The sequence below is a fragment of the Cupressus sempervirens genome, chromosome 9 (assembly GCF_028749045.1).
Source record: "Cupressus sempervirens isolate cs-2001-9-10 chromosome 9, ASM2874904v1, whole genome shotgun sequence".
NCBI classification, from domain to species: Eukaryota; Viridiplantae; Streptophyta; class Pinopsida; order Cupressales; family Cupressaceae; genus Cupressus; species Cupressus sempervirens.
In genome coordinates this window covers 793,277,472-793,421,650 of record NC_143126.1, presented here as the reverse complement: position 1 = coordinate 793,421,650, position 144,179 = coordinate 793,277,472, and positions in this window count along the sequence as shown.

The following is a 144,179-nucleotide window of genomic DNA, read 5'->3' as shown; positions in this document are numbered from 1 at the left end:
CTAACACTTCTTAATGCATTATGTCAAAACAATTCAGGAACTTTGTCTATGGTTTCTTACATTGTGGATGAATTTACAACTAAAATATTTGCGACTAAAATATCTGGCTTATCTAAAGTTTTGGCATGAGTGTAGCAAAATTGAAAATGACGACAAAATTCATTAATTTCGAGCATATCAATTCCATTTGACTGGGACTTTCTAAGATTTTTCCAGATTTGTATTTCTTTTACATCAAACGCATTACAGCATTTCATGAGGTAACATATACTTGAGGCATTCTTTTAAATCTTTCAAGCGAATTGCATTTGCAATGATAATAAATTACAAAAGCTGGATATATTCACAAGTCAAAATGTATTATATTATATTGATTTCGATTGTTACATTTGAATAAAAATGCTTCAAACACTAAGGGCCCGTTTGGTTGCTGGAATAGAGTGGAATAGGAAGAGAAAATTAGAATATGTTCTATATTCACAATGTTCATAATTAACATTCTCAATGTTATGATTGGGTAGTTTGTGCTTTTAGATTGAAAACTTTCAAGATCCTCCCAAAAATCTTTTTTAACCAACTTTGTAACCATTTTATTTCATCCTTTGAGACTTAACACTTTTCAATGCATTATGTCAAAACAATTCAGGAACTTTGTCTATGGTTTCACATTGTGGATGAATTTACAACTAAAATATCTGGCTTATCTAAAGTTTTGGCATGAGTGTAGCAAAATTGAAAATGATGACAAAATTCATTAATTTCGAGCATATCAATTCCATTTGACTGGGACTTTCTAAGATTTTTCCAGATTTGTATTTCTTTTACATCAAACGCATTACAGCATTTCATGAGGTAACATTTATTTGAGGCATTCTTTTAAATCTTTCAAGCGAATTGCATTTGCAATGATAATAAATTACAAAAGCTGGATATATTCACAAGTCAAAATGTATTATATTATATTGATTTCGATTGTTACATTTGAATAAAAATGCTTCAAACACTAAGGGCCCGTTTGGTTGCTGGAATAGAGTGGAATAGGAAGAGAAAATTAGAATATGTTCTATATTCACAATGTTCATAATTAACATTCTCAATGTTACGATTGGGTAGTTTGTGCTTTTAGATTGAAAAATTTCAAGATCCTCTCAAAAATCTTTTTTAACCAACTTTGTAACCATTTTATTTCATTCTTTGAGACTAACACTTTTCAATGCATTATGTCAAAACAATTCAGGAACTTTGTCTATGGTTTCACATTGTGGATGAATTTACAACTAAAATATTTGCAACTAAAATATCTGGCTTATCTAAAGTTTTGGCATGAGTGTAGCAAAATTGAAAATGACGACAAAATTCATTCATATCAATTCCATTTGACTGGGACTTTCTAAGATTTTTCCAGATTTGTATCTCTTTTACATCAAACGCATTATAGCATTTCATGAGGTAACATTTACTCGAGGCATTCTTTTAAATCTTTCAAGCGAATTGCATTTGCAATAATAATAAGTTACAAAAGCTGGATATATTCACAAGTCAAAGTATATTATATTATATTGATTTCGATTGTTACATTTGAATAAAAATGCTTCAAACACTAAGGGCCCGCTTGGTTGCTGGAATAGAGTGGAATAGGAAGAGAAAATTAGAATATGTTCTATATTCGCTGTTTGGTACGCTCAATCAAAATTGGGAATAGGAAGACATATTCCAATTTTGCCCCCAAAATGAGCAAATGTCTATGCCAAAAAATAGATGGAATTAGAATAGCCATTCATATTCTCAATCTGTTTTTTTATTTAAAAAAGTAGAATTTAATTCCAGTCCTATTGCATTTTTCTCTTCTAATTTTCAATTCCTATGCCAGCAACCAAACAAGCCCCTAAGGGCCCATTTGGTTGCTGGAATATCAAAGGAATAGGTTTTGAAAATTAGAATATGTTTTTAATTCTTTGTTTGGTTGGCAGAATTGGAATGGAGAATAGGATTACATATTTCCATTATAGCCCAAAATGCACTTTTATCTAATTTCAAAAATACTTGTAATTGGAATGCCCCTTCCTATTCTCATTCTCACTTGATCAAATTTTATGATTCAGTCAGGTCCATGGTCTTTGTCTGCCATTTCTTTGCTACTCGGTAATGATTTCCCGTTGTTACTGGTCAATTGTTTTTGTTTTTTTGTTAATGATTTCCGGCTGTAAGATTTGCATAGTGGAACATTGTCTTTGATGAGATCCGCAACATTGAGTTTGGCTACAATGGCTTCAATGAAATCGACGCTAATCATTGCAAAGAGGATGTAAATGCCTTGCAGCCGGGAAAGCATTTCAGCGAGGCACTCTACTTGAGAGGAGATTTTGGGAGCCGCGGGGACTTGGATGTAGCAGACTAAGTTCCATCTACTTGTTATGTGGTGGTATTTTTATTGAATGTTGATCTATTCATGTGGGCCTGCACTTTGAACAGGTAAAGCATTGCCACTGGATCTCTCGGATCTCCATTCATTCCTCAAAAATAAAACAAATAACAAAGTCCAGAGGCTTTACGGTCGGTGTGAGTGTAGCATCTCGCAAATTATGACATGGACGAAATGGAATTAGTGCTGAAATTGGGTTTGGTCTGTTATCATCCTCAAGCAGAGAGGAGGCTCGACTTTAGAACGGTATTGCAAATACTTGAAGGCCAGTCAACATTTCAAGCTCATCAGGTTTTGTAAGATCAATGCTAAGTCTGAGGGCATGAGTTTTATCTGTTGGGGTTCAGATGGACTTGCTGGGTACAGTGCACTTTCATAAAACAAGAGGAGCTCTCCTTTCTCATGACACCATCCCAACAACGGCACAAAACAAGAATGGGATTGGTATTTTCCAGTCCCATTCTTCATTTCTATTCCTATTTTAAATTTTCATTCTAATTCTCTATTCTTACGCCTGCAACCAAATGAGCCCTAAGGGTCTGGATCGTGTATTTGACTTGGAATTAGAATTTGGAACTCTAAAACAATTTCAATCCACTGTTTGGGCGTGTAAAACAAGAATTAGAATTTTGCCTAATTGGGATTAGGTATCCTCATTTATATCCCATTTCAAGGATTTGATCTTCTGTCCAAATTGTTGGAATTGGAGATATACCCATTTGTCTGCTCTGTTTGCTCTACTACAGATATGTGTATGTGGTTTTTTGTTCTTTGCAGCTCACGAGGGTTCCTTCTTTCTTTTTATGCTTTGCAGCTCTGTTATCTTCAGGTTGCAGAGGTGAGGCCGCAAGCCGTTTTTCTCCTTCCATTTAACATTGCTTCCGTTTGGTGGGTGCCATTTTCCTTAGGACTTTCTACCATTCTGTCGTTTTTTGCTTCCATCTAATGTGTTATCTGTATCCTTGTATTCGTTGTCATCAATTTAAACTTTCTCTCTGTATGTTTCCACATGGCTGATAAACTTTTTCCAATCTAGATTTACAAGCTTATGTGTTTCCCAGTCACCATTATAAATACAACTACCTGAGGAAGCAGTTCCATATAAGAGAAAGGAGGAGGAAAATCTGCAATCCGCGATGGATAGGAAAGCAAAAAGCTTCGGGCTATTGGGCACGTTTGGAATTGTTGGAGAGGCCTTGAAAACCATTCCCTCTCAACTTAAATCATTGGGTTTCATCACTCTAGTTTCCATTCTGCCTTTAGCTCTGTTAGATCTCGTGTTACAAAAATTTATGGTGAAGCCTCTTCTCGCTTAGATTAATTCCTATGACACTACCGATGTGCAAAAGCTACCCTTCAAGCCATTGGCAGAGCTTTCACTGTTGACAATTGTGTACCCATTACCCTCTTATTCTCTCTTGATTCCTTCGATGGCGGCAGTACTCTTCACCGTGGCCAACCACAAACCCTCCTTTGCAGGAGTAATGAAATTTTTGCCCGCAGTGTGGAAGCGGATGATGATAACTTGCCTTCGGTATTTCACCATTAATTTCCTGATTGCAATGACTCTTGTTTTTGCTGCTTGTTTTCTCGCATTGGGCTTCGTACTATTCGGTAAGTCGTATTGGGTACTGTTTTCTTGCATTCTTTATTGTTTTCATGGTGTTTCTGGGTGTCTTGTTGTATGTAGATTTTAGAATGGTGTGGCAAGTGGCGAGTGTTATGAGATGGGGGAGCAACAATATTATGGGTTCGAGGGAATGACGAGGAGCCATCGTCTCATGATTATTATTATTAGTACTAATGTTTTCACCGGGACATAATTAATATTTTTCACAATCAAAAACCATGTGAGTTTCTAAAGTTAAAAAATAGTATATTTTTAAATTAATTTTGAAACAATAATTTGTATTTTCTGATTGGCTAGTGGAATTTTACCATGGGTAAATATGATTTTTTTTTGTTACAAAAGTTTTAAATTTTTTTTCTTTCTAGAAACTTCTTCGACTCCAACTTTGTCGGTGGACTCTTTGCTCCACTCTTTGTCCCCAAACAATAGAATGATATTCTTTGTATTTTTGGAGCGTTTTTTTATGGCAAATTTTGCCCTGACTGCATGTAGGCTATGTCTTAATCATAAACCACACTGCAATTTTGACATGGGAAGAAGGAAATACAGATGACCCAATTATGGGTACCTGCATGAAACTCTGGGCTTTGCAGCAAACCCTTAAACAGGGCATGCATAGGAAGCGGTACTTCCAGCATCTATTTGAGAAACCCATTGTGACGATCAGGCTTGCAGATCTGATGATTGCTACAAATGATTTCAGCCCGGAGAAGATCATAGGCACTGACAGGACTGGGACCGTTTACAAGGCTTCTCTGGTGGATGGATCTGTATTGGTGATAAAAAGGCTGAAACCCTCGCCCCAAACGGAGGAGCAATTCAAGTTGGGAATGAATACTTTGGCTCACTTGAGGCACCAGAATCTGGTTCCTCTTTTGGGCTACTGCATTGCCGGGCAAGAGAAGCTATTGGTGTACAAATGTGAAAAATCTAACTATTGCAGTCACTGATTATTAATCTCCTATTGTAAACGATTATTAAACTGCTGAAAACAAATTTTCAGCTAATATTGAAAAATAACACAATTGCAACTTCACTTATATAATACGGAAAGAAATGAACAACACAATGAACACAATATTTTCGGACAAATTGTCCCTGGAAAAACCCCTAAGGGAAAACCAGTTCTACAGATGAGGAATTATATTAAACTTCAGCAAATCAAGAGATACAAAATTCCTTGCCTCTTACTGGCAGAACTCCGACAACCTCCTAATTTCTCCCGCTGATATTCCCCACTGCTATCCCCACGCTAACACTGCGCCCTTGCTAACACTGCAAGACAATTTGCTATCACTGCAAATTGCTTCTCCAAAACTTGTTTCTCCAAAGGACCCAATGACCCCTTTTTATACTACTTCTGTTGGTAAACCAACGACCGAGATTAAATCAAACCAACGGCTGAGATTAAGACAACTCGATAGCCAATAATAGAATTGGTTGCAAGGTGTCCAAAAGGGAATCTCTAAAATTAGTAAATAATAACCATTTACTAATTCTTGGCAAGTGGACAAACAGCTGTCCAAACCACCCATAAATACTACTGCTATTCATAGATAAGGACGAACAGCTGTCCAAGCTACCCATAAATACTACTGCTATTTCCAGGTCAGAAATAACAGTTGTCCAACTAACAATAATTAACACTCCCTCTTAGCGAGGAAGCTGTTCTGCAAGACACCCATCTTATCTCTGAAGAAGATAAATTTGGCCTTTTCCAAAGCCTTCATCAGAATGTCTGCTACTTGCTCATCTGTAGGTATGTATTGTAGTTGAACAACTCCCCTTTGTACACAATCTCTGATGAAGTGATATCTGATATCTATATGTTTAGACCTATCATGAAAACCTGGATTCTCAGACAACTTGATGCAACTCTGATTGTCACAATGTATCACAGTAGTCTCAACCTTCTGACCAAAAAAGGCTACTAACAACTTTCGAAGCCATATAGCTTCACATGTTGCCATGCTAGTTGCTATGTATTCTGCTTATGTTGAACTTAGAGCCACAGACTTCTGCTTCCTGCTGAACCAAGATACAACTCCTGATCCCAAGTTGAAACAACACCCTGAAGTGCTCCTTTTGTCTGTTGTACTTCCTACCCAATCTGCGTCAGTATAGCCTATCAACCTGATACCTTCACCTCGAACAAATCTGATCCCATACTCAACTGTACCACGCAAGTAACGTAGCACATGCTTAGCCGCTATCCAATGCATTCTCTTTGGTTCAACCATGGATTGACTAAGAGAGTTTACTGCAAATGCTATATCTGGTCTAGAGTTGACCAAATACATAAGCGAACCAATCAACTGTCTATATAAAGTGGGATCTACATCTTTCTCCTTAGTTGTATTTACCTTCCTCCAATTCGTGATCATGGGTGTAGACATGGCTTTGCAATCCTCCATCCCGAATTTCTTCAAGATTTCAATGCAATATTTCCCTTGACCAAGGAAAATCTTCCCATCTGTCTGCCACACTTCCATGCCTAGAAAGTAGTGCATAAGTCCCCTTCATCTCGAACTCTTCTGCAAGGTTCCTCTTGCAATCCACTATGAGCCCTCGTGAACCTGTAAGAAATAGGTCGTCCACATAAAGAACAAGAATGGGAATCTCACCCCTAACCATCAAGTAGTAGAGGTTAGCATCTACTTCACTCTTCACAAAGCCCATTTTATGCAAGTATGTATCAATGCGCTCATACCACGCTCTAGGAGCCTGCTTGAGTCCGTATAATGCTTTCTTCAATCTGCACATGTGGGTCTCTTTGCTGTGTGCTACAAGGCCTTCTGGTTGTTTTATGTATACCTCCTCCTTCAACTCACCATTAAGGAATGCTGTCTTGACATCCATTTGATGGATTTTCCATCCCATCTATGCTGCAAGTGAGATTACAACTCGTATAGAAGTATACCTGGCAACAGGAGCAAATGTTTCCTCATAGTATATTCCCTCCTTCTGAGAGAACCCCTTTGCCATGAACCTAGCCTTGTATTTCTCGATGCTACCATCTGCACCGTGCTTTATCTTATAGATCCAGCGTGATCCAACTACAACCCTATCTGTTGGTCTAGGTACTACCTCCCACACATCATTTTGCATTATTGAAGAATATTCCTCAACCATAGCATCTCGCCATACCTGATGTTCTGCAGCTTCTTGATAGCTAGAAGACTCACTATCTACCAACTGACTAACTAATGCCACATAGTCATTGAACTTGGCTGGTTGTCTTCGCTGTCTAGTACTCTTCCTAGGAGCTCCCACAAAGTCCTTGTCATGTCCCCTTTTCAAATAATTAAAAAATAATAATCTTTGCTAAGGCAGGCAGACCCAAGAAAGTGAAGTTTCGGAAAAAGGGGGTTAATCTTTGGAAACCGTTGGACTAATAAATGAAAATTATTATTAAAATATGTTTCATTAACCTCTCTTGGACGTGAGTTACGGTTATGCCCTCTTTTAAGGGGTTTGGAGGCATTTTGGGCTGATTCCAGAACTTGATTTTGCGAATTCCTTTGTTATTCTTCAGAGGCTGCCAAACCTGTGGAGGAGGAGACCCAAGAACGGGAGTTTGTAGGTTTCCAGGGAGACCCAAGAACGGGAGTTTTCAGGTTTCCAAGAGGGCTAAGGACGGGAGTTTGAAGCCATTCCATGTGCATGCTCATACAGAGTTTGCCTTTGTGCTGAACAGTGTAGATTTGTGGGTTTTTGGGTGTGTTTTTTGCATGAGTTTGGTGTTTTCAGTTGAGCATTTCATATCAGTTTTGGTTGCTGCTGTATTTTAGACTTTAAGCTGTTAAAATAGAGCTGAATATATGTATTGGGACGTGATTAAACTTCTGAGATAGTTATTAGTGTTTTTGTGGTGTTTCCGGACATTTTTGTGTTAATTTCGGGAGCCCGATGAGCATAGTTTTTGTCCTACATTGGTGAGCTGTTGTGTAAAGGCTATATAGATCTGAAAATATCATTTTGTAGGCTGTTATGCTGCTGAGAATTTCTATAAAAATGTCCATTTTCAGATTTATTAATAATAGGTGAAGCTGTGAAGCTTTTGGCACCATTTTTGGCATACCCGATTTGGGGTTTCTTGAGAAATTTGGAGGATCTTTGTGATATTAGTTATTTGATCTTAAAGATCTGATTAAAGGTTGGAAATATCATATAAAATCAGAAAAGGGACATTTCAGTGGTATCAGAGCCATGATCTTGCTAGCCTGAGGGTTTGTAGAAGTTTGCAAGTCAGTTTTGACAACTACCCAGATCTTGCATTTCAGTTTTGAGAACTACCCAAATCTTGCATGTCATAATTTATGATTGCATGTTGCTTCTAATCAGCTGCATGTCAAAATTTATGGTTGCATGCTACTTCTAATCATTTTCATGTTAGTTCTTGGTGAATTTGGAAGTTGTAGAAGTTTGCATTTCAGTTTTGACAAGTACCCAGATCTTGCATGTCAGTTTTGACAACTACCCAGATCTTGCATGTCATAATTTGGTGGTTGCATGTTGCTTCTAATCAGTTGCATGTCCAAATCTATGGTTTCATGCTACTTCTAATCATTTTCATGTTAGTTCTTGGTGAATTTGGTGGTTGTAGAAGTTTGCATGTCAGTTTTGACAACTACCCAGATCTTGCATGTCAGTTTTGACAACTACCCAGATCTTGCATGTCATAATTTGGTGGTTGCATGTTGCTTCTAATCAGTTGCATGTCCAAATCTATGGTTGCATGCTACTTCTAATCATTTGCATGTTAGTTCTTGGTGTTTGAAGAAGTTATATCCTATTGGGGTTACACTCTACTTTATCCAGAATGGACAGGTATAGTACAGAGTCTCAGAGGGAACGATCTTGGACAATTGATAGCCAGAGTCAAAATAGTAGAAAGGATGGTTATTTAGACATTCGAGATAAACTTATGAAAATAAGCCATGACATGTCTAAACAGTTGGTTGAGCACCACCGTATAATGAATGACATGTTATCTGACCCAGCTAAGGTGGATAAGTTGACTGGATTTCTATTTGGCAGATTTTCTCACAGGACAGATGACACAATTCCCAAGAACTTGCATGAGGAGTTTGAGAAACTAGCTGATAGCCAGGTAGAGGTCTCAGATTCTACTCTGCCACAGGAGGTGGTGGGAAAGGATATTACACAGATTGATAGTAACGGTCAACTTGATACTCAAATTGAGACAATTGTTTACAGGTTGTCAAAGGGTGATGCCACAGGTATTCAGGATGGTATAGTTACAACAGGCAGTGACTACAGTGTAGTGGGTTCAAATGATGATTATGAGGATGTTGTTGTGCAGGATGGTGAGATACCTGGTAGAGATGAGAAAACATTGAGCATTCATGACTTTGCTGAGAAAGAGTACCAGGCACAATTAGATGCTTCATCACATGAGGTTGAGGTAGGTAGTACTTCACATGATTTATCCCGCCAGCTGAAGGTGAGTGAAGATATTATTTTGACTTCATTATCTCATCATGATAGGTATGTGGAGTTAGTTGGTATTGGTCATATTACTCAAGTGAGGATTTTGCTTGAGTTACCAGCTGATTCTAGTTTACAGATATGGACTCAAGATTGTTATATTGGCGTTTGGGATTCAGTTGATAGGAGATCTTTAACACTTTTTGGTAGCAGTGTTTGTTTGGGTGCTATCATGGATTTGATTAGCAGATTGCACGGTGTTGTCTTTTCTTGTGCTAGCAACTTATCCAATGTTGGTATTAGTTTTTATACACCGATGTTGGGCTTTGTTCATATATCCAGTCGACCATACTTGCTAGAATGTGTTGATGATATTTCATATTTGGCAGTGTGTATAGATGAGTCCCAGGGTCATATTGGCATTGATGACATCCAGGAGGATGCAGTGGGCAATTTTGAAGACTTAGTTTCCTTGGGTATAGAGGAGTTGGACAGCAATGCTAATGTTTTTGATACTCCGTATGTTGATATGAGTTTTAGATTTGATTCACAGGATATGGATGGTAATACTCTAGAGACTAGTAACTTTGAGGATACTCCTTTAGACAGTGCATCAGAGGAGGTTTGTAGGAGACAGTCAAGCCAGTGCCATCATGTGTCTAATCAGTTGAGAGTTAGTGACCAAGACATTGCTATCACTTGCCAGCATTTCGATGCTGCTCGTCAGTTGTTAGCAGTTTATGGATGGGGTTCTCCTACTAGTGATGAGCAGGGAGGCAGTTATCTTTCCTTGACAGAGTTCCACTCTTTATGGGAGGCTATCCAGATTCTGAGACAGGATTATATGCAGTTGGTAGCTGACAGAGATTATCTTATGAAGTGGGGCAGTGCAGCATATGATGCATTGTTGGCCAAGGAAGATGAGGTGAGTGAGCTTACTGAGCAACTTGTGGTGACTTCTGAGATTCTTGAGAGTACACAGTTGGCTTTCAAGGAGTCACAGTTTCATTTGGCTAAGGTGACCATGGAGTTAGAGCGACTATAGTCTTCACCTGATTCTATACAGTCACAAGTAGTGGTGTTTGGTGATTCGAGGATGTCCATGGCCGAGATTGTCAGAGACAGTGGAGATGGGGATGCATCCATTCTTGATACTAACATTGGAATATCAGGTTCATTCCCACTAGAGTTAGGTTCAGTTGAGTTGGGTGTTGTAGCAGATTTTTGTATGCCTGACATGGTGGTGGCCTCTAGTATTGATGGCACGGAGACTAGAGATTTATCAAAGATCATGTGTGATGTTGGTGAGTCGGCAGTTGGCATGGTTCCTACTAGTAACACGACTCCTTTGGTGATATCTTCGGAGGTAGTAGTTAGTTCCAACATGGTTAATGATCAATTGCAGTTAGTTTCATCTGGATTACAGTCTGAGCCACTGACTAAGATTGGTGCATTCTATCGGCATTACACTGTGAGGTATGCTCATCAATTTACCTTTGATGACCATGTTGATGAGATAATGATACAGAGATGTACTTTGGTTCCTAGTGCTTATCATCAGTTATGGGACAATTTGATGCCTCAAGATGAGAGTTGTGATGGGCATGACATGGCGATAGGTTCTACAGTTGACAGCTTGATAATACATGACTTAGAGCAGGAGTTTCAGAGTGATGCTTCAGCGGGTGTTGTTATTGATTCTACTCCTTTGGCTATGACATCTCCTGACTTAGCTGGTGATCAGTCACAGTGGGTTGTATCACTTGTTCATGGTGAGTTGTTGACTAAGGTTGGTTTTTTTTATCAACATTATATTGCAGGTCATGTACATCAGTTAGCAAATGATCCTTGTGTTGAGGAGTTGATGGCAGGAAAATTTGGTTTGGGTTCCATTTCTTGTTGTTTATCTTGTGATGGCTTTTCACCATCAGGGGTGCATGGGAGTTATGGTTATGAGACAGTGGTCGATGATCTACAAAGTTGTGTTGACTATAGGAGTTGTACAGTGTGTGGATTCTCCATACTTGGTATAGTTTCATTTGAGAGCATTCACCACTGTTGCAGAGTTGGATTGTACATTCCGTATAGGCCAGTGGGATGCGTTGATGGCATTTATCGTGTTGGCAGTTTGATTTGTCCACTTTACTTGGGTTCTAATGTTCTAAGAGTTTGTGTCTCATGGGTTTTTGACTGTGGTAGTGGTGATTTTGGAGTTTGGTTGAGCTATAATTGTCAGTTTGATTATGGATTCATCTTGGTCATATTGCAGAGGATATTGCAGGAGCCTGTGTTAATTGGTAGTTGTATAGTTCTTGACTACATTTGGGATCTAGGTGGATTGATTGGTTTATTGTTCAGCCATTGCTTGAGGACAAGAAATGTTTGGGAGGGGAGGACTTGTCATGTCCCCTTTTCAAATAATTAAAAAATAATAATCTTTGCTAAGGCAGGCAGGCCCAAGAAAGTGAAGTTTCAGAAAAAGGGGGTTAATCTTTGGAAACCGTTGGACTAATAAATGAAAATTATTATTAAAATATGTTTCATTAACCTCTCTTGGACGTGAGTTACGGTTATGCCCTCTTTTAAGGGGTTTGGAGGCATTTTGGGCTGATTCCAGAACTTGATTTTGTGGAATTCTTTGTTATTCTTCAGAGGCTGCCAAACCTGTGGAGGAGGAGACCCAAGAATGGGAGTTTGCAGGTTTCCAGGGAGACCCAAGAACGAGAGTTTTCAAGTTTCCAAGAAGGCTAAGGACGGGAGTTTGAAGCCATTCCATGTGAATGCTCATACTGAGTTTGCCTTTGTGCTGAACAGTGTAGATTTGTGGGTTTTTGGGTGTGTTTTTTGCATGAGTTTGGTGTTTTCAGTTGAGCATTTCATATCAGTTTTGGTTGCTGCTGTATTTCAGACTTTAAGCTGTTAAAATAGAGCTGATAATATGTATTGGGACGTGATTAAACTTCTGAGATAGTTATTAGTGTTTTTGTGGTGTTTTCGGGCATTTTTGTGTTAATTTCGGGAGCCCGATGAGCATAATTTTTGTCCTACATTGGTGAGCTATTGTGTAAAGGCTATATAGATCTGGAAATATCATTTTGTAGGCTGTTATGCTGCTGAGAATTTCTGTAAAAATGTCCATTTTCAGATTTATTAATAATAGGTGAAGCTGTGAAGCTTTTGGCACCATTTTTGGCATACCCGATTTGGGGTTTCTTGAGAAATTTGGAGGATCTTTGTGATATTAGTTGTTTGATCTTAAAGATCTGATTAAAGGTTGGAAATATCATATAAAATCAGAAAAGGGACATTTCAGTCCTGAGTATCCCTTTCTGTATCTGGAACCACATGGTTCTTGCTACCAACTATATAGGATGAAATGTCAACCTCTAAGTCTTCTAGATGCATTTCCTATTGCACCTGTTGCTCCATACTCTGTGAATCTTCACTAACTGAGTCTACACTCATACTGGTAACTGTACTTGAGCTTTGCTGCCCTAGACTTGGTCTTGGAGCTTCTGTTGGTTGCTTACTCATTTTAGAAGGCACTTTTAACATCCATTTGATGAATGGGCCAATTCATTTTAGATGCTAAAGCAAGAACTAATTTGATAGTAGGAATTTTAGCAATAGGAGCAAACGTTACATTACAGTCTAATCCTTCAATTTGTGAAAAACCTCTAGCAACTAATCTAGCCTTAAATTTACTAATTTCATTATTAGCATTCAATTTTGTTTTGTATAACCATTTACATGAAACTATATTCTTTCCATGAGGTAACTTGACTAAGTCTTAAGTTTGATTAGCAATTAAAGAGTCATATTCCTCTTGCATGGCCTTATGCCAATGAGGGTGAGAGTTAGCTTGATCAAAAGACTTAGGATCATTAGAATTCATAATAGTAGTTATCAAAGCATAATTACAATAATTAATCCTTCTATCTTTAATTCCACCAAATCTAGAAATGTACTAATCACTTTCATTGATTAAGTTTTGAGCCCATTTAGGTTTACGTTTAGTTGTAATGGAATCATCACTGGAGAAAGAATCATTATCAATAATAGCATCATTAGTAGCTACTTGAATATCATTACTAGTAGAAACATAAATAATAGGTGGTGCTTGAGTTGTAGGGTTAAGAGGAGGAGTAGGGTTAAGAGAAGGAGGTTGGTCCTCCACTAGCACAATTTTAGTGCCACTGAATTTTGCATCATGTGTAGTAAAACAATCATGTACACTATTTTCTGCAATGCAAACATCTCTAGCAACTTGAACTTTATTAGTAGTAGAATCATAAACACGATAACCCTTAGTGTTTTCATCATAACCAACAAAAATATAAGGAGAAGACTTAGCATCTAATTTATGTCATTTCTATTTAGGAGTATGAACATAAGCAAAAAATCCAAAAATTTGCAAATGATGTAAGTCAGGTTTCCTACCAGACCAAGCCTCTTTTGGAGTAATATCCTTGAGAGCTTTGGTAGGAGTCCTATTAAGAATATAAGTTGCACAAAACATGGCTTCAGCCCAAAATTTATAATGCAGATTCTTAGCATGCAACATGCATCTAGCCATTTCTACAATAGTCTGATGCTTTCTTTTCGCCACACCATTTTGTTATGGTGTATAAGGAATAGTAAGCTCATGTTTAATTCCATATGATTTCAAATAAGAATGAAAAAATTTATTCATATATTCCTTTCCATTATCAATTCTGAGAATTTTAAGTTTAAAACCAGATTGCCTTTCAACATATAACTGAAATTCAATGAATATATCAAGAACTTGATCTTTACTATGCAAAAAATAGATCCAAGTTCATCTAGAAAAATCATCAACAAAGGTAAGTGCATACCGAGAACCTTGGATGGAGTTATTCTCCATGCAGCCCAAAAGGTCACTATGGACAAGGAACAACTTATGAGTTGCCCGCCATGATTTACCACTTGGAAAGGGTTCCCTATGCATCTTACCACTCATACAACTAGTACAAGCAATCTTAGAAGGAATAATGTGAGGTAGGCCATGACCATATTGCTTTTTTGCATTAAAGTAATATAATAAGAATTTAAATGGCCAAGTCTTTCATGCCATATATTGAAATCAATGGAAGTATGTAGAGAATATCGTGAACTAGCAAATTCATGGAATTTAAATAAGTTGTCATTATCCATTTTAGCATGAGCAATCACTTGTTTAGTTTGAGGATCTATGACATAACATGTATCTTTATAGAATTCAACTTTATAGTCTTGACATAACTTTGAAATAGAAAGCAAATTAGTTTTTAGATCAGGTACATACAATACATCATGCAATTTACCATTAGGAATAGTGACATCACCTAAACCTTCAACTTTACAAGTTTGATTATTAGCTAACTGAATAGGAATGTTAGCAATATCAGGTTGTAGAGAATCAAAAATTTCCTTATGAGAAGTTACATGTTGTGATGCACCACTGTCAACAATCCACTCTAAAGGTCTACAAACATTAAAGCTACAAGTAAAAGCATAACGAGAATTATAACCATTCGAGTTACCTTTTTGATGATTTGATTTTTGATTATGGTTACGGTTGTTGATAGGTTTTTTATCATTTTGTTTTTTAAAACAGTTATTCACAACATGACCATCTTTGCCACAATAAGAACAATGAGGTTTAGAATTTGAATGATTCTGTTGATTATTATTATTACGATTATTATTATGATTGTTATGGTTATTGTTATTATTCTTATTTTTCATATTAGATTTATTATTGAAATTATTAGAAGTATTATTATAGTGTTTTTTATTATTATGATGATTATTATTATTTGAATGAAAATTATTACTATTAGAATTTCGAGACATAAATGCATGTTCAGTTGATTTAAGAGTACCAAACTGAATTAGCTTAGCTTCTTCCTGTCTTAATAAATTTTGAAAAATAATATAAGTTAACTGAGCAGTTAATGTAGGAATAGCAAGCTGTGCATGAATATTAGTTATAAAATGTTGAAACTGTCTAGGAAGACACTTTTTAATAATAATATGAATTGAGCGAATGTCATCTAACTGAACACCTAAAGCAACAAGTTGACTTTTAATAGAATCAAATTTAAACAAAAATTCATCCATGGTCTTAAAATCTGTATACTTGAGATCTTCAAGTTGATCTTGCAATTGTATTTTGCGAGATTCATCTGCACTATCATATTTGGTTTGCAAAATTGACCAGGCGTCATGAGCTTTAGAACAATGTGCAATTAAAACATATAAATCTGGAATAATGGAAATACCAATTAAACCTAAAGCTTCTTCATTTTTAAGTTTCCAAGTATCTTTTTCATCTTGGGTAGCCACTGAACTTGGTTCAACAGAAGGATCAATGGCTATCTCGAACATGTGTTTAAAATGAAAAATAAATGAAATATGTGTTTTCCAGGAGTGATAATTAGTATGATTAAGTTTTATTTCTGGAATTAGGGGTGACATTTTTATGGAAAAAAAAATGTCCCCCTTATAGAAATATGAATTAAAAAAAATTAACTATAATTAATTAGAAAACTTGCTGAGGAAATAATGATTAAGATTCTGAAAAAATGATACAACCCTGCAAAGAAATGTTAGAATAATGATTAATAATTATTAATCTGAAACAGAATGATAGAGCCTAGCAAGCAGATGTTAGAAATAATTATTAATCTATAACAAAAGAATAATGCAGAGGCATTTGAAGGATTAAATGATAATTATGTTAAAAAATGAATCGAAGTAGCTATGATTAGGATTCCTAATGATACAGAATGATTAATTTTTTTTTATATAAGAGGTCAAATGATGAAGTTATAAACTAATTTTATAACTCTATAATGAGACCACTTAATAAATTATAAATAAATTTCTTAATGAAGAAATTAAAAAGAGACCTTTAGAATTTATTGTAACTAAAGTTTAAACAACAAAAAAAATGGTGCTTATAAATAATCAACAATATATAAAAATGATTAATGAAAACTTTTTATTAATAAACCAAAAGAAACGATAAAATAATGTGAAAAGGCTATATAAAAGCTTGATGAATAAAAGGCTATTCAAAAGCGATTAAAAAAATGAGAAAAGCATGTCAAAAGTTATTAAAAAAGGAAATGATTATAAAACTAAACTATTTAAAAGCTATACAAAGCTATTAAAAGGCTATTAAAAGCTAATAAAAGAATGCGAGTCTCAAATGAGTAATAGTGATTTGAAAAAGGGAAAGATTATAAAATAATGAGAAAAGCTTAAAAAAAAAATGTACTCGCAGGTTCAGAGAGGAAGATCGTGAAGGGTGATTCACGCATCCACTGCGTTGATCTGCATGCATGCCATACGCTTCACAGTTTGGGATATTTCTTATAGCCGGCAAAAAACTCACAACCAACATAATCGTTGGAAAAAATTTCCGCAAATTTTTGAAGAAATCGGTAGGAATAGAACAATTTGCCACAAGCAAGCAAAGATTTGAAAGGGAAAGAAGAGGCCAAGGACAAAAATAAGGGCAAGGGTTTCACAGGAGGAACAATGCTCAAGGACAAAAATAAGGGCAAGGGTTACGGAAGATTGGACCAACGATCAATCGAAGTAATAGAGCTCTCAGCGCTCAAACCCTTTATGGAAGTTGCAGACCCTGTGTGCGGCCTGGATCGACCCAGAGCACAAGCGCCCTCGTACAAACTATGAATACGTGAAAAAATGAGCAGGTTTGGGGGCGAGATTTATAGTGGAGGTCAAATGGAAGGAAATACAAAAAAAGAAGGCGTAAAATGGAAAAAAAAATGAATGAGATTTAGAAATATGCAGGCGTAAAGTAAGATTCTAAAAAAAACTGAACAAAAGGTTTAGAAAGAATGAGATATTAAAAATTTAAAATCTCATAAGATTAAAATAAAATTTTTAAATTTCAAAATAGATATTTTAAAATAGAGATCAACAATTAAAAAAAAAAAAAAAAAAAATGAATAGGATATGATTAAATTTTTTTTTAAAAAAAGGATATAGATTAAATATAAATAAGTAAATTGAATGAAGGATAACAAATAATAATAAATCCTAAGTATTCCCTACTATAATAATATTAGGGAATTTTTTTTAAATTTATAAAAAAATCTACAAAAATTGTACAATTAAATGCTACTCTTCCACTTAAAAAAAAATGCTATGTTAGAAATGCTTCTTGTTTTGGCGGCATGCCTTCCAAAACAAGAGCAATTTTAAAATTTTTTTTTTTTGAAGGAAAACCCTTTGGCGGTGAGCCTTCCAAAGAGGGTTAGTAAAAAAAAAAATGATAAAAATAAATATAAAATAAAACCTGCACACACAAGATGTTAGGATGAGCTAAAAACCACAACACAAAACTTCTTCTCTCAATAACGTCTCCAAATAAGGTGTGCTCCAATGAACGGAAACTTTCAACACAAAAACTTAAAATGAGGATTTGTAACCAAGCTCTGATACCATGTAAGAAACGATAAGATAGAGCAAGGAATGAAAAAACAATCCAAGTATGTTAAGTGTGAAACAATGTTACCATGAGATAAGCAAAATCCAAGAGCATACACTAAGATAGTTCAACAATGGAGACAAGGATTTATAAGGGGAAAGCAAAGAAAACCCCTTGTGAGTATTATGAATGAAGGCAAATTCCTAGAGAAGAGAGAGAGAGAGGTGGAGCAAAATAGCTTAATACAATAACATCAAAGTGATGTGTAAAGAAGAAAGAGAGAGGAGCATCTCTTTTAAAAAGATGAGAAAGGAGTTGCATGTGTTCGCATGTGTAACTCCCATTTCTATGAATGCCACATTCATAATAGGTGTGTGCAAAGTGTCATGATCCTCTTAAGGAGGATAAACTAAATTCCTTAATAAATGAATTATAAAAATGAGTTGTCCTCACATGTGGAATAAAGGAAAAATAATGACATGTCCTCCACATGTGTACAATAGGACAAACTACATTTGAGGATCCTTGGAATATCCCAATTAAATACATCCAAGTGAAGATTAATGTTTCTAACAAAAACCACCAAACTCATTGTCCAACTGATCTCTATATTATTCTTTACAAAATAATATAAATGAATAATATTTAACTCCTGTATCCTCTTGACCAGACCAATCCTCTATCATAACTTAATACTAGATCTTCCAACTTGCATCCAATAATCCCTTGATCATTCAAACACATTTATCAACTTCGCATATCACTTGCACAATTCACACTCCACACTCATTCACTCACTTCACCATAAGGAAAATAACCTTCCTTTACACCACATTCTCAAAATAATTCCTTGAGCCAGCCTTGAGGCTTTCTCAATTAATTATAATAGGACCTCATTAAGACTTTACAATCATTTTACAAATACACAACACTGTCGACTCACAGTTTTTACAACTTCTCACATGTATGACCTCTACTTTTGTGCACTGACTAACATCATCATCTGGCTATCTACTATCACTGTCTAACCACACTTATCATAATTCGATCCTCGTTAAGAGATATAATCCAAAAATCAGATACCACTTATTAGGTACTCTGTTTGCACGCCATCCTCTGTAATTCTTGAATAACTCTTACATGTCTTTGACTCTGTACATGCACTTGTCCACTTCATTTGGACACAATGTAGAATATGTCCTCAACTGAACTTGACCTCGTCACCAATACACAGTCCATACAACCTTGTTCTCTATCTTCTACTATACCAGTCTTCATAGAAATAATACTATGTTGGCATCAATGACAAACACAATCATGAATGCAACATGTCAATCATGCTAACCATCTCTCCAATGCTTAGGATGATCCCCAAAAGGAATACCATCAATAGTCATGATAACATATTTATTAACACATACTTTTTATTAATATAATGACACACACACACACACACACACACACACACACACACACACACACACACACACACACACACACACAGATATTATGGATGAGACATGTCCCTTCATGGGACATGTCTATTCATTAGCACATACTATTTTATTAATATAATGACACAAATACACACATAATCTCTTTATGATGCAGTGCAAGGCTGGGTGTACCCCCAATGGAGGTGGCCCAACCCCCCAAAAATAACCACACAACGAAAATGATCAATAATAGAGATATTTAGATCTAAAGAAAAACTCTTTCACTAACTAGAATCAAAAGATTTACATCCAACATTCCAGGCTGTAAGTGTAATACGCCTCCCTTACTATCATTATAGACTTCATTGTTAAAGTTCTATCTGACTCTTTTGTAGACATATTAATGCTTAACTGATATTTGAAATACGATACTTTGATATATAGAGTAATTGATTATACAAGATAGTAATGGTTACTTACTTGCAATGATGATACTTTCATGGTCTATTTGATGATTATGATTATATTTGTAATGATGATAGTTTAATTACTCTTAGTTAGTAAATGCAATTGGGTTCATAATGATGTCATATGATATGCCTCCAAATGATGATGATGAGTTTTTTATATTGGAATATAATGCTACTTCATACTCGTGATTTTATTGATTATACTTACCCCATACTTGCATGTGTATGGTGTGTGTGTCTATTTTATATTTTAGTTTGATGTGCCTAATGTGGTTGAGGGAGGGAGTTGTAGTCATCTGCTAGTTGGGATCTACATGATGTACCACTCCCCATCATTATTTTTTTATCTTAGATATATATGCACATGTACATGCTCGTCTTTTATGCAGGTTGTAGGTACTGGGCATTGACTTCCCTGAATTGCCAGAATGAGCATGCCCTATTGCAATAACTCAATGGTAAGAATGGAGAGATTAAATTCAAGTCAAGTTCCAACCAAAGCCTAATTGCTTGTCCTCATAATGAAAACATGTATTTGGTTGTTTACCCTTTTTGAAATCCGTGAGTTTTTCTTTGTGTGTGTTGTTTGATTTTGATTTTTGGTTGGTCTTGCTTATGTTGCCTTTTATGTGGGTTTGACTACGTGATTTGCTTGATAAATAGATTAATTATGATGTTTGGGTTAATCTTATCATATTATAATTATGAAATATTACTTGATTAAAATAATTATTAAAATATGACAATGTTTAATTAATTAAAAACTAATTAAATATGTGCTTTAAGTTAAAAGATTTGATTTCAACGTGTAAACTAGAAAATTGAATAAAAAGAGAATTAAAATATTAACGAGTAAATATTAATTTATTATAATTATTTAATTAATAATAAATAAACTAGAATTGCATTTAAATAATGAGGTTTAATTATTATTGTTAGAGTAAAAATATATTCTCTAATTAACTCTACTTTACTTAAGCAAAAATTTAGACATATAATAATTTTTTTATTAATTATTATCATATCTCCTTTATAAGGATGGTCTTTCTTTATAATCCATATTTCATTTTGATTAATAGTAATTTATCTTTTTGCTCATCATGAATGTCTCATATGTAGATTTGTGAATTCCAACCTCCATAGCTTTTTGCCATGCAAAATAAATAAAATGAAGAAAAGAAAGAAAATAATATGTCAAATAAAAGTTCTTTGAATGTGTATGGAAAGACTTAATAAATTAAGTTATTTAATATTTCATAAAAATAAGTAGTTTTTTATTAAATCTAGGGTTAAGGCTCTTTATTAGAGGCTTTTTGGCCATTTAAAAGGGACACGGGTTTTGGGAGAGCAATTAAGGGGAGCAAAGTGAAGGAATTTTTAAAAAGATGAGTATTTTGGATCACTTTTTTTGGCCTTGTGTTATCTGGGAAATTTTGTTGATATATATGAGGTAGAGTTTAAGAACCTTGAAAAATCTTTCCTATTGAAAAGATTGTGTTCTTCAGAAATTTCGTTGACAAATTTGAGGTAGAGTTTAAGAACCTTGAAAAATCTTTCCCATTGAAAAGATTGTGTTCTTCATGTCTGTTAAGTTATGCTTGATTTGTTTGTTGAAAATTTATGAATCCTTTTGTTTGTGAGATTTAAAAATAAAAATTAGTTTTGAGATTTTTCTATTTTTGAGAGTATTGAGAAGAAGAGTTGTTGATTTTGGTTGTGTGAAGATTCTTGAAAAAATTTAGATCTTGAAACTTTAGAATTCATTTTAGAGAAAACTATGCTTGTATTAAAGCTACTAAAATCCTAGGTCTCTCTTCAAGGAAATTTTACATGAAAACAATTAAGAATTGAGTAAATTCAACCAATTAGCATTTGTATAAAAATCTAGATAAAAAGCTTTTAGATTAAGTCAATTGAAGATCATGCAATCAGAAATTAGATTCAATAAAAGAATATTACCCATTAAAATATGCATATATTTATATATACGCACATTAAATAAAAGATTTATGTAAACATATATAATCGTGAAAATAAAACAAAATTATTTATTTAAAAGAAAAAAACATTTTTTAATTTTATTTTATCTATTTGAAGGAAAAATATATAAATGGATAAATAACATTTATTTATTTATTTAAGATATATATATATATATATATATATATATATATACACACATGAATAAATCACACAATATGTAAATAGATGTGTTTGTAAAATTATAAAATCAAATTTTAAATAAAGTAATCGAATTTGGAAGGAATCTGCTCTACTCACTGTCAAATTAATTTTATAAGTTAGATGGGTGGCGATAATGCTCTCCCCATTATTGTATTTTTTGTAGGAAATATGCTATTGTAATCACTTGTGCATAACTAGTGATTAATCTATTCACTTTCAACCAATTAGATATTAGTTATCTTTTTCAATATTAACAATCGATTGATCAAAAAAGAGTTACAAAGAAAGGAATGGGGAGGCAGAGCCTCAACCCACCAAAGTAGCACATCTAATCAAAACATTACAACACAGTAAAGATCATCAAAGCATATAAGAGTTTTCGTGAGTATGGGCACAAAAAAAGATCCAGATATTCTTATAGCAGAATGTCATTGTAAACTTCAACTTAGGGGTCCACCATGGAGCACCCTCCATCCAAACCACTTTCTTTCTTTCTAGAATATGGGTGAACATCTCAAGCTTGTCAAAATAAGGACCTCTGGTATCCTTGATCTCCTTAATTATCTTTTTGAGCACATCATCAAAGGCCAATTGATTCTCCACAATACTTGCCCATTTAAAGCCATCTTTCATTTCACAGATGAATATAGTGGCATGACCATCTTGGAGGAATCTTGGTAGCTTATCCTTTTCTAGCCTCATCACACAAGAAACCTGTGAAATAATTGTAAAACGTATGAGTTTTATAAGAAAACTAGTAAGAACTCTACCACTACCTTGAAATTTATCCTCATTTCTAAACTTCCATATAAACCAAATTATGTAAGACAAAAGGATTTACTAGAACAAGGTAGCATATTTTTTGAGACCATGTATAAATCTAGTAATATCATCAAGAGTACAAGCATTCTCAATAATAGATATTCCAAACATCAGCCACACTTCCTTGGAAAAAGTACAATTAAAAAAGATGCATCTCATAGTCTTAGGTATCCTATAGACAAGGTATGTGTTAGAGTCAACATGATCACTTCTAAAGGCAATCTGTCAAGCATAAGCTGCCATTTGAAACATTTTATTTTAGGGGGGATGGGTGATTTCCATAATTTTTTTAAAGGTTTTCTACCAATCAAGGGGACTAGTACCAGCATACCAGATGGAGTTGATGTGATCAAAGATCAAAGAGTCATGGTTCAGAAGTTTGTAAATTTCCTTAGCTTTGACTTTAGGGAGGAGGGATCCATCATTCTAGTGGAAAGAAAGGTATCTATGGGAGTCCACATCAATATTTTGGGGAAGATTAAGGGGAGCACAAGAATTCTTAATCATTTTGTAGGTTCTTTTGTGAGAATTAGGAAGGTCAAAGTCATTACTAAGAGTTTCCAAACTGATAAGGTTGTTGTTCTCTAGAATGTCCATAATACGTTTAATCCCTTTATTATGTCAATGTCTAGTAGAACATCCTTGGATTAAGGCAAGAGGCTTTCCATTGTGGAAGAGATTCCACCCTATCAAATTTTCCCCATGTAAGGTATTATTATAATCAAATCATGCTCCCAATCTTTCCATATAGACTTAAAGAACCAAGTGCCTTGGATAGAGATAGAGAAGGAACCAACTGCAAGAGAAAAAATAGGGAGCACCTTCCAAGATTTGGCATTATTTAGAACACCATTTGAATATTGTTCCATATCAATACCTTCCAGAGCTCTTGCCCTTCAAGGGCTTGGAAGATCCATTTGGTAGCAAGGGATATCCCTTGCAGCTTGAGATCATTTAGACCCAACCCTCCAATCTTTTTGTCAATATGGAACTAACTCCATTTGATCGTGTGTGTATTTCTTTTACCCTTCCCATCAGACCACATGAAGCATTTGATAGATTTATAGACTTCAAATACTTGGTAATTACCAAACATTTATGCAGAGGAATGATATATGCTATAGGAAGAGAGGTTCTTATGGAAGACTTGGACCCTTCCGGTAAGGAAAATCACCCTATTGTGCCATTTATTTAGTTTCTTCCAATTCTTAACCCATATCCACATATCCTTAAGGGAGGGAGAGGCAAAGAAGGGTATGCCAATATACCTAACAATTTTATTAGGCCCTCCCCAAGAGAAACCAAAGTGGTGAAGCCAGTTCGGGGGTTCCTCTTTCCACCCAAGAAGAATGGATTTGGAGTTGGATATATGGGCACCTGAGCCTTTTCCAAAGATATCCAACTCTTGAGTAAGATAAAGAACATTGTATCTAGAAAGCTCAAGGAAGAGTGAGGTATCATTAGCAAATTGAATATTAAGTAATTCAGAGTCATTAGGAAACTTAATGCCATAAAATTTAGGAGACAAGGTATCATATCTGAGGAGGTAAACCAAAGCATCCGAGGCAATCACAAATAGACCAGGGGCAAGAGAGCACCCTTGTCTAATAGATATAGAAAGAGGTATATGATGAGAGAGATTCCCATTGACTTCAATCAGGGAAGAAACATCTTTAAGGAGAACTTGGACATATCTAAAAAATTCATCGGGGAAGCCAAACATGTTAAGCATCATGAGAATGAAATCCCATTCCATTCTATCGTAGGCTTTCTCAAAATCAACAAGAAACATGAAATCTTCTTGACTAGAGGACTTGTCCCATTCCATAGTCTCCTAGCTGGTAATAAGGTTCTCTAAGATATACCTACCCTTGATGAAGCTAGTTTGAGTGGAACAAATAAAATTGGGAAGAATTCTTTCACGACAAGAAGCAAGGACTTTGGCAAGGATTTATAGGAAACATTGACAAGTGTAATAGGATGCCATTTTTTAATGAGCTTTATCTCCATCTTTTGGGATAAGTTTAACAATTCCCATATTAATGAAATTCCTAAGGGTACTAGAGTGAAAGGCTTCCGTATATAAGTCATAAAGGTCCTTAGCAATCCAGTCAACATTAGCCTTATAAAATTCATCAGGAAGACCATTTGGGCTAGGGGCTTTATTGTCTTGAAGCACACTAATGACATCAATAATTTCCTAGAGGGAAACCTTGGTCTTGAGTAGGAAGGCATCAGATTCAAAAATCCTTTTGGGATGAATTTTTGGCATTTATTCCTCATATCCTTAGAAGCGTCATTATCCTCTGAGGTAAACAGAGTTCTATAGAACATTTCAAAAGAATAAGTAATATCATTGATATTCAAAAGCTCCTTATCTTCAAAAACAATCCTATTAATTCTTTCTTTGTTCTATTTATGCTCCAAAAGGTTGAAGAAGAGTTTGGAGCCTTTATCCCCATACTGGAGCCAGTGGTTGCGGGTTTTAATGAAGGCTCCATTGATTTTAACTTTTTGATGTTTTCTAAGGGAATTCCTAACTTGAGAGACTTGTTCAATTAGATCAGGGGAAGTAGGATTTGATTGAATTTCCTATTCAACAAGGTGGAGATGCTCATTGAGAAGGTTTTCCTGATATCTATAATCCTTGGCTTTCTTTTTCCCAAGGGTTTGAAATACAATTTTCCAAGAGGCCACATTCATAATCCATCGGGCAGTGTGGGAGGGAAATTGATTATGCAAGTTAAATGATTTGACCATTTTAATGGCAGTTAGAACATCTTGGTCTTTTAGTAGGGGAGAGTTAAGGATAAAATTATTCTTGCAGGGGTTAATAACAGTGATGAAATTTCTAATGCTAATATCAATTATTATGGGGAAATGGTTAGAGAGGATAAAAGGGGTGGAAAAAATTGAGTTCTCTAAATGATTAGGAGAAAAGGAGAAGTGATTCGTATTAGCATAAAACCTATCAGTTATGGAGTATATCTAGTTAGGCCCTTGCTGGAAGTTGCACCAGGTATACCATAGGGCAGAAGTTTTAAATTTAAGGCCTTCAAGGGGGTCAAAGAGGTTTAAATACTATTTAAAGTCATCCTAATGTGATTTTTCAGGAGCTTCCATTCGAAGGGGATACCCTCGATCTTGTCATCTTGACTCTCAATCGTGTTAAAGTTTCTAGAAATAATCAAGGGGATATTAGGGAGAGCATGTAACCAATCCCAAAGGGATATCCTTTCCTTAGTTTCATTAGGAGCATATAAAGAACATACACCAAAGGAAGATCCTCTATTATCAAGGATAGCCCAGGCTGCATGGTTACATGGGGAGGTTCCAACATCTTTAATATATCTTGCCCACCAAGGGTTAATGAGAAAAGAAACTCCACCATTTCCTTTAGGATGGTTAGTATAAATTTTAATAACATCTTTCCATATACAATCAAGAGTATAATTAAGAGAAAATTCAACAACCTTGAGTTCTTGAATCATGAGAAAATCAATATTTCTATGACACATCAAAAATCTCTTAATAATAAACTTCCTATCATGAGACTCAAGGCCTCTAATATTCCATGAAATGCTGATCCAGGAGGATCTTCAGGACCTGAAATTGAAGTGTTCCAGTTTCTCTTGGAAGCAATGCAATCGCGTAGAGCATAGAATTTTGAATCTGGCACAACTTGAACGAGTGGAAAATGAGTCTGTTTGTGCAAGATATCATTGGTCAAAGCTCAGTCTAACGCTGGTCAACTCAGAGATTAGGGACGAGGAAAAAGGTGAAAAAATTCATCATCAAGAAATTGGTCAAAATTGGCATCAATGGAAAGGTCTCGTCGTCACGATTCCAACGGGGTTCGTTTCATTGAAAATGGAGCCTGTACGTGAGAGTTATAGCCAGTCAAAGTTGTAGTTGACCAAAGTACCAATGATGATGTCAGCATGATGTCATCTTGCTGACTTGGCAGATAGCTCTTTGTATGGATGATGATGTGGACCAATAGTGTCTTGACATGTGGCACTCCATGACATGGAAATGACATCAACAAATCCTGAGTTGACACGTGTCATCCATGTCGGCATCAATGGGACTAGTCAGCAGCAGACATGTGGCATAATTAGATTCAAAAGGGCCACTAGTGTTTTTCCACGTGGCACCCTTCTTGGTGGGACATGTGGCATCTCTTCAACGTCGGTTTAAAAAGTAAATGCTTTTGGTGGGATTCAAACCCCGCACCTTCTCCATCTAAGTCGGAGCGCTAACCGTTAGGCCATCAATGCTATTCAAAGATAGAATGCGCATTTTTCTATTTGATGCTTATCTGCTCAAATTTCAGCGCTTAAAATCCACCGGCGAGGTTTGAACCCCCGACCTGATCGAGTCCAAAATAGCCTTCACTGTTGCGCCATGTGAGCGCTTTAAAATAAGGTTGGCGCGAATCATACTTAACCATTATCAACTGCCCGATCACCTATTAAAAATAGGTTTATTTGTTAATTTATCAACAAAACACCACCCAATTTTGAGATAATGTTTATCCCCTAAAATGGCAGAAGGGGGATTTCGGATATGGGATAATAAATAAGCGCTTTATCCATTTTAGCCTAATTTTGGCATTTTTTCTTGTATATAAAGGGGGGAATGTAGGCTGAGGGGGGATCCATCAGTTGATTGTCCAATTCTTCTCAAATCTTCTCGTAGAAATTCTTCTTGTAAGCCAAGCATTCCTTGGAGGAATTTTGTAACTTGGCGAAGAATCTACGTTTTGTAAAAGTTGTTGCAAAGCTTCTTCTTGTTCTTTTGTAAGGACATCTTGTCAACGTGGGAGCTGTTGTCATAGGTGGAGCTGCTTTCTTGAGGCCTCTTGTAAGGTGAAAGCTAACTTCTTTTTGTAAGTTGTGGCATTTCCAAGTCTTGAAGGCAATAGATTGATTCATTTTTTTGGCAAATCCGGAGACATAGCCAATTTTCGGTGAACTCTGTTATCATCTCGATTCTACTCTTTTGTGATTAATCTTGCAATTTTCTCTTGAGCTTAGTAGATTAGAGGTTTAAATTTACATATTGGATTCGAATCAATAATTAAAAGATCTTGGTGTTAGATTTACTAATGTAATCGTTGTAAGTCTAACTCGTGAACTATTTCGAGTAAGTGCTTGATTAGTTTTATTGATCAAGTGGTATCAGAGATAGAACCACTGGTCCTTAATCAGATCAAATGCACTTCATGTAGGAAAGAGGGTGTATTGCATAAAAATGTAACAAAAGGAATAAACATTAAGAAACTAATGCATCTATTCCTACATGATCATGCAAACCTCAAAATATGAAAGAAAACAATATAAAATAAAGATAACATGAACATCAAAATAGCACTATGCAAACCTCACAAATCACCAAGTGGTTGATGATTTCCTTGCTCGTGGGATGTGGTTGCTCACAAATCTAGCAGCATAACAATGAGGTAGATTGTGCTTCATGGAAATGAGGAGAGGGCTCTCCTTTTATAGGAAAATGGATGCAATGGATGGCTAAGATCAAATGCAAGATGAATGGCTAATATCTCTTAGGATCGATGAGGTGTCCATGAGGTGGAGGCCAAGTAGACTCCATGTGGATTAGGGTTTTGACCATTCAAAGGGGGGGAAGATGCTCACACATGTGTGACCAACCTTTGATGGTGACATGTCTATGCCAGGTGTAAGAGGTGTGTAAGATCATGTTTCCTCACACATGTGTGAGACACTTTTGAAAGTGATGGGTCAATGACATGTGTAAGAGGGTTGGAGGCTCAAGGTTTCTCATGGTTCACATGTGAAGGAGGACAAGGTTGTAAGTGTGTAAGAGTCACATGTCACATGTGACTAGGGTTTGCTAATCCTTTGATTAGGATTGTGCAAATGGTTAAGGATGTGATGAGATGAGAAACTAGGATTAATTAGTGGGTAAGTAGATTGACCTAGGTTAGAAGGATGGCTTAGGTTAGGAAAGTGAGGTTAGGTGAGGGTTAAAGTTAGAAGCCATATGCTCAAATATAATTAAATGTAATATTTAATTCCAAGAGGGATCAGGCAAGGATTAATCAAGTAAATGAAGTACTTAATTAAAGTAGGTGGGTTAGGATTTAAATAAACCTTAGTTTATTTAAAAAAAAGGAAAGGTGAACATAATTAAATAAATGTAAAATTTATTTATTTAAAGGTAGGGGAATTAAATAAATAATAAATATCTATTTAATTGGCTAGGAAACGAGATTTGGACAATTTTAGGTGTCTACATTTTGCCCCTCTTTGATATAGCATTAGTAATGTTATATCAAAGAAGAATAAAATATAGTGGTTGGGAGGATAAGACTAGTAGCATGATGCCCCAGTCATGGAAGGATGAGGAAGGATGACGAGGATGGAAGGGTATGCCCACTCGAGAGGACATGCAGGTTAGGAGAACATGGATGTTCTCTCGAAATGGATGCGAGGATGGAAGGGAGTTATTCTGCAATGGTGTGAACAACCTAAGTTTGATATTGTATTCAACACTATGCACCAAGGTATGAGGAACCAAGATGACAATGTGTCAAGTACGTGAAAAAAAGGGGTCTACTACAACTGTATGCCTTATGAAACCATGATATGGAAGACCATGATTCCTGGGACAATAGGATGCAACGACCATGATAAATGAAAAAAATACTAATGCAGACAAGTAAAAAGCAATCATGCATGAAAAACCAAAAGCAAAGCAAAAATTTGCCCCTAGTCAAGCTGAAAACCCATGAATGGGCTGATTGATGATGATTGATTAAGGATGGCAAGGCTAACGATAAGCATAATGCACATCCAAGGATTGGGAAGGATTCATCCCATGATAATGATGAATATGGTTAATGGATTATTAGCTGATTGGGTCAAATTGATGAATTGGTGAGGGATTGATGTACAAGATTGCAAGATTGGATTGATTGGATTAGTATTGATTGCATAGTGATTGAGATTTTTTGTTTTTTTTTTTGTGATTTTATGGTGGATATAAGAATGAACGTGTATGAGAATAGATATTGATAAGATGAAAAATGATTAGAGTAGAATAGAAATGATGTGAAAGAATTAGAAGAATTGAAAATTGATTGAATTAGATGATGAATGAATTGGATTGAAGTGAGTTGGAAGAATTAGATTGAATGTGATATGAACGAATGCATAGAATGGATAGAAATAAATTGATTGAACAAATGTGGGATAGAATGGATTGGGAGCAATGACAAGGGAAATCCAAGGCATGATAAATTGAGGAAAAACAATAGGAGTTGGTGGACAAAAGGGATGGTGAAAGGATATGAGGGGCCAAATGATATGGTGCCGGAAAGTGCGAAGCCAAGGACCATGTTTCAAAGGAATCCATATGCCCCATACCAAGGATAGGAATATGGTGGGAAATGATGTGCAAAAATGGAAAGATGGAATGAAGGTGAGCGTATGGAGGAAGAGAAGGCATGTGTTCTTCCAAAGCATGTATGAACATCGTGTTATTGTGCCTCTAGTATGAATCACGAGCATGGTTATGAAAGAGGAATGGATGAAAAAGGGATAATGATATGAAGGGTATGGATGCAATGTGAGATATGAAGTGGATGAAAGGTAGGGATAACCAAGATCAAGGACATATGAAAAAGGGGTGGATGTACGTATGTAGGTGTATGAATGGAAAATGGATGAACATGACAAGGACTGTGAAATGCAAGTTATGGATAGCATGTTAAGATCAAATGCATGAAATGATGATGGAAGCATGTAGGAAAATGAGAATGAAAGGATGAAAGGAATATGATAGTCAAGATCAAAGATGGACAAGGAGGATGAACGGTAGATGGAAGGATGGAAGAGATGTATGGAAGTTTGGTATGGATGGAGCTTGCCCCCGGTGTAGAGTGCAAGTGGAAGAGGAAAAGGGAATGGATGGATAAGTGGAAGAGGGAGTCAATGAATGCATGATAGGAAAATGAAGGGAGGATGCAAGAATCTATTTTCATGGATGGTATCCCTAGATTTTTATGTCTCTTTTCTTTGTTATTTTCAAGGAATTTTTACTAGTTGCTCCTAGATGTTGATAGGGTAGTGAACAGAGAAAAATGGCTTATGAAAAAGGTTGGATTAAAGGGGTGGAGTGGGTGGGAGGAAGATATGGTTGATGGATGCTAGGTTGGAAGACTTGTGAGTGAGTGGATGAAGGAGGCGAAAATATCATCATTGGCACACACCTTGAAGGGTGATTGAAAGGAGAAAATTGTGGAGGATATGTAGGGGAAAGTGTGGATTTTGGGATATAGGGACCCAAAATAGATGAAGGAGACGATGGATTTAGGATGGTGAATTTGGGTATATAAGGACCCAAAATGGATGTGGAAGCCTTAGGATTAGCCAAATTGGATGTCATTTTGAATTTTTCTTTGAGATTCATTACTACATTAAGTAGCTTTGGTATCCACAAAATTTTTGCATTTTTTATTTTCAGCCTTTGTGGCCTTTTGATTTTTCTTTGGATCCAATTTTTATTTTCTTGAACATGTCGTTTAGAGGTGACATGTTGATCTTTGGACTTTTGTGGATTTTTGACTTTATTTGATTTTTCTTTTGCATCCAATTTGCTGCCATTGGCCATGGTATGGGTGCATAAAGATAAATGAGATGGAGAGCTTAGGGATGGTGAACATTGGAAGGAATTCAAGGATGTGTGCCTTTGTTGATATTTAGGAGAAGCATGAGGGAATGAAGTGGGAGACATGGATATGGTGGATGAATGTATGTAAGGGCCCAAAATGGAAGGAAGGGATGAAGGGTTTGGATGTGGAATATAAGGACCTAGAATGGATGGATGTGAGGAAGGAAACGAGATATGGATATAAGGTCCTAAAATGGATGGCAGTGAGGAAGGAATAAGCTTGGATTTGGAAGGAGTGGAAGGCATACCAACATCTTGAGACATTGTTTCTTCAATGGGATACTTATTATTTTCAACACAAGATGCGAGTCCATGTAGATGGGGTTCATGAGTGGATTGGATAGGTGGGATAGGATCATGTGGAGGATGAGGATCATGAGGGGGATCATGAGGGATAAAAGGATCTTGTGATGGAGTGGGATCATGAAAGACGGATGAAGGGTTGCTTTGATCTTGACTTAAAAGAGGATCATGAGATGGAATGAGTGGATCATGAGATGGAATAGGATCATAAGATGGAGTGATTTGATCTTGACATGGAGGAGAGCTAGTGGATGGAGTGGAAGGAACTTCTGCATGAAGTGGAGGATTGATGGATGCTAAGTCTGGAGATGGAATGGAATCAGTAAGGTGCGTGGTATATGAAATGCCTTGATCTTGATTAGGAAGGGAATTATGAGCTGGACTAAGAGGGATAAATAGATCTTGAGGGATAAGGCAATGATGGGATGGAGAAATGCTCGGATCTAGAGGAGAAGAGGAATCTATAATGTCATGCTTTGGATGAAGGTCATGAGATGGAACTAGGGGTATCACTTTGGGTGATTGGATTGCTTTATCTTGTTCTTTACACTTAGCCAAGAGTGATGTGAAAAACCCCTTATGAGGTGGGGATGAGGTTTTTAGAGGATTAGGATTATGTGAAGGTTGAACAATGGGTAAGGGATTTCATGGAGGGTTGGGGTTGTATGGGACATGAGGACTAGGATCCGAAACATGGGGGAAGAGGACATATGGCCTGGAAAGCAAACTCCTTCTGTTGACTTGCTAAGAGATAATTCTTTAATTTTTCCATTTCCATGGCAAGGGCACATGTGTTTGAGGAAGTGTGTGGGCTATGAATGGAATTGTATGTAGTGGAAGGATAATGAGTTGATTTCCCTTGTCAAAGGTAGAAGAATAATGAACATGAGATGAATTAGAGTTAGATATGAAATTTTGAGGATGAATTTGATATGCAGGTTGAACAAGAGGTATAGCTCCATATTGTCTTTGAATATTGTCAACCATTTGGTTAAGCCAACTCGGATCCATAGATGTTAGATGAAGAGTGATGGAATATGAACTTAGGACTAGGAGCAATTTTGGACTTTTGTGTTAATTTGATTTGAACTAGATTTGACTTCATATTGATTTGATTGAATTTGATGTGGATAAGGGTTTGATTTGATTTGATAAAAACCCTATGATATTGCAAACAAGTGAATGTGAAATTTGAATGAAAGTCCAATGTTGATGATAGCACTCCTATGTCCAAAGTAGAAGATGTGATGTAAAGTTGAATTAGAAGAAGACGTGAATGGATGAAATTAGAAGGATTGATTATGGATGAAGATGTAAATGGATCAAATTAAGAATTGATTAGAAATGACTGGATTTGACAAGGGATTAGATTAATAATCATGAGGATGAATCATTGAATGAGGGAATTGGATCTTGATGTGGATTATGAACCATGATTAGGATGAAGATTAAGAAGATGAGGAAATGACTCAGATGGTTAGAGGTGAATAAGATTTTGAGCAATGATTTGAATGATTAAGAAGGTGATTAAGATAAGAGATGCATGAGGGTGATGATTGTGATGGAAAGAGGAAGTGATGTGGAATTTATATGGACAACTTGACTGAGGGAACCTAAACCGAGACTTGTTTTTGTTATTTTTTTATTTTTGTTTTTTGTTGATTTTTTTGAATTTTTGAACTTTTATGATTTTTTAGATTTTTATGTTCTATGATTTGTTTGGGTTTTATGTTTTATGATTTTTTTGGATTTTTCAAATTTGAGATGCAAAATATATGCATTGAAATATGTACAAGGCAAGTGTGTTTCAAACACTCAAGAAAGTCAAACACACCAACAATCCTATAAGGTTTTGACTAGGATGTACAAGGATCAACTAGAGGGCGTCCTCGATATAAGCAAGGTATGTGAGGCCCAAACCTGTAGATGAAAGAAAATACTACCATAGAGCTAGGGGGAGACGGTAACCCAAATCTTCTCCTTCACTTCCCAAAGGTATAAAGTTCTTTGGGGCTTAGCCAAGACTGACAATATTATGCTTCCAAGAGAGGTGTCTTTCAATTCACCTCCCAATTTTTATACTCCGCTAAAACACTGGAGTTGAGGTCGTCCCAAGGGGTGATGAAATCCCCAAGCAGGCCTCCTAAAAAAAGAAAAACAAGACCACTTATTTCTTGTGCACCCAAGATCACTTGAAGGTGCGAGGGGAGAGAATACGTAAGTGGCCTCGAGGTTCAAAAAGACATGCATTCTTTCCCGATGAAACTTTAGGTTTTCTAATCTATGTTGAAGACACACGTGATTAAACCATACAATATTCTTTCCAATTTGAAAATGTCATAAAAATCGAGAGGTTGCCAACATAAGTAAAGCGAGCGTCATCTAGTTAAGCAAATTCGATAAGGAAAGGTTGTTCGTTTTATGCACCAAAATGAAATCTGTATTGCAATGTTCATTAATTCTTAAGCATGCAAGATAATGTGATCATTCATTCCAAAGCAAACGTGTTCGTTTAACCATGCATTCAAGATTAAGTGTGATTTTTTGAGCATTTAACCATGCATTCAAAGATGAGTGTTTAAGCATACAAGTTCATTTCCAAGACCAAAATTAAAGAAAAACCTGTAAGCAATATGGTTAGTGAGAAAATTTCCCTACAAAAACACAAGTTAGGGCAGTGAAAATGCAAGACAAACGTGAAACAACCCTGCAATGAAAGAGTTAGCATAAAGTTTTATTTTTGACAGCAAAATTAGAAATCTAAACAACATCAAAATCTCATGAAACTAGCACCATGACAATGGGCTCAGAATCAACTTTTCGACGATATTTCATTTTTTGAAAATGGAGTTTGTATGCTCAAGTTATGAGCAAAAAATAGAAGACTACTCCTTATGGCGTAGAAGGGCATGGAATGCTGATGCAGTGCTGACATCAGCGGCCTGCGAGCAAAAATTTGATGGTTAGGAGATTGTCAAGCAATTTTTTTTTTGTTTTTTGACCTTTTTTGGGAAAAAAAGTGTTGCATCTAAAAGATTTCATTAAAAAGATAATTTTTTTTTTCAAATTTTCAAATTTTCATTTTAAAATAAAATGTTGACAAAAAATAAATAAAATAAATTAAAAATGGATACTTCTAAGTTTAAATGAACAATCAAAATAATCAAATAAAATAAAAAGATTGAATTGTTGGGCCGCAGAGGTGTAGGACTTCAGGCAGAGGAGGAGCGGAGTTATGGGGTTTGGTGTGATTGAGGGGAGGGCAAGGGTTGCAGGTTTGCGCGGGAGGCCGAGTGGCGTAGAGGATGGAGGCAGCAGGAAGATGTGACAGCGGTGGGGGAGGAAAGGAGGGGCCGTGACTGAGGGTTTTGACCAAGCGTAGTGATGGCATTCGGTGGAAGAAGGGGAGCAGAGGTGGAGAGGCAGGTTTTTAGCTGGGAGAGGTGAGGTTCCGCCGGCAGCGCTCGACTGCAGGAGGAGCTATTCGGTCAAGCGGAGCAACTAGCGCAGGGTTGTGTGGGGAGTAGAGAAAGGTAGATAGGAGGCAGAGTGTGGTGGAGCGGTTGGAACAAAGGGGCAAGAAGAAGGTTTTAACAGTAACGAGGGAGCGCAGACGGCGAGGGTAGAGCGGCCACCACGGGTGGCGCCCGGTGATTCGAGCAGCGACCGAGAGGTGGTGAAGGGGTTTCGGGCAGTGACAGAGGCCACAGGTGGCACTCAGGAGGAGGAAATGAGGAGCCGCCAAGTGGTGGCAGGGTTACAGCGGAGTGAGCAAGGACCACGACAGCGGTGGACGAGAGGGTAGGGAGGTAGTGGCGCTGGTGTTGGGTTGAGCAGGGGATGCGGCGGTGGCGCGAGGGAAAGTTGTAGGCGAGCGGTCAGGGGTGCAGTGGTGGGGAGAAAGGTAGGAGCTGCTAGGGGTTAGTGGTGGTGCAGGGGCAGCACTCGCTGGCACCACCGCGGGTGCCAAGCCTGCACAATGAAAAGGATTTTTTTTTTTAATATATATATTAAATTTTTAGATATATTTTTTAATTTTTAATTTTTTGATTTTAATTTTTAATTTTTGAATTTTTAAAAATTTTCTTTTGGTTTTTAAAATTTTTTTTTTAGCCTAACTTATACATATACAAATGATTGAAAAACAACTTTTATACTTCTATTCCCCCCGCTCTTTTTTTTTTTTAATAAATACAAATGATTTTAAAATCTTCTTCCCTATAAATATAAATGATTTTTGAAAAATAAAAATGCATAAATACCATAAAATAAAATGACCCCCCACTTTTTTTTTTTCTTTTAACCTATTTATCTATCAACAAAAGAGTACTTTTTTTTTCTTTTCTATTTTCTATTAACAAAGAGTATATCCAACGTGTATCTACCTTAACTTGAAAATAGAGCAATAAGCAAAATATAGAGTGTTTTATGTCAAAAAACTTCCCTTATGCGCTTCAAACTTGATGGTGGGCTTTATGACTCGATTAGAGGCTTCGCATGAAACTTGATCTCCAAGTGCTTCTTCAACCTACAAACTTGAACACTCACAAAACACTCATAAACACATTAGATGATTAGTTTGAACCCGTGAAGTGGGTCCCACCGAGCGTGCCAAAATGTATTGCATAAAAATGTAACAAAAGGAATAAACATTAAGCAACTAATGCATCTATTCCTACATGATCATGCAAACCTCAAAATATGAAAGAAAACAATGTAAAATAAAGATAACATGAACATCAAAATAGCACTATGCAAACCTCACAAATCACCAAGTGGTTGATGATTTCCTTGCTCATGTGATGTGGTTGCTCACAAATCTAGCAGCATAACAATGAGGTAGATCGTGCTTCATGGAAATGAGGAGAGGGCTCTCCTTTTATGGGAAAATGGATGCAATGGATGGCTAAGATCAAATGCAAGATGAATGGCTAAGATCTCTTAGGATCGATGAGGTGTCCATGAGGTGGAGGCCAAGTAGAATCCATGTGGATTAGGGTTTTGACCATTCAATAGGGGGAAGATGCTCACACATGTGTGACCAACCTTTGATGGTGACATGTCTATGATAGGTGTAAGAGGTGTGTAAGATCATGTTTCCTCACACATGTGTGAGACACCTTTGAAAGTGATGGGTCAATGAAATGTGTAAGAGGGTTGGAGGCTCAAGGTTTCTCACACATGTGAGACACCTTTGGTTCACATGTGAAGGTGGACAAGGTTGTAAGTGTGTAAGAGTCACATGTCACATGTGACTAGGGTTTGCTAATCCTTTGATTAGGATTGTGCAAATGATTAAGGATGCGATGAGATGAGAAACTAGGATTAATTAGTGGGTAAGTAGATTGACCTAGGTTGGAAGGATGGGTTAGGTTAGGAAAGTGAGGTTAGGTGAGGTTTAAAGTTAAGAGCCATGTGCTCAAATAGAATTAAATGTAATATTTAATTCCAAGAGGGATTAGGCAAGGATTAATCAAGTAAATGAAGTACTTAATTAAAGTGGGTGGGTTAGGATTTAAATAAACCTTAGTTTATTTAAATAAAGGAAAGGTGAACATGATTAAATAAATGTAAAATTTATTTAATTAAAGGTAGGGGAATTAAATAAATAATAAATCTCTATTTAATTGGCTAGGAAACGGGATTTGGACAATTTTAGGTGTCTACAAAGGGTTAATAGAGCTAGTATGGAGAGCATTAAGATCTCCAATCTTCTTCTTGTTTTTAGAGCTGATAGATCTACCTTTATTTATAGAGGTATTGCTCCCCTTAACTAGCTCATCATCATCGCCACTTTTGTTAGTTTGATCACCCTTAAATTCAGGGTTGTTCTTGACATTGTATCCAACCATGTGGGATTCTAAGGGACCCAAAAGTAGATGATCAAACTTCATACTTTTTGGTTCCTTGTTAGCATAAATAAATTCAATAATCAGATTATCCTCTATCTCATTACGTATAGAAGTTGGGGGTTGGTGATGTTATCATTAGGGGAATGCCCTACAACAAGATTAGAATCAAGACTCCTATGGTTTACCAATTTTCTAATCTTAGTTGTAGGGTCTTCCCTCATGGTAACATCACCAATCCTTTTTCTATTATCATCATAGTCCTCCTGGTGTGAAGTCACAGGAACGCATCCTCAATCATGAGAGTAGGGTGAATTTCACCCCTGCAACCATCATAATTTTGATTAAAAATAGTAGGGTCACTAACAATATGCGATTCAGGTGACACATCTTAAATTATTAGAGCAGGAATATTATTCAGAGTCGAGAAGGGGTTGGAAATTTTGTTGCTAGCCTGTATTTTCTCCTAAGAAAGTTGCTGAGCATTTTTCCACATGCGCTTCCTATTAGTAACTATTTGGAAGCCATTAGCATTAGATCTCTTGTGGTTTGTTTTGAGGTACTTATGGAATTAGCAGGTTTGATGGTTCTAATAGTGTTTTTAGTCTCACTGGGGAGCATTCTATCATTTTTAATGTTAAAGTGGAAGAGGAGGAGGGATGATGTTTAGGGTTTAAATGTTGTTTGTTTTCCATGAGTTCCTCCTTACCTGTAATAGAACTATTATGGGTTTCTGTAGGGATAAATTTATTAGGGATTATAACCATATCAACCATATTAAGGGTGTTAGGTTTGTGTGGGTTAATGCAAAACACTTCCTCAATGATGGGGATTTCATTGGTAGCTTTCATAGAGTTAGACTTAGGATTCTTTTTAGTGATAATAGGGCAATTTTTCCTAAGATGTCCTTCCTATTTGCAGAGAAAAAAAGCATTCAACCCTCCAAGGATTTTGACAGGGCAAGAATATTTGTCTCCATTAATATTAAGGTTGAGACATGCTGGGATGTTGACCCCAGATTTTATCTAAATGAGCATCCTAGAATCAAGGTTAGAGACTGGTCTAGTTGTCTCATCTATTTACAACATTTCTGAATCGTTCCAAAAGCTAAGGAAGGAATGTTGATATCTGATTAAAAAGATCATTTGAGTAGAAAGATTGTTAAAGAAGACTGTGTGTTTCAATCATTGTTTTGTCATTGATGTCAAATCTGCTACACGCTAGTAAGACAATTGATTATATGTTTCAAGTACTATCACTTAGTTGATTGATGAGGAGGATTTGATCAACAAGATGTAACAAAAGTACCTAGAGGAAAGGTTGAGTTATGATTATGTATTGAAGTGCAAGAATCAGTTACAATAGTGATAACATAATGTATTGATGATCTACTTGAGGTTACAAAGTGACAGGCTACACTTAGAAACTTTAGAAGAATAAAATTAAACAAAGTTCATTTGCCAAGCTTGACCAAGTGGATAGTAGGTGCTGAGAAAATTTAGTGCAAGCTGAGCAAAAAGTCAATTAGAGTTGAGTGAAAGAAAATTCTAGTAGATGCCGAGCAAGTTAGTAGAAGTTGAGTAACTTTAAGTTGATGCCGAGAACTAGTAAAATCCAATTGATGTTGAGTGATTTTATAGTAGATGCTGAGTAACACAAATGTGCCAAGCATCAGAAGATTTATAATGCTGAGTTGTTGCATTATGAAAAAGATTAAAGATTTTCCAAATAAAAGTTGACAAATTTTTTTTCTTGGAACTTGTGAATTAAGAGGAAGATAAGATTGATGAGCTAGTGGCACAGAATCTTATGTAAAATGTTTTGGAGGTGAATCCAAATGGATTCTAAGAGAAGTTTCTAGAGAAGACAAGATATGGGGTAGATACATTGTATCCTACCTAATCCATTGAAAACCCTAATTTTAGTGATGAATAATGAGTGAGAAAAGTGTTCTAATTTCCTATATGTAGGAATGTTTGGTCATGAAACAAAGAGTTAGAGAGTTTTGATGCAAAAATTTGATAAGGAGAAGGAAAGGGGTTTTTCTTCATCAAGTGACCCAAGTAAAGAAGTCTACAATGGTGTACTAAGCAAGAAGGCTTAATGAGGATGAATGCTTGAAGGGTGAACAAGTTATCAGAGCTACAAAGATTGGAAGCCAAGTAGAATTGAGGACTAAATAGTGATCTATAATCTGCAAGTAAGGTTGTAAGTTGTATTAGATCAAAGCTCTACTATTACTTTCTAACAATTGTATCAGCTTAGGATAAATCCTTTGGAGTAAGGTTGACTTAACAGTCATTGGAAAATCTTTTAACAAGGTGGAATTCCAAGTGAATGGCCTAAAGTCCTCTAACAAGGATCACTTTTGATAGGGTGATTGAAATCTCTTAATCGGGTCATATTAACAGTGTGTATTGTAACTTTTAACAGGGTTGGCCTTTAACAAGGCATCACTTCAGAAGAGTGAAAAAGGAGTAGCATGTTACTGGTGGTTTTTCTCAAATTGGGTTTCCATGTTAAATCATTTTGTTAAATGTGTTGATGGATATGTTGTGTTTTATGCTTTACATTTTTGCAAGTTGATTTGGCAGTAACATATCAATTTTAGGTAACACACAATGAATGCATGTATGGTTAAGAATGTTTTATGGGATCACTGAATTGTGAAAAGTTTAATTTTTACATCTAAACTTTGAATAACTGATTCACCCCCCCTCTTAGTTATTCTAAAAGAATTCCAACAATTGGTATCAGAGCCATTTTCTTAAGAGGATTAGTTTTGAGGTACTAGAAGCACAAAGATCAAGATGCCAAAAAGAGAGGTACCCAAGATCAACAGAGATAAATTTTTTGCATGGAAAAGTTTGATGAAGCTACACCTTGGAGGACTTGGAGATTATGCACAATATTTTATTATAGTAGAAAATGTTGATCCAGTAGGAGCCCTAACTGTTGAAGATTTGAAGAAAAAGAAAGAACACAATCAGGCGATGTTGGAGATTGCCTTTGCCCTAAGCTATGCTAAATTTGATGATATCAAAGGCCTTAAAAATGCAAAGTAGAGCTTGGATGCCCTAGAAACCATCTATGGAGGAGAAAAAAATGTTCAAAGAGCCAAGTTATAGAGCCTTAGAGGTAAGTTTGATGACATGAGAATGAAAAAAGGTGAGAATATTGCTCACTATGTTACTAGAATAAAAGAAGTTGTTAGTGCAATTAAAGGTGCTACTAGTAAAATAGATGATTATACTGTGCTAAGTAAAGTCTTGAGAACATTGTTTCCTGTGTATGCCATTAGAGTATTTGCAATCAAAGAGTTAAGATGTATACCAAGAAATGATCTAACCCTTCAAGGTCTGGTAGGAAGAGTCACTACTTTTGAGCTATCTAATTTTGACAACTACAAACCAGAGAGTATTGAATCAGCTTTCAAAGCAAAGTTGTTGTTGAAGGATTTTGAGGAGGTAAAGTAGAAGAAGAAAAGGAAGATAAAGTATGCATCCAATGATAGTAAAATAGATGAGGAAGACATTGAACAATTGGATGCATTGCTGGCTAGAAGATTTCACAAAGGAAAAGACAAGTTCAAAGGTAAGCTACCGATCATTTGTTTCAATTGCAGTGAAATTGGTCATATTGCTACACGATGTACACAAAAGAAGAATTACCAAAAAGGAAACAAGCACAAAAATAGAAGAGAATATGATGGAAGAGACTACAGAGACAAAGGCAAGAAGTCATGCTAAATTGGTGATGAACATGACTCTAATGAAAATGATGATGAAGTGGTATATGTTGCAATAAAGGATGAATCTGATGAGGATGAGGTAACTACACTTATGACTTGTGTGAACAAGAATGATAAATGGATCATTGATAGTGGATGCTCACATCACATGACTAGAGACAAAAATAAGTTCATTACCTTAACCTGTTATGATAGAAATAGTGTAAGATTTGGTAATGATGCATCATGCTTGATAAAAAGAAAAAGGGTCTCTCAAACTCATAGACAAGATTTAATGTGACATAACTTGTTAAGTGTGTCAAAATTGAATAATTTGGGATGCAAAGTTCAATTTGAAAATAAATTAGCCAAGATATATGACACAAATGGAAACTTGATTGAAAAAGGTGATCAAACTAGAAGTAATTTGTTATATCTAGATATAGAATATACTACTTGTCTTATTGCAAAATTTGATGATGTATGGCTTTGGCACAAGAGATTATGTCATGTTAACTTTGGTAATTTGATTAGTATCAGTAACATGAAAAGAGTTAGAGGTTTTCCTAAGTTGAAGAAATTAGAAAATGTAATGTGCAAACAATGTCAGCTAGGCAAGATGAAAAAGTCAAGCTTTAAAAGTAAAGATTATACCTTTGAGGAAATACTTGAAATTTTTCATACTGACTTGTGTGGACCTATTGAAGTGCAAAGCTACAAAGGAGATAATTATATAATGCTGTTTGTTGATGACTACTCTAGGATGATGACAATCATGTTTCTAAAACAAAAATCAGATGCTTTTCAAATGTTTAAATGGTACTTGTCAAGAGTTGAAAAATAAATAGGTAAGAGTCTGAAATGCTTGAGATTAGATAGAGGAGGAGAATTCACTTCAAATGAGTTTGAGATGTTTTGTAATGATAGAGGAATCAAAAAATAGACATCTGCACCTATGACCCCTCCACAAAATAGAATTGTTGAAAGAAGAAACAAGTCAATAATGGACTATGCCAGAACACTCATGATGGAGAAAAATGTTGCTTTGAAATACTAGAGAGAAGTTGTAAGTACTGCTGTATACACCTTGAACCATGTGCAAGTCAAGAATGGTACTCATTCAACACCTTTTGAACTATGATATGGATATCCACCTAATGTGAAATACTTTAAGGTATTTGGAAGTAAATGCTATATTCTTAAAGATGTTAGGAGTGTAAAGTTTGATGCAAAGAGTGAAGAAGGAATATTCCTTGGTTACTCCACAAGAAGTAAAGCTTACAAGTGTTTAAATACTAACACTAACAAAATTGTGGAAAGTACAAATGTGAATTTTGATGAGTTTACAAAAGTACATGAGGATGAACCTACAAAAGAACTAGAAGAATACAAATCATTTGTATACTATTATGAATGAATGCCTACTGAAGAAGATGCTACAAATCATGCTACAAACCAATAGTAAGTCTCAACAATTGTTGAGTCACAACCTGTGAATGCCTAGTTGCATTTAGATGTCGAGTTACAGAATGAAGAAAATGCACAATTTGACTCTGAGATTAGCACACATGAAAGAGATGCTAAAACACCTGACAAAGATGTACAGAGTGATACTAAAGTTGAGAGACAAAATGCAACCACAAGAACTAAGGCTAGATTGTCCAAATATGTCAAAAGACACCACCCTGTAGATTAAATCATTGGAGACAAAGATGCAAGGCCAATGATAAGAAATAGGTTGAGAAGTGAATCATGTTTGTTAAGTATGAAGGAACTTAAGACAATGAGAGATGCATTGGAAGATGATGACTGGTACAAGGCTATGGAAGAAGAAATTCAATAGATAGAAAAGAACAAGACTTGGAGTCTAGTTCCTAGACCAGAAGACAAGAATGTGATTGGCACAAAATGGGTATTCAGAAATAAGTTAGATAAGAATGGTGAAGTGACAAGAAACAAATCAAGGCTAGTTTTCAAAGGGTATACACAAGAAGAAGGAATTGGCTATGGTGAAACATTTTCCCCTATTGCAAGAATGGAAGGAGTGAGAATTCTACTTGCTTATGCTGGATACGAAGGTTTCAAAGTTTATCAGATGGATGTCAAGTCTGCATTTCTGAATGGCACATTAGAAGAAGAAGTCTACATAGAATAGCCAGAAGGTTTTGTTGATAAAAATAATAAGAACATGGTATGTAGACTGCATAAAGCCCTATATAGATTGTAACAAGCACCAACAACATGGATGAGAGACTTTATACTTATCTTGTTAAGGTTGGAATTTGAAAGGACAGATGATAAAAACAATTTGTACATGAAGACATATAAAGAAAAAGGTATATTGTTATTTGAAATATTTGTTGATGACATCATATTTGGAGGACAAGATGCTTTGTGTAAAGATTTTGAAAATTAGATGAAACAAGAATTTGAAATGCCAATGTTTGGTGAGATTAAATTCTTTTTGGGATTGCAAATATATTAGATGAAATATGGTGTATATATCACTCAATCAAAATATGTCAAAGAGATATTGAAGACATTTGGCCTAGAGGATTCAAAACTAGTAAGTACACCTACGGTAACAACACTCAAGTTATCAAATAATGATGATTCAACTAAGGTAAATCAAATATTATATAGATCCATGATTAAAAAATTTCAATATGTAGTACACAACATATTTGATATTGCATTAGCTGTGGGGATAGTTGCAAGATTTTTTGCTAATCCCAGAGAGAATCACTTGATGGCTATGAAAAGAATAATGAGATACTTGAAAGGAACAAAAGAGTTTAGTTGAATGAAAAGTTTGAAGTGAGGGCCTACACTAATGTTGATTGGGCTGGAAATATTGATGACAGAAAGAGCACTAGTGGAGGAGTGTTCTTCTTATGCAGAAGACTTGTTACATGGACTAGCAAGAAACAAAGTTGCACTTCCCAATCTACTGCTGAAGCAGAGTATGTTTCTACTGCTATTAATTGCACAAACATTGTATGGATCAAGTAGCTACTTAAGGGAATGAAGGAAGAAATCATAGAACCAATGACACTTTATTGTGATAATACAAGTGCTATCAATATATCCAAGAATCTTGTAATGCATACAAAGAAAAGCACATTGCAATTAAGTATCATAATGTAAGGGAATTGGTTCAAGATAAAGAAGTAAAGATGAAATATATTAACACAAAGGAGCAAATTTCTGATATCTTCACAAAATAATTACCTAAAGATGCTTATGAGTATCTGAGAGGTAAACTAGGGTTGATACCCCTACCAAAGGCTATGTAAAAGATAGAGGGAGTACCCTGCATCAAACAAGCTGACATTCATTTCATACAAATTGATGTAGTGGATCTTACTTTAGGAATTTCCTAAAGTAATCAAAGAACTAGAATTACAAATCAGTCACAAGTAAGGTGATAGAGGAAGAAAATTGAAGAACCTACAAAAACCTATATCTGCATATACCAAAGATGCCAAGTGTTGAGTATATGTCTTTGACATTGTTGTCAAAGAGGGAGAAAGTACATTAAACTAATCAAGTACAAGAGGAAAAATGAGAAGAGTACACCATCAAAGGATTAGAAGATTAAATGAAAGAAAGAGGGAGAAAGATGAAAGCAATCAGAGGAAGGATCAGAACAAAAAGAGGGAGATATTTTGATATTCTGCCGATCCATGAAAGAAGAGAATTAGATAAAGAAGGAACTCAGAGAGAGTTATATTTTGTAACGTAATTAGAAGAGGGAGCTGCTAATAGAGGGAGAAATTTCAAATACAAGTTCTCTTTTTGGTATTGTCTTACTATTTTAACCTAGTTAGTTTAATGGAACAAGATGTTCATCATTTGTTTGTTTGATTGATTAGTTTGGTTTGCCATCAATGCCAAAGAGGGAGATTATTGATATCCGATTGAAAAAATCATTTGAGTAGAAAGATTGTTAAAGAAGGCTATGTGTTTTAATCATTGTTTTGTCATTGATGTCAAACCTGCTACATAGTGGTAAGACAATTCCCTATATGTTTCAAGTACTATCACTTAGTTGATTGATGAGGAGGATTTGATTAACAAGATGTAACAAAAGTACCTAGAGGAAAGGTTGAGTTATGATTATGTATTGAAGTGCAATAATGATACAGAAGCATCCAGAGGTATAAGGGCAATCCTATGTCACCCAAAAAAAATATACCTAGACATAGTTTCTGTTTCATGTGTTTTAATTTCTGGATACCCATTTGGGTCAAATAAAGGTTCCAACTCTCACAGTTTCACTATTAGTGTTCTGGGTTAGAGTTTTTAAGCACCTTGAGATATGTGTAAATGAAAGAAAAATAGGTCTATGTAATTGAGCCATAATTATGGTGAGTTAGAAGCTTTAAATTGGTGGGATGATTATAATTGTAATTTAGAACATTCCATAAAAAGAATAAGGTCAAAAGGCCCCATGGTTTGAAAGTTATTGCACTTGTTCAATTTTTGGAGACCTCCTAAGAATGCTTCAAAGTCAGGTTAGGGGTATTAAATGACCTCATATAGGGACAAAATGGGGGGATGAGCGAAGTTGGTCCATAGAGCTATAGAGCACTCTGAGAGCTTTCTAGAAATGTAAATGGTTCGTCAATCAGAGCTACGGTTCAAAAGTTATGCCTCCCAAAAGTTCGGCTACTATTTTTGGATTCTTCTAATTTTGCACCGACTTCTAATACAACTTCTGGAGCCTTCTATTTGGGCAGTGGATGCCAACTGGCACTTTCTAGAATGTATTCCTAATCCTTAACCCTTTGGGGTCTATTTAAGAACTTTTTTGGTATTGTAAAAGGCAGTTCGGAGTGGAGTTTGAGAGGAGGTATTGGAAGGAGAAATTATCTCCAATATTTATACTATTGTAAGCCCAAAGAGCATGTTTTTGAAGACTGTTTTCTCTGTACTGAGTGTATTAGCATATTTTCATAGTTAATAAAGTTTTCTCTTTCTTATTGTGTCCATTCTATTATTGGGCTTGACCCCATCAAGTGGTATCAGAGCGAGGTTTTCCCGAGTGTGTAGACAAAGCGCCGACTATGAGGTAGTTTGCACCCGGTCTGTGTGGTTGTGGGTTTGAGTTAAGAAGATGCCTCCACAAAGAGAGCATGGTGGAAGGGCTGGAGCTATTAATATTGAGGAGGTTAGAGCCCTCCAAAGGTAGGTTCAAGCATTGCAGGAGGAGCTCCGTAGAGGAACAATTTTTTTTGCAAGAGACAAAAGTGAGGACGACAATGAAGAAGAAGAAATTGGATAGGAAGGGGAAGTTGAAGGGGAAGTTCTAACTCAGGCATAGGAGAGGCTTTTTAGGGCCATTACTAAGTTTGGAAAAAGACCTACAATTGATGTGGGTGTATTTTCAGGAAATCTGAAACTAGATGAGTTGATCGACTAGATCAATGAACTGGAGGAGTGCTTTGAGTATGAGGATATCAGGGACCCAGATAGGGTTAAGTTTGCAAAGGGAAAATTGAAAGGCCATGCCAAAATCTAGTGGCAAGAGGTTCAATTGGAAAGAAATAGAAGAGGAAAGGAGAAGATCACAAGGTGGGATCACATGGTGGACAAACTAAAGAAGCAATTCATTCTTGTTGACTATGAGCTTGATTTGTTTAAGAAGATGCATGGGTTAAAGAAAGCAGGAAAATCAGTCCAAGAATACATGAAGGAGTTTTATTGACTTCTGATTAGAGTAGGGCATGCAAAAGAAAAAAAGGAGAAGGTTTCTTGTTATATCAGTGGGTTGCGACCTAGCATCTAGGAGAAATTAAGTCTGGTAAGAATGACTAGTGTTGAAGAGGCATACTAGTTTTTCTTGCGAGTTGAAGAGAAGCTAAATAAAAGATTTGAAGGGAGACAAAGAGAGAATGGTCAAGGAGGAAGGGGTAGTGGTAGGTCATCTAGAGGTCGAAATGAGACCCAAAAGAAAAATGAAAATGTGGGTACTACCAGGAACTGGAGGAATGAGGATTTCAACCGCTCCTGTGATCAAAAATTTGGAGGAAGAGGTAGAGGACATGGACAAGGAAGAGGAGGCTTTCATGGTACCTATTTCCATTGCAATGAAGAAGGTCATCGTGCCTTTAAATACCATCGACAATAAGGAAGGACAAATAGGAGAGCTAAGGGTCAAGCTAGTGTTGCTCATGTGGATGAGGATGCATAGTCATCACATTTAGAGGATGCAAAAAGAGGAGAGACTTTAGTAAATGAAAGGGTCCTATTAAGTGGTGAGATTGAACCAGGACAAAGGAGGAGTCTATTTCGTACCAAGTGCAAGTGTGAGGATAAATGGTGTGATGTGATCATTGATGGTGGTAGCATTGACAACTTGGTGTCAGAGGAGATGGTCTCTAAGCTAAAGCTCAAGAGGGAGAAACACCCCCAACCCTATCAGATCACTTGGGTGAAGGGTGATCATAAGGTTTTGGTAATTGAATAATGTTTAGTGAAGTTCAAAATTGGGAGTTACCATGATGAAGTTCTCTGTGATGTTATTCCAATGGATGTCTGCCATCTATTATTGGGAAGACCGTGGTAGTTTGATAGGAATGCAATACATGATGGTTGTGCAAACACATACTCTTTGATAAAGGATGGATTTCACCACAAATTGAAGCCCATGATAAAAGAAGGAAAAAAGGTATGCATTAGTGCTAGGATCTGTCTTGTTAATGGAAGAAAGTTTTTAGATGGCATGAAATATCAACGTATGTGTTATGCTTTGATTCCTAGAAAAGATAAGGAAGGTAGTAGTGAAATACCACTTGAAGTTTCAAATTTATTAAGTGAGTTTGGAGATATCATCTCTGATAATGTTCCAGAAGGATTGCCACCAGTAAGACAAATTACTCATAAGATAGATTTAATCCCTAGAGCTAGTTTGCCTAACAAGGTTGCTCACAGGATGACTCCTGAAATTGAGGAGCTAAACAGATAGGTTTAGGAGCTATTGAGGAAGGGTTTGATTTGAGAGAGCCTAAGTTCATGTGCAGTACCTATAGTACTAGCACCAAAGAAGGATGGAGAGTGGAGAATGTGTATAGACTCTTGAGCTATAAATAGGATAACCATCAAGTATTGGTTTCCTTTGCCAAGAATGGATGATCTTATGGACTACTTAAGTGGAGCTCAGTACTTCACAAAGATAGATCTCAAGAGTGGCTATCACCAAATACAGATACGAGAAGGAGATGAGTGGAAAACTACCTTCAAGACCAAGGAGGGTCTTTATGAATGGCTAGTCATTCCCTTTGGATTGACGAATGCCCCAAGTACCTTCATGTGGCTTATGAATGAGGTACTTAAGAAGTTCTTGAAAAAATTTGTTATTGTTTATTTGGATGATATTTTAATTTTTGGAAAGAATTTGGAAGAACATTTATTGCATATTCGTAGTGTCCTTGAAAGGTTGAGGGAAGAGAAACTGTTAATTAATCTAAAGAAGTGTAGCTTTGCTAAAAAAGAGTTAGTCTACTTGGTATTTGTTGTATCACTTGAAGGTCTCAAAATGGATACAAAGAAGGTAAAACCATCTTGGAATGGCCTACTCCAAGGTTTTCTACTGAGGTAAGATCATTCCATGGTCTGGTTAGTTTGTACAGGAAGTTCATTAGGAATTTTAGCGACATATGTGCACGCTTGACTGACACAATAAGAGGGGATAGAAAAGAGTTCAAATGGATTGCGGTAGCTGGGAGAAGTTTTGAAATGCTGAAGAAGAAGGTAATAGAACAACCTATGTTGGCACTTTTTGATTTTAGTAAGGTGTTCCAGGTGGATTGTGATGCTAGCGACAGTGCTATTGGGGCTGTATTGAGCCAAGAAGGTAATCCTATTGCATAGTTTAGTGAAAAATTGAATGATGCAAAGAAGAAGTATTCTATTTATGATCAAGAGTTCTATGCAATAGTTTAGGCCCTAAAGAAATAGAGGCATTATTTATTGCCAAAGAAATTTGTTTTGTATATTGATCACAAGGCATTACAATACCTAAATAGCCAAGGTAAATTGAATTAGAGGCATATGAAGTGGGTAGAGTTCTTGCAGAGCTATACATTTGTGTTGAAGCATAGAAGTAGAAAATCTAATAGGGTTGCATACGCATTGAGTAGGAGGTAGTTGTTGCTTACAGTAATGCAGGTTAAAGTAGTTGGGTTTGATGAACTCAAGAATCTGTACCTAAGGATCCTGATTTTGCTAAAGCATGGAAAGCTTGTAAAGAGCCTGTTGCTATAGATAGAATCAAGTGGCTAGACTATTTGATTCAGGATGGTATGTTGTTCAAGGGCAGTCAATTGTGCATTCCAAAGAGTTCCACGAGGAAAAATCTAATTAAGGAGAAATACAGTGGGGGGATGGTAGGATGTTTTGGTCGAGATAAGACCATTTCCATTCTTAGAGAACATTATTTTTGGCCTCAAATGTCACAAGATGTGAAGAAGTTTGTACAGAGTTGCTAGGTTTGCCAAGCGATCAAGGGATTTAGTCACAATACTAGACTATATCAGCCATTGCCTGTTCCATCAAAGCCATGGGAGAACATAAGTATGGATTTTGTTCTTGGATTGCCGAGGACACAAAGGGGTAATGCCTCAGTATTTGTGGTGGTTGATAGGTTCTTCAAAATGGCACTTTTCATCCCATGCCACAAAACTCATGATGCTGTCCATATTGCAGACTTGTTTTTCAGAGAGGTGGTGAGACTACATGGTCTCCCAAGGAGTATAGTTTCTAAAAGAGATACTAAATTTGTTGGGTATTTTTGGAGAACATTGTGGAAGAAGTTGAGAATGGACTTGAAGTTCAGTTCTACACATCACCCGCAAACTGACGGATAGATTGAAGTGGTAAATAGAAGTCTGAGAAATTTGCTGAGATGTTTAGTTTGGGATAAGCCCAAGGGATGGGATTTGATTCTATGACAAGAAAATTTTTCTTACAATAACTCTATAAATAAGAGTACTGGAAGATCACCATTCTAAATTGTATATGGAAGTAGCCCAAAGACTACACCAGAATTGAGGAAAATGGAGCAAGGGGAGAGGACAAGTGCTAAAGCAGAAGAATTTGCTGAACATATCAAGCGTCTACATGAGGAGGTCCAAGCACACATTATCAAGATGAATCAATAGTATAAAGCTAGGGCTGAGCAAATGAGAAGACATAACGAGTTACAAGTAGAGGATCTAGTCATGGTACACTTAAGAAAAGAAAGATTTCCAGTAGGAACTTACAACAAGCTGAAGATGAAGAAATTTGGCCCCTGCAAAATTCTAAAGATACATGACTCAAGAAATGTATATGAGGTGGAGTTGCCAGATGAAATTCACATTTCTCCTATCTTCAACATTGCAGACTTAACAGAGTATCATGATGATGGTGCAGCTGAGGGGTTGATGCTGGAGCCATGTCCAATTCCTACTTCTAAGAAAGTGGAGATAGAAGAGATTTTGGATAGTCGTGTGGGCAGGAGTACCAAAAATAGGAAGTATGAAGAGTACGTAGTTAAGTGGAAAGGACAGCTGATAGAAGACTCAACTTTAATATCAACAGCTGAGGTTTCCCATTTGGGATTTCCTTTACCATCCATCAAGTGATAGGGTCACTTTTCAATCTACCCTAGGTGTCTGATGTAGGAGTATCCAAAGGTATAAGGGCAATCCTCTGTCACCCAAAAAAATATATACCTAGACATAGTTTCTATTTCATGTGTTTTCATTTCTGGATACCCATTTACGTCAAATAAAGTTTTCAACTCTCACAGTTCCACTATTAGTGTTTTGGGTTAGAGTTTTTAAGCACCTTGGGATACGTGTAAATGCCAAAAAAATAGGACCATGTAATTGAGCCATAATTATGGTGAGTTAGAAGGTTTAAATTTGTGGGATGATTATAATTGTAATTTGGAACATTCCAGAAAAAGAATCAGGTCAAAAGGTCCCATGGTTTGAAAGTTATTAAAATTTTTTAGTTTCTGGAGAACTCTTAAGAATGCTTCAAAGTCAGGCCAGGGGCATTAAATGACCTCATACAGGGCCAAAAATGGGGGATGAGAAAAATTTGTCCATAGGGCTATAGAGAACTCCGAGAGCTTTCTAGAAATGTAAACGGTTCGTCAATCGGAGCTACGGTTCAAAAGTTATACCTCCCAGAAGTTCAGCTACCATTTCTGGATTCTTCTAATTTTGCACTGACTTCTAATACAACTTCTGGAGCCTTCTATTTGGGCGGTGGATGCCAACTGGCACTTTTTAGAATGTATTTCTAATCCTTAACCCTTTGGGGTCTATTTAAGAATATTGTTCAAAGTGGAGTTTGAGAGGAGGTACTAGAAGGAGAAATTATCTCTAGTTTTATACTATTGTAAGCCCAAAGGACATGATTTTGAAGACTGTTTTCTCTGTACTGAGTGTATTAGCATATTTCCATAGTTAATAAAATTTTCTCTTTCCTATTGTGTCCATTCTGTTATTGGGCTTGACCCCATCAAAAAATTAGTTAAGATAGTGATAACATAATGTATTGATGATCTACTTGAGGTTACAAAGTGATAGGCTGCACTTAGAAAGTTTAGAAGAATAAAGTTAAACAAAATTCATTTTCCAAGCTTGACCAAGTGGAAGGTAGGTGCCGAGAAAAGTTAGTGCAAGCTAAGCAAAAAGTCAGTTGGAGCCAAGTGAAAGCAAATTCTAGTGGATGCCGAGCAAGTTAGTAGAAGCTGAGTAATTTTCAATTGATGTCGAGCACCCATAAAATCCAGTTGATGCTGAGTGATTTTACAATAGATGCTGAGTAACAAAGTATGTGCTGAGCATCAGAAGATTGATAATGCCAAGTTGTTGTATTATGACAAAGATCAAAGATTCACCAAATAAAAGCTGACAAGTTCATTTTCTTGGAACTTGTGAATTAGGAGGAAGATAAGATTGATGAATTGGTGGCACATAATCTTATGTAAACTATTTTAGAGGCTAATCCAAATGGATTCTAAGAGAAGTTTCTAGAGAAGACAAGGTATGGGGTAGATACATTGTATCCTACCTAATCCATCAAATACCCTAATTTTTTTGATGAATAATGAGCAGGAAAAGTGTTCTAATTTCCTATATGTAGGAATATCTAGTCATGAAGCAAAGAGTTAGAGAGTTTTAATGCAAAAATATGATAAGGAGAAGGAAAGGGGTTTTGCTTCATCAAGTGACCCATGTAAAAAAGTCTGCAATGACATACTAAGCAAGAAGGCTTAATGAGGATGAATGCTTGAAGGATGAACAAGCTGTCAGAGCTGTAAAGATTGGAAGCCAAGAAGAATTGAGGATTGAATAGTGATCTATAATCTGCAAGTAAGATTGTAAGTTGTATTAGATCAAACCTCTACTATTACTTTCTAAGAATTGTATTAGCTTAGGGTAAATCCTTAGGAGTAAGGTTGACTTAAAAATCATTGGAAAATCTTTTAACAAGGTGGCATTCCAAGTCAATGGCCTAAAGTCCTCTAACAAGGCTCGCTTTTGATAGGGTGACTAAAATCCCTTAATCGAGTTACATTTAATAGTGTGTATTGTAAGGTTGGCCTTTAATAGGGCATCACTTTAGAAGAGTGAAAAAGAAGTAGCATGTTACTGGTGGTTTTTCCCAAATAAGGTTTCCACGTTTAATCATTGTGTCAAATGTGCTAATGGATATGTTGTGTTTCATGCTTTACATTTTTGCAAGTTGATTTGATAGTAACATATCAGTTCTAAATAACACACAATGAATGCATGCATGGTTAAGAATGTTTTATGGGTTCATTGAATTGTGAAAAGTTTTATTTGTACATCTAGACCTTGAATAACTAATTCAACCCCCCTCTTAGTTAATCTAAAAGAATTCCAACAAGGAAGCACCATAGGAAGGGAGGGACATCTTTGAGGATGACCTGTTTAGGGAAGAACAATGCCAGGACCTCTTCACTAACCGCTTCTTGAGTCTAGGAAAGCACACAAAATAAAGTTTTCCCTACCATCTAATACTACCATTTAAGGACTTCAAGTTGAGATTCATCATTATTGAAGAACATGATAAATAACCCTTTCTAGATTTTCTATAGAATGAGATTTTAAGCCCTAATTTCAAATTCCATAGGTTATGAAACCAATCGTCAAGAAATTTCCAAGGTAGAAACTTATCCACATCAACGCAAGCAGAGAAAATAGAAATTTCACACAAATTATTCTTTTCTATGGTTATTTCATACAACATTACATCATTTGGTGAATTGATAAATACATTCGAGGTAATGCCAGAGCTCTTACCTTCTTTACAGGGTCATTCTCCTCCAACCATTGGAAGAAATCGTGCAATAGAGGGTACACCATTACTAGTTGGGGTGACCATTTGCACAAACAATTTCTTAATGGAAGGATGAGCGGAGATCATAGGGTTACGGGTACTAATAGTTTGGTTGTTCAATTTTGGCTCCATTGGGAACCAAGGGAAGGTCACATGAATGAGCAATAAAAAACACAGAGAACCATAAACTCAACTATCAAAGTAAATAAAAATAGACTACAGAGGAGAGAGGAAGAAAACCACATGGAGGAGAATAACTCCACTAAATTGATGCAAAGAAGCCACGTCGCTTGAGCAGGTCACATCAATTTGTAGTTCTGCTCCAATTTGCGCTCCAATTTGTGCTCCGTCCACATTCTCAATATCACCGTATTTTTATTTTTGATTGTATATTTTTATTTTATTATTGTTTGCATGTGAGATTTATATTTTTAATTTAAAAAAAAATTATTTTACTTTAATTTGATTGGTTCGTATATTTTGGGTCTTATAGGAGCTTATTTTCAAGGAATCACTATCCAATTTGTGAAGATGAAAACTATATCATCTACACCATAAGTCCAAATTTAATGATTTAATATTTTAATAAAGTTTAAAATTATAATTAAATTATAATTATAAATTTATATTTATATCAAATTAAATATTATTCTTTATTGTAATATTTCTCTAATACAATTATTATTTTTTAATATTTAAATATGTATTTAATTTTTGAAACAATAAAATGATATTTTTTTTAAAATTCTAAATGAAAAATTAGTTTTTCATATAAATGTTCCATCTAATTATATTAAAATATTAATTAAATTGTGTTAAATATTATTACAATTAATTACAATTTGCTCTCTTATAATTTTAAGCTTTATTACTATACTTAGTTAAACTATTATAACTTACAATAGATATAGGCTAGTATGGGGCAATTGTTTATAAATAGGGCCAACTTTTTTTTTAAGCCAATAGGCTTATATGTGGGAGCTTTGCTCTCGAATTTTTACATTTTTTTACTAGAAAATTGTCAGCCCCTTATCGTTGATAAATTTTTTTTTCTGGCAATAGAATAACAACCTATCATTTTGTCAAGTTACTATTTTTTCTAATTTGTATCTCTAATATTTGTAGGTACTATAAGCTTTTTAGTATCTTTCATCAACATTTTTTTTCAAGATGCATGAACTAGAGTGTTGGAATTCTTTAGAATAACTAGGGGGGGTTGAATCAGTTATCCAAGGTCTAGATGTACAATTAAAACTTTTCACAACTTAATGAGAACTCATATCCATAAAAAAATTTCATCATGCATGCATCCATTAGATCATACAATCACTTAAACTTGTAGGTTACTGTCAAATCAACTTTGTAGAAATGTAAACATGAAACATAGTAGATTCAATAACAGATTTGACACAATGATTTAACATGGAAATCCAATTTGGAAAAACCACCAGTAACATGCTACTCATTCTCACTCTTTTGAAGTGATGCCCTGTGAAAGACCAACCCTGTTAAAGGTTACAATGCATACTATTAAATGTGACCTAGTTAAAGGATTTCAATCACCCTATTAAGAGTAAGCCTTGTTAGAGGACTTTAGATCATTCACTTGGAATGTCACCCAGTTAAAGGATTTACAAATGACTGTTAGGTGAACCTTAATCCAAAAGATTTACCCTAGACTGGTACAATAATTAGAAAGTATCAGTAAGGATTGATCTGATTATAGTTGTGTAACATCAAAGACATTTGTGTAACATCAAAGACAACACAAAATTGATCAATTGTATCCAATAATATCCCTCTTTAGCATTGATGGAAACACAACATGTCATAGCACAATGAAATTTTGAGAACAAGAATCCTCTGTTAGAAAGTTTCTCCCTCTTTGATTTTACATAGTATTCTGCCTCTGTGAGTTGGAACTACTTAACTTCTCCTTCTTGGAATTACAAAATTTCAGAAAGATATGATAGTAAACTTCTCCCTCTTTGACAACACATGCCAAAGACAATTATGATTAGTGTCAATGTACCTTGAGTACAGATTCATTTGCAATAAGTCCTTGTCAATACTACATCAATTGATTGATCTTCAACTTTGTTCCTATTGATGCATCACTAAACTTTATTTAGTGAGCTTCAGATAGGGGAATGACCCCTAGCTTACCTCTTAGATACAAAAATGCATCATTAGGTAATGGCTTGGTGAATATATCTACAATTTGTTCTTTTGTATGCACATATTCCAATTTGATTTCCTTGTCCTATCCTAATTCTCTTACAAAGTGATATTTTATAGCAATGTGCTTTGCTTTGGAATGCATCACTAGATTCTTTGATATGTTGATTGCACTGGTGTTATCACAATACATGATTATTGGCTCTTTGATTTCAACCTTCATTCCTTCCAACAATTGTTTGAACCAAACAATGTTAGAGAAATTTACTATGGCAACCACATATCCTACTTCTATTGTGGATTGAGATGTGCAATTTTACTTCTTGCTTGTCCAAGATACTAGCCTTTTATCAAGAAAGAATGCTCCACCACTAGTGCTTTTTTTGTCATCAAGATTTCCTACCCAATCAGCATCAATAAATATTTTTAAGTCAAGACTGACTCTAATTTTTTACCATAAGCCATAGTCTTCAATACCTTTCAGATATCTCAAGATTCTTTTTATTGCCATCATGTGGTTTTCTCTAAGTTTTGCTGAGAATCTTGCCACTATCCTAACTGCTAAGGCAATATTAGGTCTTGTATATATTACATACTGTAAAATCCCAATCATTGATCTGTATAAGGTCTGATCTACTTCTTTGGAGTCATCATCTTTAGTAAGCTTAAGTTTAGTACACATGGGGGTTCTAACTAGTTTTGAATCTTCCATTCCCAATTTTGAGTATCTCTTTGATGTACGTAGATTGAGTGATATAGATACCATTTTTGTTTTGTTGTATCTGCAATCCAACAAAGAATTTTATTTCACAAAATATGGACATCTCAAATTATTTATTCATTTTTTTTGAAAATGCTTTACATAAGTCATTATTTTCTATAAATAGAGTATCATCCACAAATATTTTTGCCAACACAATCTTCTTATCTGGTCCTTCCTTGATATATAGGCTACTGTTATCATTTGTCCTTTGGAAACCAATCTGTATCAAATAGTTATTTAATCTTTTATACTAGGCTCTAGGAGCTTGTTTTAGACCATATAGGGCTTTGTGTAATTCGCAGACCATGTCCCTTTTGTTAAGATCAATAAAACCTTTTAGCTATCCAATGTAGACTTCCTCATCAAGAATTCCATTCAAGAATGCAGATTTAACATCCATCTGATATACTTTGAATCCACTATGAGTTGCATATGCTAATAAAGTCCTAACGCCTTCTAATCTTGCAATAGGGGCAAAAGTCTCATCATAGTCAATACCTTCTTCTTGAGAATAGCCTTTACATACCAACCTTGCTTTGTTTATTGACACTTTAACATCTTCATTCAACTTATTTCTGAATACCCACTTTGTACCAATCACATTTTTATCTTTGGGCCCAGAAACAAGAGCCCAAGTTTTATTCTTTTCTATTTGTTCTATTTCTTCATTCATTGCCTCAATCCAACTTTCATTTTCTAGTGCATCCTTAACACTTCTAGGTTCAAATTCAACAAGTAAACATGTACCTTTTAGTTTTCTTCTTGTCATTGTTCCATCTGATTTGTCTCCAATGATCTAATTAGGTGCATGATGCCTTTTGACATATTTAGCCAATATATGTTCTTTGACTTTTGAATGAATTGCACTCTCTTTAGGCTTGGGTCTTTCAGACTCGATATGCACTAATTTGGTAGCCTCTAAATGTGACTCGGGTCCATGTGATTTGGTTTGCACTTCTTGCAACTCAGAAACTGTTGGAGACTTGGAGAGCTCAGGAGATGAAGTCTCCTTTTTGTCAAATATGTTTGGAAATGTATCAGGTTCATAGTAAATAAATCTTCTATAATCTTCTGGCTCCTTTTGGCTTTCTTCTTTACTCTTTTCTACAAATTCATGAATTCTCACGTATGCACTTTCTATGATTTGTGAGTGGACAAATTCAGACATTTGTATGCTTTACTTCTACAGGAATATCCTATAAATATACCTTCATCACCTTTTACATCAAATTTTCCTTTTCTAGATTCTTTCAAGATATAACATTTGCTACCAAATACTTTCAAGTATCTTACATTGGGTTTGTAGCCATACCATAGTTCATAGGGAGTTTTGTTTGAGTCCTTCTTCAATTGAACTCAGTTCAAAGTATGAACTATAGTGCTGATAGCTTCCTTCCAGTATTTGATAGCAACATTCTTCTCAATCATTAGTGTTCTTGCACAATCCATGATGGATCTATTTCTTCTTTTAGCTATTCCATTCTACTCAGGAGTACTAGGGGCTGATACTTGTCTTTTGGTTTCTCTTTCAATGCAAAAATTGTTGAATTAATTTGAGATGAATTCACCACCTCTATCTAATCTTAGGAATTTTAATGTTTTTCTTGTTTCTTTTTCTACTCTTTCCAAATACCATTTGAATTTCTCAAAAGCTTCTGATTTTTCTTTTAGATACATAACAATCATCAGTCTAGAATAATCATCAACAAAAAGAATGAAATATTTTCTCCACTATAACTTTTTATTCTAATGGGTCCACATAAATCAATATGCACAATTTCCACGACATCTTCTAATTGATAATTTTTGCTTTAAAACTAGTCCCTCCCATGTTCAATTTGGCAATTTCTACATAATCCAACGTCAGGTTTCTTCAAAATAGGGATACCTCTTACTCTTCTGAGTTTTCTTATCTTGACCATATTATCAAAGTTTACATGACATAATCTTCTGTGCCATAACCAACTTTCTTCTACTTGAGAAATAAAACATGAGTAATCACCAAGATCAAGATAAAAATAGGTTATCTTTTGTTTGCTTGCCTAATCCAATCAGATTTCATTTATTATCCAACAGTCTTGCCTTTCCATTCATGAAATCTACCTTGAATCCAAAGTTGTTCAACTATGCCACAGTTAGTAAATTATGTTTTAGTCCTTCAACCCAATAGGCATTTTCACATACAAGTTCATTGGTTAATGAGATACAACCTTTTCCTTTTATGCAATAGGGTTCATTAGTTCCAAACCTTATATTACCTACATCATAGTGTTCAAAATGTTCAAACTTAGTTTTATCTCTGGTCATATGATGAGAACATCTACTATCTATGATCCATGTATCATTTTTACTAACATGAGAGACAAGTGTCATCTTATCTCCTTCATCATCAGATTAATATTTTACAATGATGTACACCATTTCATCTTCACTATTATCAGAATCTTTAGCCATAAAACAAGTTTTCTTACCTTTATCTTTGTAAGATTTGTGACCTTTGAATTCCTTTTTGTCTTTGTACTTGTAGCTTTTCTTCTCTTCCCTGCTTTCTTTGTTTGGACACCTAGCAGCAATATGACCAATTTCTTTGCAAGAAAAATAGATTACAAAATTTTTACTTTTGTACTTCTCTTTACTCTTGGAATATTTCTTTGCAAGTAGGGCTTCAAGAAATTCAAGATCACTATCAAAACTTTCTTCAGTTTCTTCCTCACTTCATGATTGATTTTCTTTTATTTTCTTGCCCTTTTCTTTGAGTGAGAGTTTAGCTTTAAATGCAGACTCAATATTCTTGGAAGTAGGAACTTTGCTATCAAATTTTTTTAGTTCTGATGCAGGAGCATCTTAGGTTGCCTTGTTATCCTACTCTTTTTTGCTTCTTTTGCAGTTGGCGCCAAGTTTAGGTGCCGAGTTATTGTTGCACTCTTCAGGTGCCGAGTTCCTGTCACACTCTTCAAGTGCCGAGCTCCTATCACACTCTTCAGGTGCCGAGTTACTGTAGCACTCTTCAGGTGCCAAGTTCCTGTCACACTCTTCAGGTACCGAGTTACTGTAGCACTCTTCAGGTGCCGAGCTCCTATCGCACTCTTCAGGTGCCGAGTTCCTGTCGCACTCTTTAGGTGCCAAGCTCCTGTCGCACTCTTCAAGTGCTGAGTTCCTGTCGCACTCTTCAAGTGTCGAGCTCCTATCACACTCTTCAGGTGCTGAGTTCCTGTCACACTCTTCAGGTGCTGAGTTCCTATCACACTGTCACACTCTTTAGGTGCCGAGTTACTGTAGCACTCTTCAGGTGCTGAGTTCCTGTCGCACTCTTTAGGTGCCGAGTTCCTGTCGCACTCTTCAGGTGCTGAGTTACTGTAGCACTCTTTAGGTGCTGAGTTACTATAGCATTCCTTTAGATGCTGAGTTACCCAGTGTACACCGAGTTCCAGTATTTGGACATGATTTTTGCGATCCTACTTGCGAGAATTATTTTATTTGTGACATTTAATTTAAGATATTTTCTTGGGATGAGTCCAGACTGTTGTTGGGTCGGCCCTCCTCTTATGTAATGTTCTAGAATGTTCTGTAAGCCATTTTGGCAAGTATAAATAGAGAGTTTAGGCTTAGAGCTAAGTAAGTTTTGGGAGAACAGATGAAGAAATTTTTTTGAGGGAGCAGAACTGAAAGTGCGAATTTGCTATTGGATCTTTATAACTAAATGTATTAAATTGGCCGTAACCTAGAAGGCCTCACAGCTGGGCATGTATGAAGATATTTTGATAAATCAATAGAAGCATTTCCCTCTTCTCCCCCTTTGGTTGCTGTCCACTTGTGTTTTCTTTTGTTGTGTTAACTCTTGCAGGGTGGTTTGGATAGCTGGGTAAGCCTTTGGCCCTAGTTATTCATCTTCTCTTGCCTGCGTCAGTTGGTATCAGAGCTTGAGGTTCGTCCTTGTGGAGATTGGATCGTGTAGAACCTTGATTTAGATTCGGTTGTAGGGTGGCAGATCTGTGGGTTTGACCTATAACTTGCAGAGGGTTATGATCTTGTAGGAACCTGAATTATAAAGATGGTTCATGGTAGAGGAAATAATGTTGATAATGCTATATTGGATCAGTTGAGACAAATTGCAGCCAGATTAGATACTATGGAGACAGCCTAGAGGAGAGGAGCACATCTTGATGATGTAAGTAATGATGAAGCAGTAGAACCAAACCATAATCCAGAACCTGAAGAAGACCAAGATGAAGCAAGATTGTTGAGAATATTGTTTAGAGAGAATTCAAAGCCTGCTATAGAAGTTGTTCCTTATGATGGAAAATTGGACACCAATGCTATGCTGAATTGGATCTCTGATATGGAGAATTTCTTTGAGTATGAAAAAACTCTTGATAATAGAAAGGTGAAGATTGCAGTCACTAGGCTGAAAGGTCATGCATCTCTATGGTGGGAGCACTTGCAAACTAAGAGACAAAGAAGAGGAAAGGAGAAGATCAAAACTTGGCCAAAGATGGTGAACAAGGTAAAGAACTAATTCCTTCCTGCTGACTACCAAGTTAGCTTGTTGAGAAAGATGCAAAATTTGAAACAAAAAGACATGACTGTGAAAGAGTATACTAAGGAATTCTATAGACTAGACATCAGATTTGGACATGTGGATGATGATGTTGAGAAAATTGCAAGGTACATTAATGGATTGAGATCTAGAATATAAGATGAAATAAGTTTTGTGAAGCTGAAAAGTGTAGAAGAAGCATACTAGTATGCCTTGAAGGTTGAGGAGATCTTGACAAAGAAGCATGAACAAAGATAGAGAGGTAGAGGTGGTAGATTCCAGAGAGGCAGAGGTAGATCTTATGGAGAAAGTGGCAGATCTGACAGTTCTATATAGGATAAAGACAAATCTGAATGGAAGAATGATGACAAAGGGAAGATTGAATGGAAAAGTAGTAATTCTTACCAAGGAGGCACTAATTCTTACCAAGGAAAAGGTAATTCTTATTCTAGAGGTGGATTTCATGGTAACTGTTTTACATGTGGTAAAGAGGGACATAGATCTTTTGAATGTAGATCCTCTGAAAGTAGACAAGGTAACAGAAATGATGTGATACAAGAAGATGATGAGGGTTCACCAAGTGGACTTGAGGCTGAAGAAAATTTGATGGTGAGAAGAACCTTATGTAACAAGGGAGGTAATGAGGAACCTATTTTAAGGAGAAGTCTTTTCAAGACAAGATGTAAGATGGCTGAGTAATGCTGTAAAGTGATCATTGACAGTAGAAGTTCTACAAATCTGGCATCAAAAGAGCTGGTTACAAAGTTGTAGTTGTAGAGGCTGAAACATCCCAAACCTTATCATGTTTCATGGATCAAAGATGAGCATAAGATATTGGTAAGTGAGCAATGCCTTGTGAAATTCAAAATTGGACATTATGTTGATGAAGTTTTGTGTGATTTTATGGCCATGGATTGTTGTCATATTTTGTTGGGTAGACCTTGGCAATATGATAAATATGCTGTACATGATGGAAGATTGAATCAATATACTCTTTGGGTAAATGGGAAGAAACAAACATTGTTGCCTTTGATTGAAGTTCCAGATGAGGTTAATTGTACTGCTATAAAAATTTGCATGGTTAATGGGAAACAATTTGAAAAAGAAGTAAAAAAAAATCAAGTTTTTTTTGCTATAATTCCACGAAAATTGAGTTTCGTCAATAGAGACCGAGTGCCAGAAAATAATGTTAACCGAGTGCCAGTCAGTGGTGATCGAGTGACAAATGGTAGTATTGACCAAGTGCCAGGAGAAATTGCAAAGTTGCTGAGTGAGTATAAAGGCATTATTGTTGAAGATATTCCTGATGGTTTACCTCTAGTAAGAAGTATAAGTCATTGTATGGACCTAATCTCGGGATCTAGTTTGCCAAACAAAGCACCATATAGATTGACACCTGCAGAGAATGAAGAACTTAATAGACAAGTGCATGAACTATTGCAGAAAGGTTTGATCAGAGAAAGCTTGAGTCCATGTGCTATACCTGCTGTATTAGCACCTAAAAAGAATGGAGAATGGAGAATGTGTACTGATTCCAGAGCCATTAACAAGATAACAGTAAAATATAGGTTTCCTATGCCAAGAATGGATGACATAATGGATTATTTGAGTGGAGCAAAGTATTTTACCAAGATTGATTTGAAGAGTGGCTATCATCAAATTAGAAATAGAGAAGGTGATGAATGGAAGACTTCTTTTAAGACAAAAGATGGTTTGTATGAATGGTTGGTTATGCCTTTTGGTCTGACTAATGCACCTAGTACTTTCATGAGGTTGATGAATGAAGTTCTAAAAAGATTTTTGGATAAGTTTGTGATCATTTATTTGGATGATATTCGGATATTCAGTAAGACTAAGGAAGAACATCTTCAGCATATTAGGCAAGTACTGCAGAGGTTGAAAGAGGAAAAGTTGATGATTAATTTGAAAAAGTGTTCTTTTATGCAAGAAGAGATTGTGTATTTGGGGTTTGTGATTTTAGCCGATGTTTTGAAGATGGATCGTAAAAAGGTTAAAGCAATTTTGGAATGGCCTACACCTGAGAATGTAAGTGAGGTAAGATCATTTCATGGTTTGGCTAGTTTTTATAGAAAGTTTATAAAAAATTTTAGTACTATTTGTAATGCTATGACTGAAACAATGAGGGGAGATAAAAAAAAATTCAAGTGGACGCATGGAGCTGATAAGAGTTTTGAGACTTTGAAACAAAAGGTTGCTGAATTACCTGTATTGGCTTTACCTGATTTCAACAAAGTATTTCAAGTTGAATGTGATGCAAGTGGTAATGCAATAGGAGCTGTGTTAAGTCAAGAAGGTAAGCCTGTTGCTTTCTTTAGTGAAAAGTTAAATGATGTTAAAAGGAAATATTTTGTGTATGATCAAGATTTTTATGCTATTGTTCAAGCATTGAAGAAATGGAGACATTATTTGATGCCTAAGGAGTTTGTGTTATACACTGATCATAAAGCTTTACAATACTTGGGAAGTCAACATAAATTGAATCAAAGACATATGAAGTGGGTTGAGTATTTGTAGAGTTTTACATTTGTGATCAAGAACAAGAGTGGAGTTACTAACAAAGTTGCTGATGCATTGAGCAGAAGACGTTCTTTGTTGACTGAAATGAAGGTTGAAGTTCTTGGTTTTGATGAGATGAAAGAGTTGTATGATGCTGATCTTGATTTTTCTGAAGTGTGGAGAGAGTGTAGAGCACCAAATCTGATAGATCACATAAGTAAGTATGATGAGTATTTCATTCAAGAAGGTATGTTGTTCAAAGGTATTCAGTTGTGTATTCCTAGAAGTCCTATGAGGTTGAATTTGATTAAGGAAAAACATAGTGGTGGATTAGCTGGACATTTTGGAATTGATAAAACATTAAGTTTGGTGAAAGAGAAATATTATTGGCCACAAATGTATAAGAATGTTCAAAAATTTGTAAAGAGCTGTGGAGTTTTTCAAGTTGCAAAGGGAGTGAGTCAAAATACTGGTTTGTATACACCTATTACTGTTCTTGAGAAACCTTGGACTGATATCAGTATGGATTTTGTTCTTGGATTGCCTAAAATAGTGAAGGGGTATGATTCTATATTTGCTGTAGTGGATATATTTTCTAAGATGGCTCATTTTATACCATGTAAGAAGACATCAGATGCTGAGCATGTTGCTGAACTTTTCTTTAAAGAGATTGTGAGATTGCATGGATTACCAAGAAGCATTATTTCAGATAGAGACAGTAAGTTCATTGGTTATTTTTGGAAGACTTTGTAGAAGAAGATGGGCACTGAATTGAACTTTAGTTCTACATTCCATCCACAAATAGATGGAAAGGCAGAGGTTGTGAATAGAAGCTTGGGTAATTTGATGAGATGTTTAGTTGGGAATAAACCGAGCAATTGGGAGATGGTATTGGCACAAGCTGAATTTGCATATAACAATTCTGTGAATAGGAGTATAGGGAAGACACCTTTTGAGATTGTTACTAGAATGCATCCTAGAGGTATATCAGATTTGAGAGATGTTGTTGGTGAAGAAAAGAAAAGTGCTAGAGTAGAAGAATTTGTTGACTTTATGGAGTCCTTGCATAAAGAAGTGAAGTTGAGGTTGGAACAAAGTAATCAGAAGTATAAGGAGAATGCTGATCAGTCTAGAAGACACCACAATATTCAAGTTGGTGATGAGGTGATGGTTCATCTAAAGAAAGGAAGATTCCCAGTTGGAACATATAGCAAGCTGAAGATGAAGAAATTTGGACCTTGTATGATCATGAAGAAGTTTGACAGTGGTAATGCTTATGAAGTTGAGTTACCTGATGACATGGATATATCTCCTATATTTAATATTTCTGGTTTGTACAAGTATCATGAGTTAGAGGATGAAGTTGTTATACCAGATGATTATCCTAAGAAACAGATTGAGGAAGTTGAATAGATATTGGATTAAAGAGTTGGAAAGAGTACAAGAGGAAAAGATTACTATGAATATTTGGTGAAGTGGAAGAACATACCCATTGAAGATGCTTCATAGATTTCTCAATTTGAGTTGGATTCAGCTCAGGTTGGGACATCTCAATGATTCAGGAGAATCATTTCTTCCAACCTTGGTTGTCTGATGCAGGAGCATCCTGGGTTGTCTTGTTATCCTACTCTTTTTTGCTTCTTTTGTAGTTGGTACCGAGTTACTGTCGCACTCTTCAAGTGCCGAGTTCCTATCACACTCTTCAAGTGCCGAGCTCCTATCACACTCTTTAGGTGCTGAGTTTCTATCACACTCTTTAGGTGCCAAGTTACTATAGCACTCTTTAGGTGCCGAGATCTTGTAGCACTCTTCAGGTGTCGAGCTCCTATTGCACTCTTCAGGTGCCGAGCTCTTGTTGCACTCTTTAGATGCCCAATTCCTATTGCACTCTTCAGGTGCTGAGTTACTGTACACTATTTAGGTGTCGAGCTATTGTTACACTCTTCAGGTATCGAGTTCTTATCGCACTCTTCAGGTGTCAAGCTCCTGTCGCACTCTTCAGGCGTCAAGTTCCTGTTGCACACTTCAAGTGTCGAGCTCCTGTCACACTCTTCAAGTGTCAAGTTCCTATCACACTCTTCAGGTGCCGAGTTACTGTAGCACTCTTCAGGTGCCGAGTTACTATAGCATTCCTTTAGATGCTGAGTTACCCAATGTATGCTGAGTGCCAGTATTTGGACGTGATTTCTATGAGCTGACTTGCAAAAATTATTTCATTTGCGACATTTAATTTAAGATCTTTTCTTGGGATGAGTCTAGACCGTTGTTGGGTCGGCCCTCCTCTTATGTAATGTTCTAGAATGTTTTGTAAGCCATTTTGGCAAGTATAAATAGAGAGTTTAGGCTTAGAGCTAAGTAAGTTTTGGGAGAACAGAAGAAGAAAAAGTTTTGAGGGAGCAGAACTAAAAGTGCAAATCTGCTATTGGATCTTTATAACTGAATGTATTAAATTGGCCGTAACCCAGAAGGCCTCACAATTGGGCATGTATGAAGATATTTTGATGAATCAATAGAAGTATTTCCCTTTTCTCCTCCTTTGGTTGCTATCCACTTGTGTTTGCTTCTATTGTGTTAACTCTTCCAGGGTGGTTTGGATAGCTAGGTGAGCCTTTGGCCCTAGTTATTCATCTTCTCTTGCCTGCGTCAAGTTCAAAAGCTATCAATCTTCCTACTAGAGCATCCAACCCTATCTTGTTATTTGGATCACATCTTTTTTCTTGAATAACAGACACTCTAATTGCATAGATGGGAAGTAGCGTTTTGAGTATTTTTCTTACACTAGTTTCCTCTTTGATTTCTCCTCTAGATGTTCTAATTGCATTGACACTGGCCTTAATTCTTTCCACATATTTTGCAATGTTTTCATCTTCTCTCATTCTTATTTGATTAAATTGTCCTCTAAGGCTTTTTTCTTTGGCTCTTCTTACATTGTCATCTCCTCCATAGATTTCTTTTAGTTTGTTCCAAATATCAAAAGTAGTTTTATAGTCTTTTACCTCATCAAATTTAGCATAACTGAAAGTAAATGCAATATCAATCATCATGATGTTATGGTTCTTTTTCTCAACAATATCTTCAACTGATAATGTTCTAGTGGGAGTTTTGTATTCTTCATCAAGATATTTGTAGCCCAAGTCACTCATGGTAGCCAAATGAAGCCTCATAAGTCCTTGCCATGTTACAAAGTTGACTCTATTCATCTTTGGAATCACTCTTTTGTAAGACATCTTGATCTTTAGTTTAAGTCCTTGAAACCTTCTCCAATAAGCACCAAAAGCTTTGATACCAATTGTTGGAAATATAAGAGGAGTAACTGAGAGAGGAGGGGTGAATCAATTACTACTAAAATAAATCCTAGATTCCTTGAATGTCAAATAAAATTCAGACTGATAAAACTAACTACTACTGATACTTGGTAAGCATACAGAAATTGCTGTAACTTGGTAAATGCAGAATGTGTTTAACTTAGTAGATCTTAAGATATTGCTAGTAATTTACTTGCAAACATGAAAGAAATAAGATGCATACATATGACATTAGGATCTAACATGGAAACCCAATTTGGGAAAAACCACCAAATGTAACTAGTTACTATTTTGCACTCTTCTGAAGTGAGCCCTGTTAGGAGCCAACCCTGTTAAAGGTTACAAAACATACTATTAGGTGTGACCCTGTTAAAGGATTTAATCACCCTATTAGGAGTGGCATTTTAAGAGGTCATGAAACAATTCAATAGAATTGCCACCTTGTTAGAGGATTTATAAATGGATGTTAAACCAACTCTGTTAAGAGATTTTAGATCACTGTTACAATAGTTAGAGAGTAAAAATGAAATGACCTAATTGTGATGCAACTGAATTGCTGATTATAGATATCTGTTTTGGCTTATACTTGATCCTGGCTGATTGAATAACACTTTTTTGCTCCACAAGGATACCTACTTATCCTTCAGAATTTGCTTCTTCTCTTATTATCTCTTCAATTCATTCAACTTGCATACTTTGAAATCACAAATTGACCTTTTACTTATATCTTGCAGATTGTCAAGTTAGTTCAAATACAAATTAGAACAACTAATTTTCATTACCACAGTTGGCTAGAATCAATAGGTAAAATAATTAAGCTTTACATGCCAAAATAAGAAAATCCTTTGTTAGCCAACCCAACTCGATAGAAACTAATTTTAAAGTGATTTCCTGTGTTAACCAATAGGAGCTAGGTTAACACTATAACCTTACAAAATTTCTTTGGTAATCGAGTGAACTTGGTTAATACTAGCTCTATTCACTTTTACTTTGTTACCTAAGCGATCTCATTTAACACTCTTTTCTACATAAATTCCTTCAATGATCGAGTGACCTTAATAGATACAATCTTCTATACAGAGTAGACTCAGGAATGCTTGGTAGACAAGGAAAACTATCTTCATTGACCAATTGAGCTTGACATGTATTGACTGTCAACTGATATGAAATTTATGTAACATCAAAGACAACACACAATTAATCAATTTTATCCAACAATAATAGCATTTTCAAGAACATATGAATGAAGACACAAAGTAGACACATTAATGCATGAATATGTGATTCAAACATGAGGTAGACACACAAATGCATGAAGACACAAAGAAGACATGAATCACACTTTAATGCATGAAGAAATGATCTAGACACATAGTATACATGTTATAATCCTTCTTACAATTTGAAATAAGAATAAGGTAAGGAAAATTTTTACCACTTTGATCATGAATGTCATCCTCCTTCCCCTTGTCTCAAAATCAAAAGTTCTTGAAGATTTATATCTTAAACAACTTTTCTATAGATAGTACTATAATAGGGTATATCATTCCATAGTGGATGGTAAATTTATTGCTGCTTGAGGTTGGACACACTTAGCTTGGGGCTTGAAAGGAAACTCAGGTGTGGAAACAACTTCCTACACTAATCTCTTAAGGAAAATATTTTGCAAATTCTTTTAAATCCTTACAATTTCAGATTCACTTTTAGTAAAATAACAATATTGCAATCAACCATGAATATAGAAAATAGATAGAGAAATAATAACACATAAACACAAAGATATGTTGGTGGAGAAAAACCTTTCAATAAAACAACCCCACCCCTCCAAAACCTACACAATGTATTATCTTCAACTCAAAGGTTACATCATACTTACAATGCAAGCTCTTTTAGGACATGGAAGATTTATCCAATAGCAATCAACAATACACTACTCACTTTCTACTATCTACAACCCTCAAAGTTCTTATATAATGCACTTTCCATTTTAGGGCATCTTCCAAAGATAGCTCTTATGTGTCATAGGAATCTATCATAACCATTTCAGCTATGATTTCCTTACACACAATTAAATCTTTCAAAGATAGCTCTTATGCATCATAGGAACCCATCATAACCATTTGTCATGATCTCCTTACACATAATTAAATATTCTAAAGATATCTCTTACATGTCATAGGAATCTTTCATAACCATTTCAGTCATGATTTCCTTACACACAATTCAAGATGTGGACACATGTAAGTGGAGTGACACATCAACATGCCAACTAGACATGTACACTCACACTTAAAAACATTATTTTCAAAAAATAAATTTACAAAATAAATAATAAGAATAGGAATTATCCAAGGTTGAGACACCTTATTCCTAACATTCTCCCACTTGTCGAACACCTAGTAAGAGAAATAGGAACATAACAAGAACTAACCGCTATAGGTCGAAAGGCCCATATACTCTAAAGACCGTTTGAACTTCTCTGTGTCCACTAGTTTTGTCAATGCATCTACAACATTCTTTATAGTATCTTCCTTCTCCAAATTTGCCTTTCCATCTTCCACCATATCTCTCACAAAGTGAAACTGCACATCAATGTGCTTTGTTCTGACATGGAAATTTGGATTCTTTTCAAGGAAAATAACACTCTAACTTTCACAAAAAATAGTTTTATGTCCTGCATCAACACCAATATCAGAACACAATCTCCTAATCCAAATGACTTCCTTACAAGCATGAGTAGTATCCATGTACTCAACTTCTGTAGTGGACAAAGCAACCATAGTTGTCGCTTACTCCAATTGATGACACCACCAAACATAGTGAATGCATAAGCACTGGTGGATCTCCTACTGTCAATATTACCTGCCCAATCTAAATCCACAAACATATGGTTACAAATTGAATGTGGAGCTCTAGAAGAGTTACCATGATAACAAATGGAGTAATCTGATGTACCCATCAAATATCTAAATACTCACTTAATTGCATCCAAATATATCCACCCAAGATTAGCCATAAACCAGCTTAGAACTCCCACTGTTTGGGTAATGTATGGTCTAGTACAGACCATAGCATACATAAGACTACCAACTACACTATCATAAGGTACTCTACTCATGTCCTCCACCTCACTAGGAGATTTTGGACAATCATCTATAGATAACTTTGTTCCGATAGAAATAGGAAGACACAATGGTCTACAATTTGCCATGCTGAACCTTTCCAACATAGACTTCACATATTTACTTTGACTCAACTAAACTTTTCTATTAGACCTATCTCTACTAATTTCCATACCTAAGATGTACCTTGCTACTCCAAGATCTTTTATCTCAAAACCGTGCTAACAAATGAGATTTAAAATCTAAAATCATACCCTTACCCTTCCCAAACAACAACATATCATCAACATATAATGTAACAATAAGAAGGCAATCATTTTCAGCTTTGAAGTAAATACAATAATCTAAATTTGATCTTACAAATCCAATTGACAGCACAAAGGCATCAAAATTAAGGTACCACATCCTAGGAGATTGTTTCAAACCATACAAAGACTTATTTAATCTGCAAACCAAAGATTCTTTACCTTTAAGAACGTAGTGCTTAGGATGTGAAATATAAATCTCTTCCTCCAAATCACTGTGAAGGAAAGTTGTCTTCACATTTATCTATTCTATCTCTAAATCATATGATGCAACAAGAGATAACATAAATCTAATGGATGTCAAATTTTCAATAGGAGAGAATATTTCACGATAATCTATTCCCTCTACTTGTGAATACCCCTTCACAACCAATCTAGCTTTGTACCTTTCAGCATTGACATCTACACAAAATTTCTTCTTGAACACCCATTTGCTACCAATAGGTTTTCATCCTTTAGGTAAAGGTACAAGGTCCCAAGTTTTTTTTAAAAATCTAGTGAAGCCATCTCATCATCCATGGCCTCAATCTAGGAACTTGTATCTTCCATATCCAAAGCCTCTTTCATAGATCTAGGCTCATCAGTGTTAGTAATCAAAATAGGCACAAATAGAATCTAACATAAAATAACTAAACCTTTCTAGCTGCTTTCTTACTCTCATGGATCTCCTCAAGGGCTGAGGTTGAAGAACTCAAAAGTCTAGACACATTGCTATATTGTCCATTATTTCAAAACAATAAATAATATGATATTGAATTTATTTGCGTCATATGTTATTCAATTTAACTTTCATATTAATACTTCATTTTTCAATATTTAAAATATAAATGACCCTCTCTAACAATATAAAAAATATTACATCTTAGAAAATATCAAATGTACCTTTTTGATAACAACCACCCACTAACAACTACCCACCCTTCTTCCTCTTCTTTTAAACTATCAAAGCTACTAGAGCTCTCCTCATAATTATGTTGGAAATATTCAAGGTATAATAGGTTACTGAGAGGGGAAGGGTGAATCAATAACTTCAAAAATTTAAACAATTTAGCACTTTAACCATTCATCATTCATTCATCTAATCTACTGCATAAATGAGAAATCAAACATTCATAACACATGTACACAGTGATTTGGTGATCCAAAAACCTTCCAAATAGAAAGTAAAATTGGGGTGGGGATGATACCCACAAAACTTCATTATTGCAATATGAAGTTGGCTGATTAAGGCTTACATTGACCACTTCTGGTGATCTGCTCTGTTAGGAGCACAAAGGACTGCTAGGTCCACCTTGTTAGAGGATTTACAAACATACACTGAAGTATGCACTCTGTTAGGAGATTTATACAAAGACTATTAAGTCTACCCTATTAAAGGATTTACAAAACTGATTCACCTATTAGGATGAAACAGTGGATCTACTTACAAAATTAATTTGTTGATTAGATCCTTGATGTATTGATCACCTTTTGTGACTGATAAGTCTTTACTGCTCCTTGTAGACCTTGTTGAATACTCTGCTCTTTTGTTGATTCATTTTCATTCTTCTCAAATAATTACATGTCGCTCTTGATATTCTTCACATCACATTCCATACATACATTCTTGCAAATGATATAATACATTACATATATATACCATTCCAATAATTACAATTACAAGGTCGGCTAAAACACAAGTGAACAAAATATTACTGAGTCGACGAAACAATAAATAACTTAGGCTCACTGAACTAACTTGGTGACCTTCTGATACTCGGTGTCCACTACTTTACTTGGCATTGTCATGCACTCGGTAGAAGTGAAGGCTTGGTCCATACTAATCACCTGACATAGTTATAAACTTGGTAACCATTGGAGACTCGGTAGATATAGTATCACTCAGTAAGAACTGAATTCTTTGTTTACCTTGCTTTTAGTCAGTAAACACTATGCTTGCATTAATCGATAGGTACTGTGCTTTCATCACTCGATAGACACTGTACTTGCATCACTCGGTAAGCACTGTGCTTTCATCACTCGATAGACACTATGCTTTCATCACTCAGTAGACACTGTGCTTTCATCACTTGATAAACACTGTGAAGTTTGGTGAACATTTTAAACTTGATACACACTGTTGGATTGCACATTCACTTGGTAGCTATACTTAGCTTGGTTAATACTTGAATGTTTAGTGTGAATTGTGAAGCTCAGTTAACACTTAGAATGCTCGGTGTGAACTGCAAAGCTCGGTGTAAACTGATTAAGTGATGAATGTACAAGGTAACCACCAAATGCTTGGTATACATTGTAGACTAAGTGATGAGCTTGGTAGCTATACTGATACAGATAAGTGTTGTCACTAATGGCAATAATAGCTTAATGCCAACAATCTCCCCCTTTGGCATTAGTGATAAAAACACTTATAAGCCAAAACATATATGTACATAACCTAACTGAATGAATTTAGGTTGCATATACATTTTTATATACAAAGATACTTATGTACACATGCTAACTCAAATGAGTGCTAACTCCCCCTATCACTTATAGTGATGACACTCCTCATTTATTATGCTAAATCTCTAAATCTCTCCCTTTTTTTGATAATAATTCCAAAGGACTGCATATATACAATTTATATGGCTACACCAAAATGAGATAGAAATTCTTGATGTACCTTAAGAATAGTTGCAAAAGTACTATCCCATGTCTGCTACAAAATTTGACCGGTGGAGAGGGCAGTTTGAACTTCTGCTGATAATTGGATCAAGTGATCAGTCACTAAGAAGTTCTGATCTTGGACCAATGTTTTTCAATGTATAAGATGTTTTTTCATTGTGTCCATGATAGGAAGGATCATGTTCTGGATGTCTATGAGTGTAGACTAGATCCTTGCTTCTTCTCTCAATAGTTCTGCCTATACATCTGCCAAATATTTGATCTTGATGTGATGGGAGGTTGTGGAGGAGGAGTCCACCTTTAGCTTGGAGGCACTTGATTTCATATCAATATCAATCTTATTTAACTTATCTTTTATTTCTTTGGTGAAGCCAAAAACATCACAAAGTTTAGCAAAAAGTGATGTTGCATTATTAAAAGAATTTTCAAAATTTTCCAAAAATGTTGACAATTCAACTTGCTTTATTGCTATCTTTTGAGAAATGTGCTCTAGCACCTTATTATCAAATTTCTTTTCATCTTTCTCAATAAGTTTTTCTTGTCCAGAGGAATCCTCATTGAATTTCTGTATAGCCTCTTCTAACTAAATCAAAATGTGTTGAGTAGAATCCACTTCAACACCTATAGCATCTGTAATTATATTCTTGGCATTCTCAATGATTCTGTATTCTTTATCCCTTTCAGAACTTAACTTCTTTTGCATAGCTTTCATCTCTATTAGTTGACTATCAAACCTCATCTCTTCAATGGTAGCATTTTCACAGTCAATCTTTAAAATTACTATCTCTGTGTCTAAGTCAATATCTTCTAGAATTTCCTTTCTTGTGATCAGAAGTCTTAATGGATGCTTTTTTTTTACTTCTATGATGACTAGTTTGACTTTAGGAATAGACACAATAGTGGAGATGGAAGGACTAGTAGTAAAAACTGGGATAGGACTTGAGGATTGAATGCCAATAGAAGTATTAGCCGGATCAAAAATTAGAATGCTTCCCAAAAATGATGATACACTCGGTGTAGCAGTATCTGAACTAGTTTGAGTGGAAGTGGATATAGTTGATGCTAATGGAAACAAAACTATAGAACTAGCTAGAATTGATGAAAACAAAATTGTGGAACTTATTGGTACACTTGCTGTTGATGAAGGAGTTGAGGAGGCTGGCTCAGTAGCTGAAGAAGTAACAGTTAGCTCGGTAGATGAAGTGCTTGGCACCTCTATTTTAGATACCTAGAGCTGGGAGGTGGCCTGTGGAGATTGAGCAATTGATGTGATAGTTGTGCTCACAGTCTCACTTGCAAAAGCTATCTCCATAGTGGATGCAAAGATCTTTGATGGAGAGTGAGGAAGGGATGCAATTACTTCTACTACAATTTTGACTAGATCTTCTTCTTCCTCATTTGCTTCTTCCTCCTTGTCTTCTTCCCCTTTTTCTTCCATAAGTGCATGCAGCTCTCCTAGAGTAACTGTGATGGATGGAGTGCTCTCAAAATCATCATCATCACTGCTATCATCATCCTTGATCTCTACTGGATCTTTACTGGGCTTTTGCAGATGATAGATATTTTTTCACATGTTTGTTGCATAATTCACAACATGCTCAATGTCTTTAATTAAGATCAAACATGTGTGAAATCTTATCATCATTTTACCTTCATGGTTTTTCATTGCTGCCTTTATTTCTGCTCCAGTGAGATTTAGTAGAAGATTCTTCAGAGATTGCTCATATATGTCTTTAACTGTTTTGGTGGCTGACTCCCATCTTGGTTGCAATCTCTCCAATAGTCCTTTGGAGACTTGAGAGGCAAGTTGGTCCGGGGAGTATTTCCATTTACCCATCTTGTTGAGTACCAGTTCCTCAATCTGCATTTTCTTAGCATCAGTTCTAGTTTCAAATTTCAATGCTTTGAAATTTGTGATGCTAGCTCCTTCTTCTAATTGTTTAAGCCTTTCCTTGAATGTGGGTGGATGCCTAACCAGTATAGGTTCCTACTTTTCTTTTCTGGTTCTTCTGGTGAAAACCGTAGTGGTCTTTTTCTTAGGTTTGGTAATAGTTACCTTACCTTTCTTCTTTGGTTGTTCCTCTTCAGATTCTTGTTCTTCCTTTTCTTGTTCTCCTTCTTCTTCTTCATCATGTTCTTCATCTTCACCTTTTCCCTCAAAAAGCATAAGAGGACCGGTAGCAGTTTTCAATTTGGCTATCTTCCTCTTGCCTTTGCTAGCCTGGGGTAGCTTGATTTCAAGCTAAATTCTAGCCTTTGCCTCATCATAAGTTCTGAAGATTGGTTGCCTTGGGTCTACTAGCTCATTGACTAGTGCTTTAATGATATCCCTAGCCTCATCAATATTTACCTCATAAGGAAGAGGTTTTACCCATGCAACTCAAGGTTTGACTACCTGAATATACACCCTATCACAGTCAACCATAAAACATACATCATCTCTGTAGTCTTGAACTAGTTTTGGTGGAATCCAAAATCTGTTATTCATTCTCTACTTGAAATCCTCAAAATAATTCTCCATGATGCTATCAAAATTTTCACCCATTTTAGCTACAAACTCATTAATCTGATAAAGAATGGGAATGTCTTTTCTCCATACTACTGTTCCTTTTGATGGAAAGAATTTTTGAACATAGAAAAATAAACAGATTAATAGGGAGCCAAATTTAGAAGGATTGTTCTTTGAGGTCCTTATTCTCTCCATATTTTTGTTTAACTATTTCAACAGTAATTCTGATAGGTCGAATTCAAGATTCTTCTTTACAATTTTGAAGGCTAAGTCCACAGCCTCACAAGGTACACTGTTTAGTCGGCTAGAGCTATAGATTTTTTGGGCAATGACATGAATGCCAAATCTTAGCTCGACATCTGATACAGTGTTAACCTTTAAACCTCTACCATCCCACTCAGCTAGGGTTATCTTCTACAACTCATCCTAACCTAGGGTTTTGATGGTTTTTGCTTTGTTAAGCATAGGGAGACCCGTGATTTTGTGAATCATCTTCTTTGTGATCAAGACTGGCTGATCTAGCCATAGTTGCCCATTGTGCACCCAACTCAAAATATACCTAGTCCATTTGGTTTGGAAGCTTCTAGGCATATGCGAGATATGAGTCAAACCTTTCATTTCAAGATGCTTGAATTTGGGTTTTAGAGAGCCATGTACACACATTTCTCCTAGGGCATTATCCATCTCTAGGTTTCCAATTTCTTGAACAAAACATTTGAAATGAGTGCAAATATCATTGATAAGAAGTACCTTAGGTGGAATTTGTGATTGAGCTCCATTCGGATCGAGTGATTTTGCAATGGTCGAAACAATCTTGAAGTTGGGCACTTTCCATTCTGTGCCCTTTACCAGCATTTCTAAACCTCTCTTCACCTTGGTGCAATAGCTACTCCTAGATTCCATTGTTGCTTGGTAAGTGTAAGAAAAATTTGAATAGTTTTTTCACTTTAAAATCGCTTGAAATCTCTTGAAGTTGCTTGGAATTTAGTTGGGAATCATTGGAAATTTCTTAGCTCTAAAATCGCGATGAAGAATGAAATCGAATTCTGCCCTTTTGACAAAATTTTTGCCATAAATGCTTGGTACAAAGGTAGATGAGATGACATAGTGTTTGATAGGCTATCATTCATTTTCTCGATAGAAGCTTGGAACTCAGTGATCGAACAAATTTTTTTAGTTGTTATCTACCTATCTTAGTAAGGTCTATCACCGACTTTCCTCGGTAGATGCAACTCGAGAAAAGATATGTTTTCTTTGATCTTTGTGTATCTAGAATACTGATTTGATCATTCCACTTTCTTACATTGGAACTTCTCTAGATATGGCTTGATGATACAGTTCCAGATCCTTTATGAATTTAATTAGAGATGATGGAGTCACCCACTTCTTGAGTGACATTGCCATCACTTGAACTATCTTGCTTGGTAGATTTTGGAATCCACTGTTGCTTCATTTCCTTCTAAATATTTTTAGATTTACCTTTCTTTTCATATTCAACTCTTCCTATATTCATGCAGTTTTTAGCTATATGACCGAGTCCAGTGCATGTATAACATCTTACTATTGTGTCTCTTTTCCCCAAGTGATGCCTTGAGCAGTCTTTGCCAATGTGTCCATATTCTCCACAATAATGACATCTGCACCAGGTATTGTAATCCTATCCAAAGATTGTCTTGACAAGTTGTTCAGCTGGATTGAATGATTTGGATCTGCATTGGAATGCCTTGTGACCATGCGTCTTGCACTTGTGACAATTTCCTTCAAATTTTGGTTTTTTTTTGCATTCATTAGCTTTATGATCATGCTGACTCCAATTGTAGCATTTACCATTGAATTTACCTTTTCCATTGCTCCAACACTTGTTTGATGTGTGAGCTTGCTTACCACAGTGATTGCAAGTAGGTCTTTGATTCCTTTGGGCACCTTGTTTGGAGGTTTCACCTTCTTCGTTGTAACCAAGTCCAACTTTTCCTTTTTGTCTATGAAGATTTTGTTCACTTTGCTGATTTAATTGGGTCATGTTTGCTTGAGATTTCATCATTATCTCATTGATTTTCTTTTCAGTGATCAAGTCATTTTCCAAAATTTCATTGATTTGTCTTTCAGATCTTAAGTCACTTTTTAAGCTTTCATTTATTTGTCTTTCAGTGATTAAATCATTCCTCAGGTTTTCATTTTCAGATCTTAGATTCATAGTTTCTTCATTTGCATTAGATAGTTGATTTACAAGATCTTGATGCTGAAGGTATTGACTATTTCTTACCTCTAAGTCTTCATTTTCCTTGTCTCTCTATTCCAAAACTTCACATAGCCTAATTGATTGAATTTCTTGTTCTCTTTTGAGCTTTCTTACTTCTTCCTACAGGGAACCATTCTTTGCTAGGAGTTACTTAATTGCCTCATTAGCTTCATTTGAACTACTTGAAGGTAAAAGGTCTTCAATATTTTCTTCAACATACTGATGATCATTAATTTGTCTTGCAAGTTCCTTTCTTCTCTTCAGGGTGAGAAAGATGCTCCTTAGCTTCTTTGAGTTGAGCCATGGCCAATTCCACATCTAGCTTTTCATTTTCAATAGCTTTGTCAAGTCTGAATATCTCCATTGTCCTTGATCTTTGCTCAACCTATCAAACTTTATCCTGAGAACCACAAAGCTTTGATACCAATTGTTGGAAATATTCAAGATATAATAGGTTACTGAGAGGGGAGGGGTGAATTAGTAACTTCAAAACTTTAAAAAATTTAGCACTTTAACCATTTATCATTCATTCACCTAATCTACTGCATAAATGAGAAATCAAACATCCATAACACATGTACACAGTGATTTGGTGACCCAGAAACCTTCCAAATAGAAATTAAAAATGGGGTGTGGATGATACCCACAAAACTTCATTACTGCAGTATGAAGTTGGCCAATTAAGAATTACATTGACCACTTCTGGTGATCTGCCTTGTTAGGAGCATAAAGGACTGCTAGGTCCACCTTGTTAGAGGATTTACAAACATACACTGAAGTATGCACTTTTTTAGGAGATTTATACAAAGACTGTTAAGTCTACCTTGTTAAAGGATTTACAAAACTGATTCACCTGTTAGGATAAAATAATGGATCTACTTACAAACTTGATTTTTTGATTAGATCCTTGATTTATTGATCACCTTTTGTGACTGATAAGTCTTTACTACTCGTTATAGACCTTGCTGAATACTCTGCTCTTTTGCTGATTCACAATAATTAAAATCCACTCTTCTTAATTAAACTGAATCCTTTGTTTACTTTGGTTTCAGTCGATAAATACTATGCTTGCATTACTTGGTAGGCACTGTGCTTTCATCACTCAGTAGACACTATGATTTCATCACTCAGTAGGCACTGTGCTTTTATCACTCGGTAGACATTGTGCTTTCATCACTCGATAAACACTATGCTTTCATCACTCAGTAAACACTGTGAAGTTTGGTGAACATTGTAAACTCGGTAGACACTATTGGATTTCACATTCACTCTATAGCTATAATTAGCTTGGTTAATATTTGAATGCTTAATGTGAACTGCGAAGCTCAGTTAACACTTAGAATGCTTAGTGTGAACTGCGAAGCTCAGTGTAAATTGCTTAAGTGATGAATGTACAAGGTAACCACTGAATGATCGGTATACATTGTAGATTGAGTGATGAGCTCAACAGCTATACTGATACATATAAGTGTTGTTACTAATGGAAATAATAGCTTAATGCCAAAAAATTAGACCCAACATGGTCTTTTTATTCAGTCTTCTTAGGGTTAGGAGGCAACTAAACAATATCTTCCTTCTTTTCTTTTTCATCTGGTTGTAGCACAATAGGAGAAAATGTTAGCTCTCTAAAAATAACATTTCTACTATACAACACCTTACTAGTCATAGGGTCCCAAAGCTTGTATCCTTTCATACCAACAAATTATCTGAAAAAATACATTTGACAACTTTGTTTTCCAACTTCGATCTTTTCTCCTTTGGAACATGTGCATAAGCTTCACCAAAAAACATGAAGATGTCTAATTGAAGGTTTCTTACCAGACCACACCTCCATGGGTGTCTTACCAAAAAGAGCTAATGTAGGATATTTGTTAACCAAAAAGCAAGCAATGGTCATAGCTTTAGCCCAAAACTATTGTTCAAGACTAGCTCCACTAAGTATACTCCTAGCCTTCTCCATCAGTGTCCTATTCATTCTTTCTACAACTCCATTTTGCTATGGGGTATAAGGAGTTGTCTTATGCCTCTCAATACCTCATTCTTTATAGAACTGTTCAAACTCTGCTAAGAAAAACTTACCACCATTATCAATTCTCATACACTTAATCTTCTTACTAGTTTGATTCTCTACAAGGGCTTTAAATTCCTTGAACCAACTAAAGACTTGTGTCTTACTTTTTAGGAAATAAATCCATGTCCTTCTATTATAATCATCTATGAAATATACAAAAAATATTGACTTGGAGATTGAAGGAACTTTTATAGGACCAAATACATTGAAATGAATAAGATCCAAAATATTAGAAGATTTGTGAGAACTAGAGTAAAATTGAACATGATTTTGTTTACTATAGACACAATATTTGCAAAAGTCAAACTCAAGATTACAATCATTTAAACCTTCAACTAGGTTCTTATTTTTCAGGGTTCTGAGACCCTTCTCACCAATGTGGCCACATATAATATGCCACAACATTGTCTAATCTACAAGAAGCTTTCCTTCTAATGTGTTTGCACCCTTAGGTACAGATGCTACACTACTGTTAGAACCAATAACCATAATCTTTTTCACTTCTCATTCAGATTGTGGGGATGAAGTGATAGCTGCTCTATTCTTTGAAACAGAAGAGCTATTGCACTAAGAAATGCATGCATCAAGCTGAAATAGAGTACCTCTCCTAGTACCCTTAGCAAGCACCATAGGTCCTCTCATAATCTTACATCCATTTTTAGAAAAATAAATTACACACCTACATCATTCAACATACTTACAAAAAATAGGTTTCATGCCAAACTAGGGATGTGCATTACCCCGTTGATCCCCTTTACTCATCCATCAGGGAATTTGATAGTGACCTGCCCTCATCCAACTATATTTAGATGAGAATCACCACCCAAGTACACCTTTCCACTATCAAAAAATTCATACTTTGAGAACCAACTTCAATTAGAGGTCATGTGGAAAGAAGTACACGAGTCCATCAACTGCACATCATTAGATGCATGCATTGCCAAGGCTACAATGAAAGCATTGAACCTGAATCTAAGGCCTTCTTCTCCTTTAGCTCTTTACATTCTTTACAAAAGTGCCCAGTCTTATCATAGTTCTATATTTTTGCCTTGGACTTTCCAGGAGTCTTTGATTTTCCATGAGATTTGGATCTACCCTTTCCAAAATTGTTGTTTTTCTTGCCTCTATTGTTGGATCTATTGTGAACAACAAGAGCTTTCTTAGCTGAATTTGATGACTTTCTCCTCATCTCCTTAGATAACAACAAAGACACCACAACATCCATTCTAAAAGTGACTAAAGTACTTCCAAGAGCCATCGCAAGATGGTCCCATGAATCCCACAAGGAACACAATAGGGTCATACATTGATCCTCCTCCTCTATCTTAACACTAGATAATGTCAACTATACAATTAGTAAATTAAAAGCATTTAGATGATCTATAAAAGATCCTCCTTCCTCCATTCTTAGAGAATACAAATTCTTCCTCAGGAACAACTTGTTCACTAGAGATTTGGCCTAATTCATAGACCCAAGCTGTATCCACAAACTGTTTGTGGTCTTCTCATCAAGAACATTCAAGAGGACTGAATCAGCTAGACAAAGTCTAATGAGACCCTTAGCTTTCTAATCCTTGAGATCCCAATCTACTTGAGATATTTTTGTGGGTTTCACATCAAATGAAGTCACCTCCCATAGATCATGATCTTTAAGCAAGTCTTCTATCTTGATTTTCCACGACTTGAAATTACTACCATTAAATTTCTTCAGCTCCATTTTTTTGTATGATGATCTAGCCATCTCAATCTGCAAATAAGATTAAAAATGCTCTGCACAAAACTACCACTCAAACTTGAGATTAGCTCAAAAAACCCTACCTGACAACTAGGATCAAAATTTGATCAAGCTTTGATACCACTTGTAAGGAAACTCAGGGGCGAAAATAACTTCCTACACTAATCTCTTAAGGAAAATATTATGCTAATTCTTTTTAAATCCTTATAATTTTAGATTCACTTTCAATAAAATAACAATATTGCAATCAATCATGAATACAAAAAATAGATAGAGAAATAATAACACATAAACACAAAGATCTGTCAGCGGGGAAAAACATTTTAGTAAAACAACCCCACCCCTCCAAAACCTACACAATGTATTATCTTCAACTCAAAGGTTGCAACACACTTACAGTTCAAGCTCTTTCAGGACATGGAAGACTTATCCAGTAGCAATCAATAATACACTACTCACTCTCTACTATCTACAACCCTCAAAGTGCTTATATAATGTACTTTTATTTTTTAGGGCATCTTCCAACAGTAGCTCTTACATGTCATAGGAATTTTTCATAACTATTTCAGTCATGATTTTCTTACACACAATTAGATCTTTCAAAGATAGCTCTTACGGGTCATAGGAATCCGTCATAAATGTTTTAGTCATGATCTCCTTACACACAATTAAATATAGCTCTTACGCATCATATTAATCCATCATAACCATTTTAGTCATGATTTCCTTACACACAATTTAAGATGCTAACACATGCAAGTGGAATGACACATCAACATTCCAACTAGACATGTACACTTACACTTAATTACATCATTTGCAAAAAATAAATTTACAAAACAAATAATTAGAATAGGAATTATCCAAGGTTGAGACACCTTATTCCTAATAGGGCTCCCTCAGATTTTTAATCCATATTGGGATTCTCTCGCCATGTAACACCCCACCAAGGGATCCGAAAGAATTAACCTAAAGTTTTACTAAGTTTGCCAAACATTTTTTAAAAAGTAAGAATAACATACACATCAAATATAAAGTAGTAGAAGCAATAACATACAATCATATAGAGGCAATCATAATATATTACATTCCTTAAGGATGCGAAGATGTTGAGTCACATTTAAATTCTAATTAATACTAACTCTAGCAATTACCACATCCACATGAAAGAATAATTTAAGAGTCCAAAGTCCATTTAAATAATATACATTTTTTTCGAATGGCTCAATCATTTAAATAATTTAAGAATGCTCAATCATCCACTGTACATGTCATAGGGTACGAAAGGCTAAAATAATATACATATGATAATCCATCTAATTAATCATCATTAATAACTAAAAACACTGTAATAATCATCATGCCTACATGAAGTACAGAGTACCAAGTAATCTCATCATAAAGTCAACTGAATATGAAAAAATATTTGATAATCTCAAAATACTGCTACTAATCATCAAGCATAAAACTGGCCTAAAAAAGTTCAGCAATAATAACAAAATGCAAACTAAGGGTAGGCACTACATCCACCCCCCTAGACTTAGGCTTACTCCTAGAAGCCTACAAGAATGGTAAAGCTAAAGAACTCACTGTGTGGGTCCCATTGGACCCTTTCCCCACTGTATATTTCAGTTTTGAAGTCTAAATTTTCAAAATTTAAAAATATAGAACTAAAGTTCAAGTTCTATTTTAGTTCAACTAGATCAAGTTTCAGTTTGATATAGATATACATAATAGTATAAATTTTGTTTTAGTTTCAATTAGTTAACAACTAGTGGTGTTCCAATATACCTAGAGCTCCCAATGTATAAACTCAGGCTATGATACTAGATGTAATGCCCCACCAAGGGATCATAAAGAATTAACCTAAAGTTTTACTAAGTTTTCCAAACATTTTTTTAAAAGTAAGAATAACATACACATCAAATATAAAGTAGCGAAAGCAATAACATACAATCATATAGAGGAAAACATAATAGATTACATTCTTTAACAATCCCAAGACGTTGAGTCACATTTAAATTATAATTAATACTAGTCTAACAATTACCACATCCACATGAAAGAATAATTTAAGAGTCCAAAGTCCATTTAAATAATATACATTTATTCTGAATTACATTTGGCAATAAAATTTGGAATGCTCAATCATCCACTATACATGTCACAGGGTATGAAAGGATAAAAGAATATACATATGATAATCCATCTAACTAATCATCATTAATAAATGAAAACACTATAATAATCATCATGCCTACATGAAGTATAGAGTACCACATAATCTCTTCATAAAATCAATTGAATATGAAATAATATATGATAATCTCAAAATACTGCTAATAATCATCAAGCATAAAACTGGCCTAAAAAAGTTCGACAATAATAATAAAATGCAAACTAGGGGCAGGCACTACACACCCCAACGTGACCAATTTACTCCTCCCCCTATGCAAATTCCCTACCCACTAGGAACATGCTTAATTTTGATGTGGATGGTAGATTTACTAATTCTTGAGGTTGGACTGTTAGGAACCTGTGTGTTCTTTCTGTTTATTTTGTTAGAGTAGTGTTGTTGGACGCATATGCTTTGTAAGTCGTCCTGTGAGTATATTTTATTATCCCACATGCATAGGTAGTATTACTTTTCTAGATCGTACCCAGTATATAAGAATAGGTTGAGGCCCGTGATGGGCACGAACGAATTTATTGTATTGAGCTTGCTCAAAGGAGGTTACCCCCTCGAAGTGGCCTGCGATCAGTAGATTCATTCTGAGTTCTGCTATCACTTTGTATTCTGTTATTTCGAGCATTCTCACGATATTTCTATAAGGAGGTTCTTCACATCTGGTATCAGAGCACTCTCTTGGGCTCGCTGGGTGGAAATTAGATCAAATTTTTTTTTTCTGTCGTGGCCTTTAGGTTCCTCTCACTTCTAATATCTCTTGTTATTGCAATAACTCTTTTCAGTTGTTCTGTCTGTGAGTGAATTTTTCTAAGTCGACTGTTCAAAAAAAAAAAAAAAAAAAAAAAAAAAAAAAAGAGTAAAATTTTTTCTGTTTTTTAGTCGTAGCTTCCTTGTTTGCTTTCTGTTTCTGCTCATACTTCCGCAGAACGTCTGCAATATCATTTCGCATACTTCCTTCCTTGGCGACCCAACCCCAAATTTTACATATCAAAGCCCTAAATCCCTCATTTATCTAATTTTAGGGTTTGCCCTATCTTTTTCACCTCTCATCCAATCGCCACCAAACTGAGCCACAAGATTCAATTCCTCATTTTGCTCCCTTATCCCTCTTGGACTGTTCGCCTCATTTCGCCTCCCTACCCTTGAAACCCTCATTTTTCTTTTTCCCTTTTCCCCAGATAGTCTCCCACCACCCGTCAAACACCCATTTCCTATATGAGTTTTACCCAAATCCAAGTTTGCCGTAACTAAAAAAGTTTTTGTTTCTCATCTTCTACCCATTCCAAAAAAAAAAAAAAAAAAAAAAAAAAAAAAAAAACCTTGCTTTATGGTTGTTACGCGTACAGGAGCAAAAATCATGGAAGAGGAAATTGCATCCCTCAAAACCAAACTTCAAGATCTGGATGACAAAATTCTGGGTCTTAACTTTCAGCAGTCAGCCATGAGCCGAAACCATTCAGGAGATACTGGGTCCTCTTCTAGCAATTTCCGTGGACCAAAGCTTGATTTTCCACGCTTCGATGGTTCTGATCCGACTGGATGGATCTATAGGGCAGAGCAGTATTTCAGCTTGCATAATACTTTGGATAACCACAAAGTCCCCCTTGCATCTTTTCATTTGGAACATGAAGCTCTTCAATGGTTTCGTTGGTACATCAAGGCTAATGTAGGCCCAACGTGGAGAGAATTGTGCACCCTCATTTTGGAGCGCTTTGGCCCTAGTTCCTTTGATGATTTCACAGGAGCACTCACTAAACTGCGTCAAACAGGCACTGTAAGAGAATACCAGACAGAGTTTGAAAAATTAGCTAATTACACAGAGGGCTTGTCTGATGAATTCTTCCGTAGTTGTTTTGTCAGTGGTCTGAAGGATGCACTTCGTTCAGAAGTCAAAATGTTTCGACCTACTACAATGATGGAAGCCCTTGGGTTGGCTAAGTTAGCGGAAGACAAGATTAGTGCTCTACAATGCTCCAGATCTAATTTTGTTCCATTCAGAAATACAGGTTCTCACAACCCTCCAGTCATACCAGCTCCCAGAACTACTCCGATCAAGCACTTGTCTGAAACAGAGATGCGAGTCAGGCGAGACAAAGGGCTTTATTATAATTGTGATGAGAAATGGTCTCGGGGCCATAGATGTGTTCAGCAAAAGCTCTATCTCTTGGATGTGGATTCTCCACCGGAACTGGAAGAATATGTAGATGCTCAGGAAACAGTGGATGATGAGGTTGAGCCTCACCAGCCTGAAACTCCTTCACCAGAAGCTCCACCAGAGATATCTGTCCATGCTTTGGCAGGAGTCACTACTCCACAAATCATGCGGGTCCAGGGTTTCTTCAAGAAGATCCCTCTTACTATACTCATTGATTCTAGTAGCACTCATAACTTCATTGATCCACGAATAGCCAAACAGGCTGATTGCTTTATCCATCCCTGCTCTAGCTTTGAAGTCATGATTGCCAATGGGGGCACTTTACCTTGTAAAGGGAAATGTCGCAATGTGCGTCTCTCGATTGGAGATTATAACATGCGCTCTGACATGTTTGCCTTACCCTTAGGTGGCTGTGATGTGGTTTTGGGTGCCCAATGGTTACGCACTCTTGGACCCATTCTCTGGGATTTTGCTGAACTTTTGATGCAGTTTTCAGCCGAGGGGCACCAACACACTTTGAAAGGCTTACAACCAGGGTCTCTCAGCATCATCAGTTCACACCGTATGGAAAAACTTCTTAAGAAGAATTCACATGGTGTCATCGCTCAGCTCCATTCCATTCAGATGCAGCCATCAGCAGTCTCTAGCACTCCTGCCGATCTCCAACACATTTTGGACAAGTATTCTGGTGTATTTGCTGAACCTGTGGGATTACCTCCTTCTCGTCCAGAGGACCACCATATTCAGCTCCTTCCTGGCAGTGTTCCGCCCAACATCAGGCCCTACCGCTACCCATTTCATCAGAAGATCGAAATCGAGATACTTGTCCGTGACTTACTGAAGCAAGGTATTATTCGCCCTAGTACCAGTTCCTTTTCTTCTCCAGTTCTGCTTGTTCGCAAAAAAGATGGGTCATGGCGACTCTGCATTGATTTCCGAGCACTTAATCATCTCACTATAAAGGACAAGTTTCCCATTCCAGTTGTTGATGAACTTCTTGATGAACTTCATGGGGCTCATTTTTTCTCCAAGTTAGATCTTCGTTCTGGGTATCATCAAATTCGGGTTAATGAGGAGGATATACCTAAAACTGCCTTCCGCACACATGATGGTCACTATGAATTTTTAGTCATGCCCTTTGGCCTCACGAATGCTCCTTCAACATTTCAGGCAGTGATGAATAACATATTTCGACCATACCTCCGGAAATTCATTCTGGTCTTCTTTGATGATATCCTCATATATAGCAAAACTTGGGCTGAGCATCTCCATCATCTGGAGCTTGTCTTGCAACTTCTCTCTGATCATCAACTCTGTGCAAAACTATCTAAATGTGTGTTTGGCCAGGAGGAAGTGGAGTATCTCGGGCATATTGTTGCACACCATGGAGTGCGGGTGGATCCTACAAAAATAGATGCCATGAAAACTTGGCCGCATCCTAAAACTCTCAAGAGCCTTCGGGGTTTTTTGGGGTTGACTGGCTACTACCGCAAGTTTGTCAAAGATTACGGGAAAATTGCAGCACCATTGACAGCTCTGTTAAAAAAGGATGCCTTCTCCTGGACCCCTGTTGCTGAGACTGCATTTGAACAACTGAAACAGGCTATGTGCAGTACACCTATTCTTGCGATGCCAGATTTTTCCAAACCCTTCACTATTGAGAGTGATGCTTGCGGCAATGGATTGGGTGCTGTTCTCCTGCAAGATGACCATCCTATTGCGTTCACTAGCAAAGCCCTCTCTGGTAAGAATCTAGCCCTCTCTACTTATGAAAAAGAAATGATGGCTATTTTGCATGCTGTACAGAAGTGGCGGCCATACCTCTTAGGGAGTCATTTTTGCATCAGAACCAATCACCAAAGTCTGAAATACTTCTTGGAACAACGGGTATCCTCTCCTACACAACAGAAATGGGTCAGCAAACTCATGGGGTATGATTATGAGATCACCTACAAGAAGGGTAAGGAGAATATTGTGGCAGATGCTCTTTCTCGCACATTTGATAATCAAGCTTCCCTTTTCGCTATTTCTATGCCCATTCCCAATTGGTTAGCGTCTGTTCAGCAGGGCTATGACAGTGACTCTTCTTTATCTCAAATCATTCACCAGCTAGCCAATAATCCTTCTGCTATACCACATTACTCTTGGGATGGTGCTTCTCTTCGATACAAGGGTCGGCTAGTGCTTCCTCAGAACCCAGCTCTACATCAGGCTATTTTTTATGAACTCCATGCTTCTCCTTCAGCAGGGCACTCAGGCTTCCTCAAAACTTATGAGCGAGCAAGGAGAAACTTCTTTTGGAAAGGGATGAAACAGACGATTCAACAGATGGTGGCTGAATGTGATACTTGCCAACGCCACAAGGGTGAAACGACCCTCCTTCCTGGCTTGCTCGAACCATTGCCCATCCCTACACGGATTTGGACTGATATTTCTATGGATTTCATTGAAGGGCTTCCTAAATCCGGTGGCAAGACAGTGATCTTGGTTGTGGTTGATCGTCTCTCGAAATATAGTCATTTTTGTGCCCTCAGCCACCCCTATACTGCCTCCTCTGTTGCACAAATCTTCATGGACCAGATATTTCGTCTTCATGGACTCCCTTCTTCCATTGTCTCTGATCGTGATGCAACTTTTACCAGTCATTTTTGGACTGAACTGTTTCAGAAAACTGGCACCAAACTGAAGATGAGTTCGAGCTATCACCCACAAACTGATGGTCAAACTGAAATTGTCAATAAATGCTTGGAAACTTATCTTCGTTGCTTCACTTCCGAACAGCAACATCAGTGGGCCAAGTGGCTCCCTTTAGCTGAATGGTGGTACAATACCTCTTACCACACTGCCTCTAAAATGACTCCATATGAAGCAGTCTATGGTCAGGCACCTCCAGTGCTCCTTCCCTACACTCCCAACAGCTCACCAGTCCAGGCAGTTGACATAGTTCTCCGCAGCAGGGATCAGATTCTTTGTACCTTACAGGATAATCTTCACATGGCCCGTAATCGGATGAAATAGCAAGCAGATCAACACCGTTCTGAGCGCTCATTTCAAGTTGGGGATATGGTTTTTCTTCGTCTACAGCCATACAAACAATCCTCCCTAAAGCTGAAGGGGCGTCATAAGCTGGCCCCAAAATTTTATGGGCCTTATAAGGTTCTGCAGAAGATTGGTTCAGTTGCTTATAAACTAGAACTTCCTCCTTCTTCCCGCATTCATCCAGTCTTTCATGTTTCTTGTCTAAAGAAAGTTCTGGGTACCACTGTCAGAGCACAAACTACTCTCCCTGAAATGGATACGGAAGGATCCATTATCCTGGAGCCGGTGGCAATCATTGACCAGCGCACTCGCCAGCTTCGCTCTCGCTCCATCTCTGAGGTCTTGATTCAGTGGCATGGCATGCAACCAGAGGATGCTACCTGGGAACCCCTTCTTCAGATTCAACAACAATTTCCACACCTTAAGCTTTGAGGACAAATCTTTTTTCTAAGGGAGAGGGGATGTTAGGAACCTGTGTGTTCCTTCTGTTTATTTTGTTAGAGTAGTGTTGTTGGACGCATATGCTTTGTAAGTCGTCCTGTGAGTATATTTTATTATCCCACATGCATAGGTAGTATTACTTTTCTAGATCGTACCCAGTATATAAGAATAGGTTGAGGCCCGTGATGGGCATGGACGAATTTATTGTATTGAGCTTGCTCAAAGGAGGTTACCCCCTCGAAGTGGCTTGCGATCAGTAGATTCATTCTGAGTTCTGCTATCACTTTGTATTCTGTTATTTCGAGCATTCTCACGATATTTCTATAAGGAGGTTCTTCACATGGACATGCTCAGCTTGGGGCTCGCTCAAATCTTTAATCCATATTGCGATTCTCTCACCTCAATGCAACCGATTTACTCCTCTCCTTGTGCACACTCCCTACCCACTATGTACACGTTTAGTTTTATTATGGATGAAAGGTTTACTATTACTTGAGTTTGGACATGCTCAGCTTGGGGCTCCCTTAGATCTTAAAATCCATATTGGGATTCCTATTCCCCAATGTGACTAATTTACTCCTCACCTTATGCGCACTCGCTATCCAACTCGACGGATAACACAATAGTTCTTATGGATTTTGAATTAGCAATATTATTATCCACACATATTTACTTAATATAATTCAACATAATAGTATTAGATCCTTCAAATATGTAAGAATTTGGCTTAGGCCAGAATTCACCCAAGAACTAAAGAACTCAACACAAGCACACAATAGACCAAAATAGACAGAGTATGATCAAAATGATGATATTCATTCAATAACTGGTTGAGAGTACACTAGGAGTGCCTAAATATAAAGGCCTTAGGAGAGCTTCTAGAATGCATAGAAGTTAGCATCATGATATGTCATACAATCAGACACATGTCCGCCATATATGGGTTATCCTCCATTGAGCATGGGATTAAGTGCGATGATGTGAGGATAAGCCTACAATGGTGTAGCATGCAAATCAGTGATGTAGACAACATGTGCTAAATGAGGAGTGCAGATAACTATGTTATCATCATGACAACTTAGTGAATGATGCAAACTCCTGTGTTATAGACACCATGTGCATAATTAGAGTTGTATAACTCAGTGAGAGTACATAAACTCCTAAGTGTCTCACCTAAAATAATAATAAAATAATGAAAAATAATTAAATAATGCATTAACCTAAGTAAACTTAAGTAAGTGTAACAAGTGAATACTTATTTACACCAACACCCCCCCTTAAGTGCAACTTAGGGGAATGTCCTTAAGCTTACAAAATCTAGGATGCAATGCAATATGGGTCTCGGCTACTAGGCCATGTTAGGTACCCATGTACATAATGATATGCAATCTCCCATAAAGCAGGGAAAGAGGGAAAACCTCATGGGAAAAACCCTCCCCCAAAAAGAGAGATAAATAAGGGTGCATGGATGGATGGAGTAATCAAGACCCCCCCATTATGAAATACATCTAGTATATACATACGAGAATGATGAGAAGAGGAAGAGAGACAGGATGTGCCCCCCCCCCCCCCCCCCCCCCCCAAAGAAGAATGCTGAATAGTGACCGCTTTGATGAAGAATCTGATCCATGACTACAGAATGGTGTTCCTCCCCTTAGGAAGAAACAATGCCAAGGGTACAAATGAGATGCTTTTGCTATGTGTGGAAAGAGTCCCATGGATAAGTGATGTCTTTGAAACTTGCTCAACTGGCTGACAAACCTATCCCAAAGAACTGTTTGTCTCTACAACTGATGAAGAACCCTGCTGCAACTGCTAATCATAAGTATCCACAATCACTTCAACCTGGGAGGATTGATCATGTAGAGAAAGAACAAGAGAGTCTAGAACCCTTGTGACAATTGAAGAAGGTATATCTACATCAAGAAGAAGAGGCAAATCATGAATACTATCCCCCAAATCTGTCACTAAACCTGTATCTGGAAGACTAGATATACCCTACTATTCTGGACCTATCATTGTGGAGATGTATGCATGTGGACTGAACTGATAAAGTGACCTCTTGCTATATCTGTCGATAGAAATCCACATGTATGAATCTGTTGAAGCACTATCACTGAAATCACTATCAATTTCCACACTGTATGATGTGCGAAGAGGAGTAGAGGACAAGCTTGGAGAACTTTCCTCAAAATGTACATCCTTCTCCACAAAAATCTGATGAGTCTCTAGATCTAGAAGTCTATATTCCTTCACACTATCTTCATAACCAATGAAAGTACAAGCCTAAGATGACTGTGCCTTGCATCCCTTTGAAGATAGCTTTGCCCATGTAGGACAATCGAAGACTCTGAAGTGTGTCACAATAGGTTTTCTGCCGCACCATGCCTCAAAAGGAGTTTTTCCATCTAAGGTTGGATGAGGAGAACAATTAAGAATGTGAGTGGCACATGAGATTTCTTCAACTTCTAATGATGGATCTAGAGACTTGGCATGAATCATGCAACTTTCCATAGACTTAAGAGTGTGAATCCTCAAAGCTACAACATCTATCTTATGTGGACTGAATGCTGGTGGAGTCTGAAGATCAATGCCCTCATGTTTGTAAAAGTCCTTAAGTCTTCTGTTTGCATACATGCTTCCATTGTCCATTCAGAGTAATTTGATGGCTTTCTTGGATTTTTGTTCTACATGAGCCTTGAAGGCTAGAAAATTGTCCAACACTTCATTCTTGTTATGCAGAAAGTAGACCCAAGTGAACCTTGAAAAGTCATCAACTAAGGTGAGTATGTAGCGACCCTACCTAAATGCAAAAGGACCTGCTAATACCATGTGAACCATTTGAAGAACACCAGTTGCTCTAGAAGACTTCCCTCTCTGTAACTTCCCCTTTGGATGCATATCCATTGAATCTATTAAACACTTACCCATAGAAAAGTTGATTTGAGGTAGACCTTTCACCATGCGGTATGTGCAAAGTTGCTGAAGGTAGCGGTAGTCAAGATGATCATACCGCTCATGCCATAATTGCATGTTTAAATTAGATTGTGATAACAAGGCCTTTGAAGGAGACTTGGGTACAAAATGAGAGAAAGAATACAACCTCTTGTGATCATTCACTTTCCCCACTGCAACCAAGGAATCATCTTTAAGACTGTGCACTTGAACCGAGTTTGGAAGGAACTCAACTCTATGTCCATCTCCAAGGTGAGTGATTTGGTAGATTGAAAGGAGATTTGAACTTAGGTTTGGAACATAGAGAAACTCTTGAAGCTCTCCATTTTCCATTTCCACATTGCCTTTCCCTTCAACTTCCATTTTGCTACCATTTCCCATGAAGATGTGCAGTACCTTTGAGTGTTTCAATGAAGAAAAATCCTCCTTTGAAGAACCCATGTGATATGAGGAACTTGAGTCAAATATCCATTCCTTTAAAGAGTTTGCATTTGCAATGAATGCTTGCCCTTTTCCCTTTGAATCTAAAGATGACCCTTTATCCTTATACGCGTTAGGCAATGGAACATTATGTTTCTTCATGATGTTGGTCAACTCATCAATATTTTTAAGATAATACTCATGCTCTTCATGACCCAATTTCTTGCAATAAGCACACTTCTTCTTCTCCTTATTGTTGTTGTCCCCTTTCTTGTTGGAATTCGAGGACTTTCCTTGTTGATTGGATTGAGGTGTTGTCTTTTCTGCATCCTTAGATTTACTCTTCCATTTCTTCTTACCCTTTCCTTTATTTGAAGATTGTGCAGTTGAATTTTGAGAATCCTTATTGTTGGCCACCAATGCTTTAGACTGAGGTGTTTTGAGAATCCCCATTGATTTCAACTTATTTTCTTCATCATCCAATAGTTTAGCATATTCATCAAAAGTGACTTTCTTGTAGGCAGACCCTAAGGTAGTCTTAGAGGTGTTAAAAGAAGATACAAATGTGGAATACTTTGATGGTAGCTTGTTATGTATGAGATAGATCAGTCTATCATCTTTTATAGAACTCCCACAATTAGTAAGATTTTTCCTTAATTCATTCACCTTAATGATGAAGTCCTGTATTGAGTCATATGACTTAGGATCTAAGGATACAAGCTCGTCTTCTATTTTTAACACATCCTCTTCAGAACTTTACCATAAAGGCTTTCGAGGGTATCCCAAGCTTCCTTGGATGTAGTACATTTCTTGATTTGATACATGATCTTATCATCTACCCCCAAACATATATCACCTAGGGCTTTCCTATCCATGGCTACCCAATTTAAAATATTACTTGCAAACACATTATCACCTGCTGGTTTAGGAAGAGTACCATCTACATATTTTGAAACTCTATTATGCATTAAGTGATACAACATTTTGATTGACCACATAGCATAGTTATGAGGAGTTAATTTAGGAAACTTAAAGTTGCCCATAATGCAGTAAATGAAAGAAATGTGTAGAAAAGAGAGAACACAACACCAAGAACACCCCCCCAAAATAGATGCTTTGGAAACTTTATCAGTAGTGCGATTACAATGGGCCACTTGCCAATTTTGGCCTTCATGGACTTCTAATTTTTCTTTTAACAACCTCTTAATGGAGTACAAATCTGAAACTTTACAATGTGCTACAATTTTGAAGCATTACAAAGCAAAGAAAGGCCCTATTGCTGAAAGTGACAATTTTCTCCACACAACACTATAATTTGATGCTAGATCTAGAAAGTAGACAAAAAAATACACACTAAAAAAATAAATAGAACTTGTTTTAAGACTCCAAATGTGCCCATATGGAGCATTTGAAGTTGCAAAATGTAGGATTATCCAGGTTTAGTCGCCAAAAAATGCAATTTTTGAACAATCATTGCACCAAAACCAAAAAATAGCTGCACCATTAAAAATTTAGAAAATTTTACCCAATTTCAAAAAAAATTGCACCTGATTTGGAGTCTGGATGTGTGAGTTATGGCCTCTTGAAGTCGAACTACAAAATCCAAAATGAATCTGGAGAGGGGTTGCATCAGTGAATGATGAGGTTAAATTTGATGGTCATACGATTATCACTGCAGTTGTAATTTGGCCTATTTTGATGTCCATATGGGCATCAATCTTAAGCTCATATATTGATGATGTCAGCAAACTCTTTGCCCTCGAATGATGTAGCAACTGATGTGGAATACCATACTGTATGAATTGTACAAAAAATTCCACCTGTGCAAGGTGTGTGGCTGCTGATAGGGTGTATGGAGGTGCTCACTAGATTGTGACAGGTGGTGGAGCAGGCGCTCATATGCTGATTGGGATGACAGGTCACTACTGAGTCTACGCAAATTATCTGACAACTCATCGGATGCTGCATTGGATGGTGACTAGATATTGATGTCACTACTGACTATGCAATGACTTGGCAGGATGTCTTGCATGTCACTATTGTTTGCAGGTTGGGCAATTAGATTTTTGCCTCATGGGAGCGTTGACAGCAGGCGTGTGTCCATCATTAATTGACATGAAGTAAAAAATGGTTATAAAACTAAACTAATATAGTAATATCTCATGCCAATAGACAATGATAAGGGAGGATATCAATTAAGGATCGACTTCTGTGGATCCTCCAGATTCGTGTCGAGGTGCTGAAGCATGAACGGTCTCGAATGACTATGTGATGAGAATCTCCCTCAGCTCTGATACCATGTAAGAATTTGGCTTAGGCCAAAATTCACCCAAGAACTAAAGAACTCAACACAAGCACATAGTAGACCAAAATAGATAGAGTATGATCAAAATGATTATATTAATTCAATAACTAGTTGAGAGTACACTAGGAGTGCCTGAATATAAAGGCCCTAGGAGAGCTTCTAGAATGCATAGAAGTTAGCATGATGATATGTCATACAACCAGACACATGTCCACCAGATATGGGTTATCCTCCATTGAGCACGAAATTAAGTGCGATGATGTGAGGATAAGCCTACAATGGTGTAGCACACAAATCAATGGTGTAGACAACATGTGCTAAATAAGGAGTGCGGATAACTATGTTGTCATCATGAAAACTCAGTGAATGATGCATACTCCTATGTTGTAGACACCATGTGCATAATTAGAGTTGCGTAACTCAATGAGAGTACAAAAACTCCTAAGTGTCTCACCTAAAATAATAATTATATAATGCAAAATAATTAAATAATGCATTAACCTAAGTAAACTTAAGTAAGTGTAATAAGTGAATACTTATTTACACCAACAAAATACATTACAGATTAAATGTATGTTTTGAATATATAATATGTATTTGATCTTCTATTTACATATTTCAATATATGCCCTTCAAACATATTATTTTCTTATTAGATATTAACTATGATTAAAAAATTCATATGCAAATAGTGTGGAACCTATATTTAGTAATCTATTCTTTATCAATAATTGACTCTAACCAGTTCCTCATCTTTTCTTGAATTTCATGTCCACATAGAAGTTTTAAAAATTAAAAATAAAAAGATAAAAATAAAGAGGTGTAAAAATACTTACCTCGAACTTCTTTTTGAATTCTTCAATCCATATGTATCAATGAATGTGGATTGTCTCGTACACAACATAAGACAATTGACATTTTGTAATTTAATATGTGACACCCCTTATTTATGTGGTGGTATATGTAGTCCAATTATATTTTGTTGATTTGATGTTCCACTAGTGGTATCAATTCTTATGTTTTCTCTTACCTAGCTTCTATGCAATGTCCACATTGTCTCTTAACCCTCCAGTACGTACTTTCATGTATAATATATCTTCCAAAAGTTCTCACATACGTACTATTTGCTATTTCCACATTGGCGGTTAACAATATCATTCCTCTTTTAGATTATAATTTTTCTAGCCACTTCATAATTTCTCCCAATATTCTAGATTTGGAGAAGATCAAATAGTAGATCCATACATGAATAATTAGATAAAAGGCTCTTAATGCATTGTAATGAACAAGTCTACAAACTAGATACTTTCTTGATGATGTAACATTTGATGTCTCTGTCATTTGGGTTAGAGGCTATTGAAACCAAACCATCATTGTATAGAATAGATTAATATAATTTGCAGATCACTAAGTCTATCTCCAGTTTTAATTATTCCATCAATGATTATAGGATCAATTCATATTCTCAGATATATTAATGACTCTTGCACCAGACATCCCTATTCATTTATATACTTCTTCAGAAAATATTTAAAGTGTTGCTAGATCCTTAATTGATATCCTCCCTTATCATTGTCTATTGGCATGAGATATTACTATATTAGTTTGGTTTTATAACCATTTTTTACTTCTTATCTTTCCTTGCTGATCATTGATGTCATTATGCCAAGTAGTTGCTTGGCCATTATTTAATTGTAGACCATAATTATATGCAGTCCCTCAATGATGTCAAAATACCTCCATGTATTTATTATGTTGTATAAAATATTCAATTTTTGATTATCGTAGTCATTTTGTTTGAATAGAATCCCCATACTCCATCTCGAATATGCTACTTTCTCTCTTCTTTTTTGATTCTTATCTTTTTTTTTGGTTTATATTATGTTCCTTCTTCATTCATTAACAATGCTTGGCCCATTAGTGTATGGTAAATCGCTCCAAAGTGGGGAGATGTATATATATGTTAAATAATATTAAGTGTGACATATATTCTTTTCAATGATCTATTACCTCTCACAACTATGAATGACAGTGGGGATTCACACTACTTATGTTCATAGTTAAGTACTACTAATTAGATATACATGCTACTAGTGAACATACTATTTGCTATGCAGTATTATTTGTTGTGTTGATATATGCAACATGGATATAATGGTGAATGGTGTAGGGATTGAATGTGAATTTCAATGATTGGATGTTTGGAATTTGTTTCTATTGAATTCCTCAATCATTGGTTTTTAAGGGAGTGCATTTCCAATCTCCACCATCTGTATATGTGACATTTCAATATATCCCTTCTATTCTTGAATGTTATAATCCATATTAGTTTTTGAAAAGACTCCCTCATTTTTATTAATAATAACACTTGAAAAATGTATTCACTATTGTCGTATACTCTACAAGATGGCCTAATCATGCATTCATGTTGTCAGATAGTGTTCAAGTCTCTAAAAATTCCTATTGGTAACATATAATATTTTCTTATTTTTCATGTCCATGCAAAATCTCAACATGCTTAAAATACTGACAGCCCTTATTTTCATTTCCACTAAATAGGTACAATGTATCAAAAATCTTACTTTTCTATTCATTATCTTAACCGATATACTTCAAAGCTCAAAGCTCTTCTTGATGTGATTTGATGACCATGAAAACCTCAATCTTCTTCAAACATTATATATGGGTAGATACAGTAGCGTGGAAATAATCTAAACTAAATATATGATTAATATAAAGTGCATTGTTAAACCTAATCTATTCTTCTCTTACGAATTCCCCAATCAAAGAGACCATTACTAAGTAGTGTAGTTGATATTCTTGCTTTATTGACAATGATATACTAGTTAACTCCCTAATGTTTTGGAGAGAAAAAATTGTAGATGAAGTGAGTAGTCTTCATCGATTCCGCTTTCTATTCCTCTTCATGATATGCATTATTTGAAAGTTTCACATTGGTGTATTTGATTATTATTGCTTACAATAATAAGCTTTATAGGATGACAAGATTGTGGCTATGATACCAATTGTAATGTCCTCCTTCTTATCATTCTTATAATTTTTCCTAACTCTCTTTCCTTTTCATTATTTGATATCCTATATATATGTGTATCTCCAAGAGTCATGCCCTTTCATTATTAATTATATTAATAAGATAATTATATTATATTAATTATATAAATCATATTCCTTGTAATTAATAATAGTATTTTAATAAGTAACAAAGATGTCATTGTCAATAGTTGATTTATGTGTGTATATATTAATTAATTATATTCAATAATATATATATATATATATATATATATATATATATATATATATATTGTATACACGTATAGTTATTTGATAATATTTATGATATATATAATAATTTATATACATTATTAATCATTTTAATAATATATAATACTTATTTATTATTAAATTATATATCCAAATCAGGATATCACATCCATCCATTCACTTGTTTTCTTCCACGTGCACTCTACAATGAGGGCAAGCCCCATTCCATACCACATTGCATTACATATCTTCCATATTTCCATCTATCATCCATCATCCTTTCCATCTTTGATCTTGACTATCTTATCCCTTTCATCCATTCATGCTCACTTTTTATATCCATCCATTATCCTACATACTCCCACCGTCCTTTCACATATTTGATCTTGACATCCTATACATATCTTGCATCCCATAGTCCTTTTCATGTTCATTTCATCCATCCTCCATCTATAATCCTACATAATTCTATCCTTCTTTCATTTGCCTTTGGTCTTGATTATCCCATACATTTCCTCCATTTCACTTTCCACATTTAATCCATATCCTTCATTTTATTATTCGTATCATATTCACTTCCCCTGCATGATATCCTTTGCCCATCGATCTTTCATTTTCATATCTATGTTTGTGATCAAAACTGGAGGCATACAAATAAAATAAAAAATAAAAATAAAAATAAAATCCATGCATGATTTGGACAATACATAAGCCCTCATTTCCTCTATGTATCCCTATACAATATTTCCATTTTTCATGCATCCTTTCGTACCATATTTTCTTCCATTTTCCTATACTTAGTGTGGGGCATTTCAAATCCTTTGCAACATGGTCCTTTCCCTCCATCTTCCTATCCCCCATCACTTGGTCCCTTATATCCTTTCACCATTCCTTCCATCCATCTACCTTTCATTCATTGAATGTTGCTTCCCATCCATTTACCATGTCTTGGTTCTCCCTTGTCATTGGTCCCAATCCATTATATCTACATCCTTTTAATGAAGGTTGCTCCCCTTAATACCATAAACCATAACAAAAAAATAGAAAATGTGAGAACAAAATATGGATTTCTTATTTGCATCGCAAATGTTAAATTAAAGAATTCACAAGTATAATATGCTAATCCACATGGGTGCCTTCATTACAGTAACTTACAAAACAAGCTGTGAACTATCACCTAGAGCTATTTTAGACAATGTTTGGGCCTTTCTTAAATAGGCAACTTTATGCCGCCTGGGAAGGTTCTAGACATTGAAACTTAATACATAGGGCTGACAGACCCTAACAATACATATATAGTTGGCCAAATACATCTTTGACAATTATTTTAGATATTTCAAGTAGCCCAACTTCAAAAGGCCATAACTCACGAACCGTTGCTCCAATTTGCTATTATAACCACTTTTTGGAAACATCAGCTCCTAATCTACATGCATTGAACATCACTAGTGCCATTTTGTCAAGTTTTTGGACCACATGTAGGCACTCTAAGGCCTCTAACAATGAGCCTGCATATTTTTCTACAAATTTTTCCACCAAAAATCTGCAATAACTTCTTCGATACTTATGCTTAAGAAATGAGGTTTTTATGATAGGCTTGCAACTCTAAAATAAAACTTCCTATAGAAAATGAGAACATTCTTAGCTCATATGAAAAACTTACTAAAATAATAGCAAGTTCCCATAAATAGTAACCACCCTTTTTACTAGACCTTATTAAAATAGAAAAGACTGAAATAAAAATATTTTTGGGTGATACACCTGCATCACCTTTCATATCAAGTTCCATACAAGTCTTCTAATCCATTCAATAAAATTCATTTATCTTCTAATTCAATTAATTTCCCCTTCTTCTAATCTTTTCACATCAAATCACATTATCTTCTACTCCAATAAAATTTTATTCTATCAAAATTATTCTTCCAATCTTATTTAAGTACATTCTTCCAATTGTATTTTAATTCAATCTATTCATCAAAATCTCCATAAAATAAAAAAATCAAAAAAATAAATTGAAAGATAATCAAGTGCAATCAATACTAATCAAATCAATCCAATCTTGTACATCAATCCTTATTAAATTCATCATGTTGATTTGAATCAGTTGATAATCTATTGACCACATTTGAACATCATCATGGGATGTTTCCTTCCCAATCCTTGGATATGCATTGTTCTTAACATTAACTTTGTCATCCTCAATCAATCATCATCAATCAATCCCTTAATTGGCTTTCAACTTGACTAGGGGCAAAATTTTGGTTTGCTTTTGGTTTATTGTGTATGATTGCTTTTTACTTGTATGTGTTATTATTCATGGTCTTGGCATCATATTGTCCCAAGGAATCATTGTCTTCCATATCATGGTAAGGCATATGGTTGTATTAGACCCCTTTATATCATGTACTTGACACATTGTCATCTTGGTTCCTCGTACCTTGGTGCATAGTGTTGAATGCAATATCAAACTTAGGTTGTTCACACCATTTTATCATAAATTTATCAATCTTATCATTTTCCACTCCCTTCCATACTCCTATCCATTTCGAGAGAACACTTGTGTTCTCCTAACCTGCATGTCCTCTCGAGGGGGCATGTTGTTCCACCCTCGTCATCCTTCCATGACTGTGGTATTATGCTACTAGTCTAATCCTTCCATCCACTATATATATATTTTGATTTAACATCAATAATGCTATATCAAAGAGGGACAAAATGTAGACACCTAAAAATATCCAATTGAGCACAAATCCCCTTAGGTTAACTAATTAAATAGATATTTATTATTTATTTAATTTAAACCTTATCCTAACTTTAATTAAATAAATTTACATTTAATTAATTACATTTATCTTTATCCCCTATCCTTGATTTAAATAAATTTACATTTATTTAATCCTAGCCTATTCCCTCTCATCCCACTTGCATATTAATACTTCACTTTAATTAAGTAAATGACTTATTTTACTTAATTAATCCCTATTAATTCCACTTGGAATTAAATATTATATTTAATTCTATTTGAGCACATGACTTCTAACTTTAACCTTCACCTAACCTCACTTTCCTAACCTAACCCATCCTTCTAACCTAGGTCAATCCAATTACCCACTAATTTATCCTAGTTTCCAATCTAATCATATCCTTAATCATTTGCACAATCCTAATCAAAGTGTAGATGCTTAAAATCATCCCAAACACTATATTAATTCATTTAATATTTCCTTTGACATTATAATTCATTATTTATTAATTAATTATATTTGTCATATTTTTTTACTTATTTAATTAAATAGGTTCATTTTTTCTAATGTATTTAAATTTAATTTAAATACTTCCCCTCTAATGTATTAAATTTATTTAATGAATAGTGCTCCATCAATCCCCTTTTAAATAAACTCTAATTTATTTAAGTCCCTCCACTTTATTAAATTCTTTAATCCTATGATTAAGTTAAATCTTATTTAACTTAATCCTAATCCCATCCTAAAACCTAGTCTACACCCATCACTCTCATCCTTCTAAGCATACTCACTACTTAATCTCACTTTATTATCCTAAACCTCTTTAAATCACCTTTTTAGATCCTAAGTGTTTGCTCACACATGTGTGAGAAGCTCATGATCCAATAAAGCTTCCACTTCATTTACACTTCTTACACCTTTGTCCCCCACTCCTTCCTCCGAGTTGCTCACACATGTGTGAGCACACCTTGAGCCTCTTAACCATAAATGCTCTTTTTGACTTTTGCATGAATTGTCTTTTAGCCCATGTGTCTCCCTTGTGGCACCTATGTGGATGCCACATAGATTCCACCTCCCTAAGGCCTCTCTCAAATCTATAAATAGAGCCCTTGTCTCAAGCAATTTTCATCTCCCTCATTTGCATTGTTATCATGCTAGTTTAGAATTAGAGCTTTTTAGTGATCTTGGTGATTTTATGCATCGTTACTAACCCCTTGGTAGTTGTTAGATTTTATTTCATTTGCATTGTTAATCTAGTTTGATTTCTTTTATCTACATTCATATCCTTTGAGTGCTTTCAAGCACGGTTGCTTCCATAGCCATTGGTTGAAGTATTCTCCATTCATCTTAGTATAGTCTCATTATCATTGTATATCATTTATCAATCATTGGGATTCATAATTGTGTTTGGGAGAGCACATCCACATCCCCCCCACTTAAGCACACAAACAAGGCCTCTTATGGGTGCCCTTGTTGAGCTACTTTGAGGTTGTGTGGAAACTCTTACTTTTTAGTTGCTTAAGTTATAAAACTTAAGTTTGAAATTAGTTATTTTTTGTTTGTTTTAATCTTTGATATGCACATGCTACTAATGTTTGCTTGTTTAAGCATGTTTCCAAAAAGTTAGATTTTCATGCATACATTTTGGCATGCCCAGTGGGAACCATGTCCCTTCTCCACTATCAAATCACATGAAAAATTTCTAACTTGCTATCAAAACACCACGTATGGTCATCTACATCAGGACATAATGTCATCTGTGAAGATGCTTTTCTGTCTCCACTATTTGGCATCTCCAAATGTGACATTTTTTCAAAACCATTTCATACTGCTAACCAGAGCCATTTTGTCATCTCTGATTTGTATTAATGTCTCCATAGATTACTTTGTTGACTTTGTTGTTTTAACTTTTCTATTGTCTCCATTGTAGGCAAGCTAATTTTGATAGAAACTCAAATTTTTGTCTACAAAGATTGGTTGTATATTGCTTTCTACATTGTGGGTAGACAACCTATCATTTCAATAAACTATCATCTCCATGCCAGTATTTTGTCATTTGCGTTGTGTGAGGTGAAAGTCAATTATGTCATCTTCAATATTATAGAATCTCTATTTTTTGGTGTCTTTGACCTTGTTCTATCATCTATAGTTGTCAACGTGTCACTTGAAAGTTTAACCATACATCTCAGTGGTTTTTCTTCTACGAGTTCTAGCATCTGCACTATTCTGTCATCTTTACCTAGTGTCTGTTGTCTGCAATTTTTGGCAGATTGATTCATATTTTTTAATGCTTAAATCGTTGTTTTATTGATAAATAGGGATTTGTAATTTGATTTTATTGCAAGAGACAAGCTTTGAATTTTTTATAGTAGTTTTAATCACTTTGAAATTTGTAGTGATTTTAATCACTTAGGGATTTATAGTGATTTTAATCACTTAATTATTTGTAATGATTTTAATCACCTGTAGGATTAAATGGTGAATGAACTTGTATAAATTAATAATTTTTCCTTGGAATGCATGTTGCAATTAATATCAAAAAGCCAAACACACTCTTGAATGCATTAAGGTAAAACATTATACACTCTCGGATGATCTAAGAAAATTTACACACATTTTATTGGAATGAATGATGCTCAAAAAAATCTTGAATGCCTTAATGAATGAGCAAGTTTTTTATTAGAACGCATGTGTAGAGTAATCAAACCCAATCTTGAGTGCCTTAAAGAAATTGACATGCTTTCATTGGAATGAATATTTAGATAGCGAATACACTCTTGAATGCCTAAGGTCAAAAAAGCTTGCTATGAAATATTTGGATATGGTGCTTAAATGAATTCACTTAATCTTGAATGACATAAAGGAATCTGTTTATTTTTAGCATTTTACTTATGTTGAAGATGATCAATTTACTTTATGTTGATGAATCCTTGCTTTATTATGTTGATGACGCTGTCAAGTTGGAAAGAACAATGCATGCTTAAACATGAGTGTCTTCAAAGTAGATAGAAAATCTAAGCTTCACTGGAAAAGAACAAGTGTCTTTTAAACCTCGAGGCCACTTACTAATTCTCTCCTCTTGCACCTTCAGGTGATCTTGAGTGTACAAAAAATAAGTGGTATTGTTAATTTTTTTTAGGAGGCCTTGGGGATTTCATCACCCCTTGGGATAACCTCAATTCTAGCATTCTAGTAGAGTATAAGAATTGGAGAGTGAATCGAAAGACACGTCTTTTGGAAGAAAATTTTTGTCACTCTTGGTTGAGACCCAAAGAAATTTATATCTTTGGGAAGTGAAGCTATAGAGATTTGGGTTGCTATCTCCTCCTGGCTCTGTGGCACTATTTTCTTTCATCTACAAATTTGGGCCTTATGTACCTTACATTTATCAAAGATGCTCTCTAGATAATTTTTGTACGGCTTAATGGAAACCTTATTAGGATTGTTGAAGTATTCAATGTGATTGATTGTTTAAACATTCAAAACTAATACCAAACATCGAACAAGTTAAAAAATGAGTGAAATGGTGAGCTAAACATTCAGTGAGTGAAATGGTTGTAAGTGGGTCCTCTTGACCTACAGTTATTTTCATGAGTTCTTACATTTGGTCTAGCATTTGATATTCAGTGGGTCTTTTAGTCACAAACTTATTTGCAAAATTTTCATACTTGGTACTATAACTGGGTTTGTTTTGTTCCTGCCATGACTAACCAAGTCAAACCTAAGAAGGTGAAATTATTCAAGCTATTTGCCTACAAGGAAAGCAAAAACCTAGCACACACTGATAAACAATTTAGATACGCTATCAAAGACATCAAGAAAGAGGAAGCTGAGCAAGACTATTATGATATAATTTTATATAATGGTAAATTTTGAAACTGGTCTGCTTTCCTTGGAGTGAACCCAAGATTTTTATTTCCAGTGAGAGAAGATTGAGTTATCTGCATAGTGACCATATCACCCTAATTTTCCACATCAACCCATTTTCAAAATTCCTAGTCTTCCATTTGAAAAATTTCCTCTAGAGAGCTTGATCATTTGAATCTTAATCTTTTAGCCTAAGAACATCTTAGTCACAAAAATTATGAGATTACAACACTAGACCTTTATCCATAAGAAAACATTTATTATAGTTGCACTCACTCATTTGGGATCACAAGTCCATATCCAAATAGTGAGTAATCTATTTGGTGTCCTTTCTTGCCCAAATATCACTTATCCATCTTTGGTAGGAGAAAGATACTTTTTATCTGACATCACACTTGGTTTGCCAAATCAACAAGGTCTTTTTTTTATATTTAGGTTGTTGCCTCTTTTATTATATAAGGTTCAATTGCTCTCTCACATTATCTTTTTCTTCTACAACCTTCCACCCATTGGTTTGGTCACAATTGTATGGTACAAACACGATTCGTCAGATTCACATTTAATCCTATGTCTTGTTTATTGGAATCACTAAGACAAGAAGAGATAGAGAATCCTTTTCCTCCATGATCAACCTCATTGGGGAGCACATTTCCCCCTTGTAAAAACTTTGGTATGCCTAGCTCAACATCCACACAAGAACCAGATAATCCTTTCTAAAACACCACTCTAAGGAGTAATTCACATGATGATGAAGAAGTGTACCAAGATGAAGATCCCACTAATGATAATAACATCCCTAGTGATGTCCAAACATTTCTTGCAGATCCATACAACTTGGAAATGTTGGAAAAGTCTATTAGGGAAAACAAGATAGATATCTTTTAAAACCTGGTTAAGGATGGTGTTAACATCCCTACAAGTTTTGATGAGAGCACTTTTTTTAGATAAATTACCAAGGATGGTGCTCTTGTGTTGCCAACTTCAAACATAGCCCAAACATTTGTCAAGAGCAAAGAACCTATGGTGAGAACTAGTTCCATACCTACATCAAGTGTTTCAACACAACCTACATTCCAATTAAGTGTAGAACATATTCAACAAATCATCAGTGCTATGCCTAACGCTACTACACATGCCAATATTCCACAGTCAACCTTGATAGGTCCAACTGTAAGATGCTTAAACATTGGGCAAGTATCTACACAATAGATGAAAATTCCAACACAACCAATATATTCCATTTATTTACAAATGCCAACAAGTATGATGAAAACATCTATGCCAATTTCCACGACTGCATATCAATACATTGGCCAAAGTGGAGCACTGCCACTTCCACCACCTCATAATACATTTGAAAATCCATACAACTTTAGAGGTGGGTTCATCAATTCCCAACAATGACAAATGCAACCAAACCTAGTTCTAGTCTAGCAGTTGCATTTCAAAATTTGGTCCATAACATGAGCAACAAAGTGGTGAAGGATTTCTCTTTTGAGGAAGTTTGTCCCTTTCCATTTGATAGATCCATTAACTTGATACCATTTCCACCAAACTTTGAGATTCCTAAATTTGACAAAATACATGGGAGAAACATGTCTTGTCACACATCTCAAGGACCTTTTCGTCTTATGTGAAGAAGTAGCCTATAGTGAGGATTATCTTAAGAGGCTCTTCACACAAAGTCTTGGAGGCCCCACACTTGAGTGGCTAATGAACTTACCCAAAGGTTCCATTACTTCCTTCAATGATTTGATGGGTAAATTTGTAGAACAATACTCTTACAACATTGAACATCATGCCTCATTGAGTGATTTGTGCAACACAAAACAATGAAATGGTGAAACATTTGACAACTTTTTACAATGATGGAGGCATCTTGCTAATTGCAGCCATACAAAATTGAGGATTCCCACCTTGTGGACATATTTATGAAGAATTTAATACCAGAGATGTCTTTCCAAATGAAGATGGCTAGTCCTAAAGACTTTTCCACATTAAAGAACATTAAAAATGGACTCTTAGACAAGGGTTCCATTAAACATTATAGCTCTTCATCCTCAAACAATGACATGAGCAACAATAGAAAACCAAAATTTTGGTCCAAAAACAAAGGTGTTACTCATGATGGTGTCATCAATGTTAAAAGTGTACAAAACCTCCAAGGTAGAAACAACAAAAACAACAACAAAAACAACAACAAAAACTATAGTAATCGAAACAACAACAATTCAAACCATGACAATCAAAATCAAAACAACAATAAGAACAACTAGAAATCTTGTAATCAAATGCAATTTTCATCTCACAACAACAACAATACCAACAATAATTATAGCTGTGATTATGATTGAAATAGGACGTTCACTAACTTTTTTGAGCCCTTGGATGCCATATTCCAAAAACTAGTGGATCACAATTTGATGGTATTCCCCAACATATGACTCTTTGATGAAAATCAACCCAAATCAAAATGGTATAGGGAAAATGAGTATTACAAATATCACTACATCAAAGGACATGGCACAAAGAAGTGTATGAAACTCAGAGTCTTCATTCAAAATCTTGTCGATGATGGGGAAATTAAGGTTGAAGGATGACTACCCTCTAAAAATTCTAAACTGAAGATAATTCAAAAGTAATTCCTTGACCACAACAATGACAATAACAACAATAAAAAAAATATAAATCAAGCTTCCACATCAAATGCACTCCACTATGACTATTCTACTAACCATATATTAGGATTTGACTCCTTGTGTGGTAAAATAGAAACAAATGATATATGTGGTTTTGACTCCATGTGTGGCCACATTGAAGAAGTGGCCACTCATGTAAATACCCTTGTCCTACAAGTAGCCTATTGTGATGCAACCACTCAACATGGAAGAATTACTTTGCAAGCTACCACTCCCAACCCCAATAATCCATCAATTCCATATGCATCTATTGATCCACCACTTCACAAAGACTCGCTTCTCACTATGATGTATTATCCCAACTAGGGAAGACTCCTACACAAATATCCATTATAGAAATTCTCACCACCTCACCCATCCACAAGGAGATTTTGGAGACTAATATTTTAGAGTCTCATGTTCCTAAAAATATTAATGCATCCCAATTTATTGCCATGATTGGAAATCTTGCCACAAAACAACACCTTGTCTTCACAGATAAAGATTTCCAAGGTCCTAATCAACACCACAATTTGTTGCTCCACATTGAAGTCCTTATATAGTGACATAAAATAAAATGAGTCCTTATAGATAATGGATCTAGTTTGAGCCTTTGTACATTGAAGATGATCCATTTCTTGGGGCTTCTAGAAGACCTCCTAGATATCAATAAAAATATCACAATAAAAAATATGATGAAAGAAAAAGAGAATCAAAAGGAGTTATCATGCTATCACTAAAGGTTGGGCTAGCTGTAATAAATACTAAATGCCATGTCCTAGATTTGTACTTTCCATATAACATCTTGCTTGGTTGACCTTGGATACATACACTCAAAGTAGTACCATATACATATCATCAATGCTTGAAATTTCCCTACCAAGGAAGGGATGTCACAATTCGAGGCAATCCTTTACCTTTTTCTTTTTGTAAGAGATTGGAGGGTGCCCCAATTTTTTTTGTCTAGTTAGTGAGTTTTCTAAGGTTATACCTAGATCTCAAAGAATAACAGAATCACCTTCTACAAAAGTACCAGAGTTAGCCAATATTGATTCTAGTTCCTATAAAGGAAAAGAGGAGGTTGAAGATATTAGGGTCAATACTATAGTGAAGAAGGTTACTTTTGCTGACCAAGGAATGGGAGAGTATAAGTTTGAAAATGCCTTTTGTATGGGACAACCATCACTCTCCCTTTGATCCTTTGGAAAACCTTCCAAAATTCCAGGTCTTCTACAAATAAGGATACTGTGCATGTTAATAAGGAAACATATTAACATTTGGGTTCACTTAGTGATGAACACATGGAGTCTAATATCTTAGATTGGCTATATTTTGATGGAAAAGATGATCCTGTAGAATTCCTTAAAGATAAGTATGTCAAGGCCCCTCCCATCATTGAAAACAAGGGATATCATGGTACCAACTTTAGACCTAAGGAAGATGGAATTAGACAATCCCTTGAGGCTAATAGTCATCCTAAAGGATTTGGTTTGAGCTCCATTAAACCCAAGGTGTCCTTTGCTAACAACTATTGTATGGTTGAATCTGATTCTAAGACTGAAGAGGAGGAATTATTTGAAGTACCCTTACAATACATTGAGGATGACCTAGATAATTATGTCCACACCATTACCATAGTTGACCTTTCATCTACCAACTTACCCCTCACCAACCCTAACGTGATAGATTGGGACCTTCAAGACACACCACTAGCACTTGATATTTATAACTTTGATGAAGCAATGATGGCACTCTTTGGCCTTAAGAATCTCCAAGATTATGAACATGAGATCCAATACAATGAAGAAGGCTAATTTGGTAGCCAAGTCAACTCACTTAGTTGCAAAAGTGAAAAAGAAAAGAAAAATAGAAAAATAGAAGAAACATCCTCTAGTGAAAATTATTTTGGAGCACTTTTGGATGAAGCAAAAGATAAAATAAATAATGCATCTCTTGGTGAAAACCTCCTAGAGGCACTAGAAAAGGGAGAGGTTGACTTGTCATTCATATCTTTACTACTAGAAAAGTCATATATATTGAATGAGGACACAATTCTAGTTAACTTGGGCATGGTAGATAATCTTCAAATTTCTTACATTGCTGCTACCCTAAATCTCAAAGAATAAAAAGTGATGACCAAGTTTCTACAAAAAGAAAAAATCAATTTTGCATAGACATGCAAAGACATGCCTGGTTTAGACATAGATTTGGTTATGCATCACTTAGCAGTAGATCCAAAGATTAAACCTATGAAACAAAAGTTGCGCAAGATGCATCCTAAGGTAGCACTTTTGGTCAAAGCAGAACGACAAAAAATTGTAGAGGAAAATTCATTTGACCTATTGATTATTCTAAGTGGGTTTCCAACATTATTCTTGTAGGGAAAGTATCTGGGGGTATCCGCATCTATTCAAATTTTCATGATTTAAATCTTGTATGTCCTAAGGATGATTTTCCACTTCCTAACATAGACATCATAGTGGATCTGATTGCCATAAATAAAATGTTGTCTCTAATGGATTGTTTCTCCAGTTATTATCAGATCAAGATTTTAGAAGATCAACATAAGATGACATTACTACCCCATGGGGAAAAATTTGTTACCAAGTCATGCCTTTTGGCTTGAAAAAATGTTAGTGCCACCTGTCAACACGTAATGACTACAATCTTCCACGATCTTCTACATGTCATAATGGAGGAGTATGTTGATGGAATTCTAGGAAAATCTAAGACATGTGATGCCCACATTGAGGTGCTCACCACCATTTTTGAAAGGTTGGAGAAACCTAAAGTGTGCCTAAATCTAAAGAAGTGTTCTTTTGGGGCCAAGTCAGGCAAGTTGTTAGGTTGCATAGTTTCAAGAAGAGGCATTGAGGTAGATCCCACCAAAATGAAAGCCATCATGGAAATGCCTCCACCTACTACATTGAAACAACTCTATAGTTTTCAAGGAAGGTTACAGTCCATCAAATAGTTTGTGTCCCAATTAGCAGATAAGGTTCATCCAGTCCAACATTTGCTTCAAAAAGACACTAAGTTTTAATGGGATTTCCTATGTTAGAAAGATCCATTTGCTAAAGCTCCTCTTCAAGGAGGCCATCCTATTATAGCAGATTTTCTAGATGACACAATTATGATTGTTACACCTAGTACACAATGGAAGCTATTTTTTGATGGTTCCTTCACACAAAAGGGATTGGGGTAGTAATTTTGTTTGTTACACCACAAGGACACCTCATTCCTAAGTATTATAAAATTTCATTGCCTTGTAAAAACAACATAGTTGAGTATGAAGCATTGGTAATAGGGCTCTATCAAGCTATCCGATGGAATATTAAGAGCTTTATTGTCTTTGGAGACTCTCAATTGGTCATTAAAAAAGTCACAAATGGATACCAAACAAAGGATGAAAAGTTTTTCCCATATCACTGGATAGTTGAAGATCTTAAACAATACTTCACTAAGATAGTCTTTCAGTAGGTACCAAGGACTAATAAAAAAATAGCAGATGCCATGGCCACCATTTCCTCCATGATTACCATGCCTAAGGATAGTCCTAAGTGTGAGTTTCTTGTTGAGAATCTTTTTCTTCTTGCTTATGAGCAACCCAAATTAGAAATGGTGTGTGAGATTGTCAGTCCCGAGTCTCCATGGTACTCTTAAATTTTTCCTATCTCTATCACAACATGATCCCCATAGCCCTTTCCAAGAACCAAAGCAAAAACTTAATCCATCACACTGCTCAATACACTGTCCTAGGTGATACATTTTTCCAAAAATACTTTGATGGAACCCTCCTTTGATGTATCAGTTTAGATGAAGCCCGAATGGCATTAGAAGAGGTTCACCAAGGAATTTGTGGTGCCCATTCTAGTGGCCTTATGTTATAAAAAAAGCTCCTCAGAATGGGTTACTATTGGCCTAGTATGGAAGTGGATGCCTATCATTTTGTGAAAAGATGTGTTCCTTGTTAGCAACATAGAGATTTGATACACACCCCCACCTAAGACCTTTAACTCACCATCACACCATGGCCCTTTTCCTTCTGACGATTCGATCTTGTTGGTCAAATATATCTAAATTATGCAAATGGCCACAAGTATATTATTGCTACCATTAAGTAATTCATAAAGTGGGTCAAGGCTATCCCATTAACCTACACCATCAAAAAATAGGTTTCAAAGTTCATGTTGAAATACTTCCCCAAGGCAATGGCCAAACTGAAGCAACCAATAAAACCATTTTGAAAATCCTAAAGAAAACTGTTGATGCTGCTAGTTGTGACAAGCACCTCCAAATTGCTCCCGCCCTTTGGGCCTACCGCACCTCCATCCATACCCCCATATGAGCCACTCTATTTTACCTTGTTTTTGGTTCTAAAGGTGTCTTACCCATCAAAATTGAACTCCCTTCCCTCATAATCTCTCTTAAGAATCTGATGTTCGAAGAAGAATATCGAGTTTTTTGCTTGTAAGAGCTACAACTCCTCAATGAGAGATGCCTCAATACTGTAAACCACCTCAGCATGTATCAAAATCACCTTTAGCTTTAGTTTCAAAAAAAAAAGTTAGACCTCAAGAATTTGAGGTGGGTGACTTAGTTTTGTAGCATAACATGAGGAACCTCTAGAGCCATGAAAAGAAAGGAAAATTTGAAACTAATTAGCTTGGTTCACTTATCATTACAACCAAATATGGTTCTGGGGCATATCAAATTTCCATTTCAGAGGGAGATCCACTCCATGAGCTTGTAAATATCCAACATCTCAAGTGGTTCTATGCTTGAGTCTTGTAGTTCCTATATAGTGTTGTTATAGTTCCAAAAAAATACAAAAAAATCAAAAAATCGAAAACTCCAAAAACATTTGTAAAATGTTCCTGAAGAAATGACTAAAAAGGAGAAAAAGTTCTTGAAAAAATTTGTAAGGTCCATTATCTATAAGGCTCATCTCCCTTCACCACATCTTCCGCCATTTCATCCCATCTTTGTGTAGAAGTCCTATCTAACTTGCACTTTTCATGCATCCAATAAAAGACCTCTTATCTACAAGGCATCCCTTCACTCCAATTTTTTAAAAGATCTCTAGTATGCAAGGCATTTTCCTATCGAGTGTTTGTCTTAATCCCATTACACTGAGCTTTTTCCCATAATAGTGACCACAATAAAAACCTAAACAAAATCACCATTTGCGACTTAATGATTTGAGAACTGTTCTTTTCATAGCCCTTGTCAACAAACATTTGCGACAACACCAAACAAACAATTCATAGGATGAATCCTTCCTACACATGGCACTACAACCTTCACTTTTGAGACTTAACATTCTTGGTAGTTATTGTGCACTAAATGACTACTTGGTCATGCGGTCTCTTTTGATTGATTTCATTTTGTGTGTTAGTAGCAGCCTCTTACGGTGTGCCTTGATCTTCCATATTTTGGTATCACCTAAATGGCTCCAATTGACTATATGTGTCATTTGTAGTATGATCTATTTTTGATGCTTTATTACATGCATGCTAGTTTCAAGTTATGGTTGTGAATTACTCAATGGGGGCAATAGATTAGCACATGTTCCACCAAATATCCTAAAAAGACTTTGGATGTGCCCGGACCTCTCTAAGGTGTATATGAAATTTGTTCCATGATGACTATGCAAACTACATCTATCATCCTAAAGTATCTATTTTGTTGAGAGTCTAGTCCATGCAAAGGAACTTTTTCATCTTTTCTTCTATATCATATGGTGCATAACTCCTTTTGCATAATCAAACTAGGGTTTTCTCTCCCATATAAACACAACTAAATCCCTCAGTATCATATAGTTAGGATTTATGTAGTATAGGATTTTACTACGCCCTACTTGAGACATTTTTTTTAGTTCCCCCCTCCCATGCTAAGCTACTTGATTTCTATGAGTGAAAATTTTGACACATGTCCATTCATTAGGTTCATTCATATTATAGTTGCATATTTCATATTTACACTTAAGTTAGCATTGTTTCACTTTGTATTCATGATTACTGTCTTTTTTTTTGTTACTGACATTTTTATTTAGGGTACATTCATTGTATTAGGCATTTCATTCCTTATTAGATCTCATTATTCATTACATTAATCCATTAAATATATACATTATAGCCATTACATTTAGTGACATATACATCAAGATACATCTCACAAAGCATATAGTAAATCCATACATAATGTTAGTCTATTTTTTTGCATGATAAAATTTCCCTTGCCTAGGTACAAAAATTAGTTTGATTCCATTAATGGTGAATAGGGTTTCTATTTTTTAGTCTTCCAAATTTGTTTACCTTTGAAAATATTTCTTAAACCCTTTTTCTCATTCCTTTTAAAAAGTTTTTGGGCACGAAATCTTTTTAAACTCTTGTGAATATTCTGTATTCATTTAAATTTTTCCACACCCCCAAAGTGGTCTTCTTTCTCATGTTCCTCACCATCCAATTTTGGTAAGATCTATGATTCTCGCTATCTTGCTATGGAAAGATGTGCACTTTTTATGTATAGCGAGGTAGCGAATACCACAAAATTTAAAGACGAGACAATAAAATGGAGATGTGGTGGTCAAAAAATACGTTGCATCCAAAGTATTTAGTCACATGCACTTTTTAAGTATTGTTAGAACAGGAAAATGAACCTACTAAAATGTGGTAGAAGAAATCACCAAAATAATGGTTTCTTTGATGATTTGCTACTTCACTATCGAAAAAACTAAGCACCGTGCTGTTAGCGACATAACGAATAGTCAAGAAATATATTAAACAATGGCTTCCAAACTTTTTAGTGACCATAAAATTTTCCAAGTGGCATGGTGAGTAATAATTTTTATGTTAGAAGCATTTAATAGGGGCAATTGTGACTTGACTTGCCTTTATTCTTTTGGTGCCGAGTTCTGTTAAGACACCAGAGCTCACTACTTCGGTATCAAAAAATTTAGGCATCTCGCTATTAGCGACATAGTGAGTTGCCATGAAATGAACACATGGTGGGACTTCAAGCAATGTGGAAAGGTGACTAGGATTAGAATATGGTTTTATTATGCCAACTGTGTAGGATTTCTCACATCATTAGTATCCTGGACTCGCGCCCCATTCATAAAACACATGAGGTATTCTGATCGTCAGATCAAGATGGGACCAATGATTCTCGCTATCTCGCTATAGAAAGATGTGCATTGTTTTCTCTATGTGACATAACAAATATGGGACCCACCACATCTTAAGAAGTTCATGTAGTTTCCAAGCCATCAGATCAAGTTCAAATCTACAGTTGTTGCTATCTCGCTATAAAGAGTTGCATGTAGTTTATGTTTAGAGAGGTAGCGAATGAGGGACCCACCACATTTCTCTTACGAGTTATATCAAATGTCTTCTACATGATCAAAGAAAAATCAATGGCTATCACTAGTTCACTATAGCAAGATGATTGAAAGTTATGTATAGTGAGGTAGCAACTTGATGACACATGTTCCCAGTCATCAGTGGGCCTAGACTAGAACACCAGCATCAAAGGAAAGGTATAGATGGAAGCAATTCATTGTTTGGACTACTAGCATGTTAAGAGGAAAGGGGAGTAAACTTTGTTTTTATCCCTAGATCGTAGGATATTTTAAAGATCGACAATGCAAATTTAAAAGAAAAGATGACGCCACTCTGTTTTTCCTACTCTGTGCATTTATGAAGCTTGAAAGCTTTGCATGGGAAAGGAAAATAAGGTATAATATAGAATATTTTCTCAGTCTCATCCCACATGAACAAATATTTCAAGCTTTTCCTAAGTAGAAGCCATTGCTAAGAAGGTTGTGAGCTAGACAAGAATGTGAAGCAAATTTCTAGTGTTCACAAAGACATTGTAGAGTTACAAAGAGAAATAAGCAAAGAATCAAGTAAGAATTTACACTATAATCTCTGTAGTGTCTCACTTTTGCAAATTAAAATTCAAAATGCCTCCAAAGAAGGGATTTTGTGGTTAGGAAAATTACTTGGATAGGAATGTCCACGATGACTTACTTGAGCTGCTTCCCAATTTCACCACTGAAACTATGCAAGTTAAAAAGCTCACTACATTAAAACCTAGGTTGAAAATAGCAGATGTATTATATGATAAGGGTAATTGGGTCTAGGATGCTAGTACCTCTCAAACTGATCTGGATTTGTTTAAAAAATGGTTTTCAGAGAGGAACCTTTTTGCCCCACATGCCAATGTCTGGAATTTTGAATTAGGGAAGCTGGTGGTTCCTAGTGTTTTCATGGACTATGATCTTCTTGAAGCTATGGCCAATAACTATGACCAAGCCATTATAGTTGTGAGAAGAATTGATGGCCAGGTCCTACTTATAATCAGCCCAGATGAGATTAGGGAAGTTTTTGGTTTAGGGCCTTTGACTGATTACCATGTGCCCATTGATTTGGAAGGGTTAGAAAAAGAATACAAAATTAAGAAAGACACCATTAGGCAAGGTGCATTGAAGGAACATATAGGTAAAATTGGAACCTTGCTAGTAATAAAAACAGCCTCTAGGGAACCTTTCAAAAGGGCATACTTCAATTCCAAGGCTATAGAGATATATATAGGACCCTGTGCAGAGTTTTTGGGAGAGATGAAAGAGAGTTTATGCCTGTGGATTTCATGTATATAGTTGTTCAGGTTTCATCTTTTGGTGTGCACATCATTTTTGATTTTGCTTCTTATTTAGCTAAAGAAATTCACAATGGATTAATTGGGATTGTCAAGAGTAAGGTAGAAAATTTTTTTGGTCATTATTCTTTATTGATGCATATGTTTTTGTTTAAAGGAGCTTCATATTTTGGTAAAGAAATGAAGTTAAATAGAGAGGAGAAAGGGGAAGCACTGCCAGTCCAATTATGGAGTGCAAATATGACTTGGGACATAGGGAATGCTAGTTTTGTCAGATTTGATAGGTATTTTGCTTCCAAGCTGAGATACCTTTTATTAAGTGACAATCCCAGAATCCCGAAGGCATTAATGGGTCTCATTAGGCCTATGGATAACCCCAATGGTTTGAAAGTTTCACATAATTGGGGGGATATCATCCCATACTCTGTTTCTACTATATTTAGAATTTATGGTTTTAGGGGAAGTTCTCATGTATTACCCTACCAGGCGCCCTTTAAGGTAGGAGTAATTGAGTTTTTGTGGCAGTTGAGAGGAGTAGAGGAAATATTTTTGTTGAAAAGATCAACATGGTCAATTTTTCCCATTGTATAGTAGCCCATCATTTTGTAATCACAAAAGGGGGTTGGCTTTCTTTGAAATTTTTTTTGGATCCCTACAAGATGGCTATTTCTCACCCTCATTTTTGTGATTATGAGGGATTTTTTAATTTGGCTCTGAAGCATTGAATTAAGCTTGGACAAATTGAGCATGAATTTTACTTCCTAGATGATATAATAAGAAATGAGTACTCCCTGCAAGAGCAAGAGACTAGGAAAGAAAAGTGGATAGTCTTTTCTAAAATTTTGGATTTCATTCATTGTTTTGATCCAGATTATAGTCCTTTGGATGATGCAGTTATAAATGTAGATAAGATAAGAAAACTTATGAACACTTTTACTGAAATAATAGAGGCAATGAATGGAAAGAAATAATTCTTTATTAGATTTTACCCACATAAGGCTAGGGAAGTAATGAGAAGATTGGGTTTTGCTCCCAATAAAGGGGTAGGTCAATTAACTATCTAGAAAAGGCTAGGGTGCACTCTTATTCAGAATAAAGGGGCCACTGTAGACAAAGGAAAACAAATAAGGGCATCCACTAGTTTTGTTGTGGAAGATAGGCCTTTTGAACCCTCTCTAAAAAGGAGAAAGATAATAAGGGAAGAGGATCCTCATGTTGAGGAATACTCACCCTCATAGACCCCTTTGAGAATTGAAGAGGAGCAGCTCATAGAAGAGAAAATTGAATAGATGGGATCACAAGGGGAAGTTTTGGTCACACAATCTGAAATAAATGAAGGAGACCCCCAAAAGCCTCTACTACCAAGTTTTGAATTAATAGTTGCAGATTACAGAGGAAGGGAATTGGACATTGTTTTGGAACAAGCTAGTCAACAATTTTTGTCTGATGACAACTTTGTCAAGTCTAGGGCCTTCCAACAATTTGCATGGAGGGAAAATATGAGCAATTTTGAGGAAAGATGCAAAAAATTGACAATAGAGCATCCAGAAATGGATGAAGCCTCCATCCAAGGTCAAATAAAGGAAAAAATGATTCAAGAGTTCCAAAATATAACCCCTGAAGAGGGGAGGCAGATGGTAAAGGCCTCAAACATTTTATTATTTCCCAATTGGGATATTGTTGATGCACTAATTTTTAGTTCTATTTCTAATAAATTGGAATTACAAGACCCCAATAAAAAGGAGTTTGCAAGGACTTCATTTAGTGAAGATCAAGCTGCTCTGGTCATGTGGTCACTTAGAGGAGGATCTAGGGCTATTTCATCAAAGCCAAATGAATCAGGGCTGACAAGAAATATCATTGTGAGGAGGGCAGCTGATACCTCTCATGTGTAGGCAACATATTGGAATGTGGATTCATCCCAATTTCTTTTGGCTACTACTAAGAAGGAAGAACATGGCATGTTTGAATTATAGAGAAAATATGAAATAATTTTGGAGGCCTACAATAAAGAGGTTAAAAAGAAAATTGAGCTTGAGAACAAGTTAATGGGGAGGTCCACAAGGCCAAGAATAACATACCCTCGCCCCCCAGTTGAACCTTTCAAATCCACCCCCCTCATAGAAGTACTAGATACACCCCAAAGGCCAGAATACTACACAACAGAAGATTTTGAAGAAGAAAAAAATAAGCTGTGGGCATTACATGTGGAGTTGGATGCAAAATATGAAGATAAATTAAGAAAGGCTCTCACATATTTGGGGGACAAAATTGAATGGCCACTAGTTTATAATCAGTTGGCTAGGGTAATCAATATCTGGGAGGAACTAAAAGCAAGTGATGAGACTTTCAAGCCTATTGTGAATAAGTGGGTGAGCAGGAGGAAAGAGATGACATTTTTATGTTATTCTATCATAAAAACCTCCTATTATCAAATTGAGAAAACTTTTGATATTGTTTCTGATCTTTCTAATTTTGATAATAAGAGAATTCAATTGCAAAGAATAATAGTTGGCTACTTGAACAAGTACAAGAGCCAAAAGTTTAGTTTGTTTCCTCATGCTCTAGATAGGAGAACTAATTTGAAAAACAAAGATGAATGGGCCAAAGAGCTTGATGATTTATTTTGTTTAAGGATGAATAGAATTATTAATGAAATAGGGCATGCATGGTGGGCTACCACAACTGAAGAGATAGTGAAAGCCCAAATATTCTTTGATTCTTTGAAATAAGAGTTTGTTGATATTAACAGGGAGGCAAAATATGTTATGAAAAAGCAACAAGATATTCTACTGTTTGATTGGCCGGATGACACACTGTTTGACAAATGGATGGCTGATATAGCTCTTAAAGAATAGTTTGAGGAAGTTGAAACTGATAGTGATGAGGTGCAGGATGATGAGATTCAAATCATTGACACCAATACACAAGGCCAATAGGAAGAAGAGGATAAAGGTGACCAATTAGTTTTAGTTGTAGGCTCATAGTCTCAAGATGCTGACACAACCAAGGATAGAGAGAGAGAGTAAAAGTAACTCTGATAGTACAAGATGAAGATAAAGAAAAGCCTCAGGTAAAGATTAACTTGCAATCATCAGAGTACCCTTCATCATTGGCTAGCTTTGCAATTGCATACACGGAGGAATCAGAATAGCAGTCAAATCAACAACATATGAGAATGTAACAAAAAGGGACCCACCAAAAGGAATGTTTGATCTAGAATCTTTCTGTTACTCACAGTTTTGTCTTTTTGTGGTAGATGTATGTAGATATCTCTTGTAAAGGACACCTGCCAATTCTCTATGCCTGAAGCTTGTTGCATCTCAGAGTATATAAGTGAGATCCTAGAGCTAGAGAAGGGTCTAATTTTTTATGCATCTTAGTTTTATACTTAGTTTGTTATTAGTCCAGTAATTTGAGCAAGTTTTATGATGTATCTTCTTTGCAAATTTTCTAAGAATACATTAATATGGAATGATCTTTCTAAGGTCATTCGAAGTTTACTACAAATGTATACATTTTTCAAGGAAAACAAATACAAATTATGAGCTTTCCCCATATTAGTTCTTTCCGAATTTTGTCTCCTTTTGATTACTTAGCTATCTTGCTGTTGTATGAGTAAAGTTTGTGCAATTGAATGCAATCCATTTAGGTTGTATGTCTTTTCATCATTGCTATTAGTTCAATGAATTAAGTAAAAACTTTGATGAATTTGATGAGGTTTCTATAGTAATAGGAAGGATGTTTTGAATAATTCTAGTAAGAATTGTTGATGATATTTGTTGTAAGGAAACAAATCAGATCCATGAAATTGTAGTAGACTCTCAACCCCAATGGATTAAGTACTGGTCAAATTAATTTAGTTGGAAGATAGATGGATCATAAGATGAGCATGAAATGAAAAGTTACAATCAATTTTACTTTCCTTTCCTAAATATTTTCAAAGTTGGTCAATACTTGTTTGCTTGGAACACTTTAGCCTTAGCTAGCCACTATTGCTGACAATGCCTACAAATCTACAGAAGACTTTATGACCAAATCTATTATATGGGATATATCTTGTTTAAAATATCAGAATTAGGTGTGTGTTTGAGAATTGAAGATGAAAATCAAAATGAAACCAATATAATTCTCATATAGCCTCTTCTAGTCTTGAATCATCCTTGGGTATACCCACCCTAGTTTTGCAGAGCCTAAAGAGTAGAAAACTACCCTTGGTTTTGTTGATGTTGGATCCAAGTGGTTTACACATGTAATTGCTAATAGGAAATGGAAAATCCTTAGATTATGTGAGTAATATCAATTTGGTATTGAAGCATTCTATCATTCAGTAGTTTTAAAACTCCAACACATAAAAATAAATAAAATGCATATATCTCATATATCACCAAAGCACCTACATCATCCACACATTAGTCATCATATATACATCATAGGAAACATAACATCACACACATCCTGTATCACAATGTTAGTAACAACATCATAAACATCACATGCATAAGAAACCATCATCCATATACATATAGGCTCATTGAATCATGTCATATATACCAAAAAATAAGTGTCTATGTATAGTTTGTATACAAAAAGAGTCAGGTAGTATATTGTGCATAATGCATCATCAAAAACTAACTACATCTGCATCATTGTGTCAAAACTATTCACTGTAGAATCATGTAGCTAGCTATGAGGGACCTGCCCCTCCTATACCCCCTCCTTGTGGAGTCTTGCTTGGTCCAACTGATGGCTTTGATCTTTGGTAGCCTCCTATGGTCCATGATCTTGATGCATCCCAAAAATCTAGCTGGCACTGATCTATCGACATGACATCATGATACAAAGACCTATAGTAGGCTACCTCTCACATGGCTCGTACCTCATGTCAGTGTGTAGTTATAGCCTCCTACATCACATCCATTATCCCCCAAGTTGTACCATCTATTAGGTTATATCACACTAGATATGATACTCATCCACCTACCTTTGCTACATCTCCCTCTTTTCCAGAAGGGTAGCCACCTCCTACTGCAAAGTGTCTATCTTTGCTAGCTCATCCATCTCAGCCTACATAGTAAAGTCATTAAACTCTTCTGCATCTGTCCTAGCCTATAGTGCTACCAAGGCCTCTTGGGCACTATCTGCCCTCACTTGCTCTACTTGTACCTCATTCTATAGTGCTTCCAAGGCCTTCTGGGCATTAACTTCCCTTGCTTTCTCTACCTATACCTCAACTTGTAACTAGAAAATTGCTATCTAGAGACTATCCTGCTCTGCCCTCCTTGCCTCTACCTCTGCCTATGGTAGTGGCCCCTGTGGCCCTGGCTATGGCCTCTATCCCTATGGCCCTAGTGTTGGCCTTGATCACTATGGCCCTAACACTAATGGTGGCCCAACTGCTGCTGGTATTCTCCTCTAACAGACTCTATGCCCTTGAGGAGCTTACTGCTCCTACCTTAGTGATGGCACCACCACTACCTGTCCCCCATTCCTAGCTCCATCTCCCTCACCCTGTGCCTACTTATTTTCTAGTAGCACTCCTAGTATTGTGAGTCACACTGGATGATGGACCACCCACTACTATGTGTATACAAGTGTCATCCCTGCATCTCCCCAATCATGTCTGTGCACCCAAGGCACTGGCTACATACCTCGCCATAACATCCTAACCAATCTCAACATGATCCTATAACTCCATAATCTCCCATACTCTTGGGATACCATTGGATATAAAAATCTATTAGGCACTACATCCTAAATCCTCTCAAATTGTCACTGCACCCTAGAGGGCATTTATCTCATCACAATATGAATTGTTTGACTGATGAGCCAATAATCTAACTAATTTTAAGGAAGGTAGAACTGAACCTCATTGTCACCCTCTCCCCTTGTTGCTAATGTAGCCCCCACCACTCCACATCATCATATGGTGTCCAGTCAAACATGATGATCTCATCTAGACATCTCCTCTAAAATTTAATTGACTCGGTCAAGGTGTACTAGATTAGTGGCCTATATTGACATGCATATGGCTCCTTGGGCTATCAAGTCTCATGCCTCATAATGGGGTGTGTCACACCTATGTGCTCCAATGACCACACCATCAGTAATGTCAATCCTGGGCTTAGGGTCCACTGTGTCCTATAAGCACACATATTCAGATCATGGTATAACTTAGCCAAAATAGTTTGATCCCAATAGAAAATTGCACCATCATCCTAGAGTACTCAGAACTTGTGTCTAGCTAATAAGAAATCCATGCCTAGCATGATCTGACACTATCCTCCATATTAGTGAGTCTAGGTAGAGAGCAAGTTGTGGCAACCTCTACTCTAACGCCTCCCTCCATATCAAACATGATCTCTAGATTGGTAGCCTCTATTGTTAGTACCATAAGGACTCTTGTGGATAGGGATCTACACCCTCTAGTACATACTCCAAATATCTACCACAGATCAGCACTTAAAAAATCTACCACACATCTAATAGAGTGACTGTTGCCTCTCCAGTAGGCAAATGGAAGCTCGATGTTAGTGTATGCCACCACTCTATTAGTGTTGATAGCTACACTGAGTGCACCCTTAGATTAGGCCACTTGTGGACATGCTTCAAATTGCATAGTCTGACATGACTCCACTCTGCCTCAGTGAGTGTGTCTCCTAACACTATCATCACTAGGTAGTACTCCTATGATTGAAACATCATCCCTGCCATCTACAACATAGACATGCAATGGTTAGTATATCATTTAGTTTCCCATGTCTTTTTCTTATCTAAGCATGGGGCATTCTACCTTGTTCACCCCCTAGTTTTCTCGTAATCCAATTCTATTGATTTGTCCAAATCGACGAAGATGCTAATTCACATAGATGTGAATCATTGGAGATATCAGTCTGCGGAGATGCTAATCTAGCATCTCTGACAATTGCTCAACTATCGTTTGCAGAGATGATGACATAAAGATCATCATCTTCAACCCTATTGCTACACCTCCTTTCTCCCCTTTGGCATCTACGTAGATGACAGGATGAACCCTGTCATCTACGAAGATGATAGGATGGGTTATGTCTTCTCCATAGAAGCCTAACCCTTGTTTTGTCATCTACAAAGATGATAGAGTGAAGAATTGTCATCTTTTCCCTAACCCAATTTTCCCTCCATTTAATGAGCAATAAATGTAGAAATTAAATGTGTAATCAAAATTTTGATCGGGAGGGATAGATGACTTACTGGTGGACCCATCTCAACTAACCTCTAGTGCTCTCGAATGCGCTCTCCAAGCTATAGTCTCTCGATCAAATCCATCTTTCACTTTGGTTCTTTGCTCTCTAGGTGTGAAAATGACCCTTCCTTGAGCACCTAGGAGGCTTATATAGGCCCTCCGAGGTCCCCTTTTGAGCATGTGCTCTTTCCTTGACCATGTCAACCCTCGCTTACCCCTGAGTCATGCAAAATGTTCATTTATGCCTTTTTCTTTCCATTTCTTTTCTTCTAAAGTCTTTTTTGCGAAAATTTTCCAAAATTTATTTTTGCTCTATTTTCATGAGGGGGCACCCTCCTCCCCTATTGTCACTAGGACACATCTTCCAGGACTCATATCCTCTTTGGGGCAACCTATATTTTCTTTTGTTTGATATAATGTCATTCTAACATCACATCAAAGAGGGGCAAAATGTAGATGCTTAAAATCATCCCAAATGTTGTATTAAATCATTTAATATTTCCTTTGACATTATAATTAATTAATTATTAATTAATTATATTTTTCATATTCTTCTACTTATTTAATTATTTAATTAAATAGGTTTATTTTTCCTAATGTATTTAAATTTAATTTAAATACTTCCCCTCTAATGTATTAAATTTATTTAATGCATAGTGCTCCATAAATCCCCTTTTAAATAAATTCTAATTTATTTAAGTCCCTCCACTTTATTAAATTCTTTAATCTAATGATTAAGTTAAATCTTATTTAACTTAATCCTAATCCCATCCTAAAACCTAGTCTACACCCATCACTCTCATTCTTCTAAGCCTACCCACTACTTAATCCCATTTTATTATCCTAAACCTCTTTAAATCACCTTTTTAGCTCCTAAGTGTTTTCTTACACATGTGTGAGAAGCTCATGATCCAATAAAGCTTCTACTTCATTTACACCTCTTATAGCTTTTTCCCCCACTCCTTCCCCTGAGGTTGCTCACACATGTATGAGTACATCTTGAGCCTCTCAACCATAAAGGCTCTTTGTGACTTTTGCATGGCTTGTTCTTTAGCCCATGTGTCCCCCTTGTGGCACCTATGTGAATGCCACATAGATTCCACCTCCCCAAGGCCTCTCTCAAACCTATAAATAGAGCCCTTGTCTCAAGTATTTTTCATCTCCCTCATTTGCATTTTTATCATGCTAGTTTAGAATTAGAGCTTTGTAGTGATCTTCGTGATTTTATGCATTGTTACTAACCCCTTGGTAGTTGTTAGATTTTATTTCATTTTCATTATTAATCTAGTTCGATTTCTTTCATCCACATTCATATCCTTTGAGTACTTTCAAGCATGGTTGCTTCCATAGCCATTGCTTGAAGTATTTGTTGGTGTAAATAAGTACTTACTATTTATGCTTTACTTAAGTTTACTTAGGCTAATGGATTATTTTATTATTTATTTAGGTGAGACACTTAGGAGTTTGCACACTCTTATGAGTTTTCATATTGACAAAATAGAAGTACACAACTCTAATTAAGCACATGGTGTCTACAACACTAGAGTTTGCATCATTCACTTAGCTGTCATGTAGACAACACAATTATTTGCACTCCTAAGTTAGCACATGGTGTCCACAACATATTTTTGCATGCTACACCTTTGTAGGCTTATCCTCACATCATCACATTTACTCCCATGCTTAATGGAGGATAACCCATATCTAGTGAACATGCATCTAGTTGTATGACTTATCATGTTGCTGACTTCTATGCATTCTAGAAGCTTTCTAGAGGCCTTTATATACAAGAACTCCCAGTGTACTTTTATATTGAATATTGAATGAATATATCATCATTCTAATCATACTCTATCTGGTTTACTGTTGTGCTTGTGTTTGAGTTCCTTGGTCTTGGGTGAATTCTGTCCTAAGGAAAATTCTTACATGGTATCAGAGCTATACCAAATTCTTACATGGTATCAGTGCTTGACAAAATTCTCTACACATAGCCATTCGATATTGTTCATGCTTCAAAATCTTGACCTGGATCTAGAGAATCTATAAAAATTGGGAGCATCTAGAGCCAAATCAAACCTCGCTATTGTGTTTGGAATGTTGATATAGTGAAGATTGACTATAAATTTGCTTATGCTGGCTAAAGTTAATCATGAGGCAATTTTTTTTTGGCAAATCAGCACTCGAAGGCCTGATTTGAAAATTCAAATATGGTCATTTAATTGATATGTGCATTTATTTTCAGATTTGATTTAATTTATTCTCTGTAATTATTTTTTCAAATTTCTATTTTCAATTTTTTTTTTGCCTAGTCGGGCTAGTAGAGAATTTTTTTTTGCAGAACTAGGCAATCACACCCTGACCCTATAGAAAATATTTGATAGAATATTCTATATTTAATTGGTAGGTTTCAATCATCATAGTCTACCATTGACACATTTATCTGATGCTCAAAATTTTAATTCGACAGACATCGACCAGCTAAATTTGGCCACATAAGTCACCAAAACTGGTGACCTGGCCCAACCTTTCCATCTCTGGTAGGCTTCATTATTTGGTGCCCTGTTTGCTGAGGTTTTAAAAAAAATCATAAAGAATTATCCCCATGAATGTTGGATTAACACAAGAATTTTGACCATCGCTTATTTAAAAATTGGCACCGCTGGGACCAAGTTTTCGACATGCGAATTCAAAACTCCAACTTGAACTATAGTGACATGTGACCTTGTCAAAGCCACACCAAGTGGTGCTCACCTAACTTGCCACCTCATCAATTAGACAGTGCCACATGATCCCACCATGGTGGATAGCTTAGTCTGCATAATCTAGTCAGCCTGTGACACGTATACCCTGCATCAACCCATGTCAGTAGCACACGTTGCAACATGTCAGCATCAATGTGTCAAGTCTGTACACCATGTTAGAAAGGACCTGTCATCTATTTGTACCATCTGTACATGTTGATGTTATCATGACATCATGCTAACATCATCATAAGGTTGAGAATTGCTAACATCTTCAAGTTCATTGGCCTAAATTTGATGATCGTCTGACCGTCATCTAGGGACAAATTAGAACTACTACGATGACTGTATGACCATCAAATTTAACCCCATATTTTGTTGATGTAACCCCTCTCTAGATTATTTTTGATTTTCCAGTTCAACTTTGGGAGGCCATATCTCAATCATCCAGACTCCAAATTAGGTGCAATTTTTTCAAAAATTGGGTAGAATTTCCTAAACTATTTAGTGGTGTAGCTCTTTTTTGGTTTTGGTACATGGATTTGTCAAAAATTACATCTTTTGGTGACTGTACCTATCCAATCCTACATTTTACAACTTCAAATGCTCTATATAGCCTCATTTGGACATGAAAATAGGCTCCATTTTTTTGAAAGTGCATTATTTTCCAGATCTGTAATCAGATTATAGGGTTGTGTGGAAAAAAGTGTACTTTCATAATTAGGTCCTTTTTTACATTGTAATACTTTGATATATCTTCATAATTGTTGTATATCTAAGATACATCATAATGTTCTAGTTTTGAACTCCATAAGGAGGTTATAAACAAGCAAAATCAGAAGTCCACTAAGGCCAAAATTGGCAAGTGGCCATTGTAATTGAACTACATATAAAGTGCCCAAAGAATCTCTTTTTTGGGGTGGGGGGGGGGAGGTGTTCTTGATTTAGGGAAAAGGGGGAGTGTTCTTGGTGTTGTGTTCTTCTTTTTCTGCAGTTTTCTTTCATTTTCTACATCATGGGAAATTTTAAGTTTCCAAAATTAACTCCACATAACTATGCTACATGGTCCATTAAAATGTGGTGTCACTTAATGCATAGAGGAGTTTCTCAATATGTAGATGGTACCCTTCCTAAACCAACAGGTGATCAAGTATCTACCAGTGAAATCAATGATTGGCAAATAATAGATAGGAAAGCCCTAGGTGATATTTGTTTGGGGGTTGATGACAAGATCATGTATTAGATTTAGAAGTCTCATACATCAAAGGAAGCTTGGGATACCTTGAAAACCTATATGATAAAGTGTCTGAAGAGGATGTTTTCAAAATTGAAGATGAGCTTGTTTCCTTAGATCCTAAGTCATTTGATTCTATACAGGATTTCATCATTAAGGTGAATGAACTAAGGACAAAGTTTATTGATTATGGGAGTCTTATTAAAGATGACATATTGATCTATCTCATTCATAATAAGCTACCATCTGAGTACTCCACATTTGTTTCTACTTATAACACCTCAAAGACTACATTAGGGTCTACCTAGCAGAAAGTCTCTTTTGATGATTATGCTGACTTGTTGGATAAAGAAGAAAAGAAGTTGAAATCAATGGGGATTCTCAATTCACCTAAGTCAAAGGCATCGGTGGCCAATAATGAGGGTTCTCAAAATTTAGTTGGTGAATCTTCAAATAAAGTAAAGGGCAAGAATAAGAAGTGGAAGAATAAATTAGAGGATGCAAAAAAGACAACACCATAATCAAATCAACAAGGCAAGTCTTACTTGAGTTCAAATAAGAAGGGGGACAATAATAAGGACAAGAAAAAGTGTGCTTATTGCAAGAAATTGGGTCATGAAGAACATGGGTGTTATCATAAAAAGATTGATGAGTTGACCACCATGATGAAGAAAAATAATGTTCCATTGCCTAATGCTTACAAGGAGAAAGGCTCTTCTTTAGATTCAAAGGGCAAAGGACAAGCACTCATGGAAAATTCAACTTCTTCAAAGGAATGGATTCTTGACTTAGGTGCCTCATATCATATGGGTTCTTCAAAGGAGGATTTTTTTTCAATAAAGCAATCAAAGGTACCACACATATTTATGGGAGACAATACAAAAATGGAAGTTGAAGGGAAAGGAAATGTGGAAATGGAAAATGGAGAATTCAAAGATGTTCTCTATGTTCCCAACCTAAGTTCTAATCTCCTCTCAATCTACCAAATCACTCACTTTGGAGATGGTCATAAAGTTGAGTTCCTTCCTAACTCAGTAAAGTTGCACAGTCTAAAAGATGATTCCTTGGTTGTAGTGGGGAAAGTTAATCATGACAAAAGGTTGTATTCTTTCTCCCACTTTGTACCCAAGTCTCCTTCACAAGATTTTTTGACTCAATCAAATTCACACATCCAATTATGGCAGGCACAATTTGGTAATCTAGCCTTTTGCTATCTTTAGGAACTTTTCTTAAATAAAATGGTCAAAGGTATACCTACAATCAAATTTTCCCAAGGTGAATGTTCAACATATTTAGGGGATATGCATCTAGATGAGAAGTTAACTAAAGGGAAGTCTTCAAGAGCACCCATTGTTCTTCAGTTGGTTTAGATGGTTTTAGCAGTTCCTTTTGCAGTGGCATCAGTCAGCTAGGGTTGCTACATACTTAATTTCATTGATAAATTTTCAAGGTATACTTAAGTCTACTTTCTTCATCACAAGAATGAAGTGTTGGACAAGTTTCTAGCCTTCAAGACTCATGTTGAACAAAAACCAAGGAAGGCCATCAAAGTTCTATGGATGGACAATGAAAGAAAATATGTGAACAAAAGACTTAAAGACTTATTGCAAACTTAAGGGTATTGATCTTTAGAATCCACCATCATTCAGTTCACATAAGACAAATTTTGTAGCACTAAGGATCTAAACTCTCAAATCCATGGTAAGTTGCATGATATAAGCCAAGTCTCTTGATCCATCACTTGAAGTCGAAGCAAAAGCAATCAGCAGTACCAATCAAATTATTAACAGGTCTCCTAATAATGCCTTCGATGGAAAGACTCCTTTTGAGGTATGGTGTGGCAAAAAACCAATTATGACACACTTTAGAGTCTTTGATTGTCCTTCATGGGAAAACGTATCTTCCATGGGATGCAAGGCAACATCATCTCAGCCTTGTACTTTCATTGGATATGACGATGGTGTGAAGGCATACAAACTTATAGATCTTGAGACACATGAGATCTTTTTGGAGAAGGGTGTACATTTTGAAGAAAGTTCACCAAGCTTGTCCTCTAATCCTGTCCACACATAATACGATGTGAAAACTGATAGTGACACCAGTGATAGTGCTTCAACATATTCAGATACATGGGGTTCTATTGATAGTTAATGCAAGAGGTCACAATATTAGTATAGTCCACATGCATATATTGCCATAGTGATAGGTCCAACACAAAAGGGTACACCTAGTCTTCTAGCTCTAGCAACAGGGGATGACTACATAAAAAATATTTTAGGTTTATTTGTGGAGTCATACATAGAAGACTTGGAAGACATCATGATGATATACATCTTCTCTTTGATGGAGAAGATCCTTCTTTAGTTCTTGCGAGGGATCACTCTGACCCTCATGTCCATTCTCTACATGATCAATCTTCACACATTGACATAATTATGGATCCTTATAAACAACAGTTGCAGGAGGTATCTTTATCAGTTGAGGAGATAATATGTTCTTTGGGATAGGTTTTACATTCTTCCTTCATAGGGATAGTTGAGCAGGTTTTAGAGACATCAGTGATCATTGGTATTCTTTACACACACAGTGGAAGAATCTCACTTGTACCTAGGGCATTTTTTCTTCCAAAGGGGAGGAACACTATTCAACATTCCTGGATCAACTTCTACATTGGAGTGGCTATCACTGATCGACACTCTTCATTTGGAGGGGGAGACTACCTAGTCTCTCTTCTTCTTCTCTCTTATGGGGGGGGGGGGTGGGGGTTATTAATTACTCCATCCATCCATGCATCTAGTTTTTTCATCTCTCTTTTTGGGAGAGGGTTTTTTCCATGAGGTTTTCCCTCTTTCTCCACTTTATTGGAGATTTCATTTTATTATGTACATGGGTACCTATCATGGCCTAGTAGCAACGACCCATTATGCATTTTATCTTAGTTCTTGTGAACTTAAGGGCATTCCCCTAAGTTGTACTTAATGGAAGGTGTTGGTGTAAATAAGTATTTACTATTTACACTTTACTTAAGTTTACTTAGGTTAATGCATTATTTTATTATTTATTTAGGCGAGACACTTATGAGTTTGTGTACTCTTATGACTTGTCATGTTGACAACATAGAAGTATGCAACTCTAATTCAACACATGGTGTCTACAACACTGGAGTTTGCATCATTCACTGAGTTGTATGTAGACAACACAGTTATTCACACTCCTAATTTAGCACATGATGTCTACAACATATTTTTGCATGCTACACCTTTGTAGGCTTATCCTCACATCATCACACTTACTCTCGTGCTTAATGGAGGATAACCCATATCTGGTGGATATGTGTCTAGTTTTATGACTTATCATGTTGTCAACTTCTATGCATTCAAGAAGCTTTCTAGAGGCCTTTATATACAGGCAATCCTAGTGTACTTTTATATTGAGTATTGAATGAATATATCATTATTCTGATCATACTCTTTCTAGTTTACTATTGTTCTTGTGTTTGAGTTCCTTGGTCTTGGTTGAATTCTACCTTAAGACAAATTCTTACATGGTATCAGAGCTATACCAAATTCTTACAGTATTCTCCATTCATCTTAGTATAGTCTCATTATCATTGCATATCATTTATCAATCATTAGGGTTTATAGTTGTATTTAGGAGAGCACATCCACATCCCCCACACTTAAGCATATCAACAAGGCCTCTTATGAGTACCCTTGTTGAGCTGCTTTAAGGTTGTGTGGGAACTCTTGATTTTCAATTGCTTAAGTTATAAAACTCAAGTCTAACATTAGTTGTTTTTAATTTGTTTTAATCTTTGATATGCACATGGTACTAATGTTTGCTTGTTTAAGCATGCTCTCGATAGTTTAGGGTTTTACACATACAAAAAGTATTAGCAAACCCTAGTCACATGTGATATGTGACTCTTATACACTTATGCATTGGTTCCCCTTCACATGTGAACCAAATTTTCTCACATGTGTGAGAAAACTTGAGCCTCTAACCCTCTTACACATGTCATTGACCCATCACATCAAAGGTTGCTCACACATGTGTGAGAATCATGGTCAAACCCCTAATCCACATGTAGTTCACTCAGCCTCCACCTCATGGACACCTCATTGGTCCTGAGGAATCCTATCCCTACATCTCATTTTGAATGTCAACTATCCATTTCATCTTATTTCCTATAAAATAAGAACCCTTTCATCATTTCCATAAGCACTATATAGTCCATTTCTATGCTATAGGATTTGTGAGCAACCACACACACTCAACAAAAAAAATCAAAAATTGTTCAATTTGGGGGAGGTTTGCATGTGCTATATTGAATATATTAAGTTAAGCTTTGTATTTTTATTTCAATAAATTTGCATTTTTTCTCCATGTCTTTCATATTTGAGGTTTGCATGAATATGTAGGAATAGGCTTTAGTTGCTTATTATTTATTCATTAGTTACATTTTATGCAATACAAAAAGAAATCTTCCACTCATCCCCTTCTCTGATATGAATATGATGGTACCCACTCTTTAGATCTATCTTTGTGAAATAATTTTCCTCACACAAATAGTCCATAATATCATCGATTATTGGCAATGGAAATCTATACTTGATTGTGATCTTGTTGATAGCATGATCATCTATGCACATCCTCCATTCTCCATTCTTCTTTTGTGTTGATACTACTGGTACAACACATGGAATTAGAATATCTCAAATTAACCCCTTTTGCAACAACACATGAACATGTCTGTTCAACTCTTCACTTTCAACTGGTGTCATTCTATACGCTACCTTATATTTGATACAATATAAAAAAACTCTCCCAATATATCTGTAACTTCTATAGGTACCTCCTCAAATTCTTCTTTACCATCTTTTGGAATTACAACAAAAGACATACTCATGCTTCATACCTTGGATAAAGTCCTTTCTATCAATATAACATATTCTAGCAGCACTAAATACCTTTTCTTCTTTCTCCTTCAATGGCTTCATCTTATGTTTCACTCCATCGTTGGTTAGAATGTAGGTATTTTTTCACCCATCGTGTACAACATGCCTATCAAACTGCCATGACCTACCCAACAACATATGACATATGTCCAGAGGTATGATATCAAAAAGTACCTCATGTATATGAGCAATGTTAGTATGCTAATAAAAACCAAATTTAAATAAAGCTTCTACAAACTAAACAAAATTCATAAACTTCAAGATAGATTAAGATGAGCTCTCAATTGAGAATATGAGCCATTAATGGGCTCTCTCAATAAGAAGCTCTCTTGTTGAGTGGCTTTCTCTAAATAGATAGGATGTATGCTCAAGCTTATGCTTCAAAAAGGGCTTCAAATGGAGTTGTAATTTGGATGTGAGTGTATGGTTTTGATGTAAAATGGCTTCTTAAAATGGCATTATGACTTTACTTCATGGATTGTGTTATTTTGAAAAGGGGAAGGATCCAATTTATAGGCAAGAGGCTTGAGGGATTGAGGGCTAAGATGCAAGGATGGGAAAAAGCTCATGGAGGGCTCAGATTGCATGAGAAGAGAGCACATGGATTGTGCTTCCTTACAGCCAATTAGGGAGTGACACATGTCACAGGGTGAGAGGATGGAGGAAAGGGGAAGGATGAGTCAACAAAGGAGGCTCAATGGGATAAAATCTTCATAAAGACCCTCATAATGGCTTGTAAGAGCAATAAAAGGGCTTGGAAGAGTCATTTATGGCCTAGTGGGCTTCATAAAGTTTTATGGTTGAGATATTTTGAGGGAGATGAGAGAAATTTCGACTTGGGCTTGATTAGGATGGTTTTAAGCTTGCTTAGGATTGTGCAAATGATTAGAGGATGGATTATGATGGTTTAGGATTAGCTTAGGGATAGGCAAGTGGATGGCATTTAATGAGGGTGGGTGAAGGAGGAGACATTTGTTAACTTTGGCTTGGGTTAGTAAGTTTTAACCCATGTTTAGGGAATGTGACAAGGTTAGGAGAGGATTAGGATTAGGTTTAAAGACATCTTCTATAAGAGTCTAGACTTTGGATGAGGATAAAGACTTTCTAGAATAGTCTAGAACTTCCTAGGATGAGGATGAAGACTTTCTAGAAGAGTCTAGAACTTCTTAGGATGAGGATAAATTAGATTTTTAAGAAATAAAAAAAGTATTATTTATTTCAAGGGTTTGGGTTGAGGAGATATTTATTAAATTTTTTTTAATAAACATGAGGATTTATATTTTAATCTTAATTAAATATTTTGAGTTGGGATTAGGGGTAGGAAATGATGGGATCAGCCTTTAATCAAAATTAAAGAAGGATTAGAATATTTTGGAAGAGGTTAGTGGTCTTAAGGAAATTGGCCAAGCTTTGGGCAAAAAATAAATTTTAAATTTATTTTGGGTTTTTTTCGTCAATTTATTAATTAAATAATTAATAAATAAGGAAATAATGTTTAAATAAGATTTAAACATTTTTGGGAGGGATTCCTTAATTAAATATTTTTAATTAAGATAAAAGGATTTAATGGCATAAAAATAAATAAATTAATTAAATAAATATTTAATTAATAAATGATGATGTCATCAGGAATTTTTCAAAAAATAAAAATACTTTATTTTCTAAAGGTTTTTAGGTGTCTACATTTTTCCCCTCTTTGATGTGATGCCGCAAGTGGCATGGCATCAAAGATAAGAAAATAAGATGCCCAAGGCTAGAGTAGAAGAGGAGAGAATGGACTGCAAGATGCCCCCTCAAGAAGGCGGCGGGGAGAGAAAGTAAGGCTTGACGACTTCTTGAAAAGTACAAAAATATGAGATGAGCAAGAAGACTCAGATTGGCTTAAGAGAAGAGGTTTAGTTAGCTCAAAGTCTCACTACCGGAGAATGATAAAGGGAGAATTAGAGGTACAAGAGGAAGCAAGCTTAAGTTCTCAGGGTATGCAGAGGATGAAGTAGTGGAGTGCTATAAAAGGAATCCAGGATGGGGAGATGGATGAGGGGATTAAAAAGCTAATGCAACAGGATTTCAAAGAGTCAGATTGGTGGAAGATGGGTTTCAAAGATCCCTAGGACTAGGATTGTGGATCTCGAAAGATGAGGCTTGGTGGATTGATTTGGATTGGTGGATCCCTAAGGCTAGGATTGTGGATCCCTAAAGCTAAAGGTGAGGAGTGATTCAAAGAGATACTGATGCATAAGATGGGGTAGAAGAGACAGATGCTAGATATGGATGGGGGATAATGGAGATGAAGGAAAACCATTGAAGCTTTTTGAGTGGGGGGATACTTCAAAGAGAAGTACCACCATGTAGTTGAGCACTAGATTTGCTATAGGACTGTTGGTTAATTGCCAAGGTTACCAAGAACATCAAGGCCTTTTCACCAACTATCCAAAGGACTGATGAACTAACTCAAAACAAACACGCAAGGATTGCCCCAGCATCACACATGATTCCTAAAGGAAGCAACATGGAACCGACACTGGGTAACCCATAAGAAAAATAAATGAAAGACCTGATCAAGACCTTATGCTCAGATTGCCCCATTCGCAGTATACCATGATATGGAAGATCATGGCAACCTTACGGAGGGAACAAAAGGATTGCTTGGAAAAGATACTTCAAGACCCAAAAGGAAAGATTCCAAATCGAAAGAAAGTGAAAATCCAAAAGAGAATTGTTTGCCAATGAGATGGGTAGGACAAGGTACTAACGGACCAAGATCAGACATGAGGAAAGCTATATCCTGCAAGGATCTATTAGAGAGCACCTAAGCTGATGGACCTAGATGAGTGATGCATCTAGCAAGCTGAACTAAGAAGGATAACACTTTGGTGACAAGAGATCTAGTTAAAGGATGCATTGGAATAGCTAACCAAGGGTTGTGCGATGTGTGCAAGATGCTAATCAAGGAGGAATTGACACGAAAGTTGGATAGATACAATGATACTAAGCTAAAGAGGATGTACAAGCTGACGAACCAAGATATGGTACAAATGTACAAGTTTTTTTGGACAAGATTGGATATACAAGCTATGATACAAGGTATGATACAAGCATTGGATACAAGATTATTTACAAGCTGTACAGGAGCTCCGAATGATAAGATAGCGGGATGGCTCAAGTTGGTGCAAGATGCAAGAGCTAAGGATGAGTTGATAGCGTAAGATAGGGATGTGCAAGGATTCATCCAATGATGATGATAGATCTGTGACCAAGGATGGGGACAATGCTAGGGCTGGTGGTAGTTGAGCTGATAGATGGCACTAGAATGAATGGCTAATGAGAGGATGACATTGGATTTTCATGAGGACAGCCTAGAGCGAGATACCAATGACAAGGGAGGATGGACAAGACAAGATCTCCAAGGAATATAGTGCCCCCAGTCAGAATATGACATGAAAAAGGAGGTCTTACGATGGATGTGATAGGATTGAAGCTAGGATGGAAAAGCTGAAGGCGCTAGGGAGATGGATGATAACTGGGATGATGGGGTGAGGTTGCAAAAGATAAGTGGATGGTGTGAGATGGAAGCTGGAGGATGGAGGATAGGTGTATAGATTGGAAGATGGAGTTGGATGTCAAGATGCGACCAAAAGCATGAGGATGATAGGCTAAGCTGGGGATGGCTAGATTATGCATGATGCTTGTTTGCCAAGTTTTCATCATGGTACTTGTCCAAGGTGCTTGAATTGCCAAGTTTTCACCAGTGGACACTTTATTTTTTTTTTTAAATTTTTTTTTTTTTGACTTTGGACTTAGCTAGAATGATTTTTGCTTTCTTCAGCTATTTTTGGCTCATAGATGTTGGTAGGATGGATAAAAAAGGATTGGATTGAACAAGTGGAATGGTGGGTGGGATTTTGACAGATAATGGATGCGAAGACATAAGGCTTGTGGGTAAATGGATGAGGAAAATGGAAAGATCATCATTAGCACACACCTTGAGAGGTGATAAAGTAGTGGGAAAGATGATTTTCAGTGAGGTTGAGGAGAAAATAGAGGAAGAGAAAGATAAGGACTAAAAGTAGAGTTGGAAGATGGAGGATGGGAAATTTAGGATAAGAAGCATATGGACTAAAAGTGGATTGGGGGGATGAAGGATGCTTATATGGGGAGTTGGATGAAGGATGGATGGATGAGGCTTTTTGAGTAGCATGAATGGATGCCAATTGAGATTTTTATTTGAGATGCATTTCTTTTATGAGCAGCTTGGGTATCCACATGATTTTTGACTTTTTTAGCTTGGGCTTTTGTGGCCTCTTGAATTTTTCTTTGATTGGGATTAAATGTTTCTTGTTTTGAACATGTATTTTAGAAGGGACATGTTGAGACTTGGATTTTTGTGGATTTTTGGATTTATGCTTTTGTATTTTGGCATCCAATATGCTTCTATTAGCCATGGGATGGGAACAAGAGCATGGAGGAGATGGAGGGATAATTGATGGAGTGATAGGGTTTAAAGGTTGGAAGGGATTCAAGGGTGAGTGCCTTTGATGATCTAGCTGGTGGATTTGAGGGGATGGAAGGATAGATTGGAACATAGGATATGGATGGATATAATTGCCCAAAATGGATGGAGGGAAGGAAGGATATGGGCCCAAAATAGATGGAAACAGGGAAGGTGTAGGTCCCAAAATAGATGGAGGGGATAAAGGATTCATATTAGGTATGTAAGGACCCAAAATGAATGGAAAGGGTATGGGATTTAGATAAGGGATATATGGACCCAAAATGGAGGGTTGGAGATAAGGAGTAGGATGAGGGCCCAAAATAGATGCGGAATAAGATGGATGGGAACTTTGGGGTGAAGATGGAAGGACTTGGAACCATGCAGGAATAGCAAGGATACCAACATCTAGAAATACATTTTCATTTCTTTTTCAATATGATGTTCATTATTTGGAACACAAGATGTGAGTCCATTACTAGCGGAAGGAGTTGGAGCTTCGGATATGATAATTAGTTGTTTTTTGATGGATCTATCATCATGGATTGTGGGAGATGTATGATCATGAAGCAGAGGAGATGGGAGGATAGGATCTTGAGTTGGGTGGGCTGAGGGAAAGGGATTTTGAGATGGAGTAAGTAAGATGGTAGGATTTAGATATGGAGGGGATGGTAAAAGTGGATCATGTAGGGGAATAAGTGGGATGGCGAGATCTGTTGTTCTATCAAAGGATATTTCAACATGCTTTTGGACAAGATCTTGATAGGAATGGATGGGAGTGGACACATGAGGTTCATTATATGGGATTTGGATTACGCCTGGAGGAGGAGATGTGGATGGGATTTGGAGTGATTCAATGGGTGGTGGGACTTTGATGCTTGCGAGAAGTGGAAGGATTTTAAGAAATTTGATGGATGGTATGGGGATGATAGCTATGGGAGATGGGGGTGATATTATAGATGGGGAAGCTTCATCACTGACTACTTCACATGGTTGGATTAGATGACATGGCTTATCGACTGTTGAAGGCGGCTTTTCTTGTATTTCCTCTAGGAGATTCCTTGGAGACTCATGTGTTGAAGGTGGAGGTGGTGGATTGATAGGAATAACTGGTGTGATGAGGGTGGAAGATTGGAAGCTTGGTTGATTGGGTGATGGAGGAGAAGCTAGGATATCAGATGGCATGACTAGATAGTTTGGAATAACTCTTGGATTTTGGGGGATGGTTGGTGGAATGCCTCTAAGGCTCTCAAGATACCCATCATAGTCACCAAGATTTTCATCATCATTGGAATAGGATGTAGTGGGAGAAAGGACAATACGACTAAACACATCATGATAGGTTTGGGATTTCATGTTTTGATGATGAGTTGGAAGGGGATGGGGTCTTGCATATGGATGAACATGGAAGCTCATGGTTGGATTTGGATTAAGCCTAGATTTTGGATTGGCTGATGAAAGATTTCCTAGGGAGAGTCAAAGCTGCATGACAAACCTAAGGAGGATTGGCTAGAGATTTTTTGCTTTCCTATGGATGGAATACTTAAAGGATATGCTATCAAAAAGTGAGAGTTTTTCTTTCCTATGTGCTGGATTGGTGGAGATTGTGTCAACTTAAGGATAGACTAATGATCCTATGGGCATGACACGAGATTGACGACTTGTGGATCCCAACCTTTAGCTCAAGGTGATGAGGGATAACAAGTGACAAAGCTAGATTACCCTAGACAAAGCTTTGTCAAAGGGATAACCTTGGTGAGGCTGGAGGATTGGTCAGATTGATTGGATAGCAAATTCTAGCAGAATGACAACAACTCTCTAAAGGCTTGGGTGTGATTTTGGATTCGGTTGCTAGCTGGCTGGGGGGGATGATTTGGAGAGACTTTGGATTTGGGATTGTTCTAAAGCAAGGAACTAGATAGATTTGGTTGCAATGGGGGAGCTTGGATGATTTTATGATGAGGCAGTGACTACACTAAGTATGCCTTGAGCTGGGAGATTTTTGCTTTTTTGGGATTTTGACCAAAGTTGGCAAACATTCATTCAAAAGCTATGAAAAAACAAGCATACAAAATTTTGGAGCAAGCACGTCAAACACACCAACATCCTAGGAAGCTTTCTACAAGGATAAAATTTTTTATAGCTAGGGATTTCTCGATATACGTAAGGTAAGTGAGGCCCAAATCCGTAGATGAAACCAAAAAGATGTCACACAGCCGAGAGGAGTGGTAACCCACTTCTCCTCTTTCACTTCTCAAGGGTATAAAGTTCCTTGAGGCTTAGCTCGAGTGACAAAATATTGATTCCAATAGAGGTGTCTTTGGATTCACCTCTCAATTTTTATACTTGCCAGAATGCTGGAGTTGAGGTCGTCCCAAGGGGTGATGAAATCCCCAAGCAGGCCTCCTAAAAAGTGTAAAACAAGACCACATACATGATCTTGGGCTTTAAAAGACACGCGTTTATTCCAATTGATGATTTAGATTTTGTAAGCTATGATTGAAGACACTTGTGATTATGGCATACAATGTTCATTTCAATTTGATAGCATCGTCAGCATAATGAAAGTTGAGAGATCATCAACCTAAGAAATGCAAGCGTCATTAAAAATGCGTCCAAACCATGCAATGTTCATTGATTTTTAGGCATTCAAGATTGAGTGTGAGTTTGTTTCAAGCCCAAAACAAATATGTGTGAAACTCGATTGCCAAGCACACGCTCGAAGGCCCTCCACATCAAGATTTGTCCAATTTTTATGCCCAAATGAAGTGTGAGCGAGATTAATGCGCATTCAAGGAATTTTCTAACTTAGAAAAACCACTAAAGACCCAAGTGAGTGGAGTTTGATCTTTGTGGAGCACTTAACACCCTCTTAGGTAGACCCATCCCCATAGATGGCACTGAGATTGCAACCAATAGTTAAATTGATGGGTGATTAAAGAGGGTGAGTCCAACTACAAACTTACTCAAAGCGTCTTTATTAGTTTTTATAACTTAGAAGATTTCAAAAATGTGGATTCTTTTTATGCCCCAAAAGATGATTATTTGATCTATGGAATTCAAGATTGGATTTGTTGTTTTAATCATGCATTCATAAAAAAAACAAACTTGATTTTAATCCATGGCACTCAAGAGTGATTTTAGCAACATGCATTCAAAGACAAGTGATTAAACGTTCAAGTTTTTTCCTTTGAGCATTCAAGATTGAGATTTTGTGTGTTGTTTTAAGAACTTTGAAGTGCTTTGTTTTAACCTTAGATCATTCAAGATTGTTTTGGACTCAAAAGTGAAAATGACTCTTTGGATTTTGGTTTTCATTCAAGATTTTGTGTTCTAGTTTGCATATTTTAAGCCCAAAAATGATATTCCTAGATTGTTTTGATGCATGAAAAACCTAAGAAACATTCAAGATTTTGCAACAAGACATTTGTTTGGAACAAATAACAAAGTTTTTAGGACAATTTTTGGCAACCATTTAGGACTCTTAGTTTTCATGAGATTTTTAAAAGAACTTTAAAATATTTGCAAATGAGGTTCATTTTATCCTTGATTGATGCTTTGCATTTGATTTAGATTTTAGTGTGCACTTAGTGTTGATTTTGAACCTTTTGAAATGAAAACTTGAAGTTCTTTTTAAATTTCCAAAAATGAAGTGTTCCTAACTTTGCATGAATGCATCTAAAACCTTGATGTTGCAAGGATGCAAATGATTGAATTGGTTTAGTTTCACTTGTTAAAAGGCTTTTTTTTTTTGTTGCAAATTTTTAGTTTTTAATAGATTGAAGTATGATTTAGGGGTTCATTTTAAGCACTAAAAAGAAGTGTGTATGATTTTTCTTCCTTCAAAAAAAATGGCCAAGATCTCCCACAAGAAGAAGAAGAAGAAGAAGTAGATGGAATAAGAAGAATATAGACAAGAAGAGGAAGAAGAATTCCAAGTGCTTTGTCCACCTATAAGCTTGAAAAATCTGCAAAGACTATGAGATAAACTATGAGTTCCTTTGTCTTCTTCATGCTCATGTGGACCTACAAAACTAGTTTATACAATCCTACCAATCACAAAAATAAGAAAAATTAGCCAAAATTAGCAAATGATATACAAAACTTGACTAAAAAAGCTAATGAAGATGACCCATGCGGGGTCCCACTGGGCGTGCCAAAATGTATATGAGCAATGTTAGTATGCTAATAGAAACCAAATTTAAATAAAGCTTCTACAAACTAAACAAAATTTATAAACTTCAAGATAGACTAAAATGAGCTCTCAATTGAGAATATGAGCCATTAATGGACTCTCTCAATAAGAAGTTCTCTTGTTGAGTGGCTTTGTCTAAATAGATAGGATGTATGCTGAAGCTTATGCTTCAAAAAGGGCTTCAAATGGAGTTGTAATTTGGATGTGAGTGTATGGTTTTGATGTAAAATGGAATTATGACTTTACTTGATGGATTGTGTTATTTTACAAAGGGGAAGGATCCAATTTATAGGCAAGAGGCTTGAGGGATTGAGGGATTGAGGGCTAAGATGCAAGGATGGGAAAAAGCTCATGGAGGGCTCAGATTGCATGAGAAGAGAGCACATAGATTGTGCTTCTTTATAGCCAATCGGGGAGTGACACATGTCATAGGGTGAGAGGATGGAGGAAAGGGGAAGGATGAGTCAACAAAGGAGGCTCAATGGGATAAAATCTTCATAAAGACCCTCATAATGGCTTGTAAGAGCAATAAAAGGGCTTGGAAGAGTCATTTATGGCCTAGTGGGCTTCATAAAGTTTTATGGTTGAGATATTTTGAGGGAGATGAGAGAAATTTTGACTTGGGCTTGATTAGGATGGTTTTAAACTTTCTTAGGATTGTGCATATGATTAGAGGATGGATTAAGATGGTTTAGGATTAGCTTAGGGATAGGCAAGTGGATGGCATTTAATGAGGGTGGGTGAAGGAGGAGATATTTGTTAACTTTGGCTTGGGTTAGTAAGTTTTAACCCATGTTTAGGGAATGTGACAAGGTTAGGAGAGGATTAGGATTAGGTTTAAAGACATCTTCTAGAAGAGTCTAGACTTTGGATGAGGATAAAGACTTTCTAGAATAGTCTAGAACTTCCTAGGATGAGGATGAAGACTTTTTAGAAGAGTCTAGAACTTCTTAGGATGAGGATAAATTAGATTTTTAGGAAATAAATAAAGTTTTATTTATTTCAAGGGTTTGGGTTGAGGAGATATTTATTAAAACTTTTTTAATAAACATGAGGATTAATATTTAATCTTAATTAAATATTTTGAGTTGGGATTAGGGGTAGGAAATGATGAGATTAGCCTTTAATCAAAATTAAAGAAGGATTAGAAGATTTTGGAAGAGGTTAGTGGTCTTAAAGAAATTGGCCAAGCTTTGGGCAAAAAATAAATTTTAAATTTATTTTGAGTTTTTTTGGTCAATTTATTAATTAAATAATTAATAAATAAGGAAATAATGTTTAAATAAGATTTGAACATTTTTGGGAGGGATTCCTTAATTAAATATTTTTAATTAAGATAAAGGGATTTAATGGCATACAAATAAATAAATAAATTAAATAATTAATTAATTAATAAATGATGATGTCATCAAAATTTTTTCTAAAAATAAAAATACTTTATTTTCTAAAGGTTTTTAGGTGTCTACACCTCATACCGGTAGCTTTCAATCTTGAACTTCATTGAGCATTACTCACTAACCATGACCTTGTGGTCATCTTGCACCCAAGCAATGTGATATGGACATAGGTGTTTCTATTTCTTCAACTTTAACTTTGTGACCATCATTTTTGACATTAGATTCTCATTACTTCCACCATCAATGATTACATGACAACACTTATCTTCATATTTGCACCTCATGCAAAATAACCTTCTTCTTTGATCAGGTTCATTCTCACCACTAAGTAGGACTCTTATGTTAACTAGGACTTCTCCTCTTTCAACATCTTTAGAATGTGATGATCTAAAATCTTCATCAACATGTGAAACTCTAGCCTGGCCTTTTGTTCTTTGATCTATCCTTCCTTGGTGTTGGGAACATTCAAATTCTCTATGCCCTTCTTCTCCACAGTGAAAAAATTTCCCATGGAAGCCTCCTCTTCTAGATCCTTGTCCTCTGTTCTTTCCTCTCTAATCTATATTGTTTTGATCATGGAAATGATTGGAATTGTTCCCCTTCTGGTTCTAACTATTACTTCTAGCCTCATCCTTGTTCTTTTGATCATCATTTTGGCCTCCATAAGGTTGTTCACCAGATCTTCTGTTGTGACTTGTTACGCTGTTCTTGTTGTCAAATTTTTTGCTTAGTTTCTCCTCAACTCTTAGGGAAAACTAGTATTCCTCCTCAATACTAGTCATACAAACCAAACTCAACTCATTTTGAATAGTTGACCTTAACCCATTAAGATAATGAACAACTTTCTCCTTATCAGCTTCTGCATGACTAGTTCTAATGAGATCTTGGTAGAACTCTTCAGTATACACTTGAAAAAAATTTCTGGCTTGCTTCAACCCTTTCATTTTCTTGAATAGATCAAGCTCATAATCCATGGGAATGAATTGTCACTTCATTTAGCTACCATCTGATCCCATCTAGTGATTTTGTCCTTTCCTCTTTTATTTTGATCTAACTGGATCTCCTACTATTAGATCTTTGCATGACCCTTCAATTTGGCCTTCACAAACTTGACCCTATCCAGATCTTCAATATCTTAATATTCCAAGTACCCTTCCAATTCATTGATCCATTTGATCAATTCCTATGGGTTGAAAATTCTCAAATATGTCAGAACATCAAACTTAGGTTTTTTTCCAATACTAGAAATGGCCTTAAAAAGCTTCATCTCCTCTGGATCAAGAATTTCCTCTACTCCATCTTGGGAACATTTTTTTCTTCTTATCTTTTATCCTTGGTTTCATTCCTCTGCACATCTATTCTTGCATTTCTTGCATTTGTCTCTAGAGGGTTATTAAATCATTTAGTGTAACACC